This window comes from Haemaphysalis longicornis, unplaced genomic scaffold (genome assembly GCF_048455015.1).
Source record: "Haemaphysalis longicornis isolate Haplotype H1 unplaced genomic scaffold, Haemaphysalis longicornis Haplotype H1 scaffold_2, whole genome shotgun sequence".
Classification (NCBI taxonomy): Eukaryota; Metazoa; Arthropoda; class Arachnida; order Ixodida; family Ixodidae; genus Haemaphysalis; species Haemaphysalis longicornis.
The window spans coordinates 1,061,467-1,205,645 of record NW_027526295.1 but is presented as its reverse complement, the minus strand read 5'-3'; the positions used below and the strand labels follow the sequence as shown (position 1 = coordinate 1,205,645).

The 144,179-nt window shown below is 46.2% G+C and overlaps 1 non-coding gene and 1 pseudogene across 1 annotated transcript; both read left to right on the top strand.

Annotated features, from left to right (window-relative positions):
• Positions 1-36,478: 36,478 nt before the first annotated feature.
• On the top strand, positions 36,479-135,426 carry LOC144166936 (uncharacterized; annotated as a pseudogene).
• Trnar-ccu (transfer RNA arginine (anticodon CCU)) lies at positions 73,156-73,227 on the top strand. The gene has a single exon. It is a non-coding gene; the product is annotated as a tRNA-Arg (tRNA).
• Positions 135,427-144,179: the final 8,753 nt, after the last annotated feature.

The following is a 144,179-nucleotide window of genomic DNA, read 5'->3' as shown; positions in this document are numbered from 1 at the left end:
ACATTCTCCCGAACTGGTGACCGTCCGGCCACTCGCTGGACGGTTGCAACGTCACTGCAATGGCCGCGCTCTCCTCGGTTTCGGTTTCAAAATCGCCGATTTTTGCTGGCCGCTTGCGGCGTCCACGTGCGTGTTTCAGCTGTTGTATTTTGCATGTTGCTTTCTTTTTAAGCAGACTATACGGAAATAGGGTTTTCAAGAAGTCGAAATTTTGAGTGCAGTTGGCCTTTAAAGGGGTCGTGAAGAGATTTTCAAAAAAACTGTGTTGTGTGTGCGCTTATAACCGTGGAACCTTGATAAACAAACAAAGCATACCCGTTTCGTCGCCCGATATCGGCAATAGGTAAACAAATGCAGTTATGGTTTCACCGAGGCTTTCCTCCTCAACTCGTGAAGTGATGTTTCCGTAAGTCAGTAAGAAGCCAATCACAGTTCTCCCTCGTCTGCACAATATGTCGGCATAGAGCGGGCTTGCAAAGGGTCAGATAAAGCTACAACATCGGCGCCATGATGAAACTCGCCCTGCAACTGAACTGAACGTCTGATCTCTGATGCGCCTGATCAAGATTGTCGAACTTTCAGTCAACAACACCGGCGAGATGCGCAGGCAGAGGTAACCACGTTTAATCTATACTGGGCATTCGTAAACAGTTTATGCTGTTTCCACGAGTCTAAACTGTAGTTTTGCTAGCAGATGTTCTTGCACAAGTTTACCGACGTCTGTCTCACGTAGCCTGTAATGTGAGTTGCGCGAACGTGAAACTTCTGACCTGACGAGATACATGACCGAACGCTTACATGACCGAACGCTTAAAATGAGAGTTTATTACATAAACACGTTTATCGAAGGAACTTCGAGTAGTCGGAACTTAAAACCCACCCATTATTCACTCATCAAGCGCGAAAATAACTAGCGAGAAGCAGCGATACAGCGCCGAGTCGCCGAGTCCCAAAATCACGCAGTTTGACGATTGCTTTCCTGTTTCCTGCAATACAAAATGCTGTTAACACTGTTTTGTTGATTGTATACGCTCCGCTTTGGCTTACTGCAGAAGCGCTCAACATTAAGTTGGCGGTTAAAGCTCTGGGTAGATTAGAATTTATGAAAACACGACATACTTCTGGGTTACAAATGTGGAGAGGCTTTTATGCAGCAGTTTTTCGGCGCGCGCGCTTCACACGTCGATAGTGTAGTGGATAAAGTGTCCGACTAGGCTGGCCGTAACGTTGGGCTGGCCCGCAGGCCGCAAGTTCGAATCTCACACAAGGCACTTTTTTTGCTTGCTTGAGCGATCTTGGGCCATTTCATACAAAAAAAGATAAGATTCCGAAGAGAATTCGGGAAAAGAACGTGAAATTCAGCAGGGAAACTGGCTACAAACTGTACAAATACCCAGTAGGTCTGAGTTCTGCTGCAATGGTTGCCAGACAACTGAAGCGGTCACGACACCCCTCACGTGGATAGAAAACTGTTTTTTGGCAACGAATAAAGGATGCATTATTTCTAAAATATTGGGCTTGCAGCTTTGCAGAATATTATAAACAAAGAACATCGAACCGCGTTGAACTCTCGAATGTACTTGACGTGACGTCATTCTAGTTGCGCTGCCGACCGCCGGTGCACGCATGGTCGCTTGCGATGCGCCTCAAAACGTGAATTTCAACGGTGCCTCCTAAATTCCAGAAGCAATGAATTGTGAAAATATTTGGGATTTATGTTCTTAAAAGGTCGTTCAAGCAGACAAAATTAATCAAAGACAACTTCATTTTCTCTAAACGACCCCTTTAAGGCTTTTTTCTGCTGAGCCCGAGGACGCGGGTTCGTTTTCTCCTCGGCGGCGGTCACTTTTCTAGTGGAGGCGAAAAGCAAAAACGCCCATGTGTCGAGATTTCTACAGGCCTAAAATATCCCCAGGTGGTCAAAATAAATCCGGCACCCTCCACTACGACACGCCTCATCGCCCGTGGAGCGCCGGTGCGTTAAAACCAACAATGAATCGAAGTCAATACTTTTAAGTGTGCGCACCGTTTGACGTACGCAACGTCTCCCCTGGCTGTCGCTGGATTGCGCTATCGTCCATGCTGGCGTCTTTGCCGTTATATGCGAGGCCGCGAGCGGGAGTCGCATACAGGCTGTTGCTGTCACACCAACATTCAGGCGGCCTAAGCAGGACAACATGCTTTTCTTCAACAAAGTGTCAACACTGATCATTAGCCCAATGAACAAATATTTTGTTCAGTGGTCCATAGCAGCAAAGGGCGTGGTATTTGGGGAAAGCCCAACTGATTTGACCGAAACTGAGGAAACCGCTTGGTACAAGATAGCGTTGTATTCGGTTGGTTCTATCCCGCTATACGTCGCCGCTGCCTCGCTTGTTTCCGCTTTATCGTTGCGCAAACTGTGGCTACAGTAGCGCTGTTTCCGTCACGGAGCGGCTCTGAGGCAAATTGGAAACAGAGACGCCCTGTTTTATTAGCGTTTTCGGAGCAATTAGGGCGTCATTCGGCACCAAATGAATGATAAAATGACTATGGGAAGGTCAGCAATTGGCTCGAAATCACCTTGCTGGTTGCCTTCAGAGTAAATTTAAGCTTTCGGTCATTTTCTCGTAGACGTGGCCGTCCTTGTTTTATTAGCGTGTTCCGAGCAATTAGGGCGTCATTCGGCACCAAATGAATGACAAAATGACTATGGGAAGGTCAGCAATTGGCTCGAAATCACCTTGCTGGTTGCCTTCAGAGTCAATTTAAGCTTTCGGTCATTTTCTCGTAGACGTGGCCGTCGTTTTCTGCCGGTGAAGACCAGAGAGCCGCTCTTCCCACAGGTCGAGAAGGACATGAATCCTTTTTTCGCGGGTGCGTAAAGGGTCTCTGAATCTTTGCAAATTATTTGCGGCAGTCACCTCGGAATTACTTGAGTGCGAACACCACTAAAAGAACAGAATGGGGGAAACTAAACAGCTGGCAAGTAAAAAATGTTTTTTTTATCTGGTCGAACTTACTTAAGAGCTTCCGGTTCCGGAACAAAGCTGCTCAGCGCGTCAAATTGTCTCCTCAACATATCTTTTGCTTGCCCTCGACATGCGCATCAACATTGGGGTTATAGAGCGTATAATAACCGCGCCTCGAGTGGCAGCTGATGCGTAAGGGATAGGCAACGATTACTGACGTTTGTTAGCTTTATGCGCTCAATTTTTTCGCGCACTTCATTTTACGTGACGCCATTGCATCATCGCTGTGAATGATGCTGTACCGTTCGTGCTTCGATGGCCATCGAATGTCTCAACGGGGTTCGAGACTGGTCTATCGGCCAAATTGACAGCTGACTCAGCAGTCTTTCAGGTGCGCTGTGTGTACAGGGCTAATAGGCAGTTCACTCGATAGACAATGTGTTCAAAGGCCCTAGAAATGCCCGTGTAGCAGAGGTGTAATTCACTGTATTTATGGATAAATAAAAAATTTGAATTCGTCTCTATGAATTCAAGTCTAAATTCCAGGCTTTTCCAGATGGCAAAATGACACAAACACACTTCCAAAGTACCTACGGGATTAATACTTTTATCTTTTTTCTTCACTGGTATTATTTGCTTATGTTAATTTCCCAGACATTTGCAGTTATTTCCCATTCCAATATAGTTTTATTACATCTACACCAGACCCACCTAAAACACCGGGAACCCAAATAGCAAGGAGTGCGCAGAAGTAAGTCAGGTTTCATGTATTCACTGCATGCGCTCCTTTCGTTACAACTACCGGGCACCCAAATAGAGTGCGCAGAAGTAAGTAAGGTTTCATGTATTCACTGCATGCGCTCCTTTCGTTACAACTCTATGCGAAAAGATCCCCAGCTTTAGCTACTTGAAATAAAAATACGGTGAACTGTTAACTGCGTGGGAGTCTACCAGGAACGGCGCAGGTGCTGCCGACAAGTCGTTACCTAGCGTCAGGGTGCATTCACGTTTTGAGTACCAAGTAGAAAAACGTGCCCGTTTCTTTCCAGAACAGACACCTTTTTGCAAAGGGGTTTTACAAGCTTGCGATATCGGAGAAGTAAAGAAGGACATGTTTCTGGCCTTTGAAGCGAGATATCCGGGAACGGTGGGCCTCGTTACAAATTGGAACGACCAGGTATAAAGCTACTTACCCTCTTTTTTAAGAAGAGCAAAATTAGAAGTGGTAGGTTCTTTTGCTTGACATAAGTTCGATGCACGTTGAAAAAGTCTTCATTTAACACGCGAATTCTTGTAACGCAAGATTCTTGTAGTGCGACATGCGACATTGTAGTGCGACATGTAGTGCGACACGACATTCTTGTATGAACGGAGGAAGGTATCGCACGAGAAATATTCCTCGCAAGTGTTCGTGGCGAAAACGTAGACAAATTGAACAGGACGAAAAAAAATTGTTTACGATTCTTTTTAAGTTTTGTAAAGATAAGTGACCTCAAAGCTGCAAGGTAATTCTGCGCAACGACAAAGAAAATGTTTCCTCCGAACAATCTTTATACGTGACTTCTCATCTAACCTGCAGTGGAATCCTCAAAAGTTTCCCACGAAGACAGATTAGGCCATTTCTTTCATGACGATTTGATTAGCGGAGAGGCCTTCTTTTTGTGATATTTCAACATATTATCCTCATGCAGTATCTCCCAGCAGTTTTGCTGACAGAGACGAAAAGTTCATCGAAAAAAAAAAAGCTGAGCCTCAAGGACGGAAGGAAGGAGAATGAGCGCCACAACAAGTGCCCATCTTGTCGTTCCTTTTTCACCGTTACGTACGACGTGCGCGCTTTTCTTATAAATATGAACAGCAAGTAGCCCAACAACAAGCTATATTAAGATGCGATTACCTATTTAGGCTCTGGGAAATATACACCCGCGTATACTTTATTAGGGCGTGTGTTGAAGGGACGGACAACCGATTTTTCTCCCGTATATGTTCTCTAGCTCATATGAAAGCCAGCGTTTTATATAGCTCCGTAACCAAAAGCAATTTCTAAACAAATTGGCGGAAATAATTTTAATTTGGCAGCAAACGACCTTACATCGGAAGAGTGGCGGTTCGTAGTGTCGAAACTTGACACTACAATGGGTGTCTCTGTCACGTGACCTGCAAACCTAGCAGCTACTGTAACTGCTGAAACGTTTATTTACGTATTGAAAACCTTTTAACACAAGTATTTGTACAAGGTTAAATTGTGTATGTATTTTTAAACATTATTTTGAAAAAAGACACACCGCCCGCCGTCGCTGGGTTGCTCTCAATGTGGCTAACTGAGCCTCCATGCCCAAAATCAACGGCAGCGTTCAGTAAACAGACACAGTGAAGGAGCTTTGATCATTCTGCCAGAGTCAGGGGCGTTTTTTCTGCCAAAATATTTGATTTCAGTTTCCAAATACACCAACGGAAGCTAAAAAAAAAAAACGTCACGGTCGGGGAGAATTGAACTTCCCACCTCCACAACGTGAAGCCAGATTCTACCTATCGTCTATCCCAACACATGGCGCATTCGGGAAAAATACACCGTTGCATTAAAAAAACACACAAAGGAACAGGAAAGCTTGCGATTCAAACTTCTTTAGCTGGGGATAAGTTTTTATATATCGTTTTTTTATTTCGCATACAGACAAACCTATGTTGCCGAGCTAGTCTATGTCATGGTTGCCAGCCTTATTTTTGGAAGGGACACATGCGGTTGTAGATCTAAAAATTTCGATTTAAAAAGTTCTAGGGCGTTATCAGCAAAACCATTTCTCGTCAACGTGCTTTAAATGATGCCCTTTCATTTGGGATCGAGGATATATACTCGTCAAAAATCGGTTTTCTGTCCCTTTAAAACTTTCCAGGGGCGTTACTCCTTGCGTAGCCAAAAACGGAGCCATGCGTACAAAAAACAGGACAAGAAAATCAGTGCCCTTCGACTCTGAAGAACGCCGAGCAGTGAAGCTGTGGTGCCTAATGTCAGAGTCGTCTTAGCGACTTATTGTCACAAATTTTTTATTCAGGATAGTTGTGGTAAAACAAGAGTCGCAGCCGTTCTCTCTAATCATACTCCCACCGTAGATGGGGATGTACTGACAGAAGGGAGTAATTTTTTACTGTTTACAACTTCACTGCTAATTAAGTGTATCGCGTGATGCGATAAAGCAAGACGAAAGCCTCGGGTGGCTGGAGAACGAACAACTGCTTTTATTCGAGTGTGCTTATATACATGCCGGTGGCAAGGGTGACAGCCTGCGCGGAACACAGTCTGCGCATACCGAGTGCTCTGTTCAGATAACACTCGATACATCCCCCTCTGTTTGAAAGGAGACAACACGGAAATGGAAACTAACACAAGAAAATGCACTTTGCGTAGATTACGTGGCTGGTTCATCTGTACGACAGTCCCGTCGTTATTAACACAGGTTACACATCTGCTTCATGGCACTTGCACAAAGTTTCTGTTGTAAGTTAGATGGCGAGGGGGTCTACGTTGCCGTAGCGACCTCCTGAGAGCCGGAACAGGTGACGCACAGGTTGGAGCTCTGGAGACAGTAGGCACTGTGGCCCTTGGCCCTGGTGATGCTTGTGTTGAACCACCTTCGTCGTCGCATTCGACAAGCTCTGGAGGATCTCTATGAAAGGCTTCTTGAGTGGGTAAAATGTGTTGCCGGTTACGTCGCAGTAGCCTACCTCCCTCTGTGAAGACGTTGTAGGACCGGGGTTGAGCCAACGGCTCTATGACCTTTGCTTTTGTAGTCCATGTGCCGTTCTTCACTCGTACGACGTCTCCTTTGCTTAGAGGAGCCAGTGGGCGCCTGTTGGTCTCCATTTGGCGGTGCTTGAAGACCGGGGTTCCGGGCTTCCCTTGGATGCATGGCAACGTCGAGCGGAGGATCCGACCCTGGAGCAGCTCCGCAGGCGATTGGCCGTCGGCTTCCAGCGGTGCAGTCCTGTACGAAAGAAGCCGCAGCCAAACATCTTGTTTAGCTTCCATGCTTTTCTTTAAGATTCTCTTCACTATCTGTACCCCTTTTTCCGCAAGCCCGTTGGACTGCGGGTATCCTGGACTGGAGGTAACATGCCGGAACTCGTACGCTCGTGCAAATGCAGCAAATTCCTTGCTTGCAAATTGTGGGCCATTATCCGTACAGACCTCCATGGGGATACCATATCGGGCAAAGATAGCCCTGATTGATTCGATGACCGCTCTGGCCGACGTTTCTGTGAGCATATCTACTTCGGGGAAGTTTGAATAGGCATCGTAGGCACAGAGGTACGATTTTCCACCGTAGTGAAAGAGGTCTATACCAACCCTATACCAGGGTTGGTCTGGCACCGGACGCATCTGCAGTGGCTCTCGTGACTGGCAGTTCGCATACTTTTTGCAAATTGCGCAGGTCTGAACAAATTTGTCAATATCATAATTCATTCCGGACCAAAACACTGATCGCCGCGCTCTTAATTTGCTCTTATTCAAGCCAACGTGTCCTTGGTGGATCTTTTCCAAGATTTCTTTCCGCATGTTTGCTGGTATTATAATCCTGCAGCCTTTAAGAAGGACGCCTTTGACTTCAGATAGCTCGCCAGCAAATGACTTGAGCTGTCCTTCGATAGGCAGGCCCGCAACAATGCTGTTACGAACAGAGCTTAGATACGGGTCTTTGCTGGTTTCCGATACAAGCCGGTTCCACGTGACGTCACTGACAAGTGATGACACTAAACTTACAGCGTGCACGTCTGCGTCGTCACTCGTGATGTCATCCCCGTCGCCTTTGATTGAAGCCCGTGATAACATGTCGGCAAGCACCAGCTGCTTCCCTGGAACGAAGCACAAGTCGATGTCGTAACGCAATAACCGCAGGAAAAACCGCTGCAGCCTGGGCGGGATATCGCCTATTGCTTTTTTATAGATGGCAATCAAGGGGCGATGATCAGTTTCTACTATGACCTTGCGTCCGTATACAAAGTGGTCAAATCGTTCACAGCCGTACAGAATAGCCATTGTCTCTTTCTATTTGAGAATACCGCTGCGCAGTATCCGATAATACTTTCGATGCATATGCCACGGGTTTCCAATGCTTGCCATGACGTTGCAGAAGCGCGGCGCCCATTCCATTTTGTGACGCGTCGCAGGACACTTTAGTTTCTTTTTTGGGATCGAATATTGCTAGCAATGGCTGTTTGCTAAAAGTTTCGCACAGTTGTTTCCACTCGTACGCGTGGTTTTCTGACCATTCAAAAACCGCGTCGTGCTTGATCAAGCTTCTGAGCAGCGTTGTTTTCTCAGTGAGCGACGGCACGAACTTGGCAAAATAGTTTACAACACCCAGCATTCGTTGGACTGAGAGCTTATCGGCGGCTGGCGGCATTTATATCATACCCTTTATCAGGGAAGGGCTGGGCCTGATGCCTTGAGCACCGATAACGTCGCCCAGGAATTCGATCTGTTCGACGCCAATTGTGCACTTTGCTTGATTGAACGTCAAGCCCGCCCGTTTTGCCGCCTGTGGTGCAAGGCGCAGGCGCTCGTCATGCTCTCTCCTTGATGTACCCCAGATTAGTACGTCGTCAACATATACTTTTACACCAGGGACTGCTTCAAAAATTTCATTAAGTGTCTGCTGAAAGACCTCTGGCGCCGACGAGATGCCAAATGGCAACCTCAAAAACCGGTAACGTCCAAAAGGTGTTGAGAACGTACAAATCCTCGAGGTTTCTTCATCTAACGGGATTTGATGGAACCCAGAGTTCGCATCCAATCGTGTAAAGACTACGGCGCCTGCGAGTTCTGCTTCGATATCTTCACGTATAGGCATTTCGTAGTGTTCCCGCTTTAGATTTTCGTTAATCTTTCGGGGATCAATGCAAACCCGGAGCGTGCCGTCCTTCTTTCGTACAAGAACAAGTGGGCTCACCCAATCTGTAGGTTCCTTGACTTTGACGGCTATTCCGGCTCGCTTCATGCGCTGTAGTTCTTCCTTGAGTGGTTCCTGCACGGCCAGGGGCACCCGGCGAGTTGTTTGGACGACTGGTCTTGCTCCCTCGCGAAGCACCATCCGGTAGCGTCGCTGAACGCAGCCTGTTCCAGAAAACAAGTGTGGAAAGTCTTTAACCACTTTCTGGGAGCTATTTTCAGATACACTGCGAACTCGTCGGGAAAGAAGTCGTGCTTGTTCACATGCTTGCAGGCCAAGTATCGCTTGACGTCCGTTGCGCACAATGAAGAAGTCCATTATGGTTTTGCGACTGCAAATTTCCACTTCTGCCCTGATAACACCCAAGTGTTTAATCAGACCCCCACCGTACGAACGCAAGACCGCACTGCTCGGTTGCAATGGTGGCTTTGGGTGCATTTTTTTATAAGGTACGAAGGGCAGCAAGTTGGCTTCCGACCCCGTATCCACTTTGAGTTGCACTGACGCATTGTTCACGCGTGCTTCTACAGTCCAGTCGCGTCCACTGTTGATCTTGTTAACCGAAATCTCGAGGACGTCAAAGTCGTCTTCAGACTCTTCGAGTTCGTCGACACTAGCGCTCGCCCTACGGCAAACTGCAAAGTGGTTCTTTTTTTTGCACTTTCTGCATGCCTTTCCGAACGCAGGGCAATTACGCGGCTCGTGTGTTCGCCCGCATTTCCGACACTTGTAGTCTCTGCGCCATTCAGAACGTGCCACAGGGCTTTGTTTGCGCACCGGGTCAACCTGCTTTACGTCTTGGTACCAAGCTTCTTGGTGCGCTGCGGATATCTCGGCCGCCTTGCAAGTTTTCTCGGCGTTTTCCAAGGTAAGCTTGTTATCTGCTAGCAGCTTCTCTCTTAATTTAGCATCCCTAGTACCGAAGACAATTTGGTCTCGGACCGTTGAATCAGTCAATGCACCAAAGTTGCACGCTCGGGCTTGGGTCTTCAAATCCCTCAGGAAATGTTCGAAAGGCTCACCCGGCTCTTGGACCCTTTTCCGGAAGACGTACCGCTCGTAGACTTCATTTTGTTGGGCGTCGCAGTACTCCTCGAACTTCTTGACCACCGTAGCGTAGTCAAGATTGCTTTCGCCTTCCGCAAAGGTGAAGGTGTTGTAGACCTCGATGGCTTCTTCGCCTGCGATACTCAGAAGAAGGGCACCTTTCGCAGATTCCGGGCGAGGCTTCTGGTCGGTGGTTTCGGACGACGCCAGGAACAGGTTGAATTTCTGGATGAACAACTTCCAGTTCCTACTTATGTCCCCTGAAAAACGTAGCGGGTCCGGTGGCTTAAGAAATTCCATCGCTTTTCTTTTCCCGGCGCTCCGGAACGCACATCAAAATCGGTGACTCGCCACTCTGACACCATGTATCGCGTGATGCGATAAAGCAAGACGAAAGCCTCGGGTGGCTGGAGAACGAACAACTGCTTTTATTCGAGTGTGCTTATATACATGCCGGTGGCAAGGGTGACAGCCTGCGCGGAACACAGTCTGCGCATACCGAGTGCTCTGTTCAGATAACACTCGATACATTAAGTAGTCGTGAGAAGTAAATGAAAGCCGGCGCTTTGCTACAGTCGTCTTATCGGTAAATTGTCATAGAATATGTTTCGGGATAGTTTCGATCACACAAATTTTACAGCCGTTTTTTTTACTCGTACCGCTTTCGTGGATCACCGCACTGCCTTGTGGAACAGCCAACGTGGCAAAGCCAGCTAAGAAAAGCTTACACCTATCCCGTTAAAGTCGGTTGCACCGCTAAACACATATGTCTTGTTAGGAAGACATCTTTTCAGGGGTACTATAACCTGTCTCACTTGAAAATATGAGGGTCCTAAGGTCTTTCCAATGATTTTTTTTCTATACTGGGAATGTGATTTTGCTTGTCGGAGAAACCTGCGCCAGAGAGAGCGTGACACGATACCAGCAGAGTCTGTGTGCCGTCGGGGCCAGCCCTAGAACAGCTGTTAAAAATTTCTTCCACCTTGACAGACTTGTGTGAGAAGTGGGAATAATACATTTTTTCTCTGTTCAACAGTGCGCTTGACCAGTTCCCATATACTGGAGCACTGGAGTCCAATTTCCAGCTTATGTTGCGCAATCGTGTGCGTTATCTTAACATAACTACGACTTCTGACAATGCGTCCCGCGGCAGGGGAAGAGCATGCTGCCCTTCGTTTCTGCGAGGCGAAAAGTTGCAAAAAACTTGTCACCGACACCGCAGCTTTCAAAACCACTGAAACATGGTCTCAAGGTTGGGAGGCGGCGGCATGTCTTTGTCCCCTTCGTGGTAGCAGGCTGCGATAGTCCTTTTCTTCTTTGAACAACGAGTCTCTTTCCTGGTGCTAAACGTCTTGATTACCACGCCTTTTCCTCTCAGTATTGTTTGTGTATTTAGTCGCAGAGTGTTGTCAGCACGTGTCTTTGCGTGTTCCTCTGCAAATATCCGACTGTATGTGCTTAACCGGTGCAAGCCATGGTGTTTGTATCAAGGTCCGAAGAGCGCTGTGAGCGGGTCGTCCGTCACATAGTGAATAGGAACGACAGGGCCGGAATGCCGACGTTGCTACCAAACAACCCTCAGGCTGCCAATGGAGACTTCTGGGAAAGGAGAGGTGGCCGCTGAGACAGAGCAACCGAGAGAAAGGCATGGTTGACAGCTGCGTCGAAAGCGGCTTGACAATGGCATGCCAGGCACTCCGGGATGGCGGCCTTCTGAAGGCGGAGCTAGGAGTGCGCGACGGCACGAACAAAAGGTCCATGAGGCAGAGGAACGTGCTGCATCCTCATTCCCAAGTGTCTACCAATTGATCTTCCATGAATAGGTATTGCACGGAAGCAACAGCCGGTCCGAAAGAAAGAAAAGCGCTCTGTTCAGGAGCGCCGTTTAGTTTTTACGAGGTACACCATCGGAAACATCGAGGCCGTTTGATGTTACACAGGAGCTGCATTAGTAGAGGTTTCCACACATTTTTTTTATTCCCTCATATCAAAAAGTGGTACACCAAAGCCACTTCGTCCCGGTGACTTTGAAGGGCGACGCCTTGTGGGGACATGTTCGTTAGTTCGATTTTGTTTGTTCGTTTGTCTATTTTTTTTTTCGTTTGTATACGGCTGATTTCAAAGGAGTCCTCCGTGGAATATACGTTAACTCTACCGGCTCAGCATCTCACAGAAAACAAGAAAGATGTATTCATTTTGAATCGCATATTTTTTTCGCCTGGTAATGGGGAGGCGAAGAAGTGCGGAGACCCGGAGAAGGCATCGAAAATTCTGTGTGCGCGGAAAGTACAGATTCTCCACATAAACACGCCGTATTCCCATTGACCAGCACGAACGGGTACGTCTACTCTCCTAATTCCAAACCATGTACGAAGATTTTATGGCGTTGAGGAATGGCTGGTCGCAGGACGACTTTTAGGGCGAAGCCCTTTGTCGGCCGTCTCTGGGCTGATCCGCGTCGCTGTCGTAACCGAGTGAACGATGGCAAGACCGAATAGTGAAAGAAAGCAAAGCACGGGAGTGTCCCGAAATTGTGAAAGATGGGCAGTTTGCCGTGATGGCGCGAGCGCTCTCCTAAAGTGTGCGGTGGAGGAGGGGGGTGCCAGAGAAGAACGGGAAGGTTGCTCCAATGTTTCTCCAACAAAAACTCGCGATTGAACTATTCTGCCATATCTCTAACCAGCGTGTCGTGTAAAATCATGGGACACGTCATTTACAGCATATCATAAACTTTCTTGATTCAAACAGCGTTTATTTCATTCCGTGCAACACAGGTTCGCAGAGGTTTCTCCTGTGAAACTCAAGTGGCCATATTCGTCCATGTCATGCCTATACTGCAACTTACAAACCGATGTCATGTTTTTGGATTTTGCTAAAGCGTTCACCAAATGACCTTATACCCGGCTGTTACTTAAACTTTTATAGGTAAATATTTCCCCTAACATGCAATATTGAACAAAATATTTGCTCACAAACCCTACTCCGTTATTGTGAACAACCTGACCTCTAATTAACTTCCAATAACGTCAGGCGTCCCGCAGGGTTTAGAATTAGTGCCCTTATATTTCTTATATCCACCTGCGCCTGTTCGCTGATTACTGCGCTGTGTATACCACTGTCACTGATATTTCAAAACAGTCATCCCTTCAAACCAATTCCTTTAAACCAACCACACCATTCCTGCTCGCACTGCCTGCATGAATGCTGCGATCGGGGGGTCATGGAACTTAACCCCAATAAATGTAAACTCCTGCCTTTTCAGAGCCCCCGTATGCCGCGTGTCTATCCACCCACAGTTAATGTCATCCCTTTAAACAGTGTCCTATTTTACTAGTATTTGGGCATCACTATATGTGGCCATTTTTCATGGTGCCTACACGTCGTTACTAACATCATTTCACCTGCACATAAAACGCTCGGTTTCCTGAAACGCCATTCACGCCTCACCCCACAACATGCAATATGACAAGCACACAAACCCCTTGTTCCACCAAAACTAGGGTACGCATCGCCCATTTGGGACCCTTGACTATCTTATTTTGTACACCCCATCGAATCACTTCATTAACCGGCCCACTAGATTTATTCGCTGTTCATACTCTTACACTGATTGATGATTGATTGTAGGGTTTAACGCGCCGACGCAACGCAGGAGATCAGTCGTGCCGTACTGGAGGGCTCCGGATTAATTTTGACCAACTGGGAATCTTTAAAGTTCGCCGAAATCTCGAAGACACGGGCATTTTCGCTTTTCGCCTCCATCAGAAAAGAGGCCGCCGCGGCTGGGAATCGATCCCGCGACCTCGTGCTCAGCAACACAACGGCTTAGCCACTGAGCCACCGCGGCGGGTAATACTCTTTAAGTGTCTGCGTATCTGGTTTGAAAGCAGAACTGGTTTAACGAATTTTATTTATTTATTTATTTATTTATTTCATGCTACTCCTAAAGTTCCTCAATGGGGGGTACAGTCTGTGGGAGGGGGGTATAAACACACAGAAAATACGCATATGTTGACAGGAGTACTAAAAAAAGAAAAAGAAAAGCAAACAACGAAAAAGAAAACTTCGATACAACAGAACAACAAGAAAAAAAGAAAAGAAAGGAAACCATAGCAAAAGACACAAAAAGAAAACTTCGGTACAACAAAATATGCAGGAATGCAATGTTTTTGAGGAAAAACCATTTTAACAAATAGACGGATTGCGCTTGCGCAAGATGGCACTTACAGATAACTGGGAAATTACTCGTCTAGAAAACTAGTTAAATACAGAAAATTGGTGAAGTGCAGGCGAAGAGATGAGCGCGGATGCACAACAATACATTTCCAGGAACAACGCAACTGAACACATCATAATTGGGGAAATTTAGTTATGTCTATGTGGGTTGTTATACATAAGGGTCAATTGTTCCAGCAGTCAGTTATGGTGTGGGGCAGTAATGAGTGTACATACAAAGACGAGTGACATAGTGGGCGCTAAACTTTTTTGGTATGATCCCTGCGCGCCATACGCCGTCGTTTGGCCAGCCTTTCTTTGTTCCACAAAATTTTTCATAGTCCCTTGCATGCCCCACCTTGATTCCTGCAACCCGCATATCTGACCCCACGAGTAATTCGCTTCAAGTTGCTCGGCCTCGTACCTGGACCTCTACTTTTTATGCCTCGTTTTTCCCACGTGCGGGATCCAGAGACATCGCAAACATTAGGTGACCATCTTCCTTTCTAGAAAACATCAATCAGTTCTTCCTTTTTTTATTCCTTAGCTTCTACGTGCGTTACTTTTGCTTTTGTTACCCGCCCCTTATGTAATACCCCCTTGGGTGTCTTTAAGAAACTAAAATGACATTGAAAGATGAAAAGGCATTAGGCAATGCGCCAGAAAAAAGGTATTGAAATTACAAAAAGAACTACCGGAAGCTTATCGAAAGAACTTTATGCGTCTCGCATACATCTGTTGTTATTTATAATTGTCTTAGAATTATTTCTCACTTTCATTTCGTCGTTATCATATTTTCATTTTCATATATGTTATGGCCTATTGTTCCCTTGTTTGAATGCACCCGCAGTGTTGCTTTCCCTGGCGGTACACACCAAAGACTTCTTTAATGCGACAACGCGTTTATATCATTCTCTATCTATTAACCTACCTTAATAGAGATTCATAGGTTCTCAGCACGCAGCCATAAATTCTCTGGGGAAAGGCAGCGAGGACGAAGACATTCCTCGGGGCACTGGTTGCAGTGGAGGCGGAAGCCTGGAAAGACTTCGCAAACACCCCTTTTGTTCTGGTACTTGTTCTCTCGAGTAACTGCTGCATCGCATTTCCACCTCTTTCTTCCGTTTCCTTTGTCGTCTTTCTGCGCTAATTACTTCGAGAGCTCTTTTTACTACCTCATCATGTTTGTGTGTTTTCCCTCGCTCCCGATTACACGCCAATCTGCAAAGTAGGTATCTGTCAAGGAGAATGGAACAAAAACAGCCACAGCCACTTTTTTCCACCGCTTGCAACGTAGGCAAAAAGTGCGGTGGTAACTCAGCCACATCTTGCTCTTGAGATCAGGGCTCACATCCCACAGGCACCCAATTTGGTTTATTTTTTACTCTTTGCACCGGCGGCCTTTTTCTGTACCGGACAGCTGGAACACCAACAAAAATAGTGCTTATTCCTGGGTGGGGCTCTTAAAACCCGACTGCTTTCAACATTTCAACCGCTTTAAAAGCCGCGCAGAACGACGGTAATCGATATCTTTGGCACTGAAGAGTCAATCAATCAATGATTCAATCAATCAATCAATCAATCAATCAATCAATCAATCAATCAATCAATCAATCAATCAATCAATCAATCAATCAATCAATCAATCAATCAATCAATCAATCAATCAATCAATCAATCAATCAATCAATCAACCAATCAACCAACCAATCAATCAATCAATCAATCAATCAATTAGAGCACGAGCAGAGGTACGGTCGGCCACAAGAAATCTCTGCGTAGATAGCCATCAAAATGAAACATAACCACATAATAACACTATCGCGGTGATTTATTCCAAACAGTTACAGCCAGGTACGGCAGGTAGACGCCGACAATTTTCTCTGGTGCTTATAACTTGTGTGTCCTTGCTTTGTTACTTATTCGTTGTATTGCCACGCAGCCAAAGATGACGCAGTTGTCTTCAAGGAAAACAAGTTTATAACTTGTGCTCTCCTAACAAGTCAAAGAATACACAGGCGGCGAAGCAGCAGTCAACAAAGTGACGTGAGCAAGCCAGCTTCGGCGATTCGAATACCGCGGCGTCTGCTCTGCACGCTTTTATCTTTCGGCGCGAGTGTTTCTCGAACCGCCGATTTACATCGAGAACATTGTAGAACAAATAAGATTATTCTAGGCTGTTGACGCTAGTTGGACACCCTCTCCCTATCAAAAGAGGAAGAGATAACACGTGCGACATAGAAATAAATATAAGAGAGACCGACGCAACGTGGCGGTAAAAGCAAAACATGAATAAACAAACCTAATGCATGGTTCGCGGAATTATTTTCATACTTCGTTCACGGAGACCCTACGCCCTTTTTCATCTTTGCTTTCCGGTAATACTTCGCAGAATACTGCGGGTGGCTGTGCGGTATTCTTTCCTCTACGATTGCATATCGCTCAATTGTGTTCGGTACTATTTTCTGATCAATTTCTACTAAATTTTTGTATGTGTCCCTTTGTTTTGTGCAATGGAATGCATATTCCGTAAGTATATTTCTTACCTTTTCTGGCACCGCTGCTCTAAGTATGCCCCTGGATGCTCAGACCTCTCCCTCAGTCGATTTGCCGATTAGTCCCAACCTCCTCACCCCTTTTCTGAAAAACAGTAATCCGTTCATTCATCCAATCTGGCGAAGACATGAGGAAAAAAACGTTTATTGCTCCCAATGAGCGTGAAGAAAGGAGCGCGGGATGGTTGTCGGTCATCAATGGTGGGTGGCGTCCCTAGTCGAAGATGCCATGGCGAGCTGCAGCCCGAATGACCCTGGTCACGAGGCCACGCTGGTTTTCAGGACATCGCTACTCAGCAGGACCTCCCACTGCAGCTGTGTCGGTGTGATGAGTCTGATGACTTCAGGTAGTTCGGTGACGCCTTTACACTACCACACCATGTGGTACAGTGTGTTGGGCGTCCCAGAGCAGAAGTGGCAGTCGTAGCTGAAGAGCGTGGGGTCCATATTGGAGAGCTGTGTGGAATGCGGAAATAAATTTGGCTGCAGTCTCCGGCATTGTGTCAGAAAATTAGATTATTGATTGATTGTAGGGTGTAACGCGCCGACGCAACGCAGGCGATGAGGCTCACCGTAGTGGAGGGCTGCGCAATAATTTTGACCACCTGGGAATCATCTTTAGCGTGCGGCGAAATCTCGTAAACACGCGCGCTTTTTCATAGAAAACTAGAATAAAGGAAGACAGAAAACATACATACAGGAGTAGTGCAACATCCATAGCAGAAACCTTCTTCGGCAGTTGACTTTGACATAGCGACAATGATTGTTATAATCTAAACCACGCATCTCAATATGTATAACTGACTTAGATCTTCAGCTACACTTACATCGGCTAACTGATTTTCTTCGTTAATTAGTTATAGCACCGTAATTCTGGTTTGGTATAAGTACACGCAGCGGCCAGTCATGAAGCTCTCTTGCTTAAACATGACTAGGCACCCGTGAGTACGCCAAGAAAAAGACAAGGTTAAACTGAAACGGCGGGAGGTCCCTTACGCTTAGACGGCTATCTCCCACCCGGTTTCACAAAGAAAAACAGCGACGTTTAAATTACATATTACATATTCAGTGGCTACGCAGATATCGTCTCTGCTTGTTTAACTGCTGCGGCTGTGGTAAACAGGATAGCTCTTCTTTTTTCGCTCATTCAGAAAGCACAACTTCTGGGCAAAAAAAAGGCGATTCGCATGCCAGCCTGAGGTATCGACCGCTCTGTGTCCCAAGCGATGCTACTCATAGCGCAGCTGTTGCGGTTTCGACCTTTAATGCCGCGGCTACTCAATAGTCGCCTTTGTTGGTGGGGACTAAGAGCCCAGGCTGCCGTGTCGGGCACGGGGAAAGCTTGTACAAATGTAGGAGGGAAACCGGCGCAATCGTTGTGGTAGGCAGCAATGAATAATAGATAAAGCTGTTTTCTCACTACTTTGGCTGTGAACAAAGTACAACGAGCTGTGTCTGGAAAGGCAAAATTACGCCAAATCAAATATCGCCCAGGCAGTATGATGTTTTTGTAGGTCGTACAACGCTTTTATTAGCGATAAATAAACTGCTCGCGTATGCATCCTGGGCCGAACACACAAACACGTGCCCACGCCACGCGCACGTACTTGCAGACTGAGAAGAACTTCTTGCTGGGATAGTTGGTGAATGCTTGCCATGATTCGAAGCGCAAAAAAAAAAAACACGTCCGTGGGGCAAAACGTTGCTCAGAAAAGGGAAAGGAGAGGAAAAGGCCAAATTTATCTCTCTTACGCCGAAAACGGATGTCATGCCGAACATGCACAGAGTGTCGCTCAAAATTAAAAAGCCGCCGAAAGATACGGGATCACCCTTGCGTTCTGTGCCCCGTGTAAACATGCGCGCCTGTGCTCGCGTATACCGGGTGAATGCAGCAAGAAGGCATGTTGGAAAAAACACTCAAATCGCTACATCGGTTGTTCTTTTCTTATTGTAGGGTTTTAACGCGCCGACGCAGCGAAGGCGACGAGACACGCCGTAGTGGCTGGCTCTGGATTAATTTTTTTCCACCTAGGGATCTTTAATGTGCGCCGAAATCTCGTACACACGGGAGTTTTTGCTTTTCGCCGCCATCAGAAAAGCAGCCGCCGCGGCCGGGAATCGAACCCACGACCTCGTGCTCAGCAGCGCAACGCCTTAGCCACTGAGTCATCGCGGCGGGTGCTACGTCGATTGTGCTGTAGGTGTTGTGTACGAAATAGCGCCATTTTGCGGAAGGTTTTACGTCGGCAAAATGGGCCGCTGTGTCAACGAGAGAGCCAAGAAACATGAATTGTCGCTTGGACAAGTTAACGGAGCAAATTTGCCCACCAAATATTGTGCCTGCGGTTGTGAGCCACGGTTCTATGAGATGGAAATACTAAACAAAAGAAGAACGACGAAGCGAGGGAATTAGCCGAAGCGTATTATATCAGGAAAAGAGAGAGTGACTGCGTAAGTGGTACCTCGATTGCTTTGTACAGTAGCTAAATGAGCTTTCTGAGAACATGGTGAAAACATACCTATTGTTATCATGTATGCATGTGTTTGATCCTTCTTTCTCGCCGTCTCGTTTCCTAAAGAATATAAGCACATGCGTAGCCGAATATAGAAGTTCGAAGTTAGCGCCTGTCTCGTTTACTCTGTTTCTTCGTCCATGTTTTTTTGTTGCACTTCAAATCATGTGAACCACACATACAGACGCTGCTGGCGAAATACCAAACAGCCACCGACGCGCCGCTTGGAAGCTAATTTCCCTTCCCGTGTTCGTAGAAGACTCAGCTGTCTTGCTCAACTGTTTTATAGGAAGTGTGCCAGGCATAGAGTTTCTTTGTAATTACACTAGAGAAGAAACAGCGCGTGGGAATCCATGTCGGCGTGGAGGGGTTATGGCCTTATCGAAAGACCACAGCTGGCTTGGCATATCTACCGGATTCTTAAGCGTCTTCCTGGGTTTTTCTGTGGAGGTATGTTTCTACGAAGTAGCCGCTCGCCCGCAAGGACCGAAACTCGCTTCGCTTCGCGTGGGAACTCAAAATTCATGCTAACAGAGCTGCGCTTCATTATAAGCAAGTGGAAAGGCTAGTGATGGCGAGCGACCATAAGTATATATTTGCATACGTACAAGCCCGCAATGTAGACTCGTTAGTTCCTTGTGAGGAGAGTGCGCTTCCCGCTTCTTTTTTGCAGTGGGAGTACATATGTGAATAGCGCCCGGAAATCACGACTGAGCGGGTAATTTGCCGCTTCGAAAGTTGTAGCCGACGATGTGTTACGAAAGCATGAATGAAAACATTACGAAGGGGAAGGGCTCGTTTTCATAATTCCAGACATAAAACCTTTTTTCGGCATTTCAAACAATTTATTTTTTTAGTATTTCATGAGTTTCCCCTAAAATTTTACATTATTGTTAACTAACAACTCGGTCTGCCGACTACTAGCCAGTGGGCACGGCACAACTTCGCTGATTAAGACAACTAAACCATTCGTCCTGTTTTTGCAGGCTTTGAAGTGCAATGTACCAGCTGCTGTTCACGCTTCAAGTACGGGCCTTATCGGAAGCTACCACCGTGTTAACACGCTTCGACCTACGTGGGACTTGCCTATCTACGCTGGACTGGCGCATGCTTGCGGAACGCAGACAGTGGAAGCGTTGACAGCCCCCGGAGCGGACTACATAAAGCCAGTCTTCATCAGACCGTCTTGTGGGCACGCCACAACTTCGCTGATGAAGATAACTAAACCATTCGTCCTGTTTTTGCAGGTTAGTATATTTGGCAAATGTTGTAGAAGTGAAAATAGGTTCATTATTGTTGTGCCGTGCCCCAAAGTGCTTGCTACAAAGGCTCTGGAGTGTCTTTCGATGTTGTTACTGTTAGGCGGAGATGTTGAGCTAAATCCCGGTCGCGAGGAAATAGGAAAAAATGCTTAAAGAGCTCATGAAGGGGCAGAAGGCGATAGCTGAAGATATCCATAATATTAAAGAAAACCAGACTGTGTTTTCGAAGAAACTCGACGAAATCAACCAAAAAATTTCTCAAATAGAAACAGTCCTTACAATGAACTGAATTAATGTCTGAAGTGGGGCCAGTTGGTTCATTATGAACTGAAGCAAAACAGCGCGAAAAAACGAAGGACGAGGGAGAACACACACACGAGCGCTGACAACAACTGAGCATGTTTATTTCAAACGCAAATATATACGCTATACAAACAGAGATACAAAAAACAACCACAAGATATGCAAACACCGTAAGCATTTTTTCGCCGCGCCCGAACTAATCACACCACTCTGGGTACTGAAGCATTCCAAATCGCCGAGAGAGGGGATAAGTGCGTCAGCAAGCCATCGGTCACCTTAACTGCGAAAGAGATGCTGTATTTGAAAGGATGAAGCAGTACCCAGAGTGGTGTGATTAGTTCGGGCGCGGCGAAAAAATGCTTACGCTGTTTGCATATCTTGTGGTTGTTTTTTGTATCTCTGTTTGTATAGCGTATATATTTGCGTTTGCAATAAACATGCTCAGTTGTTGTCAGCGCTCGTGTGTGTGTTCTCCCTCGTCCTTCGTTTTTTCGCGCGGTTTTGCTTCAGTCCTTACAAATGTAGGAAAAAACACGGAAAAGATTGCTCTGTTGAATGAACAGCTAGCTAACATGGGATATGTTTTAGCTTCTCAAGAGTGTAAGTTGGTTGACTTTGAATATCGCAGCCAGCGAAATAATCTAATTGTATTTGGGATTCCTGAGCCACACATTGAAACCAATGACGCTTTAAGAGCGAAAGTTCTACAGGTATATTTGAAAAACATCTAGGTGTGACAGCTAAAACAATTTAGCGAATACACAGAATTGGGAACGAAGGTGAGGATAAGACGCGACCCGTAATTACCGTAAAAACCCGCGTATAATACGAGGTTTTTTTCCAAATTTTACTCTGTTAAATTTGTGCCTCGTATTATATGTGGATCCCAAAGTTTTCCCCCGAGAATTTGCACTTTCGGTTTCAGCGGAGGGAGCGCCATCTTGCTGTGGCGTTAGCTGGCTGCTGCTTCTCTCAGCCGGCGCCATTTTGATTGTTTTGACTACGCGAAGGATCTCGGCACGTTCACCGCAAGTCTATCAAGATGTCGGGTGCACTAAAACAGTATTCGGCTGCAATTAAAAGAAAAGTTATTTTATGTGCCGAGACCATCAGAAATTGCGCTGCAGGACGGCAGTTCGGCGTTACCGAAGGCAGCATTCGTGGGTGGAGGAAGCAACTGGTGCTTGACTGGATAAAGTTTGTGTGGTGTCGGCGGCCTGGAGCACTGTTGGGGATTCCCGTCAGTGCTCGTGTTGGACGCCTTTCGCTGCCACCTGGACGATTCCGTGAAGAAGTTGTTGCACGAACCCCGCACCGAACTCATTGTCATGCCAGGAGGAATGACATCCCAGCAGCTGCAACCGCTACACATTTGCATCAACAAGCCTCTCAAAGACTGCATCGGGTCCTGCTACCAAGAGTGGATGAGGACAGGATACCCGTAAGTGACAGCTACCGAATGGCTGACGCGGGTTTCTCCAGCGGTGCTTTGTGGCTGGATCGCGGATGCGTGGGCCAGCATTCCAGAGGAGCTCGTCAGTCGCTCTTTTAAGAAATGCGGCATCTCGAACGCCCTTGATAGCACTGAGGACCACTTTCTGTGGGAAGACATTTCCGACAAGGCGACTTCAGCAGACAGCGGCAGCGACCCTGACGATGACTAAACGGACGTCGGGAGACGGTGCCAGCGAAAACTGACAAAGACTGAACGGTAACTGCAGTGCAAATAAATGTTTTATGTGCTCTTTACCTCGCATTATATGCGGATGAAAACTTTTTTTCTGATTTTGATGTCCCCGAATTACACCTCGTATTATACGCGGGTTCGTATTATACGCGGGTTTTTACGGTATGCGATTTTGCGAATTCAGCGAAAAGGTTAACATATTTAAAAACTGCAGCAAGCTAAAGCGCAGTAATATTTCCATTGCAAATGACCTCTCACAATGTACTCTGCAAAAACAGCGAAAACTATCGGAAAGTACGAAGGCGAAAAGGGCAAACGGAATTAAAGTTTAGGTGGTGCATGATAGAATTACAGTGGAAAAAGACACGTTCGTTTGGAATGAAGCCAAGAATGGCAGAATTAAAATGAGGCAGGAAAGCCCCGAGGAAAACGATTCCGCTTGACGATGTGATAACGACGGGGGAGAGTTAATCTTGGTCAACATAAATGCGCGTAGCCTGGCAAACAAAACGGTTGAGCTCGAACACCTTCTTTTCAAATATAACCCACATATAGTTATTACCACGGAAACCTGGTGCGACAAGACATTCAGGACTGCGAAATCATACCCCCGCCCTATCGTATTACCCGAAAATACCGCGATACGCGAGGAGGGGGCGTTGCTATAATTTCTGAAGAAAAAATAGACCTTGTACCGATGCAAAATAGGCCCGATGGTGTTCAACAGTACTGTGTGGAGTACCCTGTGTCATTGGTGCTGTTTACAGGCCACCCAATGCTCCAGTGTCGTTCTTAAAATAAATCCAAGACTTCCTGTGTACTAGTGTATCCAGTAATACTCGTTAATTATAGCCGGCGATTTCAACTTGCCTGGTATAGAGTGGGATAAATTGTAAATCAGCTCTACTGACGTTAATAATAGTGAAATTTTGTTTGAAATAGCATGCACATGACTTTACATAGCGTGTTCGTAGTGCGACAAGGGTTGGTAATACATCATATTCAGTACTTTATCTCGTGTTTCTGGATGGTCGATTGTCTGAATTTGCCGTTGAAATTCATGATGGTCTTTGCTATCACAAACTTGTTTTGGTTTGCATAAAAAATGCGTTGTCAGCTAAGGTCGTTAAAAAAAAAACTTTTACCTACAGAAACTTCTCAGGGGCTGATGATGTGAGTATACTTGATTACTTAGAGATGTCATTATATTCATTCGATGGGGAGATTGACGTTGATGTGTTGTGAAGCCGCTTTAAAGAATTAGTTAATCATTGCTTAGAAAATTTTCGTCCTTTTTGAGTACAAACAGTTAGAAATCACAACCCTTAAATAAATCGTGAAATTATTCATTTAAAACGGGAAATAAGGCGCAAGAGAAAGAAAAAGGACAGGAATCAATTGGAAGCAAGGGATCTTTCACTTACTCTTGAGCATAAATTAAAACTAAAGAAAGAAAGATATTTTTCAGAAACACTTGCACAATTCATGAGCGACTCCCCTCAGCGCTTTTGGCATCACATTTCCCCATCACAGGAGAATGTCCAGTATGTTACCTTTAATGAACGCATCATCACTGATGGGAATGAATTAGCCGAAATTTTTAATGAATATTTTCACTCTGTCTTTGATCGTCTTGCGGAACCATCCGTGAGAACTGGGTCAGACCTTAACGGTTGTCTACAATCCAATATGTCGGGTGTTGTTCTGTCCGAGCAAGGAATATTGTCACTATTATTGGACATCGACACCAAAAAGTCTCCTGGACCGGATAGTATTCCAAATGAATTTTTAAAGCGTTATGCGGAATGGGTTTCTAAATAGTTTGTAATTATATTCGAAGCATCCCTAAAGCAACAGAAGTTACCTCCTGACTTGCTTATAGCTAGAATTGTACCGGTACACAAAAACGGCAATAGGTTCAATATCGAAAATTACAGGCCCATTTCAATTACTTGCACAAGTTATAAGATATTCGAACACCTCCTATCCAAAATAATATTTACTTACCTGGAAAACTCAAATAAAGTCTTTCCGAATCAGCATGGCTTTCGACGTAAATTATGAACTAAAACCCAGCTTGTTCAGACTATCCATGATTTTGCCAAGGTTTTAAATGAATCAGGCCAAGTGGATGCAGTATGCCTAGACTTATCTAAGGCTTTCGATCTTGTACCGCATGCTGAACTTCTAGCTAAACTTAACCTTTTGGAGTAAATAAAGAACTTATTCATTGGATTAAATCCTATCTTACGAGCACATCACAATATCTTGAGATAAAACGGGCGAAATCCGCAATTCTACAGGTAACGTCCGGGGTTCCCCAGGGGTCGGTCCTCGGTTCCGTTCTATTTCATTGTTACATTAATGATATTGCAGACGGCACTGACAGCTCACTCACGGTTGGCCTCTTCGCGGACGACTTTTTAGTTTATTTCAAAATATCAAGTCAGAAGGACCAGGTCACATTAAACACAGCGTTGGAAGGAATTCAAACTTGGTGCGCGAAATGGAAAATGACTATCAACCTCGATAAAACAGTTTTCGCAAGAATAACAAATAAAACTAAGAATACCCTTGTGTTTGATTATGAGCTGAATGGAAAACGATTAGAGCAAGTTATCCACTTCAAATATCTAGGAGTAACAATAGCCGAAGATTTAAATTGGAAGTTGCACATAAGTAAGGTATGCTCTTCCGCAGAAAGGAAGTTGTGGTTTTTAAGAAGGAAACTTAAACGAGCCTCCATTAAAGATAAGTTAACGGAGTATACACCCTTTGTATGGCCCGTTTTAGAGTGCGGTAGCATAGTATGGTACCCGTCACAAAAATACCAAGTTGATAATCCCGAAAGGATCCAAAGAAGAGCAGCAAGGTTTATTATTTCTGACTATAGATCTTCAGAGTGTGTTACCGAAATGTTGCACAAGCTCAAACTCCCTCCTCTTTCCCAGTGACGTAGAGAGGCACAACTAAAGTTTCTTTATCTAATTCTCCACAAGTACTTTAATTTTAGCTCAGAGCTGTACTTAAAGCCGCGGTCACCGCGAATAGTAAGAAGTAGTCATCAAGGTCAATTTATGCCGGTATTACACGTATAAATGCTGACAAATACTCTTTACTTCCTAAACAAGAGAAGAAAGGAACCTTTTGCCAGAAGAAATTTTAAATGCAGGAACGCTAAATCAATTAAAAAATCCGTGTTAAACCATTCTTCAATCGAAACTTAACAGTTTTAAAGTTCACCTTCCAGCACTCGCTTCCCCAGAACGGACGGAATTTCACTGCAATTTGCTCCTTAGTGTAAGCGGGAGCCTCGAGTTGTTTGAAAACCTGCGTGTGAATCTTGAAAATTAGGTAAGGTCTCTGCATACGGATACTGTAAATGTAGACATAAACGTGTGACTATCGATGAATACCTAGAAGTGTTTTCTGTTTTTATATAGCCTTGCACGTTGGCAGCACTGTCTCCGCGTAACGGCCGGGAATATACTTGACATTATTATGAGTGTTGTTGATCAGTGTTTCGGGCATGAAGAACTGTGTGTTTCGAAATGTCGATACGTGCTTTTTTTCTTCAATGTATGTGTTATCGAAGTGCCTGTTTTAGAAGTGTTACTTATTTTGTCAGCTGCATATCCCAGCGTTGTTTTTTTTCCACCCTGTATCGGCCGTCACGGGCTAACAGTATGAATAAATAAATGACTAAATAACGTTCTGGATGACTCTCTGTAACAAGAACGCGCTGTACTTCTTGTTTCTTTAGATTTGAAACAGCCTGTTTTGTGTTATAATTATGGAATCCCACAACATACTTCTTTTTGTTTTTGGCACCGCATTTGAACGAATGGCTGATAAAACGTTTTAATCCAAGCCGTTGATGATACTGCGGCGAGCGCACAGTATAATGGCGGCCCATGACGATACAGACGGCCTTCATGCGAGCCGCATAGACGCTAGCGCCAGATTCCTCTCCAGTGTATTTAAAAAGAAACTCTATGGTGTACGGTACAGTGAAGCTATGGTGCACTATATCTACCGCATTTAACTTGGTACAGTACACAGCTGTGGTACAGTATATCGTCATTTATAGTTTTACTGTGGAGCACCAGTACGCTGCCCTTCTATTGGTTCCAATTCGCGCTCTGAAGGTGGTTGGAAAACAAAGCTTTAAACGACACCCACAATAATTTCCCATGCGACGTCACTTCAATTTACACACGTGGCTCTACAAAGAGTCAAACCAGAGATTCTGCCAGCCGTTACCTGGAATTCGCAGGGGCGGCGTCCTGAACGCAGCAGCGCCGGCCACGGCCGAGCTAGAGCGGCGGATGCCGCCGCTGTAGTACGGCCGCACGTCGGCTCAAAGGAAACGGAGAGGAGCGTGTTTCGAAGGGTGAGACAGCGGAACCTAGCCATGCTGATGTGCTAGCTTGGGGCTACACCACCGTACTACACAAGCGCGGACACGGAAACAATTCGGCACGGGAGCGTATTGATTCCCATTTATACCGATTTAAACTAGTCATTTTAGTAAGTGTCAGAATTGAAAAAAGCTGAGGGAACTTTTATAATTGCTATTTATCACAACCAGGTGCTGTTTCGCCTTTGGTATTATCTCTTAAAACACAACCAAATCGGTATTCTACAATTTAGTAAACGGAGTCCCATTCGTAGCAAGCAGTGCACAAAAGGTAGCGTTTCTCTGGCGGCCAGATGTCTGTATGTGGTCCCTACATATTGTTTTCCCTCCCTGCAAACCAATACTTAACGTATGTTTGCCGTACGACCACTGAACTCCGCCGGGTCCGGGTTACCCAGGAGGTGCTGGCGAACATGGGAGTCGAGGGGGCCGATCACGTGCTGGTGGAACTGGTTTTCACCACGGGCCAGCGCAAGAGCAGCGTCTTTATACTTAATACGTACAGCAGCCCCCGGCAGGCTCACCGTTTTTCTAAACTTTTTCGACGTGCCGCCGATCTGGCAGGCCATCATTCCCCGCTCCTTGTCCTGGGCGACGTCAATGCCCCACACACAGCATGGGGCTACGGGCGGAACACAGCGAAGGGCACCCGCTTATGGGTTGATGCACAACAAGAGCGTCTTACGCTCTTGACCGATCCGATGCAACCCACAAGGCGGGGTACGAGTACCACACAGGCCACCACCCCCGACCTCACCTTTATTCGAAATCATCACCGTTCCGTTACTTGGATCAACACTAGGGTCAATCTGGGTAGTGATCACTACATCCTGAGCATTCACTTAGAGACGCCGCTATGCAGACGTCGTGCTGGCGTTACTCAGCAACTCGTTGACTGGCCGGAGTTCCGCAAGGCGCGACTGCGGGGCACCGAACTCGCTCAGCCCATAGAGAATATCTCGGAATGGGTGGCCCAGCTACGACAGGACGTTCAACACCACACCCGCACAATACCACAGGAAGCTCAGATCCAACAGGCGGACTCCCGTCTGCTACGGTTGTGGGAAGCCAAATCTAGCTTCCAGCGACGGTACCGTGCCCGACCGGGTAGCAGGGCGCTCCGCCGTAGAATTGTACACCTTCAATGCGAGATAGAGAAACACGCCGTTCACGTAACGGCACAGCAGTGGTACTCATTCTGCCAACATCTGGGAACTAATATGAGTGCCTCACGCACTTGGCGTATACTCCGTCATCTCATTGACGACACCAAGAGCAGAACATCCCAACGACAGGAGCTTCTCAAACTCCTGCACCAATATCCAGACGAGCCCCAGCAACTCGTTTCAGCGCTCCGATCCCGCTACAATACTCTAGCGCCCCCGTCGGTTGCACGCACATATCACGGCACAGCCAATCCGACGCTTGATGCACCGTACACAGAGTCTGACACCCGCAGAGCCATGGCCGAACTACGTACGCAATTGGCACCTGGATCCGACGGATCACCAATAATACGCTTCGGAACTTGGACGACGCCTCTGTCACGGCACTCACAGCCTACTTCAACAAATGCTGGACAGACGGGGTGGTCCCGGATGACTGGAAAAGTGCGATCACCGCATTCATCCCAAAACCAGGAAAGCCCCTGAAAATCGAGAACCTTCGTCCCATCTCGCTAACATCATGCTTAGGGAAGTTGTTCGAGCACATGGTTCTCCACCGTCTTACTGCATATGTGGAAACACACCAATTACTCCCCGAAACCATGCACGGCTTCCGCCAGGGACGCTCCACGCAGGACGTATTGATACAGCTACACCATGACATCATACTGGGCACCGGAACCTCGCCACGGGACACGCGGGCCGTCCTTAGTGTGACGAATGGCCACGAGAGTGATTGGCCATGCGAGTGAGCCAAGCAGAACGACAACGACGATGACAAAGAAGAGGAGCCGCGCGTAAGTGATCGCGGAAGCTGAAACGGCAACGGCTGGAAGCGAAGCGGCAGAACAGGGCGCAGTCCGTGGGAACTACCCCGTGAGACACCTGGGCCACCCTAGACGGGACCGCGCTACCCTCCGCCAAGGCTCGAGAGCTCGTCTGGGCGCCGTCATTGAGGTGCTGGTGCACCGACTGCTGACGCGTCATTCCAGCTGTTGGGCGCTGCCGTGCCTGCTGTTGGAGCGCCTAGAAACGCGTCGTGATCGACTGAGACCGAGCTGACTGGCCTATTAGGCATTGCTCTCGGACCTTGTGAACTCCGAGGTTACTTTGTGTATCTTTTAACTTTGGACTGTGTGTACGTGCGACCGAAACCCATCCTCTCTGTTACGTCCCGACCTCTACTATGCTCACGTCCTGTGCTTGTCCTCCGTCCTCTTAAATATAGTCTTCGACGTGTTAAACAGTGTTCGTCTACTGCCTGCCTGCGTGGTCCTTGGCCCATTCATAACAAAAGTGGCGAGCCTGCCATTCATAACACTTAGTTTGGATCTCAAGAGTGCCTTTGATAATGTAGCCCATGACGCCATCCTAAGCGGCCTCACGGACATGAACGTCGGCCCAAGAGCCTACAACTACGTACACGATTTTCTATCTCACCGTACGGCACGCCTTGCAATCGGGAACCTCAAAACCGATTCCATCCTGTTGGGCGATGTGGGGACTCCCGAAGGATCAGTGCTCTCGCCCTTCCTATTTAACGTGGCGATGCGGGATCTCCCGCCAGCCCTAGCCCAGATACCTAATCTCCGAACCAGCTTATACGCGGACGATGTTACTTTATGGATAGCCGGGGGCCGAGACGGCGACATCCAGGACGCCCTTCAAGCCGGCATCCGGACAGTAGAATGCTGCGCCAACAGCAAGGGGCTACAGTGCTCTCCACAAAAATCTGAATTGTTAGTTATCTACCCAGGCCGTCACACCCCTCCACCCCACCAGAGCATTCAGTTATACTCCAGCAGGGGAACGCCCATACCTCAGGTTCCCGTTATTCGGATACTGGGGATGCACATTCAAGCAAATGGTCTCAACTCAGAAACCATCCGCCGCCTCGATGTTCATGCCACCCAGGTCGGGCGCATGCTCACTCGGGTACCTAATCGGCGGCAGGAAATTTCCGAACACACTCTTTTTCGCCTCGTGCAAGCCTTCAGACTCTCCAAGATAGCTTATGCCACCCCCTATCTCCTGCTGACTCGACTTGAAACAGAAAAGCTCAATATAATTCTACGCCGTACCTACAAACAGGTGCTAGGAATTCCCGGAACGGCCCCTACCCACCGCCTTCTGGAGCTTGGCATCCATAATACAGCTGATGAGCTCATCGAGGCTCAGCGCACTTCTCACATGCACCGCCTCGCACTCACGCGTACGGGCAGAAAAATCCTACAACGGCTAGGCCGCACGGTCCCATTTGAACACCCTTCTGCGCAACCCGTGCCTGCCTTTTTACAAGCGGTGATAGAAGCGCCCCTCTTCCCAAGAACATGCAAGCGGGCTCGCAGGACGGTCGGCGCCGGGCACGAACGAGGTACCTCACCCGCATCCTCAAGACCCATTCACATGTGTGGTATACGGACGCCTCCCCATATAAAGGACGCCCCGCCCTTTGCGCTGCCACATCTAACTTTCCCAATAACCAGGAAGTCGCATGCACCTTGCCCCATGGCGACATCACAGACGCAGAAGAGGCAGCCATCGCCCTTGCGATTGTACAAATCGCTCGCAGTGCCTCTCCTGGAATCATCGTAACGGACTCTCAGACCGCCCTGCGAAACATTACGAACGGCAAGTGCAGTCCCCCAGCTGCTCGCATACTACGCACTATCCCCGAGACCCCGCACTTACCTCCCATACGTCTCCTTTGGACCCCCGCCCACTCGGGCCTGGAGGGGAATGAGGTGGCTCATGAGCTGGCCTGCGAGCTCACCAACCAGGTGTCAGATCATCCGGCCACTACTCTGCTTTCAGCACCCCTCCTTAGCTTTCAAGATGTCCTAGCTTACTACAAGAACGCTAGACGCATTTACCCACACCCGCACGCCTCACTCACTCGATACGAAGCGACCACACTACGTCCAATCCACACGAACACCCTTCCTTCCACAGCACTGTACAGCAGAATACACCCTAGCTTATACAGCCCGTTCTGTCCATCCTGCGGAGTCTGGGCCAACATGCAACACATGTTATGGCAGTGCCCCACTATGCAGACCGACAATTTTATTCACAACGAATCAGACTGGGAGGCCGCGCTGCTCAGCCCTAATAAGGACATCCAGAAGGCGCTTGTGGCTCTAGCGATCCGTGCAGGACCTCCAGTGCTTCAGCGATATCCACCACAGCAACCACCTCCATGAACGGCCCGGCCACAGGGGGCCACCGTCGGGTCCAAGCTGGGCTCAACCGCTGACCCTCTGAACACTATCGGGCCACTAAATAAAGTTTTCTCTCTCTCTCTCTGGCGAACATGTTAATCAAGCCTTGAGAAGGCAGCCCGCAATGGACGCGAAGCTGGCCAAAGCAGGCCCCAAACAGCCGTCGATAAAGCAGAAGACAAAGCCTTCCCGCCGAAGCGCCCGCCGGTGTGAGCAGCGCGCGGGAAACGCTGGGTAACCATTCACCGCGCACTGTGCTCTGTAAGTGAAATCCGCCCTCGCCGTCCCCAGCCGCGGTGGGAGTTTCTTGTCGCGCACACCACGGAGAAACAGTTCGCTGGTAGAGGTAAAAAGCTTTTTTCTTTAAAACACACGTTAGGACTCGTGTGCGAATTTAAAATCGGTCTCCAGATTAAGAGCACAGTGTATTGCCAAGTTGCAATCCCGAGACGAGGCCAGTGGTGGAATGGCAGATAACTTACGGTGGGCCGCGTGGCAGGTGGACGCGATGGCTACTGAGTAGAGCAAGTGCACACTGAGCTCTGACTGTGGAGACGCTGTTGAACTGTCGCCAGTCGGCATGACTACGTAGTCCGCATCAACAGAAAAAGAAGTAAAATTGAACACAGCGACGCAACATGATGTAATGCTCAGTACAGATATGTTTGATGACTATCGCTACGCAAAGGACTTCAATGCATGTCAGCAAACCAAAAGGCCCGAGGGTATTTTTTTAGAAGTAAATGCAAAATTACATATGAGTTACTGTCTCACAGGTTAATGAAGTACCAAGTATTTCCTGGAAGCGACTGCATAGTCTTCAGCATATAAAAGTAACGGAAACAGTCTGAACATTTGAACGGAAATTATCCGCAACTGGATATTACCTAGGAAATTTTTAAAGAACGTTAATAATGCAACGAATTGGGCAGTTGAAACTAATAGTATAGCATAAATTTCTTGCACCTTGTGGTTAGTACATTATGAGGGGAAGCGGCGAATTGTGCGACGTTTGAAATAAAAGTTACTAAATATCCACTTAATTAGCGTGCATTTCGGCGCACCTGTTTCTGCCAAAACGGACGATCTGGCGAGTGGAGAGTTGGTACATCTTAGAAAAATAAACCGAAAAAACAACAGCGCACAAGAAATACGAACAGGCGCAGCGCTGTGTCTGCCGGTTATGTTGAATATGGTGTTATCGAATTTCGAAAGCTTTTATTAGTTCTAGATATGGTACGCACTTCCATTAATGCGGACAGCTTGTTTGTGAGAAATTTCAAGTGAAAGAGGAATTACTAAACGCCAATAATAAAGGCAAAATCCTACGCAAATGGTATGCTGCCATACCCCGAAACGTTGCGGCTTTGGGCAGTCCAAATACCTAAATATAAACGAGGAAGCTCAAGCAACACCAGCATAACACAACGTAATAATGTAGAAAGTATACACACACACTAAGAAAGTTGCAGAAACCCTTTAGGTTTACGTAGTGATATTCAAAATGCGATTGGGTTGCTTTAACTTCGAGGCAGCGTTTTAAAACCGAGTGAGTTTATGATTTAAAAGCACCTATATTTAGCGAAGGGGACACGAAGACTAGCCTCAAGAATTTTGAATGACCGCGGCACAGGAATGTTATGGCTGCAAGGTGTCGCTCAGTGTGAGCGAAACGCGAAAGCGTCCGTCTTTCAAAGTGCTTGCCCTTTAGAGTCATAGCAGGACTGAACTCATACGGTTTTTGCAAATGGAAAGAGAGATAAAGATAGAGGGAAAACATAAATATTAAGATATAGCGGGCTTTGGGAAAAAGACATTTAGCCAATAGTGCGGATCCAAAGGTCGAACCCAAAGTCCAGGGCACCAAATGCAGCAGCTCCTTCCTTTATCCTCTCAATCAGCTCACGCTTGTGTTCAGGTGATTAGCTGGTCAGCCCTGCCTCCCCCGTCTAGACAGAAGCGGAATATGTAATCTTTTAATGTTCTCCCTTAATTCATTCATTCAGCTTTATTCACTTTTGTGTTACATAGTTTTTGTCTCTGGTCTGCCTAAGCACCGAATGCTTGTTGTCTTTCCAGGCAGTTGTTGTGAACGTAAACAAAAGAGAATAAGTACACTCTCCAATTTGAACATGACAAATACTTCTTGCTCTAAAAACACATAGCAGAATTATGCACTGCCACACAATATAAACAAAAAAACGTACTTGTGGACAGCTCAAACGTATACCATTCTTCACCCATATGAGTTACCTGAGACACAATATTCGCGAATTTTCTTAATCGTTTTCCTCCATGATTTTATGCTATACAAATTGTTTCGGAGAGCATTAAAAAATTCTGGCACGTTATGTTTCGGCATTTTTTCCCGTAGTTTGTGAAAAGTCGCGGCTTCACGAACCTCTCTGTTTTTCTTAGCGTTTTACTTTTCCTAACAGGAACTTTGAACTGGTTGCAGAAGTTCTATCGGGTTAGTACCTCGTACCGAAAAAGTTGGCGCGCCTGAAGTATATTTAAGTTAGAATGCTTGTCCTCTATTTTTCCATCTTGAAACTTTGTTCCAGAGGCAATACTATTTGCTATTCTGTTAATTGCTCGGTTTATACATTGTTGTTTATGATCTAAACAGGAACCATACCGGGTAATTGCTTAATTTAAAATCCCTTCCGCCAGTGATATATATATGGTTTCTCTTAGTTTCAATGGGGCCTTCCCTCACAAGTTGTGAATCATAGCTGCTACACCCCTTAATATCTTGCATACAAACAACACATGTTTGTTCCACGTAAAGTGTTGGTTAAAGAAAAGGCCTAAATATTTTACTTCGGGTTCTAATGCCAGGGGCCTACATTTAGAAGAGCTGCACTGTGACGTATGCAAATATATAGGCATATCCAGACAAACAACTTTATGTAGGTTCCGGAAGCATACAAATTTTGTTTTCTGAAGATTTACAAAAATTGAATTTTGTTTGAACCAATCCACGACTTTGTGAATGTCATTTTGAAAAAGTGATTGTTCCGCAAGAGGAGTCGGTGATTTTCAGTGCAAGAGCGGTGTCATCTGCATACTGGAACACGTTCGACTTCAGTGGGAGTAAGCTAAGATCGGTAACGTATATATGGAAAAGTATGGGCCAAAGCGTGCTGCCCTGAGGCACTCCACATTTTATTTCTTTAAGTCCGCTGTATTCCCCATGGAGTTTTACGCATTGAAACAGTTGTGAGAAATAACTCGTAAAGAACTTAAGAAATTGCCCACGAAACAACAAAGAGCTAAGTTTTTGTAACATCAATTTATCGTTTACTGTATCGAATGCTTTCGATAGGTCCAAAAATAACACTGAAACGGCTTCGTTATTTTTGTATACAGGCGTTAACAAGGTCTGAAAATTCTTCTAAAAGTAAAATACTGTTTCTGTTTTAAGTGAAATAAAACTGTTCAGCGTTATTTAAGTTTGATTTTTCGCAAAAGGATTGCATTACAGGCGCTATATGCTTCACTACATAAGAAAAACACTGATAATATTGCAATTGGTCTGTAGTTACCGAGCTCGCCTTTGTTAGCGTGTTTTTAAATCGGTCTCACAATGGAAACTTTCATTTCTTTGGGTATGTTTCCCGTTTCAAATATTTCATTAAGAATCTTTAAAAGCCCGTGTTTTATTCTGGTGTAGTGACACAACAAGTCTCTTAGTCTAATGTTGTCTAATACAGGCGGTTTAAATGGTTTTATTCCGATGATGATGCTCCAAAGCTCTGCTTCGGTAATCACCGGCAGATAAGCTGTGTTAGCGCACGCGCGTAGTGGCTTGTACTCTTCCGTGCGCGTTCCATCTTCGCCCCCCTTTTTCATCAATGCCTCAGCGGCTTATATAAACGTGTCGTTAAATTTATTGCACAACTCACTCTTGTTTTCTTTCGAAAAGTTCTTCCTGATTGTGTCCTCTACGCTCGCTTGTTTAATTATTCCCATTAATTCGTTTGCTATAGTCCACGTTTTCTTACTGTTATGTTTATGTTGGGAATATTAGGACAAGTGATATTTGGTTTTAGCGCGGCGTATTTTGGCTTTTACCAAATTCCGCAAAGACCGAAACTCTTGCCTCTTTAGCGTATCCTGCGGTTCTTTCCGACATCTTTGCCATGCTTTATCTTTCAAATAACAAAGTTCCATTATTTCAGTTGTGATCCATCGGTTGTTCAATTGCCTTCGTTTTAAGTTTACACACTTACTGGAACGCTCATAGATGTCACGAAAAATTTCAGTTACCTTAATGTAGAAGCTTACGTGATCCAGAGACAGCAAAGTGTTCCAGTTAGTCTAACTTATGTAGGCACCAATTTTCTTATCGTCTAAACATTTTTCATTGTTAAATGCTCAACATTTTCATTCGCTGCCTTAGAATAGATCGCTAATGCTATTAGTAATGGTCAGCCAGCGTTAGCCTAATCACTCCAGACTGATATCTTTGCACCGTTCTACGTGCTAAAATGTGGTCTATGCATGATCTGGTGATTTGGTCCCTTAAGTTTATTTTCTTTTGTAGTCACCGATGACCACTGAGAGCCGAAATTCCGATAATAAATTGAGGTAGTGTATTACTGCAATTTTTTATTCTTGCATAACATCAATGTTAATGTCTCCTATTATGGTAAGGTTCTTTTCATTGATCTGACGGTTTAGCATTTGTTTCATTTCATCTATAAACAAAACACTCATGTTAGGCGGCCTGTAAATTGCGTATATCGTGTACGACACGTTTCTCTTACTGATCTAAATCAGCAATGCCTCTGCAAATTCAAAGTTAAGCTCAGTGGAACCTAACAGCCAGTTTTTCTTTACGAATACTAAGAATGGGCACGGCGGCACCGCAAGGATGCAGAACGCTAATCCGTTCCTGTACAGATCGGCACTTTCCTGCTGCTGATACCGGCGGGACGTGAAGGAGCGGGCTACTCGACGACAGCGTGGACAGCAAATCCAGACCACGATAAAGCCCGCCACGTGCCAAATGCTCCGGTTGGTCTGGATGGTCGGCCCTACAAGTTGGATCCCCTCGGTCCTGCGGTGTACTGCGCCGACGCAGCCTTCAGCGCCCCCGCGGTACCCCACTCAACATCGACAGCTTCAGACATAAATACGGCTCCCGAAACCACGGCGATCAATGGGCACGGCGGCACCGCAAGGATGCAGAACGCTAATCCGTTCCTGTATATTCTACAGATCGGCACTTTCCTGCTGCTGATACCGGCGGGACGTGAAGGAGCGGGCAACTCGACGACAGCGTGGACAGCAAATCCAGACCACGATAAAGCCCGCCACGTGCCAAATGCTCTGGTTGGTCTGGATGGTCGGCCCTACAAGCTGGATCCCCTCGGTCCTGCGGTGTACTGCGGCGACGCAGCCTTCAGCGCCCCCGCTGTACCCCACTCAACATCGACAGCTTCGGACATAAATACGGCTCCCGAAACCACGGCGATGAATGGGCACGGCGGCACCGCAAGGATGCAGAACGCTAATCCGTTCCTGTATAATCTACAGGTGAGAAAACGCTACGGCGAATGCACTAGGTCTGACTACCCCTGCTTGATTGTGCTGCCGTGCCCACGGTCGCTTTGTGAACCACTGTGTAACTTGGCGTTGTATTTGAAGGAACTGTTGTTGCTGGGAGGTGATATCGAGAGCAAACCCCGGTCCCGACTTAGCTCAAATTTCTCTACAACTGACGCAAATTGCTACCGACCTTAAAGAAATCAAAGAAGAACGACTAACGGCTATCGAGGCAAAACTAGAAGGTAGTGTCTATTATCCCGGCAACCGGGAGAATTGCCGTCAGAAATTTCTCACGGCAGCCGCCTCTCATTGACTAAGCACGCTATACGCGGAGATTTTACGGGATACATATTCCCTAAAATGCCACGCTCGCAGCTGTCCCTGTAGCGCTGTGGTATCCTACTTGGTTTTAAACAAGAAGGCTTAGGTTCGAGTCCCCCCTTTCATTGTTTTTTTTTAGCTTTCAGAATGTTTCGGTCATCGTAATTTTCTCAATACTTCTTTACCTTGGTTTTTAATATATCAAGAGATCGACGCACAGGACTTGTACAATGGGTTGAATTACGTTTAATATAGGTTGTGTTCTGTGTCGTTGGGCTGGGTTAGATTAGGTTTGTTGCAGTTGGTCTGGATTTGGGTAGGTTATGACGCGTTCGGTTAGGTCACGCTAGGTTCGGTGAGGTTGGGTTATGTTGTTACGTCACGTTGGGACGTAATATAATTCAGCAAGTTTTAGGCCAGCCAGCTTTTATGGAAACCGCCGTGAGAATTTCCCGGAGGTAATTCTCACGGCAGCCGTGAGATTAGACGCAGCCAAACTAGAAAGCTTGGCTGCCATGGATAAAAAAATAATGGATTGTACCACTGAAGTTTCCGCCTTACAAAAAACCGTGTCAGACTTAGAACTGAAGCTGGATGACTTAGAAAACCGGTCGCGAAGATCAAATTTGATTCTGTATGGCATTCCTGAAGATGAGCAAGAAAATGAGGAATCTTTAGAACAAGTAATAAATGACAATATTGCTAAAACTATTCTAGAAATTGAACCCGTTTCAATCGAAAGGATACACCGACTCGGAAAACCTAACCCGAATAAAACCAGGCCGATAATCCTCAAACTTCTTGATGATCGCGACAAAACAAAGATTTTCAAAAACTGCAACAAACTAAAGGGTTCTGAAATATCAATTAGCGAAGACTTTTCGCAGCGCGTACGCCTTATCAGACAAAAACTGTGGGACTCGGCCAAACCAAACAAGGAATCCGGACAGAAGGTGCACCTAGTTTATGACAAAATAAGTATAGATCGTACTCTTTACCGCTGGGACGATTCCATAAACGATAAAGTTTTAGTAAACCAGACATCAAATTCCTCACACGATAAAAAAAAACCATCAAAGCGCCGGACCGGCGACACGTGCTCGCAATCGCCAGAAATAAGATTTATAAATGTGAATTGTCGAAGCGTTGTGAATAAATTAGAATCTCTTGAATGCCTACTCCTCGACATCGAGCCTGACTTCGCTGCAAAGACAGAAACTTGGTTAAATAATGACATTGTAGATAGTGAACTAACACCCCCAAACTACAACATAATACGAAAGGACAGACCGACACGAGGCGGTGGTGTAGCCTTACTGATAAAACGTGGAATACCGTTCACGGCTCTGCCAGATGTCGAGGGTGTTGAAGCAGTATTTTCGAAGCTAATATTTGGCCCTCATACCATAATTGTAGGATGCTGCTATCACAGTCCTAGCTCTGGCGAAGATACCCTGCAATCCCTTTACAACTATATTGAACGAAATATACAGAACACGAGATTCATTTTGCTGGGTGATTTTAACCTTCCCGATATCGACTGGCAGTCTATGAATTTCCATTCCGCATGCTCAGAGGTTATCATCGACACAATGCTGCGCTTTAATCTTCACCAAGTTATAGATCAACCGACACGTGTTCAGGGACCAACTTCAAATATTCTTGATCTTATATTCGTAAGTAACCACTTCCCAACCGATAAAACTAAAGTAGAAATAATGGATGGCATATCAGATCACAAGCTTGCATTGTGCACTGTACCCTTCCAAGAAAAAAAGGAACCGTCAAACGTGAAAACTACATACCCAGATTTTAATTCTGCTGACGATACCAGCATAGTTAACCACCTAATTCTCAAGTTTTCTCCCTTCGAAGTGCTGTCAAACGATAGTTCCACGACCATCGAAATATTATGGCATGAATTAAAAACAATTATTCATGAGTGCATTATTGATTATGTACCTACTCGAGTAAAAAAATTAAGAAACACAACCCGTGGATTACGCGCGAGGCAATCCACGGAAAACGCAAAGTAAAGCGAACAAGAAAGAGACTTAAGCAGAAACCAGGAGCAGTAAATGAACTTAACTCTGCACTGAAGGATTTAAAAAGGAAAGTAAAATCAGCTAAGAACAATTATTTTAATAAAACAGTACCTAACTTTCTAAAAAGTTCCCCTAGCAAATTTTGGAACTACCTCAAACCAGCAAAAAATAATAGGATCAACACACCCCTGGAAGAAGACAACCCGATCAATGCCAACACTCTGAACAGCTACTTTCAATCGGTATTCACTGTAGATGACGGAAACATTCCGGCCATCGACACTAGCGTGAAAGCTACCCTAGAATCTATCATCGTAACTGAGACGGGAGTGCTTAACTTATTGCTAAACTTGGACACGAATAAAGGAGCAGGCCCCGATAACATTCCCAACATTTTTCTTGTCAGATATGCGGAATTACTGGCTAAGTATCTATGCCTCATATATAACAAATCACTGTTAACGTGTTCGCTACCCGAGGATTGGAAAAAGGCAAAAGTAATTCCTGTGCATAAGGGAGGGCGCAAAAATGATATTGCTAGTTTTAGACCAATCTCTTTAACTTGTACAATTTGTAAAATCCTGGAGCATATCATCCTTAAACACATAACCGTTTACCTATAAGAACGGCGTATATTATCTCCCTATCAGCATGGCTTTCGTCGAGGTCTATCAGCCATAACTCAATTACTATAATTAACACATGAGGTAGCCTATAATATTGACAATCAAAAGCAAACAGACCTGATTTTCTTAGATTTTGCGAAAGCCTTTGATAAAGTATCACACAAGAAACTACTAAAAAAACTCGAAGTAGCACTAGGAAATTAAACCGTTATTAAATGGATCGATAATTATTTGACTAACCGTTCTCAATACGTGGAATTTAACAAAAAGACTTCAGATGTTACCCCCGTCACATCTGGAGTCCCGCAAGGCTGCGTCCTGGCTCCCGTTTTGTTTCTTCTTTATATTAATGATCTGCCTACGAACCTTAATGTGAAAGTCAAACTGTTTGCAGACGATTGCGTACTGTATCGTGAAATAAACTCCCCCGACGACCACGCAGCTTTAAATACAGCTTTAAAAGACGTTTCCCGCTGGTGTCGTAAATGGCAAATGTCCCTGAATATAAACAAGTGTACCATTTTGTCGGTAAGCCGAAAAAAAACAAGATCAAATTTCTATTACACTATTGACAACATTCCCATAGCTAGAGTAAATCAGCATAAATATCTTGGAGTAATTATAACTGCAGAACTAAGATGGGATTCTCACATAAATTATGTAACTTCAGCTGCCTTGCGGCGCTTGTTCACACTTAAATATCGGCTCCACCAGGCGCCGCCTCTGAAGCACCTGGCATACACTTCGCTTGTACGATCATTACTAGAATATGGTAATATCATTTGGTCACCGTTCACTAAACAACAAATAACTAAACTCGAAGGAATACAAAGAAAAGCAGCTAGGTTCATATACAATCGGTACAGACTTGCAGATTCACCAACCGAACTACTAAAAAATGCTGGTTTACTTACCATAAGGAATCGAACGCGATTGGCACGTGCAAAATTTATGCATCAGCTGATTCACGGTCATTTCAACATTGATTTATCTGCCTACATCACGTTTGATCAAAGTAGAACGACACGCCTAAAACATTCAATGAGACTAAACGAATATTCATTTAACACAAATTGCTTTAAGTACTCTTTTTTTCCGTTAGCAATTACTGAATGGAATCAACTAGATCCGAATATCTCGAGCAGTACCCAGTTAGATAAATTTTTAACACTGGTTGAAAACGAACTTACCAAAATGCAAGGGGAAACAGTTAGGTGATATTCGTTTTGTGTATTTGTGTGTATATTTTACCCCGCTGATTAGGTACTCTTAAGTTACGCTTAAGATGAAATACCCTTCAGTATTGTACGTTGCACTTAAAAAATTATTCCTGAGCTCCAATACTCTGTTTTCAGATGATGTTTTTTATGTACTTATATTACACTTCTCTTACTGAATTCTTTACCCATGCTGTACATTTGCTTATCATTGTTTGCGTTACATTTATCAATAGTTCATACAATTTTCCAGTATGTGAATTTGCTTTGTACTTGCACATTATTAGTAACCCACATGTGTGAATCCTGTTCCGATTTTGTTTTGTTAAACCGATTCTGTTACTAGATTTCAATTGTTAATGTTTGTGTCTTATTGTACACCTACTCTGTAACTTTATGTCTCAAGCCCTTCCTGCGAAAATCCCTCATGGGATTGGCAGTATGTTTAAATAAATAAAAATAAATAAAATTTCTCCACTTTTTTGATTTTCTCGACACAGTGCCGCTCTAGAATACCCGTTAAGTGACAAAGAAAACTGTCGTTGCGTATCAATGTTCACTTCATTTAAAACAAGTACATCGACAGCAATCTTTCTTTCATTCAGATGCGCGCATAACTGATCCCAGTTTTTAGTAATACTTCGGATAATAATGTGCAAAATGGTGACGTCTAGTTGAAGGGAGTCCTCAACCATTACTGATTGGAGACAGTCCTTCCATTCGCAAAATGAATCAAAAGAGGTAATTAAACAAGTTTTGCAGGATTGTTTTCAGTGTTGATTCTGATTCCAGTCGCTCCCTCAATTTCCCGAGCGAAAATTTTGCCGTTGCTCATCCACACGAACTTGCATTTTTTTGCTTGCCAACTTGACGGCATTGCCAGAACAGCTGTTTTTGCGCTGTTGTCAAGTTTTCTTTTATGGAGATTTTTTGTTCCTGATGGCCGAACAATGATAGCTATAATCTTATCTTGCTTCACATTGAGCCTGTGTATCGCTTCGACAGTTTGCTTTTCGCGTGGTTTGCTTTTCCCGTGCCTTTATTTAAAGCTTACGGCTAAGATCTACAAGAACCTGGTGTAAATCCTTTTCTGGCAGCTGGGCTACACCACGTATCTCAACGTTCTTTCGCCTAGAATAGTGCTCAACATTGTTGACGGTAGCCTATAGCTGCGTTATTTCCGCGTCTTTTCCCACAAGCTTCCTGGAAAGTTCGGCTGACTCCTTGTTTAAACAGTCAATTTGCTTTTCATGCTCGGCGTTCTTCACCAGACGTTCGTCATACTTAGAGGCTAAGAGTTCCATTGACTTTTCAATAGCCTCCGTAGTTATACATTGCCTATCGACTTTCTTTTCCAAACATTCTACTTTACTTAAAGCTGTTGCTATCATCTTGCTCATTTCAGATATCTGCTTACTCAAGTCACAAACACCGCTGTCTTAGCTTGCTTAGCGTTCTCTTCATCGGTTCCTTCGGATTCAAATGAGGCCTCTAACTCTCCATTTGTACATCCTTCGCATTTCCAACCACGAACAGCGGTTGAAGCCATGGTTTTTAGCCTCTTTTTGGTAACACCTGAACATTTTCCAGCATAAAACCACTTCTTGCACAACGTACAAACAAGATGCTGCGCATCATTTTCGAAACCTTTGGAACATGACAAACACTTTTCCGACAACATATTTAACAGCAAAACAGTGCAGTCCAGTGGATCATAGAATCGGGGCTATAAAATTATCACAGACTTTCCTTACCTGGAAACAAAAAAAGAACAGTTACAGCTCCGTTCGGTGCTCCACCTGACTGCGAAAGTGGCGATTCCTTGAGTTGCTTTTGTAGCTTCCCGGCCAAGACGTCACACCGCCTCGTGCACTAACGCTGCTGCTATCTTTCGTTTCTGCAGGCCGGTGTTCATGCTGTACAGACCGTTGCTTGACACCTACTTTGAACCCGGTTCGAAGGCAGGGATGGACGATCAGCAGGAAAATAGGCAGCAAGGTGATGACGGTAGGCCAGCCGGACGGCAGGCTAGAAACAAAAAAGAAGAGTCTCAGCTCCATTCGGTGCTCCACGAACTTTGACATTTTGCACATAATGGATCAAGGAACACCACTTTTTCACCACATTACGCGCAACAAATTCCGTAAAGCTGCGCCTAACTTCGCACAAAACACTCACAATGTTGTTCACAACATTGTGAAAGCTAGATTAATTCGGTTGGCAGCCTGAATAAACTGGTTGGCACTTGGAATAAATTCGCTGGCATCTGGATTAAATTATATGGCGTTTGCATTAAATTAGATTGCATTTGTATTAAAAATTGGCTGGCGCCTGGAATAAATTGTATGGCAATTGGAATAAATTGAGCGAAAAAACCTGTAGCCTTTGGTAACTCACTCAGTTCCATCCCAGGCACGAAAGGCAATTTTGACCGAAAAAACACAAGAAATAGTAAAAAACACACATTTCACGCTACAATGACGTAATAAGTGCCAGGAATGACGTAATGACAATAAAATTATAGCGATACCTAGACAACCACAAGAACAAGACAAGCAAACGGGATCAGCGCTTCTCCCGTCGTCTTACTCTTGTCGTTGTCTTTGTCACGCTGTAATTTTATCGCCATTTTTCACCAGCTCGCCCTACAACGTGCTTAACAGGAGTGACGTAATATGGGCCAGCCTAAAAGCATAGTTATCAGATGTTAACCGTACGATAGCATTCATGTGATGCGATAAACAGGAGTAGAGGTCCCGCTTGGCGGTGGCTTGGGGTGACAGCCGCCAATCGCACGAAGACTTTGTCGGTGGCTGGGGAGTCGCCACTGCTTAACGTGTTATCCTTCATATCTCGCTCGAATGTGTGCAATTTGCGATAAAAATTGACAAAATTGATACTTCTGTTATTGGAATGAAGCAGTACTTTTAGTGAACTTTGTGTTTTGTCTTCATGGCGCTTTTAAGGGGGACTCATTTCTTAACGTTTCTATGGGACTTACTGCTTCGTGCCCACGTGCCCCAATACGGAAAGGTTTACAAATACAGTATATCCCGTTTATAATGAACACATCAAGAGACAGAAATCACTTGGTCATATCCGTTTTTTGCTAAATGAGAACATAAAATATGTGTACAAATTGATTTGATTGATTGTAGGGTTTAACGCGCCAACGCAACGCAGGCGATGAGGCGCGCCGTAGTGGAGGGCTACGGATCAATTTTGACCACCTGGGAATCTTTAACGTACGCCGAAATCTCGCACACAAAGGCGTTTTTGCTTCTCGCCTCCATCAGAAAAGTGGCCGCCACGGCCGGGAATCGAACCCGCGAACTTGTGCTCAGCCGAGCAACGCCTTAGCCACTGATGTGTACAAATTGTAACTGGAAACTAAGATTTGTCCTTTATACCCGGGATTTCTTTACAACTAGGTTCGCTATAAGGGAAATATACTGTAAATACAAATGTTCACAACGGCGTCTCTTGCTTAATTTTTAAATGTGTGACTTATCTAATGAAATAATCTGACAATAGTCTCACTTCCTATACCGCTCGCCCCATCTAGGGAAAACTAAATAAACCGACATGTGTTTCTTGTCTATCTTTAGTTTCATAAAAGAAGGGATATCTTTCTAAAAGAGGCCAACTACGCCATGAGGAGCATTTCTGTGGATCTGTAAACCTTTTCGTCTTGGTGCACGATGCGGTTTAATCCCGTGGGTCACGAATTAGTAAGTCCCATAGACATGCGAGCGTCCCCCTTAAACGGCATTGAACAACCGCCCAGTATCGCTACGTGAGCAGACACGAAGGCCGCATGATCTGGATCGTAACACCGAAAAATATTGATGGGTGGCCGCTATAGTCTTACAGTAATACTTAGTGGTATGATTTATCCCTCTTCCAAATGACTCTAAACTTTTGGCAAAGCGCTGCACTACCCTCCCTCCTGCAGAGTCTAAGGACGTGGGTTGCATTCCCGGCCACGGCGCCGCTTTTGCTGATGGAGGCGAAAAGCGAAAACGCCCGTGTGTTCCAGATTTCGGCGCACGTTAAATATCCCAAAGTGGTCAAAATTAACCCGGAGCTGCCTGCTAGGGCGCGCCTAGTACGAGCCCCCTGCAGTACGAGCCCCCTGTTAATCAGTCAAGCAAACACCACCCCTGGTTCGCTCCGCCTCTCGTAGACTAGTGCGAGCCCCCTTCTCCCGAGTGGCTGATCCCGCGTTGACACGAACGACCGCGGCAACGATGATACGTTTTGTGCATTGAAATCCACGTGAAAGCCTGGAACCGTGCACTGTCAAATCTATCTCATAGCGCCTGTACGTAGAATCAGTAAGAAAATACATCCCCAATCTACTATTCTGCCCATGCACAGAAAACAAAGATATTTCTCACCGTTAACAATCGCGCCGCCACCGTTATCACTCCGCCCCGGTGTTATTTATATATAACTACGGTGTTGATTTATTTAGCTGCTGCTGTGACGAAATAACACCGTCGTTTTAACACCCGACATTGCGTTATTAACGATGTATGCGATATTTCGCGGTCAGGAGCGTTGCCGCTGTCACAAAATGACACCGTCGTTCTAACACACGGCATTGCGTTCTTAACGATGTATTGGGAAGTTCACGGTCAAGGGCGCGATTTCTCTGGTCATGGCAAAGACCTTCACCGCGACGTAGCCACAGTTGATCATTTGCGCATATCGATTGTAAACCACAAATTAACAGTACACACTCTGTCGACTGCATGAATGTTTAAATATTTTCGCTGTGCGACGTCACGTCAAGCATGAATCAGAACTACTTTTAGGCATATCTTTACGCCATTCGCTGTTTAATTCTGTGTTTGCCTGATTCTGCCAATAAAAAGCTTCGCTGTCAGCATTAAACCTTAATAAAGTTTATTAAGTTTTTTTTATACCTTTGCGAATTTCAGACCAGTATAGCGATTGATTAATTTATTCAGCATTGTTTTTCAGCCGCAAGAGTTGCTGAGAATCCGTAGGAACATTATTTTAAAATGCTAACGTACAGGCGCTCCGGTGAGAGAATTTAGGATGCTGTAGACTCCACCGTTCCGGTGATGGCGCAACTCCAACTTCACAATGCCTTTGTATACATGATGCACAAACTCAGCACCTTAGAACAGTTGGCACCACATAGCGAAGCACGGCAAAATCAATTACCTCTCAAGGGCACAAGGGCATGTATCTATACCTCACGTTAATTAAGAGAGCCCTCGGGAAACCTTCTGGGTGGTCAAAAGTATCTCACACTGACACTACTCCACCGCGTGTGATCGCACAGCCTGAGGGCAATAAATCAAACGTATATAATGCTCTGGGATTTTTCTGAAATTCTGCCGGCCGACAGCGTTACAAAAACTCGCGCAGGAGGCGTCATGCCAACTCTTACTTGTTTTTTTTGTGTCATAATTGGAAAATAGACACGACGGAATGTTTTGGACACGCACATTGGCGGGCGTCACATTGTTCCGAATTATTCGTGACGGCTACTAAGGATTTCCTAAAGTTGTGTCTCTTGCCTTATGCGAGACACCGCGGTGCTCAGGCAGCCTGTTCTCACCCTCTTTTAAACAGGGCACCGATGTAAACTTCGTCATACATCTTCCACGTAGCTTCAGTAGGAAAAACGGCTTCATTTTTTAACGTGTCAAAACCCGACCCTAGCGCGTTCCCTCGCGGTCGGCTTCGCCGCATTGCTTGCTCCTCGCGTGAACTTGCTTGACGAGACGTCGGCTTGTGAGACCTGCCTCCTTGCCGAAGGAGCGTCTTGTGGCCGGCGAAATCTCACGGGACGCAAGCTGCTGAGGTTGGAAATAAAGAAGCGAAGCGACTAGACGCGCCTCGCGACCTCTTTCCTTTGAGGATCTGGCACGGAGAATGCGACAATGCCTGCCATCGGCATCTAAGCGAGGCAAACGCGAGCGCGGTTAGGCGCCCGGGTTATGACTTGTCGCGGTGAGTCGAACCTCTCGTTGCCCTCAAATTGCCCGGGTGAGGAACCAGATCCTTGCCGTCAACCAGAGCGCCCGAGTGCTCTTTGTGTGTTCATTATTCAGTAAAAAATGTCAATAAGCGAAATTACTTGTCGCTTGCTTTGTTCAGCCGAGTTACGGCCCGCCGCGGCTGGCGCGGTGCAGCGCGCAGTCGCGGGGTGGGAGATAGCTTGCTAGCTGGGAGAAACGTGAAGACAAAAGCTGATTAGGACCTCTCGCCACCGCCTTTGGTATTGCCTGCGATGTAGTTACCGTATTATACCACTCTGAACACACAAGCGAGGAATGCTATGCGCCTGAGATGCCACAATTATTTCTTCACCTGGTCACCTAAAGGCTCGGCTGTGCTCGTACTTGGCTTTGCCGTGTGCTCTCACTGTACAATATTCGTAAGTGGAAGCCGCACTCGTGCATGGGTTGCCGCTTGCGGTAGTTTTGGGGACGATTTTGGTCGGTTGTAGCCGTGTAACACCGCCATTGACGTTGCCGCTGCTGTTCATTATGCCGATCTTAAGGGACGCGTTTACTAATGCCAAGCTTTCTATGCCTCATTGATGGCATTCGGGGTCGTGCCAAAACGCACTGCAGGAAAGCCTACTTTACACAATGAGTTTCACAAAATGATGCATACGATAAGCGAAGGCACAAGAAGCGCCTCAAGAAAAAAACGCTTCGCAAAGTCGGAATCGAGCCTGGGCCCTTCGTGTTATGAGGCCGACGTCTATCCGATCGCACCATTCCCACACGGTCACGGCAGATTGGATATAAGGCAAAGCTTTCTTGGGCTCACTGATGGCGTCCGGTCCCCAAAGCTCTGTGAACTCCTACAACCTCAGCGACAGCGGACAAATTCCCCTCGAGAAAGCTGGGCATTTCAACCATCATTGTCGTTAGACGAAGGGGCGTTTGAATTTTTGTGGGTACGTCGTTTTACAATATGCATGCCGTATACGTTTTTCTGCCCTTTCAGATCCAGTCAATTCCAACAAATGCTGTATGGCATAATCCAAGATCAATGCAAAGGCAGTGCGTCAGCTTCATTTAGGGAGACACTGTTAAAAAAGCCATGGTTACTAAATACACATTTGGTTGATTAGAACGACTGTTTTATCCCGATAACAATGATACCAGTTTTGTCGCAAACTTGGAACAAACAATGGCGATATTAAAGAAAACAACTGAAGCAGTGGAGACTGCCTAGTCACTTTACAACAACTTTTACATGACGTGAAAGACGTTTACTTGTGCCAATGGTGACCACCGAACTAACCCATCGCTAAGAAACATGAACAGATGATCGTAATGTGGCATCTTGTTCCGTTTTATCGCGTCACTTTAATGCTAACGTGCTGTACGGGAATTTATATATTTAGTGCCTGCCTGTATGACGACATTCCTTTTCATAGTAAAAGGGATAGCTGGCGCTCTTTCGTAACTTCTATCAATTAATACACAGATGCAGGCAAAGTATGGAACAGAATTAAAAAGTTTAATGCACGGAAAACACACACCCTAGCTTTGGTCAACAGTATACAGGTGACACCCTAGACGCCCAGGCAAACACACTTGCGAAATATGTTTCATATGTATCGAGTTGTGCTCATTACACGAATGCTTTCTTAAGACACAAAACATCTTTGGAGAAAAAAACTGATTCGTGATAACAAAAGATCTGACGAAGGACACAACACCGAATTTTCCATAACATAGCTTTTGGTCGCCTTGGGAACATCTAAGGCTTCAGCGCCTGGGGCGGATAGCATATCATACACAATAATTCAGAATCTGCGCCCAGAAACTCTCCAAACACTCTTGCACTTATTTAAAAAATATGGGCGGCGGGATACTTTCCAAACACTTGGAGAGAAGCAGTTGTAGTTGCCGTAATAAAGGGACCCAGAAAAGCTTTGTGAAGGTGGCAATCAAATGCATTCAGGTGGTAGAACACATAACGGGGGATTTTTGAGCCAAGTGTGAGCCCCATACGTTGTACGGATAATTTGTAAACAATTTTTGAAGATCGCCTTTCTGAGCCGATGAGCGTGAAGGCCGCAGCGAGCCGACCGCGGCTGACGCAACGGCGAGGCGTCCCCCTGATTCGGCCGATCGTGGGCCGCCGACAACGTCACTGCCATTGGCTTCCGGCTGCTCTTCCTCCTTCCTTCGCGATCCTGAGGCAAAGGCGGGTCCGCAGCGATTGACGCGTGCCTAGGCGCAGGAATGTAGGTAGCGGAGAACGGAACTCGAGCGTTGCGATGTCACATGGCTATTCCCAGTGTTTCCAGCTGCTTTGAAAGAAGCAGAGAGGGAGGAGGAATCGCTCGGCAAGGGGGGAGATGTGCACTAAATTGCTTCTAGCGCAGCTAATACTGAATGTAGAGCAATAATTCCAACGAATTGCATCGCTATATTGGTACTACGCGACAATACAGGCCTTTTGTAATTTTTACAAAAGGCTTTTCTGGGTCCCTTTAAACCAGGGGAAAGATGCCTCACTACCTGCCAGTTACCGACCAGTAGCTCTGAAAAGTTTCCTAGGAAAGGTTCTTGAAAAAATGGTAAATAAGAGGCCAATGCATATCCTTGAATATAACGGCATCCTGGACGCAGCTGTAGGACTGTCCAGGATGCCATTATATTTAAGGAAATGCATTAGCCTTTTATTTACCATTTTTTCAAAAACCTTTCCTAGGCAACTTGTCAGAGCTATTGGTCGGTAACTGGCAGGTAGTGAGGCATCTTTCCCCTGGTTTAATACGGCAACTACAACTGCTTCTCTCTGGTTTCCGAGCAGGTGGAAGCACAACTGGCCAGCTAGTTGCCTTTGAGTCATATGTCAAAGATGCTTGTATCCACAAACAGCACTGTCTTTCTGTTTTCTTTGACTTAGAAAGAGCATACGACACAACTTGGCGTCACGGCATACTGCTTGATCTCAAGGCATTCTGTGTCTCTGGACATATGCTAAACACTATTCGAGGATATATTTCGGAGGGAACATTTAGGGTAAGACTAGGGACAGTGGTATCAAGAACATACATACAAGAAAATGGTGTTCCCCAGGGTGGAGTATTAAGCTGTACTCTGTTTGTAATTAAAATGAATTCACTTGGCAAGTCGTTTCCACCCTCAATCTCTTACTCAATATATGTTGACGACGTTCAGATTAGCTTTATATCATGTAATCAGTCCATATGTGAAAGGCAGATATAGTTAGGCGTGAAAAGGCTTGCAAAATGGACGGAAGAAAATGGTTTTCAATTGAATCCTCACAACAGTACACGTGTTTCATTCACAAGACAGCGTGGAATTTGTCCAGAACCCGATGTCACACTGAACGGAGAACGGATTTCTGTCAAGAAAGAACATAAGTTTTTAGGTGTTGTACTTGACGGGAAACTATCGTGCGTACAGCACTTAAGAAACTCGAAAAAAAACGCCTAAACACCTTTAACATTTTAAAAGTGTTGTCACATCAGTCTTATGGTGCTGATAAAGACTGCCTTCTACGTCTCTTTGTGAGTTTAGTTAGGTCACGTATAGACTATGGAAGCGTAACATACGGGTCCGCGTCTAAAACTGCCTTAAAAATGTTAGACCCAGTACTACATTTGGGCCTTCGCCTTGCCTCTGCAGCCTTCAGGACAAGTCCAATCCAGAGTCTTTATGTAGAATGCGACCACTGGTGCCTAGAGCACCAGCGTGCTTATACAGCACTCCTCTATGCTATTAGGACAATGTCTATGACGAATCGCCCATGCAATTCTATTGTGAATGACATCTCATCCGCCCATTTTTATTTAGCGCGCCCGTCGATCCCTGCCCCTGTAGCCTTGCGTGTTAAAGGCCTTGCAGAGGAGATAGGGGTGTCTTTAGATGACGGCATAAAAACCTGTATCGCCGATATAGTCCCACCTTGGGACATGTCAACTATTCATTGTGACACATCCTTTAAACAAATTGACAAGCGTCGTGCACCCCGCGAATTGATTTCACAGCATTTTTTAAGTTTACAACACAGATATCCATACGCCTCTTTTTACACAGATGCTTGCAAGTCTTCTGCTGTGTCCTGTGCTGCACATGGCCCGGACGTTGCCAGCACAAGGACATTGAACAGAAATTGAAGTATCTTTACAGCAGAAGCCTATGGTACTCAAATCACAGTGGAACACAATACACAAAACAAAATAGATGAATAAGTCATCTACACAGACTCCTTAAGTGTAGTTACAACATTGGATTCCTTTAAACCCACAAAAAACGTTATTCTAAACCGCCTTTTTAAAGCTGTTATAACTGCCCATAAGTCAAAGCTAAATATACTTGTTTGCTGAATCCCTGAACACATGGGTATTCTGGGCAATCAAACTGCTGACCAGAACGCCACTTTGGCGGCCCTCCGTAGTGGTGTTGACGTAGCGTAGGTCCCTCACCTCGATCTGAAACCAGTAATCCGAAGGGGAATCCGTAAATGGTGGAAGCACACGTGGGACACACACATAGGCAACAAGCGCCACTCAATAAAACCAAACCTAGGAAGACACACAACAGAAAAACAAAACTGATTTATTGAAGTATCCATTTGCCGACTGCGAATAGGCCACACTTACGCTACACACGCATATCTTTTGAATGGCACACTCCTACCTGTTTGTAACAAGTGTGGGGAACGGCTAACCGTCCTCCACGTGTTAATTGAGTGCACATTGTGCAATGAAGCCAGAAGACGGCATTTTCCTAAAAGATATGCCTACAACATTCCGCTACATCCTTCACTGTTTTTAGGAAATGAACCTATGTTCACAAACAGAAGCCTTTTAGGTTATCTTGCAGACATCAAGTTTTTAAAACTCATCTAGTACAGTGCGTGACCTCAGAGCCTACGAGCAGTGAGTGAGGTCCTGATGCTTCCTTTATTCGCACGGGAGGCCCACTCTCGTCACATGCTTTTTGGCTCGAGGTAAACTCACGTCCCACCCATAATCCCTTTAAGCCACCGTTATGAACATCTTCATGTTTTAGTGGACGGGCCCTCTACACCCATGTATAGAGTATTTTAAGATATATAATACTTATTTCATACATATTTTAACCACAAACATGACTGTTGAAAAACAATGTAAGACAGTTTTGGCGCTCTTTGGTCTTAGAAACACTTGCGCCAATAAATCACAAACATACATACATTCCTTCCCATAGCCCATCACTGTAGAGCGCGAGATTTGAAAGTGTTTCAATATTTCTTGCGTCTCGTTTTGGTTTGAAAGGTGTATCGTGGCTGAAATAGGACTGAGTGAGGCACTGAGATCAATTTCTTTAAATTAAACGCAGTTGTATTTTGTCTTCATGGCCTCTTCAAAGGCACCAGTGGGCAGGGCGTTGCATTTCTGTTTGGCGATCACTCCGCCATCGACAAGTTATGCTGGGGGTGACGGTTGCGGCGTTAGCCCTCAAAGCGTAACCTTGTTTGCGCCTAAAGTCAGGCCGGCGCATTTACTCGCCCCCCCCCCCCTTCCCCTACCGCCCTTGGCCCACTTCTATCGGTTGTGTCCTTGGCACCTTGGTTCATTCGAAAGATTGCCTCGTTAGAATCATACCGAGCCCACTTTTAACGTAAAAAATTCGCTCAAATAAGCTACACAAATAGGAAAAACGGGAATAACCATGTGACCCACTAGCTTATTTCCCGCAACAGAACCTATGTTGTCATATGTGACCGCTCTGCTACTGAGGCTGACAAAAACAAAAGCAAATTAGCAGGGCTTATAGGCTTGAAAAACGACCTATTTGCGCTTACATTTAGGACACAATCTTTGTATAGCAGTAACATTGGTGGTGCAAACAGTGGAAGTTACGAAAGTACACGTAAACATAGAAGTGCCTCGGCGTACCGCTGTTTGGTACTGCGCGCACTATAGTCTTTTAGCTGTGCAGCACAGCGGCGCTGTGGGGTTGTCTCAGACGACACTGGCCTATTGGCGTAAGCGATATATTTGTCGAGGGAACACCATGTTTCATGAAAGAATTATTTTCTACCTTAACAAAAACAAGCCAGATACAAATGCGCTCAAACGGTAAACAAGGCCCCCCAATACACATGACATCATAGGAGACGTCACAAAAACACGTTTTGCGGAGGGATCAAAATTTTAGCTTTCATTGAATAATTTGTCAGTGAATAAAGCATCACTTGCTTCCGGACAAGCGCTAGGGGCACCACAAATCACTTAATCTTTCGAATAAAACAAACTTGTATTTTGTATGCATGGCCCCTTTAACAACCGGTCGTTCTTCATCTCATTTCTCAGAAATCCATGGAGGTAGGACCGAACTCGTCTCGCATGCAATACGTGAGTTGGAATAGCACTGAATGTATTTGTATATAGCACCATCAGGTACTGCTTAACAAAGTACGCCCGCTTACACTTTCCCAGTCAGCTATGAACAAGTCTTGCTAAGCAGAACGGCGCCTTTAAGAGAAACGCGTAAAAATATACACTTTAATTCAATAAATTGGATGGATCTATACAGCTACACTTGCCATCCACCGCGACCCCCTCCCCTCTGCCACAGTGGAGTGGCTCTCTAATTTTTTTTCTTTCCAGCACACAAATTGCAACAAAAGAAAACGGAGAAAAGTTTTCGATGACGGAGGATGAACGTTCCTTAGCACATAGCCGAGACTGTTTACATTATTTCGAAGCGTAATACTCCCCGAAACTTTAAACAGAAGCGCTCCTCCGAAGAGGGCTTAGAACACTGATTGGAAGATCCTCTGAGCCGAGATAAGCATATTCATGGTCGGCAAAGTAGCCCCACCTGCACTTAATCTTCTCTGCTGCCAGGCTGAGACATCTAAACGCGAAGAAAAAAATCAGCTCGACTTTACTCGGGGCATCCCCATTCCAATCATTATCGATCACCTGGGGGCATATTGCCATGAGGTAAGCCTGTGTTCTGAAAGCTGAACGGCGTCTATATGGTGTCCGAAAAAAAATCAAATTTTTGTTCAGTAATCCTTCAGGCTAACCTACAGTAAATATAAGTTACTTATTGAACGCTGAAATGTTAAAAAAAGAAAGTGCGATCGTTCAGCTTCTGCAGTTGCAATGTGGACGTGAACTTTTGGCGTCAGATTGGCAGCCTTGAAGTGAGCTCGTGTTTAAGGTGGCGGCGATATTACTGGATATTGGCGTTAAGAAACCGGACAGCGTAAGACGTTTTATATTTCTTTTCAAAATGAAATGATGATAAATGATTGGTGTTTTAGCGACGTGTCCTGTTGAATCCACGCCTGCCTTACCATGTACTGACAGTGCTAAATGGACTATGAAGGCTTGCGCGAATATTTACATGTCCTAGGTTAACGCCTGCCCGCGAAAACGCTACTCAGAAGTTGATTCAGCCTGTGAGCCCCCCAAAATCAATTAGTACCGCGGAGGAGGAATGAATCAGTGTTGGGAAAGCGCGCTTAGCACGTCCTAATAGACTGATCTCCAGATTAACGCGATCGGATGTACGCTATACACCGCCCTCTAGGATCCCAGCATGCAGGTACTGCGGCGACCATGCAACTCTTTACCACATGAGACGGAAGGTCAGAATAACCCGGCATCGACCCTATCTGTAACCCATGCGGTAGCAGTGGGAGAATGATATTACCAGCTGTTGCCCCAACAGTCCGCCATGGCTGATCGAATAGGTGATGACGGCTTCTTGCTCCAGTGGCGCCCGGCGCTGAGGGCTCCACCAAAACACTTTTCTCGTTTAAGAAAAGTTGTACTCTATAACTCACTCCTCCTCAAATCACCCTAGCAGAACTACAGACTGTTCGAAGTGCTGTTTTCACACGTTCTCTGTAGTTGCTTTTCTTGGAAAGGCTTCTATAAAATCGTCCGGACCTGTGTTTACTCGCACGCCATTGCTGTGCATTGATAGTTAGAGATTAATGCCAGGACGATATCGAACAGCAGTTTTGTATGACTGCCGGCAGCATCGTTTCTCACTGTTAGATGTCTCTCATACGGTAGCAGAAGGAACAGTTATCATCTGGTTTAAATGGCGGAAGAAAATATCGCACACATTTAGAGCATAGTGTTCGCCACGACAAATGGCGAACTGTATAGAAGTGTTTCCGTTTCGTAGAGCTTCCAAGCGTTTGAAGTACACCCTAGCTCCATCTAAGGGTACTGTCACTGTTTCTAAGGGTCCTGCAGTCTCAGCCGAGTTTGTTTGCTCGTCAACTCAGACGAGAAAATAAACCCATCGACTACACAGACCACCAGTGACGAGGGGGTGGCCGTCTGATGTGTGGCTTGGACGGCGAAGATAAAACAGAGCATAGAATCTGGAAGAAACAATACAGATTTATATTTCGAAACACCGCGTATGGTACAATTCTACAAGCTTGTGCGAGAGGTAACTCAAAATATTACAAATACGAGCGAGGCGCCGTGCAGAAAGTGCATACAGGAGAGTTGCAAAGCGGATACTGCAACGAACAAAAGTTAACTAAAAGAAAGTTAAATGAAACAGAAGGAATTCATCCGTATAGAAGACACGAAAGTCCTACGATACTCATCGACTGGGCCGAGGATGCACCGCGGTCCAGGAGGCGAATAGGCTACGTTCGAAGGGTTGCTCTGGTGTGTGCCAGGCCCGGGAGCATATTAGAGTCGTCACCGAAAAGGGACGCCAGTGACGATGTACGTACGGAGAGAAACCGCTATTCCGTGAGTACAGAGAGTTAATTGGCTATAGTGGAATAAAATAAAAGCCAAACCCGTCGAAGGAGACTGCTTCGTCTCGGCTGGGAGGCCCGGTTCTAGCCGCCCTAACAGGGAAGAGGAAAACCACCAAACAAAACGTCGCCGCATCCTGACTGTGTGTCTTGCTCCTTTCTGCTTTCTCGAGTCGTCCGTCGCTCAACACTGTAAAAGTTACTGGCCCTCCGTGAAAGAGGTCTAATTTCCCGGTCTAATTTAGTTATTTACTTTCCCGACGAACCGGAACTTCGTCATTCATGACCGCGAGGCATAATTGTTTTTCACAGCCCGTGTGAACGAAACATCAGATAATGTTCTAAAGCCTCCCAGAGAATAGAAAAGAAGCACGGCATACATCTAACCGCTGTACAACAATAATAATGCTCTCTAGAATAGTATGAGGATGTGTACGAGTAAGTTTGGGAGAGGGAGCAGAAACAAATTTGCACCTAAGCAAATAAAACCCGCCGTATAGATCCTTTGTTCTGCAGAGTGTTACGCTTAAAAAAGACTTAGCGCAAGTTGGGATTGGTTGGGCTAGGTCCCAGTAGAACTTATAAAAAAATCTTTGTCAGCCACATAGCGTGGCAAAATCTGTGCCTTCACAGCTAACAGAGTTCTCTAGCGAAACTTGGGGACTAAACTGGCGGGTTAGCAGTCATAAACCGAGCCAGTGCCTGAACTGCGAGCCCGAACGAATAGGCTCTTTCAAAGTTACGGGCGACACGTGCTTGGGCACGCCGTGACCGGATAACGCGGTACTTAACGACGCCATTCGGGTAGGGCCAGTGACAGAGCTTTGTGCGTTCATAGTTTCGGGAGGCTAAGAAAACAAAACCGAACTACTGCGCTGCGGCACAGTATAACGAGTCTCTGTGGATTGCGCTCATCTAGTGGCAAGATTGGCACCACGAGTTGTGAGTGTGGACATAAGAGTGATCCCTAGTTTGCATTGGCCCTGATATTCATCTTGTATTTGTGTGTGACAGCACGCACTAACCTTGTTTCACACTATGGTAAAACATTTTAGAAAACGACCACGCTTATGAACAATAGCTGTTGCTCCTAGTACAATGAGCGCGGTACGCGCAAGTAGCTTGTAAGCACTGCAGAGCTAAGTGCGCCATTTCCGTGTCGTGTCGCAACCAAAGCTGGTTCACGTGGGCAGCTTCTTTTATCCGACTCCGGGATGTTCAGAGACTCACGTGGTAGTTCCTCTTTGCTAGACAAATTCTCGGGTGATGTGCTCACCTGGGGATTTGTTATTTGCCACTGGCAACGAAGAAGGCGGATCGCTTCGTCTCAACAGGGCTATCTCGGAAAAGCAAGTACAGCATAATTATGTCCCCCGTCTTCGTTGAGGTGCTGTAGAAAGGTTTTACATCCCCGCACCCCTCAAAACGTTTCCCCAAAGCCCTCCGACCGACCCCATGGAACTGCTGCGGACCCCGGCACACAGCGGCATAGATGCTAACGAGGCAGCGAACGCACATGCTCGAACTCTTACTTCCCGGGCCGCTGTTTCTCGTACACCTACGGGCATCCCGAAGACGACACCTCCAAGCCTCACCTCACTTTCAGGGAAATAACCGTTCATTACCGACTCCTCTGCCGAACTCTCCCACCCCCACACCCACACACCGAAGCTTCCCCCAGGTGGCGGATACAACAAGCACACAGGTTTTCTTATCTTACTGAACTAGTACAGTACGTACGCATACACATCAATTCCATGCACCCCACTGCCCCGAGGGCGGTCAGCTCAATGCTCTATATCACTCTCTTTGCGAATGTCCTCCTGGCCCAATCTCCCCCCTCCTCATTTTATCGCACTGGGAGCAGGCCCTGGACAGCCCTGAGGAGTCCAGCCCCAGTGCTGGTCACATTTCGAGCTAGAGAGGTCGCGGCGGACCTCTGGTTCTCCGTATCCGCCCCACGCAATTCGGTTTTCTAAAGTTTCGTTTTCTCTCCTCCTTAGCTATTTTTTTTATTTGAATATGTATATGCACTTAATTAATTATTTTTATATATTTATTCTGCAATAAAGTTTTTGTTATGTTATTTATGTATGTATGTATTTATTTATTTTATTTTAATTTTTTGTTTATTTATTTATTTGTTTGTTTATTTATGGGATATTTCGTTATTACCTGGGCAGGGGGTACAAAAGAAAAGAGAACATAATCGCAAGGCACAGGGATGGAAACCATCTCTCGTATTGTCAAAAAGTAAGAATAAAATATCTGCGGCATGCTTCCAATATCTTACACACCTGTAACATACTGCCCGTTCACATCACATGTCTTGAGGTGGCGTAAATTTTTCCCTGGAGATTAGGGTTTTTACTCGTGATGGACTGTGAAAATCAAAGTTGGGCGGGAAATTATTTTGGCAACGTGTGTAGGTGATAGACCCGAAAATCGATATTTGATATATGGGGTGCATGCTTAACTCTTCTTTGTTGTCGCCCTTACTTCAATTGAGGTGTAAACTGTTGCAAAAAAAATTCATCGCACATTTTTTACGAGGGCAGCACGAAAATAAATTTTGGGCATTTAAAAGTGCACACTTTAGGGATTTTTTTGCAAACGATCTCTCCTTCTCGCTCCAAAGTAGCGCTGAAATTCCTTTTATAACGAATATATTTTTCGGACCAAATATTGGAGCCATTTACATAGTAATTTCAAGATAATGAAAACCACCATTCATCAGGCGGTCACCGCACGTCGAAAAGTGCCCGGCGATTTTAAAAATAATTACGCAACCTTAAGAACATTTAACAACAAAACGTAACGTATGAAACGAAAAGTTGTCAGATTAAACCATGTATGCCCTAAAAATTGAGGCAGTAAATTTTTTATTTGGCGTCCCAATCATTCGTATATTTGCCGTTGAAGCGTGCGCCTAACAAGGCATGTTTTTATTGCGCCATTCTGCAACATGGAATAGGAAACACGAAGAGACTGTGTACAGAAAAGTTGATATGAATAATAGAAAAGAATTTCAGAACAGAAAACGGCATGATAGGGGTGCTTCATGCACAACAGAGAACCTTTGAGGCCAGTTCCAGTGAGAAAATCCGGTAGTTTCTTGTATAGAGGGCTATGCATCCACCGGTATATACAGTGAGTGCAGCCAGGGCGACGTCTGGAGGCCCCCGTGTGTTGGGCTAGCGCTGGTTGAAGCACTCGAAACGTTCCGAGGAAGTGTTCTTATCCCGCCTCTAGAAACGGGACAGGTCAGTGGGGGCATGTCGTGGAGGAGACTGTATGACTAGAATTCCACGTCGGTCGGTCCGCAGGAAGCATTGTCGAGCACTAAAACATGCCTTGCCGGAGGAGAAATGGTATTTTTCAGTAGACAAATTTAACACCGCATCAACGGGTCTCTTGCAGGCGAAGCACGTCAGGTGGCGTAGAAGGAAGACAGTTACCTTTTTCCCAGTTTTGAATCACTCAGTCTCTAGATATAAGCACAAAACAATTCAATGACCTGGTTTATTTTTTCAACCAATGCAGCACTCCATCTGAATTATAAGAACAATAAAGGGGCATAGAAATATGTCTCTTGGGGGAACAATTGAACAAAATAGGGAAAGGCAAAGATGGTACTTTGGCTAATTATTTCCTAGAGTGCGATGCGTCAAGCCTCTGTACGATGCGTTTACCATGATGATTCTAGACACTCATCAGGGCACATGAATTATTGTTGAGGCTGCGGAAATGCAGCGGGTTAATGAATGCGTACGACGGCTCAATCTTTGACCTCTAAGGTGCTGGCATTCTTGGGTGGACGTTCTTGACCCATGCCTGTAGGATGGGGTGGACGGTTGTCTGCGCACTGGCGAGATGTACTTCTATGACCATGTGAGCGCTTTTTAATTTTTATTTATATGTGCGTTTGTTGTCATCAAAATTCAAATGTAAGTAGGGCCGGTCTTTGTCTTCTACGTTCTTCGTCTTCTTTGCTCCGCTTACCGGCGTTCTAAATGGAGTACCGACTAGCTCGTAACTATACTTTGTCAACGTACACTGTCTCGACAACCTCAATTTCAACCCGATATATTACAGTTTCTTCCTTTAAGTGACAATTTATGTGCGAAATGAGTTCCCTGCTACCTCAAATAGCCACCAGGAATGTTTAGAAGAGCGCCGCGTAATCATATAAGAACGAACTTGATGATTAGGGTGCTTTACGAACTAAACGCCGACTTGAAATAAGACCCTCGTATGAGAATTCAAACGTTACTCTAATAGGCACCCGGAAATCCTCCGGCGGCGGCTCTATCTAGGTGACATGCGCGCCGCCAACGGCGGCGGCGCCAAACATGCAGGCGCTCCGTGCGGGGCTGCGGCCGTGTTAGTATTGCTTTCCGTGAAGCGGGAATACGTGGCTTGAGTGTTTTTAAAGGCGATAGACGCTAGATTTTCGCGAGGACATCTTTCTGCTACGTTTGCAGCAAACGTTACACTTGCATTTTCCATTATAGCCCACCACCATACAGTGAAAATTTTGCGGGCCGCCGTGTCGCGAGGCTTGCATTGCGGGTTCAAGTACGCCATAAATACAGTAGAAGGAACGCCGCTTGTTCGAAAACAATCATGTTTACGGGATCCGGGAAGTGTACGAGTCTGAAGTCCCCAAAACATAACTTCTTCTTAAGCGCCAAAAACTACAGGGACATAGAATGAGACAGGGACACGCGCTATCCCTGTCCCTGTCGTGTCCCTGTCTCATTCTATGTCCCTGTAGTTTTTGGCGCTTAAGAAGTAGTTATGGAAAACCAACTAGCCCGAATGCAAGCCCTTCTCCCCGAAACATGTCTTTCCCATCAGAGCAAACGCGTGTACGACATTGGTCTGAAATGAAGTAACCAAAACAACGTGGCCCAGCAGCTGTTAGCTCGTGAGTTTCCAGCTTGCAGTTCAAAGCTCGAGAAAAACATTATTCCTGTATTGCTGGCGTTAAAAGTTTATTAATACTTCATGTGCTTTTCTTTCGTTTCGTCGTGTGCCTGAGCTACCTTTACACCGGAATTCAACTCGCAGCTGGCGATAAGGGCCCAGAAAATTGAACTTCACGCAAGGTCACTTGTTGATACGGCAGCGTGAGTCGATACAGCACAGCAAGCGCTTTGCCGCAGCTGCGTTTTATTGGAATGGCTTTTACAAGATGACTGGAGTACAGACTTGAGCCCCGACTGGGCTGCCAGGTGAAGAATCCTCCGAACTGAAACATTTAAACAATGAGGAATGACGACAAAGTGGAATAATGTCATACCACAAACGTGGCTAAAAACAAAATACACCGCGGATAGACATTTTTCTTCATTTCTTGATCGTCGCACATGTTTTCGTCATCTTTCATAAGTGTCACGCGTTATTCACTAATAATGCAGTTCTTCTAAATCAGCATGAATGAACAGCGAAGTGGTCCAGGAATAAGAAACGCCAGCGACAGCGTGGGGCCCTGTCCATATCTCGACTGCAGACGCCAACCGTACACAATGTAGAAACAGAGGATCGCTCCCGACGAACACGCACATTTGCTAAGCACGTCACGAGTGGTTGGGTCATTCTTCTCGAATACATATACAAGCCACAAATATGAGCACAAGGAGTAAAAAAGAAGGGTAAAGTACGACATTTCTCAATTAGATTAGCAGGTGTTCAACTACAAACCACCAGACGTTAAACAAGCCGTAAGCTACGACGTCGAGGCGACCACCGTGTATCAAATGCAGACTAAAGCTTTCCTAGTGGCTTTCATAACGTGTCGCGATTTACCGAACTAACAGAGTTCACTTACTTCACTCGGAGCACGGCGACAATCCACTTCTGTCTTCACGTTTTCCCCGACGGCTGCGACGGAAAGCTGCAAAAAGCTTCGAACCTGGCACGCTCTCCGGACTGTGGTACTTGAGGCAACAGTATCAGTGCCGAGTTTTTTCTTGGCGACTTGGAGTAGCCGCATGATTGCGATGACGCCATCGAACAGTAAGGGGCAGAAACATCACCCCTAAATAAAACACCCGAATCAAACTCCCAAATAGTCCACGCTCACGCAGCAGCAGCGAAAGCGGGCATGCGCGAGCGAACAACGCCTTCAGGCTTATAAATTCAGCCGCCAGAGGGGGCGACCTGCTGCTCAAACTGCATCGCAGGGTGCCTATATTGTTCTACACAGTGTACACTGCAGTTTTTCGGACTTCATAGCGGTTACCGACCAACGACATAAATGATTATGTAGTTAAACGCTCTATTGAATAAATGTGAACATTTCTGTAACATCTCTTTTCCACTCAGTAAGGAAAATGAAAGTTTTATATACGCAGAAAAGTCTTTCCCGAGAAATCGGTAACTCGCTGGTCTGCCTGATTCGGATGAGGAAAAGACTTTCATTAAACAGCACTATTCTGGTGTCAGGGGCACCGACCCGGTAACCGGAGTCCTCAGTCAAGGGCCCTTGGGGTCTTCCCGCCGTCCTCACCAACGTGTAAGCATGGGGGTGCGGGGGCTGCACAGCAACTCCATCCACTGCTCAAGCAGATATTGAGGCTTGCTGAAGCTTCTTTCCGGTCTGTCTGAACACGGAGCTGCTTTTCCGCCTTTTATGGTGCTTATTGTCAGAGTTCGTTGTCTAAGTGAGTAAATGTTACCTACTCCCGAATGTTTTCGGCAATGAAGAATATGCTAGGTGCGGGGTACACCTTTTAATACTGTTATTTAGACTTATTTGGATTAAACTTCGAGCATTTGTAATGACGGTTGGGTATTTAACTTTTGAGGAGCAATTGTGTTTATTGCAGATCACAGTATTCCATACTTCTTCCTCGGGTAAGCGCGGAAATAAAAGGCTTTGATATGCGTTGAACTATGTCGCGTTTTTATAACAGTGAGCAGAGTTAGAAAGGCATTCTGAAGAAATCTGTCCGTATGTGAAACTTCGGCAGCGTGCGGTAGGGTAACCAGCCGAGGGAATGGATTAATAATTTTGAACATGTATATATTCAGGTGAAGACCCCCTTGGTACTGCCGTGGTTTTCCCCGAAACTCCCTCTTCAACCAAAGCTCTAGCTTAGATTCAAATTAGCGCAAGAAAAGCAAGCATAGCCAGAACATGGCCGCGTATATGCTGACTTCGCTGCCAATGTTGCCGAAAGACGATAGTCTTCGGCCGTCCTCGCCGCGTAAATACCTCTGTTCTCTTTCCCCCTCACCTCTGCTCTCGCTCCTCCCACTGTAACAGGGTGGGGGATTGCTCGAGTCAATTGAATTATGCCGCATTCCACTGCTTGAGCGCCATCTACTGGAACATTGCGTTAGTGTTGGACTTAGGATACCGCCACCGGTCCAAGGCAGCCCGCCATTTTCTTGTTTTTGGGGTGGTTTCCCTGAAATATTCCTGACACCTGTATTCAGATTTACAAGTTTGGAAGAGTTTCGCTGATACAAACTTCTCGTTCACGAATTTCTTTATATTTTGGGCGGGCGCCTTATTCGAGGACAGAAAGATGGGCCAGCGCCGTATAGACATTAAGAAAGACAAACATTCCGGGTTTAAGTAGCCCAAGGAAGCTATCGCCTTTATTGAAAGTGGTAAAGGCAGGGTCCAGCCAAAGGAAGTTGAGAAGACGTTTGAACGCTTATATATGAAGTGAGGCGGGACTGCGTCTCTGCTCCTAACGCTTGCGTTTCGGCATCGGGCTCAACGCACGGATAGAAAAAAATCAGTTCGGGACCGTAGTGGCAGTCACGTGGCTGGAAAGTTCTGGGCAGATAAACAGCAGGGATTAAGACAGCAAAAGCTCCGGCTTTGAAGCCTTGGAAGGCCAATCAGACGCCCTAAATATGATTTCGGGTAAACAGTGTGCACCTTGTTCCTGCTTACAGACACACAAGAAAACCAGTAACACTGACGAGACGATCATTAGGCTCCCGTCTAACCGGAGCATCAAGGATGTGCGGTGTAATAAGCCTTCCTAAAAGGATTTGAAGGCACATCTAGCAAATGCTTCCTTTCCGGAAGAGGCATAGGTTGCCATGACAATGTCTCGGACGGAGACATTGGTGTTAACGACTCTGCAGCACCGGCAGCCGCCACAAATAAAGAGCACTGCGGTAAACATTCCGATTCTCCATGTGGCGGTGGTGAAATCGCCGTCCCGCCAGTGGTTGTTCCCCTTTAATCAGCCATTCTGCTTGCTGGCGCAATTCGTACAGTAAGACGATCAAATTAAAGCGGATATACAGACAAAACACGGTGCATCCGAAAAACAGTCGGTCGAAGTAATTGGTGCCACAAGACAAAGAAAAGAAAGCGAAGAAAGGGACGCAATGCGCTGCAGCAGTAAATAAATGGTTGATCAGTATCGCTAGACTTCTGCATTCAAAGCACGTACGAATACTTAAGAGCCGCGTGGAAGTTTACTAAGTGGTATTTTATACACCTTTCAAACTTGCACCACAGCAAATAAATAAATAAGACGGTGCCTGATTCGGTGCATATTGTCATTGGTAGGAGAACAAGATAGCTGGGTGGCCTATTTCCGGAGAAGAAGAAGCACACCCAGCTGTGAGGGCTCTCTCTTGGCCGACATCGTGTCCATAGTGTCCGAAATGTAATTTTTTCCCAAGTGCAATTTGTTCGAACATCGCTTTATTGTATTTCTGTTAAGCAATTTGAAGTTATTTCAGTATACCCCGTTGAGCGAGAAACTGAGTTTTGCGTTCCCTTCGGCATCAAAACTTCTCTCGCGCTCTCTACTAACCGCTATTTTTTATCCAATGATCCTGCTTCTTCTGTGATTTATACTGATTCATCTCAAAATGACGAGAAAGCTGGAATTGTTTTTTTGTACAACCTTTAGACTGAAGGTATTCGCTACTAATCCAGGACTACGCACGACGTTTTATGGCAGAAGTTTTAGCAATAGCTCTCGCTCTACGTAAAGTGCCGCAGCGTGTATCAGAAATCATCATATTATCCCGTTCGATGTCGCTTTTATGGACCTTAACTTTCTCTTCCGACTCTTCATTCTACCGCAAATTATTGTTTTTTGTCCCAATGCACGTTAAGGAGGTACGTTTGGCTTGGATCCCTGGCCATGTGGACATCCGGGGCAACGAGCCAGTGGACCATTTAGCTAACCCCGCAGTCACAGCTCGCTTTCAATTCAGCATACCTAATCTGGCTCGGTTTACATCTTCAAGATTAAGACGATATTGGAACTTTGACGCTACTCTCTTAGGGTGCGTTCCAATTTACCGTTTAGACAGCTTCATTGCCGTCTTCGCGGACAGTACGCCATGTTACGTCCCGTTCCAATTCGAACGAAGCAGTCAACGAAGACTGCTTCAAGGGGACAGCATCGAAGTCAGCAACGATGCAGGCTACCTTCCTGTCTAAACTAATAAGTGACGCCAGCGCCACCTTTTTGCGTATTAATGTTAAAACAAAAGCACTTGTTCCTTTATTTAAATATTTAGTATAAGTTACTAGTAATGAAGATGATTTTTTATTTTTTTAATTACGTAACATTTGTAATAACAACGGTAATAATAATTACGAAACCTGCGGCTTGCGCACCTCAACGTGTCTGCTATGACGCTGTCGTCTGCGCTGGTGTAGCGCTTGCGACCGCGGCGCCGTTCCAATTTTATTCCTTTAGACGTCTAGCTAGACTGCTTCGTAGGCTGTCTACGAAGCTGTCCGCGAATTGGAACGCAGCATCAGATACACACCTATTGTTTGCGGAATATTAACATTTATAGTCCGGGTGGAATGTTCATTCTTGTGGTTCTTGGCAATGCGAAGTAACCTTCACCGAGCTGGGCTGCAGGATTCCAAGGCTAAATTTCTATCGGTTCAGAACAGGGCTGTCACCTACGGAACTATGTGTGCGGTGGCAGGTCGCTGAAGCAATGGAACATTTTTTCTCGCTTGTCGCCGCTTCTCGCAGCTGAACTACATATATATATATATATATATATATATATATATATATATATATATATATATATATATATATATATATATATATATATATATATATATATACATATCAAGGTTGCAGTCGTCATTGCTAGTGCTATTCGGCTTTTTTCGAAATATATAATAGGGCCGAATGACGTGTGCTTGTCACGTTTCTTTGATTCATTGATAAATAAGCGAAAATATAAGTCGAGAAAAAATCCGCCGTTTCGGATTTTTTCTCGACTTATATTTTCGCTTATTTATCAATGAATCAAAGAAACGTGACAAGCACACGTCATTCGGCCCTATTATATATTTCGAAAAAAGCCGAATAGCACTGGCAATGACGACTGCAACCTTGATATGTATCTTTACCGAGTCCCTCGTCCCGTATCTCTCTGTTCTGCTACATATATATATATATATATATATATATATATATATATATATATATATATATATATATATTAAATATATATGTATACATATATATATATATATATACATATATATGTATACATATATCTATATATTAACATTAATCAATGTAAATGCTCGCAGTCTCATCAACAAAGTTGACCAACTCGAAGCGGTCCTCCTGGCACATGCGCCTGATATCGTTAGCATCACAGAAACGTGGCTGCATTCCGGTATATCTGATCATGAGGTTGTGCCCCCAGGATACGCGATAGTGCGTAAAGACAGGGAATCACGTGGTGGGGGCGTTGCGCTGCTTTTTAAGGAAGGAATTCATTTTTCTACCATGCCCGACGTAAAAGATACTGAGGCGCTGTGGTGCGACGTGTATCTTCATGATAGGATCGCTAAAGTGGGCGTATTTTACAGGCCTCCGAATGCTCAAAGTGTGCATGTTGAGTCATTGTTTGATTACATGCAATCGCATGTGCACGGGGGCTCGATTGTACTGGCCGGTGATTTCAACCTTCCTGAGATTGACTGGTGTTCCATTGCCCCTGAAACAAAAGCTCAAAGCATCCTGCTGGACATCATGCTTGGTTTTAATCTTGAGCAGCTTGTCTCTATCCCTACTCGTGTACAGGGAACGTCATCTTCAATCTTAGACCTTGTCTTTGTTAGTAACAGTCTTTCTTTAAATGAGTCGCGAGTAGATATTCTTGAAGGATTATCTGACCACAAAATGGTCTTGTGCACATTGCCATTCACTAGTCCACCCACATCCCGTGGTCAATCAAAGCAAATACCCGCCTTTAACAAAGCCAACGATGCTGCTATAATGACGTACCTTGCACACGAGTACTCTGAATTCCATGATTTTTGTAGTGATGATTGTTCTAGCATTGAAGCAGTTTGGTTGAAATTCAAGTTTCATGTCATGCACTGTATGCGTAATTTTGTCCCAACTATGTCCAAAACAATTCAAAAACGCAATCCGTGGATTACGCGTGAAATAATTCAAACCAAGCGTAAAATCAAGAGGTTACGAAAAACTAACAAGCAAAGGAATGTTTCAGGCTATCGTTCTCAACTTAATTCCCTTACTAGATCACTTAAGGAACAAGTGCGTAACGCTAAAAAGAAGTATTGTGGCTCTACATTGCATGAGTTCATCAAGGAAGCGCCCCATAAATTCTGGCAGTATATGAAAAAAAAGCAGACTAACCCAGTTTCACCAGATGGTTTAGATCAGGCTAGAGCCGAAGATTTCAATGTCTATTTTCGGTCGGTTTACACAACTGACAATGGTTTTGCGAAAATTAATCCTTCCCTTTACAATCAGGACATCCGATTGATAGACACGCCTACCTTATCGGAGGCTGGTATCCTTTCGCTTCTTTTAGGTATCAATGAAAAGAAAAGTAGCGGTCCAGACCTGATTCCCAACGGTTTTTTGAAACGGTACGCTGAACCAGTCAGCAAATATCTTTATCTCATATATTCCAAATCTTTGAAAGATTGCTGTCTTCCTGCAGATTGGAAAATTGCTAAAATTACTCCCGTACCCAAATCAGGTAACGCTGCGTCTCCTTCTAATTACCGGCCAATTTCTATCACCTGTACTTGCAGCAAAATTCTCGAAACATATCGTATTGAAATTTTTAATAGGTTTTATTGAGTCGAACAATATTCTGCACAAAAATCAGCATGGCTTTAGATGAGGACTGTCTACAGTTACACAACTTGTCGAAACACTGCATGACCTGGCCCTCGGCATAAATGAGCGCATTCAAACCGATGTCATTATCCTAGTTTTTCGAAGGCATTCGACCGTGTCTCGCATACTAAACTACTCCTTAAACTTAAATACATGTTAGGTGATGGCCCGATTTACCAATGGATTAAGAATTACTTAACTGACCGCCTCCAATTCGTGCAGTACGGCTGTCACTCTTCCGACCTTGCTCCAGTGCTCTCCGGCGTTCCCCAGGGATCCGTATTAGCTCCAGTTCTGTTCCTAATCTTCATAAATGGCATACGTAACTATGCTGACGTAAAAATTAGGCTTTTTGCAGATGATTGCATTCTCTATAATAAAGTACAAAACCGTGATGACCAGGTGAAATTAAATAATGCCTTAAATAAAATAGCTCAATGGTGCGCAGATTGGCAAATGACAATCAACGTAGACAAAACCGTATTCATGTGCGTTACAAATAAAGCGTCTAAACTAGATTTTCCATACCATTTTAACAATGTGCCACTTCGAAGTGTCACCCAATATAAATACTTGGGACATATAATATCTTCTGACCTCAGCTGGTCAGAGCACGTGCGTAAAGTGTCAAATCAAGCAATGAACAAACTATTCTTCATTAAACGGGCCTTTTCCTATTCTACACATGAAACGAAGCTTCTCGCATACGTCTCTTTTGTCCGCCCAGTTTTAGAATACGCGAATATTGTGTGGTTCCCGCACACTGCGAACAATATCGCAATATTGGAAAGGGTACAGCGCAAAGCCGTCCGCTTTATCTTCAATAGATACGGACGCACTGACTCCCCTACCGCTCTGCTACAGCGTGCTGGTCTAGCTACCCTCGAAAGTCGCGCAAAGCTTTTTCGGCTCAAATTTTTATATCAACTTTTGCACAGATCGTTGCGCATAAACCCTGACCATTACTTGACATTTCGTGATACTAGACCGACTAGAAGAAGGCATGCTTGGGAGCTTGTTGAATATGCATTTATTAATAATACTTTTCGCTATTCTTTCTTCCCGCGTGCAATTCGTGAATGGAATGCACTGGACGCAGTCGTAACACAGCAACCAACACTAGTAAAATATATGGAACTAATTGAACATGCTGTATTAGCCTAGAATAAGATATGATTTCCAGTAATTAAATTCTTTTTGCCATGCAATCCTGCCAGTTCCGTTTGTACCTGGAAAGCATTTGCCTAGACTTTTTTTTTCTTTTTTTTTCTGTGTTTTGAGTCCAACTTGATGCTTTGTACACCGTGTGTGTGTTTTCTTATCTTGAGATCTCCTGATGGTTGACGTACATTGGCGTCCTTTTATGTATTATGTAAGAATTTACTAATGCTATGCTTCTATTGTTTACATTATGTGCTCTCTTTGTGTAATTTTTTTTTATATAGATATTTATAGGACGTTGATGAGCGATGACATGTTGCCCACCCCTGTAATACTCCCCTTGGGGGAGTGACAGTATTCTGTAAATAAAATAAAATAAAATAAATAAATATATATGTATACATATATATATATATAGTAAGGAAATGAGGGGCTCGTTGAGGAAGTGAAGGAGAACACAGTCGCCCAGATAGCCGAATTGGTAAGGCATTCGACATGTAATCGAAAGGCGTGGGTTTGGTCCCCACTCTGGGTGCGTGTTTTTCTTTCTTTCTTTCTTCTGTATAATTAAAAAAATGTTTACCTAATTAACTGTAGTGAAAAAGAAAAAGAGCCTAACCACACCCCTATGCCTCCTTTGGCGTTGTAGACTGCTGACCTATCTTTCCATATATATATATATATATATATATATATATATATATATATATAGTATAAGTAAAGAGTCGGATACACAGCAAGAACAATAACAAACAATGTTTACTTACGTAGCGGCAATGGGACTTGCCTTCATCAGAGTAAAGTTACATGATTCATGTAACTTTACTCCATAATCATGTAACTTTACTCTGATGAAGGCAAGTCCCATTGCCGCTACGTAAGTAAACATTGTTTGTTATTGTTCTTGCTGTGTATCCGACTCTTTACTTATACTATTTCTGCGCGCTTTGTGAGTTTATCTTTCTCTAGATTTATATATATATATATATATATATATACAGAAAGAAATGCCGGCAGTCTACAACGCCAAAGAAGGCATAGGGGAGTGGTTAGACTTTTTTTTTTACCGTTATTGACGTTACATTATTATTTATTAATTACGTGAGAAAGAAAGAAAGAAAAACACGCGCCCAGAGTGGGGACCGAACCCACGCCTTTCGATTAGATCTCGAATGCCTTACCAATTCGGCTATCTGGGCGACTGTGTTCTGCTTCACTTTCTGGGGTATTTATATTTACTACAACTGTATCTGACGCTTCAGGGTGGTAGCCAGCGCCACTCAGACTACACGGGGAGAAGGGGACCTTCTTTTTCAACCCGGGGCGTGACGCGAACGTCTACAGCCTGTCATGAGCGGTTAACTGGCGGGAAACCCTCTTATGCTACCTTGGCATCAAGGCTGCCAGAACCGAGGCCATCGCTAAGCTTTCGCACGATAATAGGGTTTGGAAATGAGGGGCTCGTTAGGAAATACAGAAAGAAATGCCGGCAGTCTACAACGCCAAAGAAGGCATAGGGGAGTGGTTAGACTTTTTTTTTTTACCGTTATTGACGTTACATTATTATTTATTAATTACGTGAGAAAGAAAGAAAGAAAAACACGCACCCAGAGTGGGGACCGAACCCACGCCTTTCGATTAGATCTCGAATGCCTTACCAATTCGGCTATCTGGGCGACTGTGTTCTGCTTCACTTTCTGGGGTATTTATATTTACTACAACTGTATCTGACGCTTCAGGGTGGTAGCCAGCGCCACTCAGACAACACGGGGAGAAGGGGACCTTCTTTTTCAACCCGGGGCGTGACGCGAACGTCTACAGCCTGTCATGAGCGGTTAACTGGCGGGAAACCCTCTTATGCTACCTTGGCATCAAGGCTGCCAGAACCGAGGCCCTCGCTAAGCTTTCGCACGATAATAGGGTTTGGAAATGAGGGGCTCGTTAGGAAATACAGAAAGAAATGCCGGCAGTCTACAACGCCAAAGAAGGCATAGGGGAGTGGTTAGACTTTTTTTTTTTACCGTTATTGACGTTACATTATTATTTATTAATTACGTGAGAAAGAAAGAAAGAAAAACACGCGCCCAGAGTGGGGACCGAACCCACGCCTTTCGATTAGATCTCGAATGCCTTACCAATTCGGCTATCTGGGCGACTGTGTTCTGCTTCACTTTCAGGGGTATTTATATTTACTACAACTGTATCTGACGCTTCAGGGTGGTAGCCAGCGCCACTCAGACTACACGGGGAGAAGGGGACCTTCTTTTTCAACCCGGGGCGTGACGCGAACGTCTACAGCCTGTCATGAGCGGTTAACTGGCGGGAAACCCTCTTATGCTACCTTGGCATCAAGGCTGCCAGAACCGAGGCCCTCGCTAAGCTTTCGCACGATAATAGGGTTTGGAAATGAGGGGCTCGTTAGGAAATACAGAAAGAAATGCCGGCAGTCTACAACGCCAAAGAAGGCATAGGGGAGTGGTTAGACTTTTTTTTTTACCGTTATTGACGTTACATTATTATTTATTAATTACGTGAGAAAGAAAGAAAGAAAAACACGCGCCCAGAGTGGGGACCGAACCCACGCCTTTCGATTAGATCTCGAATGCCTTACCAATTCGGCTATCTGGGCGACTGTGTTCTGCTTCACTTTCTGGGGTATTTATATTTACTAAAACTGTATCTGACGCTTCAGGGTGGTAGCCAGCGCCACTCAGACTACACGGGGAGAAGGGGACCTTCTTTTTCAACCCGGGGCGTGACGCGAACGTCTACAGCCTGTCATGAGCGGTTAACTGGCGGGAAACCCTCTTATGCTACCTTGGCATCAAGGCTGCCAGAACCGAGGCCCTCGCTAAGCTTTCGCACGATAATAGGGTTTGGAAATGAGGGGCTCGTTAGGAAATACAGAAAGAAATGCCGGCAGTCTACAACGCCAAAGAAGGCATAGGGGAGTGGTTAGACTTTTTTTTTACCGTTATTGACGTTACATTATTATTTATTAATTACGTGAGAAAGAAAGAAAGAAAAACACGCGCCCAGAGTGGGGACCGAACCCACGCCTTTCGATTAGATCTCGAATGCCTTACCAATTCGGCTATCTGGGCGACTGTGTTCTGCTTCACTTTCTGGGGTATTTATATTTACTACAACTGTATCTGACGCTTCAGGGTGGTAGCCAGCGCCACTCAGACTACACGGGGAGAAGGGGACCTTCTTTTTCAACCCGGGGCGTGACGCGAACGTCTACAGCCTGTCATGAGCGGTTAACTGGCGGGAAACCCTCTTATGCTACCTTGGCATCAAGGCTGCCAGAACCGAGGCCCTCGCTAAGCTTTCGCACGATAATAGGGTTTGGAAATGAGGGGCTCGTTAGGAAATACAGAAAGAAATGCCGGCAGTCTACAACGCCAAAGAAGGCATAGGGGAGTGGTTAGACTTTTTTTTTTTACCGTTATTGACGTTACATTATCATTTATTAATTACGCTGGCTACCACCCTGAAGCGTCAGATACAGTTGTAGTAAATATAAATACCCCAGAAAGTGAAGCAGAACACAGTCGCCCAGATAGCCGAATTGGTAAGGCATTCGAGATCTAATCGAAAGGCGTGGGTTCGGTCCCCACTCTGGGCGCGTGTTTTTCTTTCTTTCTTTCTCACGTAATTAATAAATAATAATGTAACGTCAATAACGGTAAAAAAAAAAGTCTAACCACTCCCCTATGCCTTCTTTGGCGTTGTAGACTGCCGGCATTTCTTTCTGTATTTCCTAACGAGCCCCTCATTTCCAAACCCTATTATCGTGCGAAAGCTTAGCGAGGGCCTCGGTTCTGGCAGCCTTGATGCCAAGGTAGCATAAGAGGGTTTCCCGCCAGTTAACCGCTCATGACAGGCTGTAGACGTTCGCGTCACGCCCCGGGTTGAAAAAGAAGGTCCCCTTCTCCCCGTGTAGTCTGAGTGGCGCTGGCTACCACCCTGAAGCGTCAGATACAGTTGTAGTAAATATAAATACCCCAGAAAGTGAAGCAGAACACAGTCGCCCAGATAGCCGAATTGGTAAGGCATTCGAGACCTAATCGAAAGGCGTGGGTTCGGTCCCCACTCTGGGCGCGTGTTTTTCTTTCTTTCTTTCTCACGTAATTAATAAATAATAATGTAACATCAATAACGGTAAAAAACAAAGTCTAACCACTCCTCTATGCCTTCTTTGGCATTGTAGACTGCCGGCATTTCTTTCTGTATTTCCTAACGAGCCCCTCATTTCCAAACCCTATTATCGTGCGAAAGCTTAGCGAGGGCCTCGGTTCTGGCAGCCTTGATGCCAAGGTAGCATAAGAGGGTTTCCCGCCAGTTAACCGCTCATGACATGCTGTAGACGTTCGCGTCACGCCCCGGGTTGAAAAAGAAGGTCCCCTTCTCCCCGTGTAGTCTGAGTGGCGCTGGCTACCACCCTGAAGCGTCAGATACAGTTGTAGTAAATATAAATACCCTAGAAAGTGAAGCAGAACACAGTCGCCCAGATAGCCGAATTGGTAAGGCATTCGAGATCTAATCGAAAGGCGTGGGTTCGGTCCCCACTCTGGGCGCGTGTTTTTCTTTCTTTCTTTCTCACGTAATTAATAAATAATAATGTAACGTCAATAACGGTAAAAAAAAAAGTCTAACCACTCCCCTATGCCTTCTTTGGCGTTGTAGACTGCCGGCATTTCTTTCTGTATTTCCTAACGAGCCCCTCATTTCCAAACCCTATTATCGTGCGAAAGCTTAGCGAGGGCCTCGGTTCTGGCAGCCTTGATGCCAAGGTAGCATAAGAGGGTTTCCCGCCAGTTAACCGCTCATGACAGGCTGTAGACGTTCGCGTCACGCCCCGGGTTGAAAAAGAAGGTCCCCTTCTCCCCGTGTAGTCTGAGTGGCGCTGGCTACCACCCTGAAGCGTCAGATACAGTTGTAGTAAATATAAATACCCCAGAAAGTGAAGCAGAACACAGTCGCCCAGATAGCCGAATTGGTAAGGCATTCGAGATCTAATCGAAAGGCGTGGGTTCGGTTCCCACTCTGGGCGCGTGTTTTTCTTTCTTTCTTTCTCACGTAATTAATAAATAATAATGTAACGTCAATAACGGTAAAAAAAAAGTCTAACCACTCCCCTATGCCTTCTTTGGCGTTGTAGACTGCCAGCATTTCTTTCTGTATTTCCTAACGAGCCCCTCATTTCCAAACCCTATTATCGTGCGAAAGCTTAGCGATGGCCTCGGTTCTGGCAGCCTTGATGCCAAGGTAGCATAAGAGGGTTTCCCGCCAGTTAACCGCTCATGACAGGCTGTAGACGTTCGCGTCACGCCCCGGGTTGAAAAAGAAGGTCCCCTTCTCCCCGTGTAGTCTGAGTGGCGCTGGCTACCACCCTGAAGCGTCAGATACAGTTGTAGTAAATATAAATACCCCAGAAAGTGAAGCAGAACACAGTCGCCCAGATAGCCGAATTGGTAAGGCATTCGAGATCTAATCGAAAGGCGTGGGTTCGGTCCCCACTCTGGGCGCGTGTTTTTCTTTCTTTCTTTCTCACGTAATTAATAAATAATAATGTAACGTCAATAACGGTAAAAAAAAAAGTCTAACCACTCCCCTATGCCTTCTTTGGCGTTGTAGACTGCCGGCATTTCTTTCTGTATTTCCTAACGAGCCCCTCATTTCCAAACCCAATTATCGTGCGAAAGCTTAGCGAGGGCCTCGGTTCTGGCAGCCTTGATGCCAAGGTAGCATAAGAGGGTTTCCCGCCAGTTAACCGCTCATGACAGGCTGTAGACGTTCGCGTCACGCCCCGGGTTGAAAAAGAAGGTCCCCTTCTCCCCGTGTAGTCTGAGTGGCGCTGGCTACCACCCTGAAGCGTCAGATACAGTTGTAGTAAATATAAATACCCCTGAAAGTGAAGCAGAACACAGTCGCCCAGATAGCCGAATTGGTAAGGCATTCGAGATCTAATCGAAAGGCGTGGGTTCGGTCCCCACTCTGGGCGCGTGTTTTTCTTTCTTTCTTTCTCACGTAATTAATAAATAATAATGTAACGTCAATAACGGTAAAAAAAAAGTCTAACCACTCCCCTATGCCTTCTTTGGCGTTGTAGACTGCCGGCATTTCTTTCTGTATTTCCTAACGAGCCCCTCATTTCCAAACCCTATTATCGTGCGAAAGCTTAGCGAGGGCCTCGGTTCTGGCAGCCTTGATGCCAAGGTAGCATAAGAGGGTTTCCCGCCAGTTAACCGCTCATGACAGGCTGTAGACGTTCGCGTCACGCCCCGGGTTGAAAAAGAAGGTCCCCTTCTCGCCGTGTAGTCTGAGTGGCGCTGGCTACCACCCTGAAGCGTCAGATACAGTTGTAGTAAATATAAATACCCCAGAAAGTGAAGCAGAACACAGTCGCCCAGATAGCCGAATTGGTAAGGCATTCGAGATCTAATCGAAAGGCGTGGGTTCGGTCCCCACTCTGGGCGCGTGTTTTTCTTTCTTTCTTTCTCACGTAATTAATAAATAATAATGTAACGTCAATAACGGTAAAAAAAAAAAGTCTAACCACTCCCCTATACCTTCTTTGGCGTTGTAGACTTCCGGCATTTCTTTCTGTATTTCCTAACGAGCCCCTCATTTCCAAACCCTATATATATATATATATATATATATATATATATATATATATATTGTAACGAAGAGTATGAGCGGACCCCTCAGAGCAAGTAGAACTAACGCAGCGCTATCCGCCTATGCGGGTATGCGGTGCATCGGTGTAAGAAGACGAAGAAGCAGAAGAACGCTCGGCGTCTGGTCTCGCAGAACCCTGCTCTCGGCTCTTGCGTGTGCACGCCTCGACCGTGAATAAACCCCTCTCTAAGCGACTACCCAGGCGTCGGCTATCTCCTTTACAAGTGGTGGAGGTGCTGGGTATCGATCCAGTCCTGGAACTCCGGAGCCGCAAACTCCCCGCAGCCATGAACACCGGAGGCAGTCAGAGCGCTACGCCCTCGCCGCCGACTGTGATGTGCTCCGGTGGCATACGTGAGCGAGATCCACCGGGCTTCAACGGCGCCGATGAAAATGACGCGGAAGATTGGCTGGCATTATTCGAGCGAGTGAGCACGCATAATCAATGGAACGAAGCTATGAAACTAAGCAAAGTGAGCTTCTCTCTGCACGCCGTCGCTGAACTTTGGTACGGGAACAACGCGCATCGCTTCAAGACATGGGCTGATTTCAAGGCTGATTTTTTGTTTACTTTTGGCCGCCCAGCAGTCAGAAAGCTTCACGCAGAACAGCGCTTGCGCGAACGTGCACAGCGCGCGGGTGAAACTTTCACAAGTTATATTGAAGATGTTGTCGACCTCTGCAAACGGATAAACAGCAATATGACTGAACACGACAAAGTCAAGCGCATTCTGAAAGGCATTGACGACGACGCTTTTCAGATGTTGCTGGCTAAAAACCCGCAAACGGTTAGCGACATCATCAGTAATTGCCTGTCTCACGAGGAGCTGCGCAAAGAGCGGTCACTCACGAGGCGCAAAGTCATGCATGAGCCCTTGGCAAGCCTAGCCACTGATGCCCATGAGAATCCCGCCATGCTCCAGCACATCCAGCAATTGGTGCGAGAAGAGGTCGCTCGCCAGCTGTCTCTGCTGCCGTACACGGAACCGCCGCGTTCCCCACTTGCCGCTACTGTTCGTCACGTCATCCAAGAGCAGGTTGCCGAAGGACTCCCTTGTGTACGCCCGCATCCTCCTGTGGCCGCTCCTTTGACCTACGCCGATAACACCGCTAGACCATTTGCCGACGTCGCTGCGCCCAGGATTTTCCACGACGCCACGCCTACACCATATGCTGAGGTCGCAGCGAGGCCCAGGGTCAGCTTTCCCATGGCCGCCCCTCCCATCACCACTGTGAGGCCATCGCCGCGTTCAGGATATCAAGCTGGCAATCCCTGGCGCACGGCCGACAACCGTCCCATCTGTTTATCGTGTTGTATTCCGGGACACGTGGCCCGGTACTGCCGTCGCAACATGATACCCCCGCGAGGAATTCCCCCGAATAGTTACCGTTCGTCGCCGCCTTTCAATGTGCCGCCCACTCGTCCTCTCCTCGAGTCTGACCCGTCTGACCACCGCGACTTCAACAATCGTCGTTCCATGTACCCACGGCGACGCTTTCTGTCTCCTATGCGCCGCCGTCCTGCCTCCAGCGACGCGAAAAACTAGATGCCGCAGTTCCGGAGGCAAGAACTGCGTCGTCATCAAACAGCCGAAGACCTAACTTTTCCCCATCTAATGTAATTGATGTCGCTGTCGAATTTGTCGCTACGGTCGCACTCATCGACACTGGAGCCGCCGTTTCGGTTATAGACGCAAAATTATGCCGCCATTTAAAGAAGGTGACGACGCCACATTCGGGACTATCATTACACACCGCTACCGCAGAACACATTTATCCCTTGGGCGCATGCACCGCACGGGTCGTCATTCAGGACACTCTGTACGTACGTCATCGAGTTCATCGTTCTCTCATCGTGCTGACATCAAGTCATCTTGAGCTGGGATTTCCTGTCACGGAACAGATCTGTTATCAATTGCGGCCGTACTGAAGTTGAATTCTCTCCCTTCCTGGACCTTCCTGCTACCAGTTCCCCTTTTCAAAAACTTGTCGTTGCCGAGGATACCACCATTCCACCATCTGCTGCCGTCCTCGTGAGTTTATCCTGCAGCGCTGTCTCTGAGGGAAACGTTCTCTTTACGCCGTCCTCCCTGTTCGTTTATCGCCGGTCTATTCCGTTGCCCTTCGCCATGTTGACTGTTATGGACGGCCGCACCAGAATCGTTGTCGCTAATCCCGACTCCTGCCGCCGTTCCCTGCTGCGCGGTGAATGTCTCGGCACCATTGAGCCGACAGGATCTGCCGTCCTCGTAGATGTGTCCGACGATTTGCCGCATGTTGAGATCGACGCGCTCTCTTCTCCATGTCCAACGTCGCCGCCTCCCTCGGAAGTTTTCTGTCATGCTATCGACGCAAATCTCACTCCACAAGAACGAGACCAACTTCTGCAGTTACTACATCGATTTCAGTCGTCCTTCGATTCTGCAACGACATCCCTCGGCCGAACGTCAACTGTAACACACCACATCGACACCGGATCCCACGCACCTGTACGGCAGCGACCCTACCGCGTGTCCACCACTGAACGCCACATTATTGACGATTAGGTAGACTACATGCTGCAGCGCGGTGTTATCCGCCCATCAAACAGTCCATGGGCCTCCCCTGTTGTCCTTGTGAAGAAGAAAGATGGCTCCATCCGCTTTTGTGTTGACTACCGACGTCTAAACAAGATTACTCGCAAGGATGTCTACCCTCTGCCACGAATAGATGATGCCCTCGACTGCTTGCAGGGAGCTGAATTTTTCTCCTCCCTCGACTTACGCTCAGGTTATTGGCAAGTCCCCATGGCGGACGCAGATCGACCTAAAACGGCGTTCGTTACTCCCGACGGCTTGTACGAATTTAACGTCATGCCGTTCGGTCTATGTAACGCCCCCGCGACATTCGAAAGAATGATGGACAACATTCTTCGTGGCCTGAAGTGGAAGACTTGTTTGTGCTACCTTGACGACGTCGTGGTATTTTCTCGGGATTTCTCGACGCATCTCGTTCGCCTAGACCAAATACTGACGTGCATGTCGGCAGCAGGACTCCAACTGAATTTAAAAAAATGTCACTTTGGTGCTCGGCAGCTGATGATCCTCGGCCACATCGTTAGCAAGGATGGAATCCTTCCCGATCCAGCTAAGCTCCGTGCGGTGGCGGAATTCGCGAAACCTACCACGCAGAAGGCTCTTCGCAGCTTCCTCGGCCTGTGCTCTTATTTCCGCCGCTTCATACGCAACTTTGCATCCATCAGCGCTCCGCTAACTCAGCTCCTCGGTGGCGACAATGGCCTCTCAGCGTGGTCACCGGCTTGCGACGACGCGTTTGCCACACTACGCCGTCTGTTGACATCTCCGCCCATCTCGAGGCATTTCGACCCCACGGCCCCGACGGAAATCCACACTGACGCCAGCGGCATCGGGTTGGGAGCAGTCCTAGCCCAGAGGAAGCGCGGATTTGATGAATGCCTAGTCGCCTACGCCAGTCGCACCCTCACAAAAGCAGAGACAAACTATTCAGTCACTGAGAAAGAATGTCTAGCCATCGTTTTGGGTCCTTTCAAAGTTCAGACCCTACCTATATGGCCGCCCCTTCGACGTTGTAACCGATCACCACGCGCTTTGCTGGTTGTCCTCGCTAAAAGATCCAGCAGGTCGTCTTACGCGGTGGGCTCTCCGTCTGCAGGACTACAATATTCGTGTTGTATATCGCTCAGGACGCAAGCACAACGACGCTGATGCCCTTTCGCGTTCTCCTTTGACATCTGATGCTGACAGCGTTTCCAGCGCAAGCTGCTATGTAGCTCCCCTTGACGCTGACTCCATGCCAACCGAGCAACGCAAAGACCCGTGGATCGCTGCCCTTTACGACCATCTGTCCAGTGCCACCCCAACTGCAGCGTCTCGGGCACTTAGGCGCCAAGCATCTCACTTTGCCATTCATAACAACGTGTTGTATCGACGCAACTATCACTCCGACGGGCGCAAGTGGCTTCTCGTCATCCCCCGCCACTTGCGCTCAGAAATATGTGGTTCCTTTCACAGTGAGCCTCATCGTACCCACGCCAGTGTCCTGAAGACCTACCGACGTCTTCGGCTCCGCTACTACTGGCGGGGCATGTACAGCTTTGTGCACCAGTACGTTCGCTCTTGCACACACTGTCAGCGCCGTAAATCCCCGCCTCACCGTTCGTCCGGCCCCATGCAACCGTTACCTTGTCCAATGAGACCATTCGACCGCATCGGAATTGATCTGTATGGCCCTCTCCCTTGCACCGTGGCTGGCAACCGCTGGGTCATCGTAGCTGTTGACCATCTTACCCGGTACGCCAAGACTGGTGGAGCGTGCGGGTTCGTCATCCCCATCCTGGTCCCAGCATCGCATCGTATTGGTATGGACGTTGCCGCCAGGGATATCGAAGCCGCGCCGGGCAGCCCCAGCCCAGCAGAGACCACCACACGACGATGTCCCCCGCCTCGTGTCCCCAGCCCGAAAGACCCAAGTGACGACAAGCCGAGATGAGCCGTGCCCATACAAGCCGAAGATGGATTCCCCCACCCTTCCGTCCGACGTGGCCTTAGGACCTTTGGCGCTTCGTCGCGGCTGAAGCCATTGCCGTTGCTGGGCCAGGCATCAATCAACACCATCATCGTCATTTGTGGCGGCAAGCCATTCGTCTGCACTTCTCATCGCACACTCATCCGCATTCATTCGCCAACGGGGGTCGGCGTCGACCGGGACGGTCGTCTTCGACCGGCGGGGTGATGTCACGGGACGTGGCGGACAATACCCGTGGAGCCATGGCCCACCACCAAGAATGATGACGAAGAGCTGTGAGCGCCGCGCTGCCGTTTTGGCATTATGTAAATACATCGCTTCATCGCTACATGGTCCGTGTCACCTGCCGCCACGTAACATTATATATATATATATATATGTAGATATGTATATATATATATATGTAGATATGTATATATATATATATATTGTAGTGCGAAAGACGAGCAAGTGGCGCGCAGCCACCATGCGAGCACTAACGAACAACTGATTTGCTACGCGGCCACAACAGTCAGCATTGTCCTTGTGATTGGCGTATGCCCGCTCAAGGGGATTGACCACCTGGTTTGTACAGACGACGACGAGGCAACAAGGTCTGCCACCACAGCGGCATCGTCATCGGCATGAAGCTCGTGAAGTGCTCGAGACATTCTGCCGGCTGGGCCACCGATCCGTTTGCCACTTCTGAGTGCCCCTCCTTCCTTCCGCTGTCAAAGCAATAAACCCGCCTTACATTTTGGTGGAGTGTGCGGATTCCGTCCTCGTCCTGCTCCTCAGCTTCACCCTGCAAGTGGCGCACAAGCCTGGAGCTGCGGAGTCGCACCCTGCCCTCTACCGCTGAGTCAGCCATGACTACTAACGCCCGAAACACGACGTCGCCTTCGCAGTCGGCTGTCATCTGCTCCGGGGTGATCCGTGAGCGTGAGCCGGCGATGTTCACTGGCGCAGACGACCAGGACGTCGAAGAATGGCTCTCGTCTTATGAGAGGGTAAGCGCGCACAATAAGTGGGACAATGTCATGAAGCTGAATAACGTCAGTTTCTCCTTGAGGGGACTTGCCGAAAAATGGTTTCTCAACCACCCATCTGATCGCGAAACCTGGGACGCATTCAAAACGAACTTTTCGGCGGTATTTGACCGGCCAGCGGTTCGCAAGCTCCGCGCGGAGCAGCTTTTGAGAGAGCGAGCTCAAGGGGCCGGCGAGAACTTTACCAGCTATATCGAGGATGTGGTCGACCTTTGCAGGCGCGTGGACCCTTCCATGCCTGAGCAAGACACCATCAAGCATATACTCAAGGGAATAGATGAGGACGCGTTCCAGATGCTGCTGGCGAAAAACCCTCAGAGCGTCCGAGACGTCATCAGCTTGTTGCAAAGTTATGACGAGTTGCGCAGGCAGCGTCGCCTCACTCGTCGCCGCCCTTTGGAGCGTGAGGAGCCGCTCTGTGAGCTGGAAGTTGGTGGAAATCCGTCGCTACTGAACCGCATCAAGGAGCTTGTTCGTGAAGAAGTGGCGCGGCAGATCTCTCTCCTGCCTTGTACATCCCTGCCATCGTCTCCGGTACCAGATCCTTGCTTGTCGTCGCCCCTTCGTCGAATTATTAGGGAAGAAGTCGCTGAAGCTCTACCGACCACGCCAGCTGCTCCGCAACCGTTGCCTGTAGCGGCGCCGCTATACGCTGAAGTTGCGACACGGCAAGGTCCGCCTACCGCTTACGTGCCTTTACGCCGCCCGCAGCCACCGCCTTACCTTCCTCCGGCTTTGTCGACACCTCCGGCTCCGCTCCACAGCAACCCATGGCGCACGCCCGATAACCGGCCGATATGCTATTTCTGTGGGGTTCCTGGTCACGTAGCGCGTTATTGCCGACGTCGAGTTACGCCGCCCGGAGACGCTTACCGGAGACCAGTTTTTGCTGCTGACGTGTACACTTCGCCGCGTTCGTCCAACAATGCCCCTGCCGAGCCGCCCTATCGCTTGCCCCCTCGCGAAGCTCCCGATGCCCGTCGGTCGTTCTCCCCACGTCGTCGTTCCATTTCGCCGCTGCGCCGTCGTCCGAATGCCCAGGAGGAAAACTAATCGCCGCAGTTCCGGAGGCAAGAACTGCGGCGCCGTCGAAATACCGAAGCCCTGGCCTGTCTGTTACGAATGCGATTGAAGTCGTTATTGATGGAATCACTACATACGCCCTTGTGGACACGGGAGCAGCCATCTCCGTTATAGCCGCCAAACTTTGCCGCAAATTACGAAAAGTGACGACCCCAATATCCGGTTTCCGTCTCCGCACAGCTACGGCGCATAACGTCGAGCCTTCAGCCGTTTGCACAAGCCGTGTCTTTGTACAAAACGCGATGTATGTAGTCGAGTTCGTCGTTCTTTCCTCATGTTCCCATGACATCATCCTGGGGTGGGACTTCCTGTCGCGTCACCACGCTGTTATTGACTGTGCCCGCGCCGAGGTCGCCTTATTTCCGATGTGTGGTACTGAAATTAACAAGGTAACCACTACTTTTAAGCTGTGCGCCGCCGAAGACTCCACAATCCCTCCAGCCTCTGCCGTTATCTTACCAGTAATCTGTGGTATGGTGCCTGCCGCAACTGTTGTGTTTACCCCCTCTAATCTGTTCATGCGCCGACAGGGCGCCCCTCTCCCCTACGCCATTCTTGAAATCGAAAATGGCGCTAGCATGATCTCCATCTGCAATACCTCCTCTTCACCCTTAACCGTGCATCGTGGCGAGTCCCTTGGACACGTCGAAGCTATTGACACTCGCCTCATAAACGACTTCCCGGATGCGTCGCACGTTCTGTCGCTCAGCTCGCTAAGCCCGCCTCTTCCCCGTGCATCTGATTCGGCCGCTTTCGTTCCCTCCGTAGACGGCAACCTCGACCCTGTCCAGCGCAACCAGCTGCTCACTCTTCTTCACCGTTTCCGATCCACCTTCGACTGCCAGCGCACTTCCCTGGGCCGCACGCAGACAGTCACACATCGCATCGACACTGGCTCTCATCCACCTTTGAGGCAGCGACCATACCGCGTATCAGCCAAAGAACGTTCCGTGATCGAAACGCACGTTGATGAAATGCTTCAGCGTGGTGTCATTAGGCCGTCTAACAGCCCGTGGGCTTCACCGGTCGTTCTTGTGGGCAAGAAAGATGGGTCTGTTCGTTTTTGTGTCGATTATCGACGACTGAACAAGATCACCCGGAAAGATGTTTACCCGTTGCCACGCATCGACGACGCATTAGATTATCTGCAAGGCGCCGAGTTCTTCTCTTCCTTAGACCTCCGCTCGGGTTACTGGCAGGTGCCGATGGCAGAGGAAGACCGGCCTAAGACCACGTTCGTTACTCCCGACGGGTTATACGAATTCAACGTGATGCCGTTCGGGTTATGTAATGCGCCTGCCACTTTTGAGCGCATGATGGACGACATTCTGCGTGGCCTCAAGTGGAAAACCTGTTTATGCTACTTAGAGGACATCGTTGTATTTGCGCCTGATTTTGACACCCATCTCAGTCGCCTGGAACAAGTCCTGCAGTGCCTTACCGACGCTGGGCTGCAGCTGAATGTTAAAAAGTGTCATTTTGCTGCCCGCAAACTGACAATTTTGGGCCATGTTGTTTCAAAGGACGGCGTTCTTCCCGACCCTGCTAAACTCCAAGCTGTTGCCGACTTCCCGAAACCGACTACCGTGAAGGCCCTGCGCAGTTTCGTCGGACTCTGTTCCTACTTCCGACGCTTCGTGCCCAACTTTGCGTCCGTCGTTGCGCCTCTGACGAAGTTGCTCAGCGGAAGTCACGACTTGTTGACCTGGTCCCCTGCTTGCGATGAAGCCTTTGTAACCCTACGCCGCTTACTTACGTCACCTCCCATTTTGCGTCATTTTGACCCTTCCGCGCCCACCGAGCTGCATACCAACGCAAGCGGTTTAGGTCTGGGAGCAGTGCTTGCCCAAAGGAAGGCGGGATTCGACGAGTACGTCGTCGCATACGCGAGCCGCACTCTCACAAAGGCGGAATCTAATTACTCTGTCACAGAGAAAGAGTGTTTGGCCATCGTGTGGGCTATTTCAAAGTTCAGACCTTACCTCTACGGTCGAACTTTTGATGTGGTCACAGACCACCATGCCCTTTGTTGGCTATCGTCGCTGAAGGATCCCTCCGGTCGCCTGGCACGCTGGTCTCTTTGCCTTCAGGAGTATGACATCAGAGTGATATATCGGTCTGGACGCAAGCACAGCGACGCAGATGCTTTATCTCGTTCACCTTTATCCATTACTGCGCCCGAGATTACAGCCATTGATTGCACACAGGCATCTGAACCACTTGAGGACATGGCAGGGCAGCAACGCAAGGACCCTTGGGTATCTTCCATTTTTGACATGATTTCGAACCCTACGGAACGTAGTGCCTCGCGGGCACTGCGACGTCAGGCCGTGCATTTTTCCATTCGTGACGGGCTTCTGTATCGCAGGAATTACCTTCCCGAAGGCCGCAAGTGGTTGTTGGTGATCCCTCGTCACCTGCGCTCTACAATATGTGCTAATTTTCACACGAATGCGCAATTCGCCCACGCAGGAGTCTTTAAGACGTACCAGCGGTTGCGGCTGCGCTACTTTTGGCGAGGAATGTATTCCTTTGTAACAAAGTTCATCAAATCATGCCGAGAATGCCAACGTCGCAAGTCTCCGCCGCAGTCACCAACCGCACCGTTACAGCCTTTGCCCTGCCCCGCGCGCCCTTTCGACCGGGTAGGGATAGACTTATACGGCCCTCTACCCCTGACTGCTGCCGGCAACCGTTGGGTTATTGTCGCCGTCGATTACCTTACGCGATACGCTGAGACTGCCGCGCTACCGGCTGCCACAGCGCGCGAAGTTGCAACCTTCATTTTGCACCATTTCATCCTGCGTCATGGCGCACCACGGGAACTTCTCAGTGACCGGGGCCGTGTCTTTTTGTCAGAAGTGGTCGAGGCTCTTCTCAAAGAATGCAACGTCACCCACCGCAGCACTACAGCCTACCATCCCCAGACTAATGGGTTGACGGAGAGATTTAACCGCACCCTTGGTGATATGCTCGCCAAGTGTGTGTCTGCTGACCACTCCGATTGGGATGCGATTCTCCCCTTCGTGACTTACGCGTATAACACCGCGACGCAGACTACTACAGGGTTCTCGCCCTACTTCCTCCTCTATGGCCGTGAAGCATCCTGCCCTCTCGACACGATTCTACCCTACCGACCCGGCGCTTCCGAATACACGCCTGTTTCTCAACTCTGCAGCCACGCTGAGGAGTGTCGTCAGCTTGCTCGCAGTTTTACCTCCGAAGACCAATTCCACCAAAAACATCGGCGTGACGGTGACAACCCACAAGTGACTTTCTCTCCCGGCTCTCTCGTATGGCTTTGGGTACCCTCCACTACACCTGGACTTTCTAGCAAGCTCCTTTCCAAGTTCCATGGACCGTACCGCGTACTCGAACGAACCTCCTCCGTTAATTACGTTGTGGAGCCGCTCACCCCGTCGCCTGACCTGCGCTGCCGCGGACGCGAAACGGTACACGTGCATCGCCTCAAGCCGTACTACGACCCTTCCGTCGTGACGTGCCCTTAGGTCGCCAGGGTGGCTCCCTTCGTCGTGGGGGTAATTGTAGTGCGAAAGACGAGCAAGTGGCGCGCAGCCACCATGCGAGCACTAACGAACAACTGATTTCCTACGCGGCCACAACAGTCAGCATTGTCCTTGTGATTGGCGTATGCCCGCTCAAGGGGATTGACCACCTGGTTTGTACAGACGACGACGAGGCAACAAGGTCTGCCACCACAGCGGCATCGTCATCGGCATGAAGCTCGTGAAGTGCTCGAGACATTCTGCCGGCTGGGCCACCGATCCGTTTGCCACTTCTGAGTGCCCCTCCTTCCTTCCGCTGTCAAGGCAATAAACCCGCCTTACAATATATATATATATATATATATATATAAGGTTAGTTGATACAGAGACAAACGAGAAAGACGCAGAAAATAGAAATAAGTTTACTGACGTTTCAGGGAGAGGACTCCCTTTCTTCAGAGTCGGAAGAAAGGGAGTCCTCATTGAAAATAACACAGAAACAAGAGTTGGCAGTCAAGAAAACCTCGGAAAGCAAAGGGGAGGGTGCCGTAGGTCATTGAAACAGATAAAGCATTTGGAAAGAAAGAAAGAAAGTGGAGAAAAAATTCCCAGAAAAGATTCCCACCAGATGGGATCCGAACCCACCAAGTGGAGGGGAATATCTCTCCGCCGGTAGCGTAGTGCTTATCGCACCATACCGGTATTCTGGAGGTCGTCGGTTCGGATCCCAGCCGGCGGACATTTTTTCACCACCCTATTTCTGACTCAAAAAAAATTTCATCTGTTTCTATGACCTACCGCATTCCCCCCTTTGCTTTATTCATTATTCTGTTTTAATTCGTCGAGCCCCTCATTTCTCATTTCTAATTCGCAACATGCATAGGGAGGGACTTTGTTCTCGCAGTCTTGGTGCACATGGTAGTTTAAGAGGGTTCAACGCTGGTTAACCACTCAAGAGATGTCGTAGATACTCGAGTCACGGCGCGGGGGTTAAAAAGAAGGTACCCTCCACCACGAGTGGTCCGAGTGGCGCTGGCCAAGTGCAGGAAACAAAAAAATACCTTAACATAAATACCCGAGACAGTGGTGGGGAAACAGCCCGGCCAGTAGCGTAGTGGTCATCGCAGCAGACCGGTGTTCTGGAGGTTGTGGGTTCGGATTTCCCCTCGCGGGCATTGTTTCACCACTTTCTGACTCAAAAAATACATCTGTTTCTATGAGTTACCGCATTCCACTCTTTTCTTTCCGAGGTTTTCTTGACTGCCAACCCTTATTCTGTCTTAATTCACCGAGCCCCTCATTTCCAATTAGCCAAATAGCACTGGCAATGACGACTGCAAACTTGATATGTGTCCTTACCGAGTCCCTCGTCCCGTATCTTTCTGTTCGGCTGTATATATAGACAGAAAAAAGGTTGGTAGTGAAGAAAACCTTGGAAAGTAAAGGGGGGAATTATTTATTTATTTGTAGATATCGCGATCTCATAAAGAGACCTTAACAGAATGGGTTACGTCTTTGTAACGAGTACATAACCTGACACAGCATTATGCAGAAACATAGTCGATGGCAGGTAATAGCAAAAAAGACAACAACAACAATTAAAGCAAGTGCGACTCGAGTAAGGATAATGAACTTAGTGAAACATCATTCGCAGGTCATTCCAAAATACAATGGTATGTGTGAAAAAAGATTGTAAAACAGTTATTTCGCAGAACAAGTAGTGTAATCATGAGGGAGTGCCGTTTTGTGGTAGCATAACCTGAAGAATGGGATAAAATGTGCGACGTATTTACACGGTAGTGTCCTTTGACTAACTGAAAAAGAAATGTTAAGCGACAGATGCGATTTCTCTCAGAAACTGATCGGAAACTTCTGTTTAGGAGTTCAGTAATACAGGAGCGACCATATGAGTTTATTATAAATCGAAGTGCTTTCTTTTGTATTCTTTGTCACATTTTTTCTATATTATTCCTAACGAAAGGGTTCCAAATGACGACTGCGTACTCCATTATCGGGCGAATTATTGAATTTTAGGCAAGAAGGCGTAGATCGGGTGTGGCGGACTTTACGAACGGTTTAAGAAAAAGCGTTTTCCAAGATATTTTGCGGTTACAACATCAATATGCTTCGTCCAAGAGAGCTCATTTGAAATCCAAACACCGAGATATTTGTACTCCTGTACTTCTGAAAGTAAAACGTTATTTCCTGTGTAACAAAACCAAACCAGTCGCTTTTTATGCGTTATTCTCATCAATGCCGTTTTTCAACGTTTATTGACATTTGCCACTTATCGCACCAAGAAATTACTGTCGCAAAGTTTTCGTTTCGCCTGGTCTGATCTTCAACGGGACTAATTTTCTCATATAATACGCAATCATCAACGTATAGCTTTACCGGAACTGCCAGGTCTATGACAATGTCATTTATACAGAGCTAAAATAAGAGCGGACCTAGGACCGATCCCTGTGGGACACCGGAATAATCTGTTACTTTGCCTGAGCCGACTTCATTCAGAACAACAAATTGGTTACGGTTCGACAAGTGGGCTTTGTTCCATGTTAGTATTTTTTTATTTCTGAATATACAGCCTAATTTGTGCAGTAATTTAGTATGCGAGACTTTGTCAAATGCTTTACGGAAATCCATAAATATAACATCGGTTTGTTTACCTTCCTTTATTGCCTGTTAAAAATCATGAACATGTTCAACTAATTGTGTCGTAGTATATACCCGCGGCGAAAACTATGTTGTGCATTCGTCAAGACATTATGTTCGTCGAGAAATTTAATCAGGTGTTTATGAATATACGTGCCAGTAATTTGCACGTTGTTGATGTCAGGGAAATAGGGCGGCAGTTAGAAATGCATGCTTTGTCACCGTTTTTATGCACGGGTTTAATTTTAGCGGTTTTCCAGTCTTCCGGTAGAACGCCTTCATTCAGAGATCTCGTATACAGGATGCATAAATATTTTGCGCACCACTCAGCCTATTGCTTAAAGAAGGCATAGGAAATACCATCAGGCCCCGTGGATTCTGTAACATCAAGTTGCAGTAACAATTTAAACACACCATGCTAAGAAATGAAATATCAGGGAAAGGGGGAGATCCAGACTAAAATGCGGGAGTCGGGCATTGTCCTTCGTAAACACTGCTTGGAAATGACTGTTAAAAGCAAAGCAAGCTATGGTTTGTCATTCACAAGCTTTCCATCGATTAAAAAGGAACCAGAAAAGTTGCTGCGGGGCTAATAGCTCTGCAGAACTTTTCTGGGGAGGATTTAATAAAAGATGGAAGCTGAGTGCTAAAGTACTTTTCTTTGTCTTGCGTAACTTGCTGTTATATTTTAGAGGTATTTGTTCAATAGTTGATATTAATTCATTACCGCCTTTCTTACTCGACTTTTTCTTCGGTGTCTTCAAATTTCGTTTTAGGTCCAATGCATCCCGAGTAACCCGGGGGTAGTGTTTCCTGGTTTTTTTTCCTATCATAGGCACAAATCGCTGAATACGCTCACGAACAATGCCTTTAAAGATATGCCATAATGCGTCGACACTGCAAGTGTTATCTTTAAAATTGTCGTAGTGTAAATCCAACATATCAATGATGCATTCGTGATCGACACGGGAAAAATTGGGAAAATAATAAATCTCATTCTCCCCAGTTATCGTGACGGCAGGTAAAGTTAGGGCAACTGCTTTATGATCAGAGATACCTGGCACCACTTCACATAAAACCGGCTATTTTATATTGCCGCTCACAAAAAACAGGTCAAGAACAGACTGTGAATCATTTTGTATTCTAGTAGGGTCGCTCACAATCTGCAATAGATCAAAGCTAAACGCAATTTCAAGGATTGCATTTTCCACAACATTGTCTGGGCGGAATGACAGCGCGGCCCAATTTATGTTTGGCAAGTTGAAATCCCCTGTGAGAATACGTTTATCGTCCTGTTTTACGTTGCAACTTAGGTAATCTTTTAAATATTGTTACGTGGCGGCAGGACACAGGAAATGAACAATGGAAGATGCGAGTGATGTATTTACACTATTTACACGATGTCAGCCATGAGGGAGCCCGCCCAGCTCGGTCTTCTTCTTCTTCAGAGGTTGGGCCGTTAGCTCTCGTGGTCTTCTTCCCGTGACACATCCCCGTCGTCGAAAGCGACCGTCCCGGTCGAGGCCTTAGTAAATGTACAGATGCGGTGACGATGCGCTATGAGAGGAAAAAGGGAGCCCTCGCCGCCACGGATGAGGTTGATTCGTCGTGGTGAGCACTGGCCCCAAAAGAGCAATGTCCGCCGACGCAGTAGACCGACGTCCAAAGGCCCCGGAAGCGCGCCGGAGTTCAGGGCGGGGGAACGGTGTCGTCTTCTGTTCAGGTCGCGGCTGGTCACGTCGTTTGGTCTCGGCAAGTCACAGGCTGGGGACACGGGGCTAGGGAATGGTGCGTCCGCGGCTCACCGGGGCTGGGGCGGGCCGACGCGATCCAAGAGCCTTCGAGCGATGTTCAGCAGCAGAGGCGAAGTGGAGCTGGGACCAGGATGGGGATGACATCCGCAACCTCCGAATGATTCCAAGGATCGTTGCTGTACCTCTGGTGACATCGCAAAAATGATAGCGTCGGACCTTCCTTCGTCGCAAGCTCGCGAGTTACATCGCCTGCTTTCATCGTACAGAGACATTTTTGATTTGGACGATCGCCCTTTGGGACAGACATCGACGATAACCCACCGCATCAACACCGCGGATGCGACCCCCATTCATCGGCGACCATATCGGGTCTCTCACGGCGAACGCAAAATCATTCAAGATGAAGTCGATAAGATGTTGAAAAAGAATGTAATTGAGCCATCTTCCAGTCCATGGGCGTCACCAGTCGTCTTGGTGAAAAAGAAGGATGGGTCCTGGCGCTCCTGCATTGATTACCGGCACTTGAACAAAGTCACCAAAAAGGACGTTTATCCGCTTCCTCGGATTGATGACGCCCTTGATTGCCTCCATGGTGCATCGTACTTTTCTTCAATTGACCTTCGGTCTGGGTATTGGCAAATTGCTGTTGATGCCCAGGACCGCGAAAAGACCGCCTTTGTGACGCCCGACGGGTTGTACCAATTCAAGGTAATGCCCTTTGGTCTGTGCAACGCGCCGGCTACCTTCGAAAGAATGATCGACTTCCTCTTACGTGGCTTCAAGTGGTTGACCTGCATCTGCTACTTGGACGACGTCATCGTTTTTTCCCCAACATTTGAAACTCATCTCCATCGTCTTTCAGACATCCTAGAGGTTTTCCGTCGCGCCGGTCTCCAGCTCAATTCATCAAAATGCCGTTTCGGTGGCCGGCAACTCAAGATCCTCGGCCACGTAGTCGATGCTGCTGGTGTCCGACCTGATCCCGATAAGGTACGCGCCGTCCAAGAATTTCCCATCCCGCGTTCGGCAAAGGATGTTCGCAGCTTTGTAGGACTATGCTCCTACTTTCGTCGCTTTATCGAGAATTTTGCTGAGATCGCCCGGCCATTGACGGATCTCCTTAAGGCCGATACCTCATTCTCCTGGGGCACCGCGCAAAGCGCAGCGTTTGCCACTCTCGTTGACCGCCTGACTCGTTGCCCAGTTCTAGCCCATTTCGATCCGTTGGCTCCCACAGAAGTACGCACGGACGCGAGTGGCCACGGGATAGGGGCAGTATTGGTTCAGAAACAGACTCGTCACGACCGGGTGATAGCCTACGCCAGCCGACTTCTGTCCCCCGCTGAACGTAACTATTCCATTACGGAACGTGAATGCCTCGCACTCGTCTGGGCAGTCAGCAAGTTTCGCCCATATTTGTACGGCAAATCTTTCGCGGTCATTACCGACCATCATGCCCTATGTTGGCTTTCTTCGCTCAAAGATCCATCCGGACGACTCGGCCGCTGGGCGTTAAAACTCTAGGAGTATGACTATTCGGTGGTCTACAGGTCTGGTCGCATGCACCAGGACGCCGACTGCTTGTCTCGTTATCCTGTTGATCCGCCTGATCAAACGTGGAACGATGATGACCCCTGCGTATTTGCCCTCTCCGACTTGCACGACATAGCCGCCCACCAACGACGCGACTCATCGCTTCGGCAGGTTATAGACCGTCTTAGCTCAGAGCCGTCCGACCCATCTCTGCACGCCTTTACACTGCGTAATGGCGTCCTGTTTCGCCGCAACTTCCGGGCGGATGGCCCTGACGCCCTTCTCGCAGTACCTCAGCATCTCCGTCCCGACATACTCCGCCAGCTTCACGACGTGCCGACTGCTGGCCATCTGGGCGTCACTCGGACGTACGACCGGGTGCGGCGACGCTTTTACTGGCCCGGCCTTTACCGGTCCGTGCGAAGGTACGTCACGGCTTGTGATGTTTGCCAACGCCGCAAGACGCCTCGGTCACTTCCAGCAGGCACTCTTCAACCAATTGATGTTCCTCCTGAACCATTTTGCCGGGTTGGATTGGACCTTCTCGGTCCTTTCCCCTTACCCCGCACCTCCACCAAAACATGTTACGTGGCGGCAGGACACAGGAAATGAACAATGGAAGATGCGAGTGATGTATTTACACTATTTACACGATGTCAGCCATGAGGGAGCCCGCCCAGCTCGGTCTTCTTCTTCTTCAGAGGTTGGGCCGTTAGCTCTCGTGGTCTTCTTCCCGTGACAATATTTTAAAATACCAATTGTAGAATTGGGAGGCCTATAAATCACCCCAAGAAGATATGCAACATTATTAATAAACACTTTGCAAAACACACTTTCCATCTCTTCCACATCAGGTATTCTCATGACCTTCATGTTGGACACTATTGAGATCTTCATCTCCCCTCCCTCCGCTTCCCCATGCGGCCTTGAGCCATCCCTTTCAATAAATGTTCATGTGTTTGTTTGTTTGACCTTTACGGATTTTTTGAAAAGAACGGTGACCCCTCCTCCTCGGCTCCAATGATCTTTACGAAAAGCATTGTAATTCTCTGACACAAATTCACTATCGTATATACCCTCGTGTAACCATATTTCTGTGAGCACTGCTATGTCAGGACCGTGGGAAAGTAGCACTTTCTAGCTGGGCTGTTGTATTAGCTACACTTCAGCAATTGATATTTAAAAAGGGAAGGGCTTCTTTGGTTCGTCTGTTTTGTTTTAAAGGTCATTTAACAGTCTTGGAGAATTTGCACCGCGTGTTCTTTTTATCATTCCAAGTGAACGCTTAATTTGTCAAAGACTAGCTTGATCCACGACTAGGGGGTCGGGGGTCAGATCCTACCCGGCGGGCATTTTTTCACCACTTTCTTTCTGACTCAAAAAATTCTTCATCTGTCTCTATGACCTACCGCATTCCCCCCTTTGCTTTTCGGGGTTTTCTTGACTGCCAACCCTTATTCTGTGTTAATTCACCAAGCCCCTCATTTGCCATTTCTGATTCGCTATATATCCAGGTGATCAAAGTTAAGTCGACAGGTTTTTTTTTAAAAATAGGCGCTTAGATTTACGCGAAGACCACCTGTACAGTGAGGTTATGTGCCCTGGGGGGCGTATAATAAGGAGGTAATTATTGATGTAGGTGGCTTAATTATTTAAAATTGTTTAATTAACTTTTTACTGGCTGCAGTAACTAGGCATGTTTGTATTGGAAAGTTAGGTGCAATCGCGTTTCTTCGCAGTTTCAAATGACAGAATTCTTCTAGCGCAGCCGTAGTCCGAGATATAAAATGGCGAAGTTTATTACAGTAACAGTAACATGACTATTACAGTAACATGTTCACACCAGCGCTTGGAAATACGGCAACAATTTGGAAAAACTTCAATTCTCTAATAAAACGGAATATTCCCCAAGACACTACTCACACCATTAAGCAATACGGCATCGAACTTTCACCAAAGCCGCTTGCCGATGCCTTCAACCGTTATTTTATTGACGTTGTACGAAGTAGAAATGTACAAAACGACCTTGAAAACTTTCGGTACATAGATAACTCCATATTTCTTGATCCTGTAAGATACCGTGAAGTGATGCAGTGTTAGGGCTCAACAATAGCAGCGCGCTTGATATCGATGACATACAAGTAAAACCATTAAAATACGTTATCTCTGTTTTGCCACCATATATTGCTCACATATTTAATTTGTCTATTAGCCAAGGTGTTTTTCCTTCAAAAATGCAGACCGCTCGGGTGACAGTGCTTCACAAAAAGGGAGACAAAAATGATATGGGAAATTACCGACCAGTTTCTATACTTCGAGTACTCTCAAAATCACTTTAAAAACTTTTTCTAAAACGCTTGACTAGATTCGACCAAAAACATACCATAATGGTCGATTGTCAATATGGCTTTCGTCAGGGCCTTGGAACAAAGCCTGCGCTTATAGATCAAAAGAATATATCTTGTCTCAATTAGACCAAGGAAACATTGTACCCGGTCTATTTATTGATTTAACAAAAGCATTCGACCATATCGACCACAACTTGCTAGTGCGGAAGCTAGGGCGCAACGGTATACGTGGTGTGGCAGCCTCCTTCATTAAATCCTACCTTAAAGATCGTAATCAAATCATAGCCTTGGATGGCTTTCCGTCATAACCTTGTCGAGTAAAAAGTGGGGTGCCGCAGGGCAGCATTCTGGGACCCTTTCTTTTAAATATCTACGTAAACGATATTATTGGCGTATCATCATGCGCTAAGTTTATCATCTATGCCGATGACACGAGTATATTCTTCCATGGTAAATCGGCGCACGAATTAATTGTAAATGCAAACTCAGCTTTGCGGAAACTAGAATCATGGACAGAGCACAATAGTTTAAAGATTTGCGGTCCAAAGACGAAAGCAATATTGTTCCGCGCCAGAAATAAGCCGGTAATAATTGACAATGTTATTTCTCTAAACTCTGTCAAAGTGGAGATAGTAGCGTCAGTAAAAACAGTCGGATTCATATTTCATGAAAATTTATCCTGGGGTGAGCACGTAACATTACTCGCAAAAAACTTGTCTCAAATAGTTAGCCTTCTATACCGCCATAAACATATTCTACCGCCTGAAGTTATATTGCTTACATATAACACATTGTTTTCTTCAAGATTAAACTATTGCCATTTGTTCTGGGGAACAACTAGTCAGGAAAACTTGCAAAAAATTCACTGGCTACAGAAAAAGGCAATTAGAATGCTCGAAAATATTCCTCTCCATCGCCACACACAACCTTCATTCGAAAAATGCAATGTATTGCCGGTAACCACAATATTCGACTACCGTCTGTGTAGGGTTCACAAACAAGAAGCAAAAATGGGCAGATCTTTCCTTAAACACCTGGCAAAACTTAAACCAAACGATATTGTGTACAACACGCGACACACAGAACATTGGAGCGTTTTGACATACAGGACATCTTACGGACAACAAATGCTCGAAAACCGACTACCAAGAATGATCAACACATTTCTTTCTAGAAACATAGCATTAGAAGGTATCACCTTGAGGAATCTGCGCAATTTCTTCCTCTCCTACTGAGAATGTTGTTTGGTGGTGTATTTTGATGTGTGCTTGATTGTTTTTTTTCTCCGTGTAGAGGTTCCTTGCATTTTATGTTCTTACGTTGCGACTGACGAAAGCGGCAAATATATGTCTTTCCGTTGTGTTTAATGGTCTTTTTATTACAATCGTCGAGCCCACACTTTCTGTGGTTGTTTTCCCCGTGTCATTGTATTTTAGTGCTTTTTTACTGCATTTTAATGACATTAATGCTGTATTTTAATGGTGTTCCTGTGTCAGTATATTTTAATGATTTCCTACAAACCCCATTGCTGTAACGAACAGTATTGTTTGATTTTCGGACAACGTTTCCAAATGCTGTTCCAGCGGCCAGTGGGGGAAAGATGGGGGAGGTCTGCGGCTCCGTCAAACTGACATCTAGTCGGCTTTTTCTGCGGCCCTCCAGCATCATGTATTTACTTGATGCGAATAAAGATCAACCGAATTGCCGTCCGCATGATTACGCATGCTAGAAGTCAAGACCGGCGCATAGCCCCTCCCTTTCGTTCTGTGTTTCCATAGCGGTTACGAGTACTGCAGATTGCGATAACGCCACCCAAGAATGAATGGGTGCCGGTTATCACTCTTTCCTGTGCCTCCACCCCTTTGTCGAACTAAACACCGTACACAGCAGACACGTCACAGAAGGGAGGAGCTTTGCGCCGATGCAGGCTGTCTTGCATGCGTAATCATGCAAACGGCAACTAAACTTCGCCGTTTGATATCTCGGACTACAGATAGGCTAGAAGAATACTGCCAATTGAAACTGCGTAGAAACAAGATTGCGTCTAACTTTCAAATACAAACATACCTGGTTACTGTAGCCACTAGAAATGTAATTAAAAAATTAGTTAATTAGCCTCCGAAATCAATAATTACCTCCTATTTATGTGTCCCCCTTTGCCCATAACCTCACTGTGGAGGCCGTCTTCGCGCAAATCTAAGTGCCAATTAAAAAAAAAACCTGTTGACTAAACTGTGATCACCCTGTGTATATATATATATATATATATATATATAGACTGAAAAGATAAAAACTCACACAGAGCGCGAAAAAAAATAAGGTTAGTAGAGACAGTGACAAACGAGAAAGACTTAGAAAATAAAAATAAGTTTACTGACGTTTCAGGGAGAGGACTCCCTTTCTTCAGAGAGGGAGTCCTCTCCCTGAAACGTCAGTAAACTTATTTTTATTTTCTAAGTCTTTCTCGTTTGTCACTGTCTCTACTAACCTTATATATATATATATATATATATATATATATATATATATATATATATATATATATATATATATATATATATATATATATATATGTATATATATCTGTGTGTGTGTGCGTGCGTGCGTGTGTGCGTGTGCGTGTGCGTGTGTGTGTGCGTGTCCATACGCTCACATGCTTTCATGAATGCCAATTTCAAATAGAAACAGTTGCGTGTTAACACCCGTCCGTCTGTTCACCGCCGTTGTCACCGCCAAACCTTGATTTCGTAATGATGCGATTGATTAATTGATTGTGGGCTTTCACACTCCGAGCCTACACCTTGGCTATTAGGAGCGCCGTAGTGGAGGGTGCCGGATCAGTTTTCAACACTTGAGGATCTTTAACTTGCCTCGAAATCTCGACTCACGGGCGTTTTCGCGCTTCTGCTCCACGTGAGGAGCAGTCAATACCGCCCTAATGGAAGCGACGCCCTGGGGCGTGGAAGCAAAACGCGTTAGCCACTCAGACACGGCGGTGATTTCAATAATCATCTGACATACGTTACTGAATAAAAGTCCTGTTAATAAAATTTACCATTCAAATATAGCAAAAGAATTTGATGCTCAGTTTGTGCAAGGAAACCTTGTATTGAATGATCGTAACAGGCGTTATGTTAGCAAGGCAGCGACATTGTTTTGATTGGCTTCGTTCTTTGTTAAAAATTGGCGAGTGTCTTTCAAGGTAAACTTAGTTGCAGGAGTGTTCCGTACAGCTAACCCGCTATGAAGCTCTTTCCCCACAAGCGTTGTTATTATTTCCGGCCTCAACCTCAACAATCGTTCCAGTAATCAGGTCTCATTCTTTTCCGCCCGTGACCTTTCCCTTTTATTTCAGAAGGCATGAACGTGGTAGCATTTTGGGACATTAGCGCTAAATTTCGCATCCGTTCAGTTAGAGTTCTTTCGTCGTCCATGAATCCTAACTACACTGCCCATCACCATTCTCTTATGAGTTTTGGTACGAGGTAGTTAGGGCAAGTCGGCAACGGCAATCACGAAACTAGATGAGAAATGTCTGTCTTGGATAAAACTAGCGCGAACTCAAATACGAAGGAATTGCAACACAAGGACAGCCGCTGGTCTAGCAACTAGATTTTATTATCAGGAAGGGTGAATATAAATTCTCAACATAAACAATAATGTAATAAAAAGACAGTGCGCATGGTCAAAACAAGTTTACAAACGTGACGATGATACCGCAACTAGATATACACGTTACAATCAAGGCACAAGATGGAGACACACGCTTGTTTGGCTTACACACTTATCACCTCGTTCTGCTATGTGGAATGCCTCCATGATTTCGCGGGTTCTTTGATCACGGTTCCTGAATAAAATGTTAAAGGCAGAAAAGTTAGGTTTGCATTGGCTGCACTTATCACAATGCGAAGAAAGATGGGATGATAGAGGACCTTTCAATGACATATAATGTTCTCTCAAACGCACGTTGATACAGCGGCCAGTTTGTCCAACATAAGTTCGCCCACAGGGTAAAGGAATTCTGTACACAACTCCTGTTGCGCAGGCGTCTACAAGTTCTTGTGGTTGACACCACAACCAACCCTTTTCTTGTCACTTCCCCGCTCTATCTTACTGTTCGGAAACATTTTCCTCGAGGAGCGGCGGATGGTGCATCAAGAATAGGTAATTTTTTAGGGTGAAATCGCTTAAAGAAACGATGTTGTCTCTGCAATTGATGATTTTTTTTTCAAGCTGCTGAGGAGGGCTACACAAATTTATTTGTGGGAATTCACACAAGCCCAGCGCCTTCAGCGGAAACCGAAATAACGAAGAAGCTAAAGCAGCATATTGAACTATCTCTCACAGGCTGCGTAAAGTTATGCTTCACTTCAAATAAAGAAATAAAGCAATAAGAAATACGCTTTTATTATGCCGTACTACCTATCGCAGAGCCGGCGCAGGAAACGTATACATCAGGCTTATTCAACAAATGAGACCCCCGACTCTGCAGCAAGGAGAAAGAAACATCTGACAACATATATCTTGTGAAATCCGGATTACGAACTTCGCCTAATGTGGGCCTAGAAAACGCCGTATGTAGTTGCACTGCATCATCAACACACAAATGGCTAAAACACGTTGTGGGATATCAAAGCGGTTGTGACTATACAGAAGTCGAAAGTAGGTTGAAACAGCCCATTACGAAAAGGTCATGCTTTATAGCTTCCATTTAGTGCCTCCGCGCAAGTGTGCCGGTTCCACTCGCCAAATACCGTCGGCTTACCGCCCCTACGGTGGGGAACGCAAGTACAGGGCAACTAATGGTGCAATAATGCTTGCATGCTGCGATCCGCCCAGCGAGTTTGCGAAATCTCTGAGCTCTACGCGGCGCATTCGGCATTACGGGGTATTATGGCTGGAGGTCTTCCATGAGTGCACAAAAATTGGGTTCTCCCTTGTAATGTCCTTTGTTTCAACACAAAAGAAGGTCTCCCAATAATGAACAATGGCTTTAAAAATTGTCTTTCGGGAAAACTTCAGAGAAGCATTTTGCTAAAAGGGTCTTAATTAAATCAGGAAGTGCACTTTAAACTTCCTCATACACCAGACGCTTAAGAGATGGAAAGTTTGGATAACTCATGTATGCGTTGTTATTTAATTATCCTTATGTACGCGGAACGTTTTTGTGTAGAACTTTGGTTAGACGTGGTTTCCTCAAACTTCTTAATTTTGGATATTCGAACGAGTGATAAAATGGATAAACGGCGTAGTATGCGGCAAAATGTTATAAGTAAGAAAGTTTTATAGGCGCCATAGGCAGGCCTGTCAGGAAGATCGGAAGTTTAGTTTTTTTTTGTGCTTTCTCAGTAATAGTCACACAGTCTGCTAAATTCTGCTGTTTATTTTATATGATTCAATGTTTTTTTTCTGCCTATCATAAAAGTGAAAAAAATGTTCCGCAAGATTGTTTAGTCTCTGCAGGTTTTTGTGAATTGGCCATGTGGTCTCAGCTAACCGATCCCTGACATATGCTGTTCGGGTAGTGATGAATTGCCGCGCTATTCGGCGTTATGCGGGGCCAAACTTAGGTGATTCTACGTGATGTTGAACACAAAGTGTATGCAGCACTGTTGCTACGGATTTTATAAAGAACGTCGGAGCACAAAAAACGTTTAACTCCATTATTGCACCTAATATTGCTATAAATACAACGGGTCTACTCAGCACCCTTGGCCAAATTGCGAGCGATTTTTGAACTAAGAAACATCACGGTGTGTTTTTTTTTGTGTCTAGGGTGTTATTGTGTGACTTTGAATAAAAGAATTAAAGCCGTTCCATTCAATTTGAAAGCTGTCGGAAGTGCAGAGCAGTTATTCGTCCGTAGCGTCATTATCCACTCACTGCTGCCACCCCTTGAAATTCAAACTTCCCGCCTTCGCAGTGCTCGCGCGCCTCTGCCTGAAACGGCGCCTGCGTGAGTTCTGTTCTCTTTGTGCTTGTTTTAATTGTGGTATGCTGTTCTGCGTCATTCTGAACACGCCATTTTTTTCTTGCGTGGCTGGAGCCTTTATCCGGCATTTCTAACGCCCCACTTTCTTCTTGCGCGTGTAGCCTTTCAGCGTCATTTAGAACGCAGAGTCTTCGTGCGGGGCTGCTTTTTCGCTTACTATCGTAAAAACCAATCTTACGAGCATTCCTAACTAAATGAACCTGGGGCTGCCACTTGACGACGTATATTTTCCCTCGAATATACCTATAGTTCTTTTGCCGCCAAACAACGGGGAGATTAGGACAAAAGCCAGCGGTTTACGAGTTTTGAACGCTTATGACTATATAAACCGCCTTGATTTCAAAGCCTCTGCGGTACGCCACGAACGGCAGCATTACTACGGGACACCCTGTTGCTCTACGTGGGTCCAGCGAGCGAGCTGCGATGACAAGGCGAGAGCCTAAAGTGCTCTGCACTTAACAATTACAGCAAAAGTCAGTTTAACCAACATCGCGCCGATGTTGGGAGAGACAACAAAAATTCCGCGAGAAATGCTTGATGGGCGTCGGGACCCCGGGTTGGATGGTTGGCTTTCTTTTTCATGAGGCAAGATCACTTTGCAAGGCAGGCAAGGTGAACAGGCAAGGCATCAGAGATAAAAATTGCGCCCACCTCCCCGCGAGGGGAACCCTCTGTAGATGCGACGCATCGTGGGGTTCACTTGGTGTTTCCGTTGGATTGATTCTGAAATCGCGTGAAACGTGTCGGGAACGCGTATGATTATTATGTTTTATGATTATTATTATGTTTTATTGGCCAATCTTGGTCAATCTCTCTAAGTGGTATGCTTTGGGCTTCGCTGTCGCAACGACCTTTAGGCCATCATTGTTGCTGTAAGTGGGAGCTTCTTTTCTTTTATTGCAAGTGTTAATCATTGCCCCATCATGCGTTGTATCAGTAGCATCTTGACGTAGTTTGAATGAGTCAAGGATATAAGGTGCGTTCGTAGCAGTTGATTCTGTCTCGATTTTGTAGCGCAGTGGGAAGAGCACCATGTACCTCGCGGCGTTCCGCCCACAGGATCGTGGGATCCAAACCGGGCGCCGCTAACTAATATTTTTTTATAGGGTAGGGGAAGGGGTGTGGACGGACAACGCCGTATGGAGGGACAAGGCGAGTGAATGAGATGTTGTCGCATCTAAAAGGCAGAAGAATAGTAAACCCGACATTATTACGCGGAAGATCAATAGCGAAAGGTAATTTGCAGCTCAAAAAAGACAAAATACAATTACAGGGATCATTCTAGAGAAGCGTTATTTAGACATTCGGGCAAAGTATATAAAACATCATTGAATGCGAGATTTAAGGTGTCTGAGCTGCACCTGTACTACGAGGTGCGCCGGAATGGAGGGCTTCGGATTAATTTTGGCCACCTTTATAGGCACTGAAATGTTAACTAACGTGCGCCTTCGTTTTTCGCGTCTATCAAAAAAAAATCTGCAGAAATTCAGGGAAACATATACTAATGCGTGGCATTCTTATGGCGCTTGTCATGAGTGTGAATCTTTCCAGCCATTTTTTTTATTTTTTCTAAATCCTGTCCGACCATTTATATCCATTTATGCTACTGTAACGATTAGAAGGCGAGCTTTCGCGAAATCTTCATTATTATGGAAATTCAGGGGGTTGCACGGTTTGTAATTCCCTTAATAATTTTATATTTTCTTCATTTTTTAGTTTTTCAAAATTTCTTTCGATCAATAATCTCCATTGACGCTATTATAACGATTACAGGTGAAGCTTTCTGAAACTCTGCATTATTGTGGAAATGCCATGCGTTACACGCTTTGCAATTTTCCGTAATTTTTATATTTTTCTTATTTTTTAGTTTATCAGGATTTGGTCAGAACGATTATCTCAATTTACATCATTATAACGGTTACAGTTGTGACTTTCCCGATATCTGTATTGTTTTGGAAACGCAGGGAGCTACACGTATCGCCATTTTTCGTATTTCTTTATATAGTTCTTATTTCTTAGTTTTTCGAAATTTTCTGAAACCGGTGATTTCCAATTACTCCATTTTCGCGATTACAAAATGAACTTCGATAGGTGCATATTTGTGGAAATGCAAAGCGTTACACGTTTACGGCTGCGGGAGTACTCGGCAAGGGGGGAGAGAGAAACACGTTGCATTCCTGACCAGGCTTAGTACGGACCGTTGAGCCGCGGAAGCGCAGCTCTGTAGGCAAAGAATGCTGCGCATCAAAAGCCCGCGCCGTTAGCCCACCAGCGCAAAGGCTTAGCTAGCTCGCCTCCGCGGTACGTCGTATAACATTTGATGACCATTATTTGGTCGTGATCGGAATAAATTAAGTGGAACCTGAACATGCACTGCGAATACGTTTTCTTAATTGTAAAGCAAAGCTTTGCGACTTTCGTCCAACGGTTGCGCCGCGGATGCGCAAGTTCACTTTTTGAACAGAGACACTACCCCGGCGACACACAGCTCGAAACGCATCGCGTGATTCGCTGGGCCCGCTTTCGGGGCGGCGAACATGTTCGTTTTCAGTCGTTCTGATCAACTGATCAACTGATCGGCGCGTGGTTGCGGGCGCTCAGCTGATCGGCAGCCGAGCAAGACCGCCGCAAAGGACCCAGATTTTTTAATGATACTGGTATGAAGGGTGACTCTGAAATACTCAAAGCTGCTTTGAGAACAACTGTTTAATGTAAAAGTGAACACTTCAGTTGTGCATCTTCCCCTCTGGCTTGCCAACTATTCGGTTTCCACCTGATGCTATGGGAATGCAGCAATGACGAGTGAGGCCACTCGACCCTCACGTCAAAGCGAAGAAGTCGGCAAAAACCATAGCAACAGGTCAGAATAGATTGAACACGGCAGTGCTTTGTAAAATAGCGCGTCTTGATGAATGTCACGAACTGGAACGAAACCAGTCGCCTTAATCGTTGCCTCAAAGCGCACTCAAACTTCTGTTTTCTCTGTCAATGAACCCGCACTTGAACTTTATTTTTAGATCGAAGAACCGAAGAAGAACTGAAACCAAAAAAAGAAAAACGATTATTGGTAATGCAAGTCATTTATCCGCACACTCGCCTGTACTCGCCGATGCGGCGGAGAGCGCGTAGGAGAGATTGTGCTGAAAGGTAAAGAGATTTTTTCCCAGTCACCATAAACGCGAATGGGCATGGTACCATGAAGCAGACAACTGTGTGTCACTCAGCGCCGCTCACACTGTCAGCTCCAGCCATAACGTTGGCCGGCAAGGTAAAGTGCTCAATCCAATATACTTACACAACGGGTGTGTTGATTGTTGCTCCTAAATAATTCACAGCCGACACGTCGGTAGCCAAGCGGCAATGAGGAGGCTGCCGTCTTGGAATCGCCTGATGAGAAGTGTTGACGTGCATTCTTAATAACTAAGTTAGCGACGCCTGTTATAAGCGAGACTTGACAACTCTCTGGAATTTGCGGTATTTTATTCATTTGTTGCATTTGCAGAATACGTTTTTATTATTTCGAGCGTTTGCCAGCCTCTAAAGGCGTTCTCCATCTTCATTTTTACAGAAAAACAGTCCCGCTTATACCATCAGATATTGACGCTTCGGGAAGGTATGCTGCATTTTTTACTGTTTTTGAATCTACACTGCACTATCCAGGTCTTCGATATTGCATGAAATATTCAGTGGCCAGAAGCGGCGTTACAGTATGTGGCATCTCCACGAGCGGAAAATGTATACGTTTTTTGCTTCATTAAGGGTATAAAACACGCAGGTGGTTGGAAATAAACGCAAATAACTGGCTGCCGTGCGTGTCTGCCGTGCTACTTATAAAATATTTTGTAATTTTGTTTGAGCTTTTTTTGTTTGTTGCATGCCTAGCGAATGCACAGCAGTGGTTGTAGCGCAAAAAGTAGCTGTGTTTCCCAGACCATGGTGGTGTTTGTCTGAATTTATTTTCGAGGTTTCGTTCTCGTAGCGATGCGAGATACCATGAAGTTCGAAACATTTACATTTCTTTCGCAGCATTCTGAAATTTTGATCATTGTTATTTTGCTGTGATCTTAACGCGGATACCTTACGGACATGGTGTTATACAGTGGACCGTTTTTAAAAAACCAAGCTACCCCAGTTATAAAGGTTTACCTTATTTTACATCAGCCAATATAACCATTCATAAAGCGAGCGCTCTCATCCCACATGGTCAACCCAATACATAGTTATACGCTTAGCATTCTACGAGCGGCTTTCATGTGACTTTATTTTGTTGCCTATTTGGTTTGTGTCGGTCAGGGGTATTGATATACACAGGCGTAAGAATCCATATATGAAGACTTCTTCAGTTTTGTCCCCAGAAAAATTTCAGCCAATAGTTCCAATGAAAATTTCTGCCTGCACCATGATATCCCACGCGTGTACTTCTCTGAACAAAGAATCAAAGAAGTACATGAAAATGGCATAACAGACGGACGGACAGACGGACGGACGGACGGACGGACGGACGGACGGACGGACGGACGGACGGACGGACGGGCGGGCGGGCGGACAGACAGACAGACTAAAATATTCGCGCTGAGGTAGCCTTAGGAAGACCATTGTCCTTTAATGTTAAGTGTAGCAATGCCACAATTTATTTCTTCCATGCTTTCTTGTTTTCGACGGCACTCGAATGCCCCACCTTCTGCACGCGATGTACAGTGTTCAATAACAGGCATGGCCACAAAGGACGTACATTTCTATCGGTGTATTCAAGACGTTAATTTTGTTGATGAACTGTGCTTTACAAATTAATACAGCTGTATGGTATACCACACAGAGACCAGATGAAGAAATTATTTTGTGACAAGTGAAACATAATCTCCTCACATTAAAACCACATCTTATGGGCGGCAAGCAATGACTAACTGAATAAAAAACGCCGAGTTTGAGCTTCAGACGTTCTATTTGAGACACGTTGGCGACTGATATTTTCCGTTTGCTTGCGTTGGAAATACATATTTATGTGGAGCAGTCACTCTGTTCGCAAATGTGGTGTATTTACAAGAGTGTAAATGCTTGTGACGCGATCTTACTGTGGTACATTCGGTCTGCATAAGCGCCAGGTGTTTGTCACAAGCCGGCGTCACGAAACCGGGATATATGTATGGAGCTGATGTTAATTCCACTCCCCTGAAGTTTACCAACAGTAACTCCGTAAGCAGCGTTCGTTCAGATGCTCACAGTGATTTCATTCTGTTTCGTGTGCTTTCATAATCTTGCGGTGCACTCATTCCTGATAGCCCGCCAGTTACGCTTCATATCTCCAATATAGATCACTACCCTGAGCAAGCCAATGTTGCATAAATTTCACGGTCATTCTACGCAATACGTACGATGGAGAATTCGAAATTCGATGGAGAATTCGAATCGGTTACATGTACCCTCCGCTTGTATACACGGCCGTAACTAAACGCTTCTTCAAACATCATCTGGCACAGAAAGACCAGAATTTAACACAAAAGGTAAATCAGAGGGCCATATCAGACACCACACTCCTCCAACGGCACCTTTTATGACAGGAGAAATTCCTTGATGTATACTTAAAAAAATGTGTCCGCCGAGTGATCAGCTGCTCGTTAATGTCAAAAACAAAATAAAGGTCAACATGCAGCTTGCGTGTGATTACTAAAACGGTCATTCTTTGATTTAGCTCCGCATTTTTATGCACAACGATAGTTAAGTGCCCCCCTCCTCGCTCTCCTTGTTATGGAAAATAACAGTGCGTTTCGCATCTACTTGGTCTAGTGAGTTCAACCTTGGTTAAGGTAAGACGAACGTCTCTAGCATTTCCGAAGCTGCTCTGGGTTTTTTCAGCTATTACGTTGCTCCCGGACTTGACAGACCATTTATTTTTCCGTAGTTTCATTACGTCTCCTTGGTCCATGCTATTAGGCGTTAGTGGGCACATATTTAACGACCCACAGACTTGGGATATACTTAACATGTTCGCGTGGCCTCTATTTCTATAAAAGGCACAAGTTATTGTCAGGTATTAAGTAATCAACTCTCCGGCTGATATTTTTCCACAACGTACACATTCAAAACAAGGCCGAATTCGTTGTTCGCGCTGCTAAACAAAACCAACCTCTACTGTTCCAATATCAGGTTTAAACTAGGCGTCAATAGAATTCACTTGCGCCTGAGATACTCGGAGGTGACAGTGGTGATATCCCGCTGCCGTCGCCGACGCCCGTAAGAGCGGTCGAAGAAGCGCGCAGTACCGCGTCCCCCGTTAGCTCTTGTTGGCGTTCGATCACTCTAATCAGGACGCAGATGTTTCTTGAAGTACTCTAAACGTAATATTTGTTTACATACATCACCATAACATGACGTTTAGGGCGCGGAAACGCAAAAAGAAGCGAAAGAGAACCAAAACACTCCATTAGCCGCTATCAGATGCGCAGCGGGCATCCCGTGGGCGCCGCAGAGAAGTGGTGGCAGGCGGCGCAGCGATCGCGAAGCTCGAGGCGTATACCACGAGGGTGAGAGCGGTTTGACCGTAGGGTTACTGCTTCCGGTTGCCAATGGGAGGGAGTGTGGTTCCCCGCAGCGACAGCGGGGCGCTGTAAGCCTGGAACGCTGGAGCGCGTTTGTGCGCCGACGGTAGTCGTCCGGCGGTGCGCGTAGCATATTTCGCGACATCGTCTGCTCGCGCCTCTTGTTACGCGTGCCCTTCGGATGCGGCAAAGAGAATGCGCATGTAAGGAACGGTCAGGCTCATCTGAATAAGACGAACGTCTGCGTGAAGGAGCAGCAGACCTTATTCCAGGATGTAAACTAAAAAGAACGAAAGCCGCATTTGCAGGGACGCTCGCGTGTAGACCGGGCTTTACTACTTCGTCGGCTCTCCTCTCGCGGCCATGACGGCAGCCATTCTGCGTGGCAGACTGTCGTGCAGGCTGGTTGGAGAGATAGAGCAAGCCGCCACCCTCTGCCGTTCCGCGTGCACCGCCGCCCACAGGTCGTCCGCGGAACACTGTTGCGGTGGACGGCGAGAAAGGGCTTTCGTTATTTCCCCCCAGCCATTTTCAATGATGTTCATGTCCGCACCTTGTGGAGGCCAGTGAAGCACCATCACACAACTCACCTCGAGGAGGTTAGTGACGCATGCTGCAGGGTGGATGGGGCTGCGGTCGTGTTGGTAAAAATAAAAGAAGCCGTCGCGAAACCGGGCGTCCAGGCGTGTGAGTGGACCTAAGCAGTCTTTGGACATGACCCCCCACAAGTTCACTCCACACGAGCCGCTGCTGGCAATACGCTGGATAACGGAGGCATGGAACCTAGGTAAAGAAGGCAGAGCAGAAAACAATATAAATGTAGATTACAGCGACTCCTGAAGGCATTACGGTGCCGGTGTAATGGTTGGCTGCGGGGCCTGCGTGCTGCTCAGGGGGTAGCGCGCACCGGTTCTTTATTCTATGCAAACTGCCTGCATGATGCGCAGCTCACAAAAACTTTAAAGGGTGGCAGGTTGGCTGAGTGTGCAAAATCGTTATGGGACTCCGCCGCGAATTGCGGAAGAGTGCGAACCGTCCGGAAAGGGGGCAGTTGCCGCAAAGTGTGAGAGGCTCTGTGGGACCATTTTAATTGCGTTCTACTATTAAAGGTGAAGGTGATGTATCTGGATTGTTTTTTCGTTTCGCTCAATCTCAGTTGCATTTTTTTCAAGACGACGACAAATGGCAATGGTGAACTTGTTATCGGGAAGGCTCCGTTTCCTCGTACAGCATGCGCTGGCGCAGCTCGACATCTCTGTAGCAAATCGTGTTTCCGCTGACGGAACAGAGGTGCAAACAAACAATTTTTCTTACGAAAACGAAGAACCATGCAGCGCATTCGGTTGCCCGTCAATCATATACAACGTGAATATGCCAAAACCCAACAGTGGACGACTTACCTCGTGTTCGTCGTTCTCCAGGCGCTCTGCTGTGGGCAAATCGCGTTGTGAACATCGACTGGTTCGTAAAAATGACGCTGCACAACTCTCTCGCCGTCCAAGTCTGATGCTTACGGGCAAACAGCAGCCTTCTGATTCTGTTCTGGGCAGAGGTACTCGATAGACTTGTCGTACTTCGATAGACGCTCCTCTCCGTTTTTAGAGGAGAAGCATTGTTTGCTCGGGGATGCGTCCCTCCCTCCCTCTTTGTTATTGCCCGCCATCCGCACTCTACTGCGCGTGCGCGTCTCTTCAGCCCCGTCAGCGTTTCGGCTGACGTCAGCGGAGTCCACGATAAAAAGAGATAGGCGGCGCCCGGTGTGGATCCCACGACTCTCTGGCCGCAACGGGAGGTACGTGGTGCTCTTCCCTCTGCGCTACAGACCGACAGGAGCATGTGCTACGAACGCACCTTATGTCCTTCACTCATTCAAACTTCTTCAAGAAGCTACTGATACAACGAATGCACGCGAAACTGAACGTCAACGGAAACGACGAACTGGAAACTAATGGCAACTTCAGTCGACCCCATGGCAGTTTCGCATACTACTTCGTGTTCCCCTACGGAAAGATAGTGTAATTTTCTTTCTTTCGTCGGTGCTGCCATTAGCTCACTCGGTTACGCGGCCATAAACAGACGCCGCTCCCGCAAAGCCCGGGTAACGGCTGCCAAACGGCTGCCCCCTAAAACGACCAAAACCAGCCGTCGTCGTTTTCGCTCAAATTCACTTCGCCAAGTAGCTGCGAATCCCTCCCTGTAGAAAGGAAACTTCCCCATCTGGAACTCCGGCTTTAGCCCATATTTCCTTTTTACCTTGTAAGCCCTTTAGAGCGACATTTTCACCGCTGTCTTTCACTCTTAAGCATGCGCCATCACCGGTTGCCGGTTTATGCGTGCACGGTTTGCGGGTAGAAATTGAGGGGCGTGCACGCACACCTAGGCTTTACGCCGCCACCGATGAAATGCCGGTTGTACTGGTATTTAGATGTCGAAATTACATGGCTCAATTCGGTTAGTCACACAGAAAACAAGCGCTATTTAAAAACACAGGACGAGCCGTGGACGCGACAAGCGCTTGTCCCGTCCACGCCTCGTCGTGTGTTTTTAAATAGCGCTTGTTTTCTGCGTGATAATGAACCGACACGCCCAAACCTTTTCCCATCGGTTAGTCAGCTATTCTCCTCAATCGAGTGGTTGGGATGTGGGTTGATGTGTAACACAGACATCCTACACACACAGTAAGATGCATGCGAGGGGCAAGGAAGACGGACAGCCACATGTTTGTACGCCAGAATGGAGATCAAGGGCTTCCAGGTTTTAAATCGTTATGGGACGGATGCCTGCGTTTCGTTTGGAGGAAGAAGAACAAGAATCGAAGCGTTGGCACGAGGACAAGCGCGAATGGGTGCAAGAACAACGTAAAGCTGCTGGCACCGCCGTTACCGCGTCAAATTCAGCTTGTGGAGTAGCGGCGAGTCCCTCCGAGAAGAACTGCAAATTGCCCTCTTGGAGCGCCCGCGTGAGCCAAAATCACTTCTTCAGAGGGCTTTCATGGGCGTTTTCAACGGCGTCTGTCACTTCTAAGCACGCCCACAGGGGAGACGTGCACGCTGAGCTATAGGTTTCATGTCCGTACTGATGGATGGCATGTCCATTGTTCTGGTGCGAGATTGAAACGCGGATGTTAAACGGCCCAATGGGACCTGTGGGGAGTCTTGAGTGGTAGAGTGGATTGGGTTTGTGTGTTGGGCTATGTTTAGATTACTGACACAAAACCCGTATCGTGATCTGTGGACGTAAAACATGCCATGTCACGCAGTTCGGTTGGCTGAGACGTGAAATGGCGTTATTCTTTATTAAAGTCATTACGACAGTTGCGGCAACAACCTGCACCCGCCCTCACACGAACAGTAAGATGCTTACGACGCGGGAGGGACACAAGCAGTTCCATGTTCATATGCAATAATAAAGCTTTGAATCGTCAGATGTTCATTCATCTAACTGGCCAGGAAAAATGCTCCATCGCTCATTACGATAAACGTGTTTTGTTTCGTGACTCCATGGACTGCGTCCAGCTTTGCAGGTCATCCTTCTTCAGAAAGTGGATGGGAAGGAATTTTTTTAGTTTACATCCTGGAATAAAGTTTGCTGCTCCTTCGTGCAGGCGTTCCTTTTTTTTATTCCGATGAGCGTGACCGTGGCTTACATCTACATTATCTGTTCCGCATGGGAAGGACACGCGTAACAAGAGCGCGTGAGAAGACGATGTCGCGAAATTGGCTGCGCGCACCGCCGGGCGACTACCATCGGCACACAAACGCGCTCCAGCGCTCCAGGCTTACAGCGCCCCGCTGTCGTTGCGGGGAACCACAGATCCGATAGTTGGCAACCGGACACAGCAAGCCTACGGTCAAAGCCATGTCACCCTCGCGGTACACCACAATGCAACACCTCGCTTACACGGGCATCCACGGGCGGCTCTGCCTGTGCCAGCGGCCACGCGCTCGCAGTGTCGCGTTTCAATCCATGAGCACTGTACATGAGTAAAAGGTAAGTAATAAGCAAACTGCAATCGTTCCTAAATAATAAATAGGCAACAAAGTGCGAGAAAAAACGCGTTTCTGTGGCTGCCGTAGGTATTTTACCTTACAAATGCTCCAATGGGTGCGTATGTTTGTGATTACTCTAAATGCATCCGCAAAAATACGCGTTTTCAATGTACCTAAATTGTAAAGTCCACAAACCAGTTTTTTTTTGTTTTTTTATTTACTGTGTTCAAGGCCATCACAAAAATTGCTGTGGTGGCATGACCAATTACCACACTTCACTGGTCCATGCAAAAATACGGCAGCAGTGGTGGAAGCCCATTTTTGGCATTTTTTACAAATCGCAAAAATGCGGTGCCTTTTTTTTTGCGAGAGTTTGCCTTACGGCATAATAGTTAAATATACAACATCACATTTGTGTCACGCAGAAACGTAAGCCTTTTGATTTTGTCCATCTGTTTTAGCGGCAAAGTCCGCGGAGTGCAGTCCAAAAGTGTGCAAAACCAGACAGGTTTGTTGGTATTTTGCAATTGGGCATCTAGCTGATCAGACGAATACAACTTGAAAGGGCTAGAGCATCATTCTATCGCACAAGCGCACAGCTGTACTCCCTCTCATATCCCCACCACCCTCTGAGTAGCAGGCATCTTACTGTGTGTGTAGCACACCAACCCAACCCTGCCGATTACGGACCATGACAGTCAGGTAGCTTCGAGACGTGAGACGACCACGTTTAAACCTCCCCCCTGCAAAATGGTCATGTCATTGCTGAGCGCGTTAAGCGTGTATTCGCGCGCGTGCCTGTCCTCCACTCCTTCTCCCCAAGACGTGCACGCATAAAACGGGAACTGGTGATGTCAGCGTGCGTAGACATGAAAGACGCCTGCCAAGGTGACGCTCTGGAAGCCCTTTGATCTGGATCATAAAAACAACGGCTAAATTTTACCCCACGAGAACTTCAAAAACACAAGAAACACAAAACAGATAGAGAAACAAAGAAACACAAAACAGCGACTCTTAGGCGCGAAATAGTTGCGTTCTACGCCAATTTATCAAGGCACGCGACACGTAGAAACCAATGTATATGCAGCCTCGCTGAAATGCAAATAATTACGGAAAAAATATGCAACCATTGCATACCAGTCGCATGGATGTAAAATTGTCCCATCTATGCCTGGAATGTATATTTTGAGGTTTTAATTTAAAAAGTAGTGAGCATACCCTTAATCACAAGAGACTGCTTAAAAAAGAAAGACGAAAACATCCCCCTCGCGAGGGGCACGATCAAATGCAGAGCATTTCCGCGGGGGGTGCCCCTGCAAGTCGTATGGATTACGTATTGGTTGTTGTTGTTGTAATTGTTGTCTTCCAGCGTAGACATTGTCGATGAAGTCGATGGTGAAACGTGAAACGTGCCGTGAACCCCCTGCCGCGGCTATGACGCAACGTTGAGCGGCTATGACGCAACGTGGCGCGGCTATGACGCAACACAATCCACTTTAATCCAATCCAATCCAAATCCAAATCCAAACCAATCCAAGCCAAGCCAAGCCAAGCCAAGCCAAGCCAAGCCAATGCAATCCAATCGAATCCAATCCAATGCTCCTCGCGAGAGAGTGTTATAGCGCCGAAATCGCGACACCACACGAACGCGTTATGTTGACTTCATGATCACGCCACAGATGTTAACGACCGGAGCGCGCGCGAACGACATATGTGGTTTAAGCGCGAACCAACCGCGGCGAGAGAGCGCGATGCGAGCGCCTCCACTTGTTCTTGCACGCGAACCGACTGTTGCTCAGCGCGAACCCAACGCGGCGAGAGAGGGTGTTGCGCACGTCCCCACCTGTTGTGCGCCCGAACCGAACGCGGCGAGAGAGGGTGTTGCGAGCGGACAGAAGGCGAGGAGGACGCGGGGGAGAGGCCCATTAACGTGCTTAACAACTGAGGCCCATTAACGTACGCTTATGGTCGACACACAGGCGTTTTCGCTTTTCGCCTTCATCGCAAAAGCATCCACCGAGGCCGGGAGTGAACCGCGGCCTTTGGACTCAGCACCACAACGTCTTCTGACAAAATGAGGGCTGTTGAATCTCCCGTGTGGGGTTTGGTCTGTCAACATCCCAATCATCATCATCATCGTGTACATAATCGTCCAATTAAAGCAGAAAGACCCGTTCCGGTCAGCCATGCCACCGAACCCTGCTGCCTGTCTTCTGCTGCCCTAACATTTGGTGCGGACAAACCTGTGAAGATGAGGGACCGACGGGCAGAGCAGCAGGGATGCCAATGACTTCGGCAAGTCAGACCCGGAACCGTTCACCGCTGACTCACCCTGAGCCACCTGGAACCATGGGTGATAGTGTCCCCATACGGACAAGCGACTCGAAGGCACCGACGCCAACACTGGCGTTCCTACCGACGGCCTCGAGGGACGGGCGACTAAGCAAAGACCACAGACAACGGGCGCGGCCATTCCCGGTGCACCTTCGAAAACGACCGCAACTCTCCAACCGACGCAGACACGCCACGTCCCGTCCAGTCCACCAGGCTTGGCACAAACAGTACCGCTGCCGAAGAGCAAACTGATGAGCTGGACGCTCTCCGTTCGTTGCGGGAGCATATCCGTGCGAATTTTAAAAGAATTCTTACTCATGCCGACCGAATGTTCTCTTCACCAAATCACCACGTACTGAAACTGAAAGCTAACTTAGAGTACCTCCAACAAACCAGAAGCGATCTAATCGAATTGGATTCCAATACTTTCCACCTGATTGAAGATCATTTTGAGCAGGAGTTTGCCGAGGCGTATCGATACATGCTCTGATTTTTCAGAGCGAACGCCTACCTCACCCATTGGATATGGTGTCTCAAAAACAAGCAGTCTACATCACACCTATATCATTTTCCGAAATGGAAGTTTTTCTCGAAACGCCTAGAGACTTCTTATATTCGTTCACAGAAAGCCTACCCAAAGTTGTGAAGTACCGTCAACAATGAAGGGTCTTGAAACTGAAACGATTCCTGTCGAACTGGACGTAGAGCAAGCATCTGAGGAAACATGCATTGAGCCGTTACCAGGTCATTTTGAGTACATGTTTGTCCCAGACTTGATGTGCAGTGAAGGGTTCCCTGAACTTGAAATCCTACTGACAAGTGCGTGCAACTACCCGCCAGCACCTCAAGCGTTCCACGGAAGTTGGCTTGGTAGCGTATGACCACAAACGCGGCGTGCATGAATCCTGCCCATGATGACATTGCTACTTGCGGGCATGGCTCGTCTCCGAGAAAACGTCGCCACCCCGGAAGCTCCCGGCGGTTGAACTTTGTCAACACCGTTTCCGCATAGAAAACATCTCCCAAGAGCAAACTACTGACGCAGAACTTGGGAAATCACCGTTACAGTCACCGCCTACTCATGAAGACCAGCTGCCTCACAAGAAGGTTCAAGATTGAGAGCAAATTTTGAAAGTCCGTATTTCCGTCTCCTGGAGACGTCCAGCATCGTAGTCGCATGTTTGAAAGCTTGCAGTACCGACACATGAATATTAGTACAGATTATCTGCCCTTCGACACCATTACGACGCTCGGCGCTTCTCAAGCTGCGACGAAGGTTGGGGCACCGATGGAAGAGGAAAGGTAGGAGGCCAACGAATATCACGTGACCGGTAACGACTTCGACAAGTACCACAAAATGCTATTACTGCGGATTTATTGCCCTTCGAATCGTTATCTCGCGGGCGGGAGTAAAAGAACTGAGAAGCCTTTCGAGCCGACAAGATTCAGCTACCTTCAGGGAAGGCGAGTCTTCATCGGAACCAGCCGTGCCTAAGCGCCCCAGAAGTATTTGCTGCTTAACTACCGAGCCACTATGCTCACGAACATTTTACTACTATGCGAACCTTCCGGGCGGTCTGTGAAGCGGGCTGCGGAGGCTGGGAGTCAACCAGCGAAAATGTCGCAAAACTCTACTTCTGCACCGCAAACTGGGAGTTGTAGAAGCCAGAGCTTTCGTTCAAGTCTTCGGGCAAGCTGTGGGATTCACTGGGCTGGCATTGTTCCGTCAAGGACTTCGTATATAGAGTATGGACACGCACAACCGCCGTCAACGCTACAGGATTACCGAGACGCAGTGCCAGAAGAAAAGTTCTGGACTGCCTGCAAGATTGCCCTCACTGCTCGATTTGCCATAACCGTTTGCGGCACGCGCACATTGCCGCGGCGGGAGTGTGTTGAATACCCCTTGCGGGGTGTGTGCTGTCAACATCCCAGTTATCATCATCATCGTCTACATAATCGTGTCATTAAAGCAGAGAGACCCGTTCCGGTCGACCATGCCACCGAACCCTGCTGCCTGTCTCTCCTCCCTAACAAGGGCTACCGAAACACCAGTTCACCTCAAGAACTTCCGAATATTTTCTTGATAAAGTATTTTTCAAATGCCGCATTCATTTGTGTGTTTCTTTTGCCTGTCTGGCACATAAGAGTAAACTGAAAATAGCGAATGTGACAAACCTCAGGATGGCATTTAATTTTCTTATTGAGAGAAAAACCAGCGGTTGGGCAAGTGGCACAACAGTTGCAACAGTTGCAGTTGAGCGCCCCGCTGGCTGCGGCGCTCCATGACGCTTCAAGGACGCTGCGCGTGTCGAAATTTCCAGGCGATACAAAGGAAACGAGAACTCGCAGCGGCGTTGTTGCGGCAGCCAAGCAGAGAGAGGACTCGCGGACATGCCTTTCGCTGCGCGCGCGTTTTGGTGATGAGAGGACGCTTGATGGGTTAGCGTGCGCAGCTTCGAGTTTTGCTCACGGGCTTCCGCCGCTCCACTACGGTCACTTAATGAAGAGGAGTGGCTCCTCGCTTCGTGGACATCCACTTGTTCCACGTCTGCGGCTTCGCGTACCTCGGCTGTGGTGGCGGTGGATCCTGCAACCGAATGTTTGTTGTCGCGTATAAGCAAATATGAGGCAAGCGCACATCATATATCGCATTCTCAGACTCGGCGGCCTACCCCTCTTTAAAACGAAGCTTTCTTCGCATCTTTGATGGCAACAGTTTGCGAAAACGCTATCCAAGAAAAACAGTTTTACAGAATGGTAGGGTGGTGGTGGGTTTCCAGGAAAGCACATCAACCGCCTCAAAAGAAAAAAGTACTTCCCATAGTGGGAATCGAACCTGGGTTCCTGGTGTTATCAAACAGACTTCCGTGCGATTGTGCCATTCTGTTTTTTTCATTGCCGTTAGTTGATTGCCTGCATTTGATAATGTAAAAGACATTACAATTCAGCAGCGTAAAATTGCAAACATGCCAAAGGTGACGCTGCCAGCCGACAAGGGACTGACGCTGCTGATTAAACTTCCCTCATTCCGGCCGGCCGCTCTGTTTATGGCAGCCAATGAGGCAATACCTCCAGCGATGTAATAACTTCAACGAATTATGCACTGGTCTCTTTTCATTACTGTTATTCACAACGCGCATCAGTGTCACTGTACAGCCTTGCAGTGCGCGAGCGCTTTATACTGTGGAGGTCCATGTGCCGTGACTAAGTAGTAAGGGTCGCTGTCCTCATTGTCGACTGCAAGGAATTGTGCGGCGTAATGGTCTAATGGAAAGTCATTCTCAAGTCTCCTCTGTAGCACGTCCTGAAAAATACGCCCCCTTCCAACAATCGAGAAAGACGTATTACAGCGTTTCTTCGAAGTTATGGCTGAAGCTGTGTGTCCCCAATTGTACAAGCAGCCCTCGTTGCTACGTATATTTTCGCACTAATAATGTTCAAGCGTAAAATTGAAAGACAAAAACTTGACAAGAGGCTAAATCAGCGTTCTTCTAACCCTTTTAAACATATTATTACCGGGCCCTCCACAGTACATAGCAGTGTTTATGGGCACAAATAACGTATGAAAAATATCACGACGCAGCTGTCTCTGCCTAACCTCATTTAAATACCCTTTCAATGACCTTGGGGTCAAAAGCATTACACTATCAACTACTCCCTTGAAAAAAAAACGAATATACTCCGCGCCGTACAGTCGCTCCTAACAATACAATCACGGTGAATCGTCCCCGGCCTTAGTTGGCACAGTGTCCGAAGAAAAGGGTGCCATCTCCAGACGTCGGCGAACTCACTGATGAGTCCACTCACTCAGACTCATTTGGACTCAAACTCACGCGTGAGTTTGAGTTTGAGTGAGCGGAAGGCTAGTGTGGCATGGTGAGTTTGAGCTTGAGTGAGTTTGAGCCGAGTGAGCCCGACTGAGTTTGAGTCCGATTGAGTTTGAGTACGCCTGAGACCTAGTGAATTCTGAGTCCATTTTGAGTTCTGAGTACATTTTGAGTTTGAGTCCATATTGAGTTCTGAGTCCATTTTGAGTTTGAGTCCATTTTGAGTTCTGAGTACATATGGAGTTTGAGTCCATTTTGAATTTGAGTCCATTTTGAGTTCTGAGTACCTTTTGAGCTTGAGTCCATTTTGAGTTCTGATTACATTTTGAGTTGGAGTCCATTTTGAGTTCTGAGTACATTTTGAGTTTGAGTCCATTTTGTGTTCTGAGTACATTTTGAGTTCAGAGTGCATATGAGTTTTGAGTCCATTTTGAGTTTGAGTACATATGAGTAGCCTAGCAGACAGCTATGGTTGGCTGTTAAGTTTCACGCGTCGCTGTGGGCCCGGAATTCAGGTTACCTGCGGTTACGGCACCATTCGCGATCCGCGTGATCGGTTGGGAGGTGTCTGACTGGTCTGACACACACACAGTTTGACTGGTGTGTGATTTTCTTTACTTGCTTGTTGAATTTCCATGACCCTAAGCACTTGCTGTATACCAAGTTTTCGCGGCTGGCGCGTGAGTGATAATTCACTGGTGAGGTCATAAAAAAGGGTTGTCTTAACTTCTCCTCCTGATGGATCCACTAAGAGGGTGGGAAAGGGTGGTGGGAAAGCCCACTGCGGCTCTTGCTTGCTTGTTGTTCGCCTGCTACTGTTAACGGCTTGATATATTAGGGGTCACAAAGGAAGAGGTGAGAGCCGGGGGGAAAGGGGGCCGGGGCTGTCCCTTCTGCTGTTTCAAATGAATTCGCTGAATTGACTGGGCAATGCCCCTTTATACAGAGTAATGACCGCATTTGATTGGGTAAAATGTCAAACTGATCACGCTAAGGCGTGTACGGTATCAAATGAAAGGTCCCGATTAACGGAATCACGCGGGGTAAATAAAAAAATGCTTCCTGATTGTAGTCATCAGGCAGTCATAATGAGTGATAGATTGAGTTAAAATTCAAAATGACGCTGCGAGGGCATCTTGGGAATCAAATTCAAGGTCTCGATGTGGAGAATCATTCGGGACAAAATGAGTTATGGTTATATAATGACGTAGTCATGGTTAGTCATAGATTCGGTTAAAATTGAAGTTCATTGCGCTAGGGCGTGTGGCGTATCGAATTAAAGGTCTCGATGAGGGTAATCACGTGCTTCCTGATTATTATCATGACATACTCAAGGTGGGCCATAAATTAGGTTAAAATTCACAATGACACCACTGGGTGTGCGAGGAATCGAATTGAAGGTTCCGATGAGGAAAATCACGTGGGACAAAAATGCGGTATGGCTATATCATGAGTTAGTCATGTTTAGTCTTTGGTTGGTTTAACATTCACATTGATTCCGCTAGGATGTGATGCGTATTAAATTAATGGTCTTGATGAGCGGAATCACGTGGGAGAAATACAAAAATGCTTCCTGGTTATAACCATGAGATAGTCATGGCGAGTCTTATATTGGGTTAAAACTTGAAGTGACCCCTAGGGCGTGTAGGGTATCAAATTTACGGTCTTGACGGAATCACGTGGTACAAATAAAAAGGCTTCGTGGTTCTAATCATGAGTTCTCCATTATGAGTCATAGATTGGGTTAAATTCAAGGTGAGGCTGCTAAAGCATGTGGGGTGTCGAATTGAAGGTTTTAGTTAGGGGAATCACGTCGGACATTTAAATAATGAGTCCTGGTTACACTCATGAGAGTCATGGTTAGTTTGACTGGTATGAATTCCATATGATCCTGCTAGGGTGTGTGGGGTATCAAATTAAAAGTCTCGTCGAGGGGACAAATTAAAGGTCTCGTCGAGGGGACACACACGTGGGACAAATATAAAAATGCTTTCTGATTATAGTTATGAGCATATAGCAAATGGTATCTTTCTTTAATTGCTGGTTAGGGTTTAACCGAAATCCCCTGCCAACCCGTAAGACAGTTGTGCTATATACATGCGAGGGCTTGTCCAGAGATGTCCATCAATGCGGTATATAGTAATAGGAATATTGGCGTTTAAATGCTGAATCATCGAGGCAGGATGGCATGGGGTAAAAACAAAAGCCATGCCAAGCTCTCGAACTTAAATCACCAGACTCAAAATCTATCTGCTAATAACTGCCAATCAAATGTACCTTCCTCCAATTCTCCGTGTCCCAACAAACAAGCAAATCCTTCGACACATATCGTGTAGTGGAAATTGTGGACGACCATAGGTAACAGGGGGCATCAGAGCTCATCATAAAGGCGAATTTCACACATTTTTTTATGAATAAGCCTTGCGGCCGCGTTTCGCGTCCGTAATTTCCTTCCCGCAGTGTACCAACGTGCTCTCGAATCTAGAATTGGCCAATGACATGTGACACATTAACACCTTGCTAGAGTGTAGGAGATAGAGACACAACAGAGCAACCAAGACATAAACAGACATTGCGACAGAAGTAAAACGCTGCAGAAAAATAAGCAAGCGCAGTTTGTGTGTGCGTTCGAACTGATTTTATTACAATGAGAAATCAGCGCAAGATATCAAAACTAGCACATGATGGCAATGTAAAGGAAAAACTCGGGCTCTGCAGTTCTCCAACGACCACATCTCAAACATAATGAAAGAACAGATGTCACCCACACACACACACACACACACAAACACACACACACACGCACGCACGCACGCACGCACGCACGCACTCACGCACGCACGCACGCACGCACGCACGCACGCACACACACACACACACACACACACACACACACACGTGCGCGCGCATGCGCAAACGCACACGCACACACAAAAGCACACGCACACACGCAAACGCAAACGCAAACGCAAACGCACGCGCACGCGCACTCACACTTGCACTCGCACTCGCACACGCACACGCGTGAATGCTGGAAATTAGCAGCTGGGTACGGTGGCGGTAATTGCTTACAACGATAGCGTGGAGCTGAGCCGAGCTACGAGAGCTCATCCCACCGAGCAAATGCTAATAAAGACTAATACAAGTGCCTCAGCAAACAACGAGGCACTTTCTGTTTGTCCCACGTGATTTCCCTCCTCGAGAGTCTCAATTTGATACCCCACATTCTTTAGCGCCACATATCTCTGAATTTTAACCCAATCTGAGACTATCCATGACTCCCGTGTTACACGGTTCACCATTTTCGATATTTTTTCTTCTTAATATTTTTTTTTAATTTTTTAACATTTATTTTGATCAATTGTCTACATTTACGCTTTCATAATTATTACAGGTTCAACTTCCGTGGTATCTGCATTTTTTTGTAAATGCAGGACGTTACACGATCCTGGGAGCGGGGAAGGGGGGGTAGGGAGAGGGGGTACTCGGCAAAGAATGCTGCGAATTAAAAAAAGCTAAGGCATATCCATGAACGCCTCACGCTTCAGAGATTCGCGGGGACAGTTCGCTTTGACGCAAGGCGTTTTTTTTTCAGGATGCAGAGCAAGAATGCACGGAACCGTAACCCTAAACAGCTTCGACATAAATGAACGGAGCAGTGAGCGCAAATCCCCTCACCCAATCTTGATTGTTCGGACCGAGGGACCCAGCACACCATTCAGACTTGACCGCCTCTGTCATAAACACGAACACGGAGCCTACATCAAGAGTTTAGTATCCAATATATACGTACAATTGCTTGCAACCAGCGCTAGTCATCATGGGCAGCAGGTATAGCTGTATTAAATCTGCAACGAAAATTGTTTCCGACCTCACAGGAGCTACGGTGTCATGTCGGGCCGAATGCAAGAGTTTGAGCTCACGAATTTTCACCCGTAATATTTTTACCACGCGTGAATTTGACAACACTGAATGCTATTGAAATCAGAGTACATCTGAGCCACAGTAAATTCCTAGCACAAGAGAGTTGTGAGGCCATTTGAGTTCTGAATTCATTTTGAGTTCTCAGCCCATTTCGAGTTCTGAGTTCATTTTGAGTTTTGAGTACATTTTGAGTTTTGAGTCCATTTTGAGTTTGAGTACATTTTGAGTTTGAGTACATTTTGAGTTCTGAGTACATTTTGAGTTTGAGTACATATTGAGTTATGAGTACATTTTGAGTTCTGAGTACATATGAGTTTTGAGTCCAATTTGAGTTTGAGTACATTTTGAGTTCTGAGTACATTTTGAGTTTTGAGTACGAGTGAGGTCTGAGTTTTTCGCTCAATGTGAGTTTGAGTTTGAGTGAGCGCAGATGTGCTGCTCAGCATTGAGTTTGAGCTTGAGTGAGTGGTGATTCGAAAAAAAAATTTGTGAGTTTGGTTGAGTAAGCAAAATAAAAAACACCCCGCGGTGCTATCAATTCAAGATTTTTATCTAACCAGTCCGGCATTACATTATTGACTGTAGATTTGATACCGTGAGTTTGCTCAAGGGCCTAAACAATCAAAGACACTCAAGCATTCCAAATAATGTAGTGATTGCGAAATGATTAGTGGGCGAACGTGTCTTCTAGTAATTATGCTGATTCATTACTTTGCTTTCCTTTTCGTCTGACTGCTGCTTCTGCATTTGCCCTACTCAAATTGCCTTCGGGTGCCTTAGCGCGTCTACAACACGCATGCCTATGTCAGGAGCAAGAACGCATTCAATAAGTAAATCTTCACAGATTTTATCGCGGCATTTTCTTCCCTCTTCTGCTCTGACTGTGCACGTGGCCGCGTTGTAAGGGCGGGCATTTCACGGAACCCACTCCGCTACTCGCTCAGGTGCTAGTTACAGGATTATGATGCTCAAATTACTCCTTCAAGGGTAACTAGATGACTATAACACACGGTTCTATGTTGTAGGCACTAGGTGTACCTTTAGCCAGCTGTATTTGCCAAGCTGTGGTAATTGTGCCACGAGTGCCAGTTTCGAAATGCAGGAGTGCAGAAGTGGCACAATGCAGAAGTTGCACAAAACATTTACGGCTGTTCTTTGAAACCTTGTCTTTTAATCTTAGAGTGGTAAGCCATCTTTCATGGTATCCGTCAGGATTTTGTGTCCCCCGTGCGTACCCAGGGCATCGAGTTTTAGTCGCAATGAGCTAACTAAAATTTTGGATAAAACCACACAATCCAGCTGGATGGCATCAAAAGCACGATCCTACACATTAGTATTAATTTCTCCATTGTCCACTGCCTGAGTCACAGTCGCATTTGCGACCAATAATTCTATCGTGGTCTCACTCTCACCATCGCTGTGTACATTCATTTTTAATGTTAAAAAGTGGCGCCCAAGAAAGCACTATGAAAGCGACTTGCAAGTGCACATAAATATCTGTAGATTTATGCTTCCGGAGACCCCTGTCCTTCAAGGAATGTTGACTCTGCGTATAACTCCTGCACATTTGGGTATTTCTATAGTTGTTACTGAAGTATACTTTCTGACTAACAACGCTGCAATTATAAACAAACCATTGATCTTAAAAGAAGCTGGCAGTAGTTCGCGATATCGGGGCTTTCTCAATGGAGAAGCTGCTGAGCCGCTTGTCGCATAGCGCACGCCACTTATTGATCCACGAAGGTTGCAATAATTGAATTACCTCGCTAAGTTTTCCGGAAAATTAAAAGAAGGATCAAATGTGAGGCGGAAGCATTTTTACCGGAACGACGGTGGCGGAAATACCTTTGGACTGTTTGCCCAAAAGATTAGAAAGTTTTCGGAAGAGCTGGTTTTTAATAAAATGCACACAGTACAGGGCAAGTGGTCGCAAGAACAAGCTGACGTAAGCACTTGGCGCTATTTTTACACTGTTCCCAAAGGGCCACACAGGCTAGTTTTGGGACTACGGTAGCTGTAAATACCACATTTTTCACCCCAAGCGAGGGCGTGACAAACGCCTTGTTTAATTTTATTGGCTTTTTCGTACAAATTGCCTAACCTGAAAGTACCGTCGGCCGTAGGTTTTCGCCCCAACTCATGTAGTTACCTGTACTGAAAAACGACAGCTGGCTAGTGAATAACGTCGCAGTTTCAAATGCGAGGTCACGGAACTATCGCAGGCGAGGGATTTCGATTTTTGGTCTTCTGATTTTGTAGCCCTACCTTTGGTCTTCCCGCAATGTTTATTCGCAGTTGTCAGACACTGATACTGTTGTATATTTTTCAGGGGTTTAGGGTGTGGAAATTTTTCTGCGAAGCTTACGCATAATCTTCTTGTGTGCGCCCAGCGTTCGCATGGCCCAAACCGCTGCTTTGGCAGTGCTAGTCCCCGCCCGCTACGGCCTGTCGTAAACCAGCTGCAGTTTACGCCTGCCTAAAAAACAACGGGCATTTGTAAACGAAGCTCATATGGCTGGTGTTCCGCGTATTTTTCGTGTACCTAAATAAAAAGATTCCGAGGCTCTACTTGTCTTTCAAACACGAAGCATTAAAAAACGAACAGAGCGGTCTATGCGCTAATAGCACGTAGTTGCCAGGTAAGTCGCACGCCGTTGAAAACATGATTTGGATGACAAAATGATACTTGCACCACATGGATGTCCAGTCCAAATGAATTAGTTAATATTAGGCACCGGCGTTAAATCGATGCATGACTTGGACCGAACGTTTACCCTCCTCATCACTCGGATTTGCATTTTGAGTTGATTATGTTATCAATAGCCACCATTTTTATCATCATCATACCCAGGCTCACTGCTGGACGAAGGACTCTCCCATTGACCTCGAACCGCTACTCTCCTGCTCGGCTCGAGTCGACAGCTTACCGCCGAAGTTCCATTTTTCATCCCTCCATATTGCCATTGGACTTCCCCTTCTTCTATACGCATGTCTTGGTATCCACCCTGCTAACTTAATTGTGTACCTCTTGTCGGTTCGTCATACCACATGGCCTGCCGAAGTCCCTTTATTTTTCTTCGTTCGAATGATGACATCGTCAGCTGTTAGCGTGCAAACGTCATCGGAAAATCTGAGGTTACTGAGGTATTCTCATTAACCGTTACTACTACCTGTTTCAAACTCAATGTTCTGAATACTTCTTGTAAACAACTGTGAATAACACTGGAGAGATTGTGTCTCCTTCTCTGCCGCCTTTTCTTCTAAGTATTTTACTGCTCTCCTGATGAAGGACGATGGTAGCTGTGGACCCATTGTAAATATCCTCTAGTATTCTTACGTAATGCTCGTCTACACCCGATTCTGCAATGTCTTCATCATTGCTGAGGTTTCGACCGAGTCAAATGCTTCCTCATAATCTATATAGGGGCAGAGTACACTGCGTGCATTTCGCTATCACCTGATTGATAGTGCGAATATGGTCTATTGTTGAAGAGACTTTACGAAACCCTCCTAGTGCATTAAATTGACTGAAATATAAGGTTGCAGAACTTCGCTTAGCGATTACAGTGGTAAGTACCTTGTAGACGACTGACAGTACGCTGTTCGACCTGTAATCTTTCAAATCCTTCATGTCACCTCTCTTATGGATTAGGGTGATGTTCACGTTCTTCCAAGATTCCGGTACATTCACCGTCATTAGGGATTGCCTATACAGCTTTGCTTGTTTTTCTATTACAATTTGCCCACCATCCTGCAAGAGGTCTGCTGTTATATGATCCTCACCAAATGCTTTGACCCCTTGCATTTCTGTCAAAACCTTCTTTACTTCTTCCGGCGTTACTCCTGAGATGTCTACCTCCTCTGAGCTACTTCCTCATTCGGAATTATCCTGGATGTCGCGGCTACTGCATAGATCTCTAAAGAAATCCTTGGCTACTGTAACTATTTTATTCCTTTTTGTGATGACACTGCCTTGCTAGTGTTTAGGTGCATACATCTGATTTTTCTCCATGCCTAGACGCCCCTTCACTGCTTTCATGCTACCTCCGGTCTTTACAGCATGCTCAATCTTCTCCATATTATACTTCCGTATGTCAGCTCTCTTACGCTTATTAGATTCGAAAGCTCCGCTAGTTTTATTCTGTCAGCTGGGGTGGAGACTGCCTTGCTTTGCCGTTTCATAAATAAATCTTTCGTCTCCTGGGAAAGTCAACCTGTATTTTGTCTAGCGATCGTACCTCCGACTTCTACTGCACACTCCGTGATAATGCGTGTAAGATTGTCGCTCGCTTCCTCGGTAAGAGCTGAATATCGGTTCTGCAGCGCGATCCTGAATTCTTCAACTTTCCGTCTTAGTGTTAGCTAATTGATCGGTTTCTTTGGTATTAGCTTATTACGTTCCCTCCACAAATATAGTTTTTTTCCTGATCGAGGTAGCTCATTTCCTGTCAGTGAGTGTTATTCGTAACATTATTTTTTCCATGACCCGTCGAAGCCAACCGAAATTTGGTTTTAGTTGTTTAGTTAGGCGCCAAGTTTCAGTTCCATATGCCATCACCGGAATTGTACACTGGTTACAGATTTTTGTTTTGAGTGACAGAGGTAGAGTAGTTTTCATTGTCTTGAAAAGCTTACGGTCTGTTCCCCAACCGATACCTAGCGTGCGTCGGATTTCTCTCTCGTGGTTTGGGTGAGCACTAACCATCTGTCCCAGGTAGTTATATTCTTTTACTTCTAGCGTTTTGTTTCTAGAGTTGAAGTGGACGTTTTTGGCATGCTTATTTCATATTAATTTCGATTTATTCATATTTATTTTTAGAACCACGGCGGTGCTTTCTAATTGCATTGCTGGCATGTGTTGCATTTGCCTCATGGGTCGCATTTGTCGCATTTGCCTTATCACTGCCGCGAGTGTGGCAGTGGATGCCTTCCGTGACTGACCGAAACAATCATTATAGGAAAGAGCCGTGACACGGTGGCGCGAGAACTGCGCGAAGCGTATTTTATCCAGAAAAACAGCGCAGACAGTATCAGTGAAGCATCGCTATCACTGTTTTCGAATGAGTACCGTACCCTAGACAACACGCGATAGAAAAATGGGATTGTTGTCTTCAGCAGTGGTTATTTTGTTTTTATTGTATCTTTATAGATCTCTAATTTTTTGGTGTATGTTCATGTGTTTGTCGACATGCTACTTATACCCCTGCCTTTCCTTGCAATTAATCAGTTGTTAGTAGCGCATCTGTCTCGTCATTCTTCGTTTTTTCTGTCCTAGTTTTTAGCGCTCGTTTTCCTTAAGCAATGCAACAACTAGCCGAACGACATATTTCACTACAGTGAACATTACAACACTACCGGATTCCCACCTGAAACCACACATCCGGCAACAACTTCGCAAAAAAAAATGCGCCAAGCAAGCTGAATTAACATGTTAAACTATCTGAATAGCAACGAGATAACGCAAGTGTCAGGGGTCACCCTGTCACGGAAATTAGGTGGGTTTGTTTCTGTTGCGGGTGGCTCCACGCGCGCGTCCATTCCTGCGCCCCCCCCCCCCCCCCCCCGAAAAAAAAGAAAACTTTTATAACTATAAAACTATTGGTGTTAGGAGGTTCAAATACGGTAGAAAGGGGCTCTAGAACTGTATGGAAGAGTAGTGCGGAAGGAGTACGACTTACACAGCAGATTTCCAGACGCAAATGTAACAGTTCGCGCAGCTCCGTTAAACGCATGCGTAGTTATGGCAAGGTTATCGAAGCTACCTTTTCAACAAGGTCAGAACAGTCAAGGTCTACAAGGTCAGTAGAGTCAAAATAAAGGTACGCGCGGGTATGTATGTTCGTTCCTCAGGGGTAACCACCGTCACAGCTCAATAGAAATGAAATGTGCTCATGTGCTCATGCCTTTCGCCTAAATTTTTGTCGCCCGTGTGTCGTGTGCTAAAAAGCTTCGCTCCTCATCCATCTTCTCATAGTTGAATGGCGCATGATTTTGCTTTCGCTGTTAGAACAATGTGTTTCTGCGCTAATCTTCGAAAGAAACAATATAAAATAGGCTTGTATATTTTAACCTGCGTATGATAATCATGCATCACTGTATGATAATAATCACGAATATGAAGATAGGGATAGGGCTCGTCTTTCCTGACATTTTTTCTATTTTACAGCTTAAAGGGGCGGCCATGAAGACAAAATAGAAGTTTTCGAAAGATTTTTGTTTTTATCAAGTTACCTTACGGGGATAGAGCAGTAATTTTTGGCTGATGTGCTGCGCGGCCATCTAATTTAAGTAGTGGATGTGTTAGTTGATTAGGAGCTGCAAGAATTTCAGACAGCGAAAAAGTTGACAAAAGGGTTGCAGGGTCTCTCTGAATCGCCAAAATGAGAAAATTGGCACAAAGAAACCTAGAATATGAATTTGTTTTCATACCAACGTTAGAAGGAAACAAAAATTCAGCACTAAAAAAACAAAAAAAAATGATCTGATTTTTTTTCTTTTTCGAGCCGGTTCGAACCGGTTCGAACCGGCTCGAACCGAGATTGATTGGTGCTTCGGAAGAGAATCCGGAACTGAACTCGAAAGGCTGGAACCCTAACTCGAACCGAACACGAAAACAGTCCGGTTCGACGCCCTAGTTGCAAATAAACAATGAGATGAGCACAAGCAGGGGGCCATAGCAGGTGAAGAGGAAGGCGTTGCTGCGCACGCTGGTTCGCTCTTAGAGAGGGTTTCATTGCTTCCACGAGACCTGCACTTCTGGGTCCGGATTTTTCTCCCTTCACTAGCCTTAATAAATGTGGGGGCTACTTGATAATTTTTCTATATTTCCAGTACACGGCACTAGAATTTGTCTCCGGGCGTAAAGTATGTAACTATTGCAGTAGTGTTGTGAGATGGGAGAGTTTTAAGGACATTATAGATTTCAAATATTATCATACAATTTAGCTGAGGAAAGATAACTACAAGTGCGGCTTACTACAAAATCTGATTGCTTTTTGTGGCGAGCATGTCGCTACAGGTATAAAAAGAACTGAGAAAGTGTCGTGAGAACTGAGAAATAAATACACTTATGAAGACAATGCCTTCACTGATCTACCTCAACATTAAAAGTTTCTTAGGACTGTGCGTCATCGCTAAAGGTGTATTACCTTTGAGCAACGAATTTATTTTCGGGGGCTAATCAAGGCAAGATAAAGCGCCCTTTCATGCCCACCGCAGGACACCGCTCCGAGCAGGGTCAATATTATGCATCACCGCCTAACGAAAACGTGCCATGCTGTGGATTATGTGCAGTGGCTTCTGAAGGTCAATTAGGCACCATAGGGGCACGAGGTATTGCCCATAAAAATATTGTTATGCTGTTGGTGTCGCACCCTGAGTGGTGCATAGTCGCAGGAAGCACCACTTACGGCGCCAATTTCTGCGCGTGGACAAAACATACTGTTACGGGGAAGTAGGCTCAAATGCTGCCTTATTTGCGGAAACCACAGAAGCCTCTGCAGAATGAAGACACGCGTCAGTCGCTTATGCTCGGTTTCTCGTCTTCCTCTTGTTTTCCTTATGCAGTGCCGTACACAATTGTCATTCTCTTCGTCTTGACTCGCTGCTGCAAGATTGTTTAGACGTCGTTTCGTCGCGCGTGCACCTTAAAAGTCCGTTCCAACGTTATCGAACCTAACGTATATATATATATATATATATATATATATATCGAAAGGCGTGGGTTCGGTCCCCACTCTGGGCGCGTGTTTTTCTTTCTTTCTTTCTACATAGATTAATAAAAAATATATAATTTCACTAATGGTCAAAAAAATATTCTAACCATTCCCCTATGCCTCCTTTGGCGTTGTAGACTGCCGGCATTTCTTTCTGTATTTCCTAACGAGCCCCTCATTTCCAAATCATATTATCCTGCGAAAGCTAAGCGAGGGCCTCGGTTCTGGCAGCCTTGATGCCAAGGTAGCGTAAGAGGTTTTCCCGCCAGTTACCCGCTCATGACAGGCTGTAGACGTTCGAGTCACGCCCCGGGGTTCGAGAAGAAGGTCCCCTTCTCCCCGTATAGTCTGAGTGGCGCTTGCTACCACCCTCAAGCGTCAGATATAGTTGTAGTAAATATAAATACCCCAGAAAGTGAAGGAGAACTCAGTCGCCCATATAGCCGAATTGGTAAGGCATTCGAGATCTTATCGAAAGGCGTGGGTTCGGTCCCCACTCTGGGCGCGTGTTTTTCTTTCTTTCTTTCTACATAGATTAATAAAAAAATATATAATTTCACTGTTGGTCAAAAAAATATTCTAACCATTCCCCTATGCCTCCTTTGGCGTTGTAGACTGCCGGCATTTCTTTCTGTATATATATATATATATATATATATATATATATATATATTTATACCGAATAAGGGTTGGCAGTCAAGAAAACCTCGCAAAGCAAAGGGGGGAATGCGGTAGGTCATAGAAACAGATCACGAATTTTTTGAGTCAGAAAGAAAGTGGTGAAAAAATTCTCGCCCAGTGGGATCCGAACCCATGACCTCAAGAATACCGGTCTGGTTGGATGACCACTCCGCTCCCGGCGGGGCTGTTTCCCCGCCACTTTCTCGGTTATTTATGTTAAGATATTTTTTATTTCCTGCACTTGGGGGCGGTAGCTAGCGCTACTCGGACTACTCGGGGTGAAGGGTACCTTCTTTTTAACCCCCTTGCCGTGACTCGAGTGTCTACGACATGTCGAGGGTGGTCGAGCAGCGTTGAATCCCCTTAAGCTACCTTTGGCACCAAGAGTGCCGGAACAGAGGTCCTCGCTATGCATGTAGCGAATCAGGAATGGGAAATGAGGAGCTCGGTGAATTAAGTCAGAATAAGAGTTGCAGTCAAAAAACCTCGGAAAGCAAAGGGGGGAATGCGGTAGGTCATAGAAACAGATGAAGAATTTCTTGAGTGAGACAGAATGTGGTGAAAAAATGCCCGCTGGGTTGAATCCGAACCGACGACCTCCAGAATACCGGTCTGGTGCGATAACCACTACGCTACCTGCGGGGCTCAACTTAAGCGTTCAACTTAAATTGAGAAGGACAAAGCGGGCAATGGAGCGGAAGATGATAGGCGTAACATTAATGGACAAGAACAGTGTGGAATGGTCAGGAAACACGAGGGAATAAATGCGCATTAAGGACATATTAGTAGAAATTAAGAAGAAATGGACATTGGCAGCGCATGTAATGCGAAAGTAAGATAACCGGTGATCATTAAGGGTAACAGAGTAGATCCCTAGAGAAGGCAAGCGCTGCAGGGGGCGGCAGAAAGTTATATGGACAGATGAGATGAAGTTTGCGGTGATACATTGGTCGCAGTTAGCACAGGACCGGGGTAATTGGAGATTAATGGGGGAGGCCTTTGCGCTGCAGTGGGCGTAGATAGGCTGGTGAGGATGATAATAATGATGGTGATGATGACGATTATGAAATTAGAAAATCACTTAGTTGTTTAAAATGACAGTCACATCAAATCACAAACGAAAATTCAAAATGCTGCTGTTCCCTAATTGCAGTGGCGCAATTGCAAAGCAAACTTTAAACAATTACGAAATATTAGAAAAACAGATGAAGTGGCGATGATTTACCACCGACTTTCTCGCCCTAACTTTATGTTGCCCTAGCGACTATTCATAAAGCCACCGCCAAGAGATATGACGGTGGGATATATTTTCTGCCCTTTCCTTTTTTGTTGAAATCCCAATCATCGCTATGGAATCGCACATCACGCTAACCTTGAATCCTTATATTTAGGCCTGCGTACTGGCGCGTTGAAATAGCAGCGCTTAATACTAATGGCGCACATTTTTTTAATATTTGCAACAAACCCGAAAAATCGTACAACAGGCACATAAATACTACCAATATATTATATTATGTGGCCACCCTGAATAGTTTGTTAGCTCTCACCTTATAGAGTGTGTTAGCCACACTTTGGTTAAAAGTAAGCTTTAGTTAACACTCAGTCACTGCGTTACTGCTGTGACCACTGCAGTTCCTTTTGCGGTAGCTATACCCGATGTGTGCATTACAATCGGTTTGGCATCGTAACGCCTGGCCTCCGGCCATTGTTACCTGTGCTACATTGTGAAATCTTATAACAGATTATGCTGTTACCAAAATGAAAGGAAACTTTGACGCGCATAGCTTGTGATGGGCCTTTTTTGGGTAGACGCTGGTTAATTTGTCCGCAGAGTACTTCCCTCCGGAGCTAGTAGCAGTAGAAGTAATTTAGCGAGTTGGGCAGTCAGTACAGGTGCACCTTCAAAGAAAACAATATCTGAAAGAGACAAAACTGCAGAACAAGCAGAAAAGATGATCGCTGGGCGAATGGGACAGTGTGAGGAACCGGCTTTCCTGTCTGCACGTGTCATGTGCTTTAATACTGTTCCTGGTTCCAAGACAAGGTCGAAGGCTGCAGTTTCCAGCCAAGGGAGTATGTGCGCACCTTAACGGTTTTCCCTGACATATCTGTTGTTATTTGTATCAGAAAAAACTGAACTTGTCCACTGTGCTTGCACTACACTCGCGGTTCCAGCAGCAACGGACCATTGACACATTGGTGCTCATTCATTTCCCCTGTTGTTGCATAAAGCGTGATAGTGTTTAGTTGTCGGGAGGGGAAAGTGCGCGAGCGGATACGAAGTTGATGGTACGTAAAAAAAAGGCCTGAATTGCATTGACTGTGCAGTATAAACAACGGAGAGTAGTACCGTTTCGGTATGAACCGGTAACTGTTATTTCTTTTTTCATTTCAGTTCACGTTTGCGGTTCGGTTCTGTTTTGACACCCTCATATATTTATATATATATATATATATATATATATATATATATATATATATATATATATATATATATATATATATATATATATATATTTATATATATATTGCCGCGAACTATGCATCTGGTTTGTTTATTTGTGTTTTGCTTTTACCGCCTGGCGGCGCCGGTCTATGTTATTTCTGTGCCGAGGAAAGCGCGTGTTCCATTCTTTCTTTCTGTGCCGCATGTGTTATCTGTTCTGATAGGGAGAGCATTCCGATCTAACGTGAACAGCCCGGAATAATCTTCTTGGATCTACAATGTTCTCGATGCGAATCGACGGTTCGAGAACCACGCGCGCCGAAAGATAAAAAGCCGGCAGAGCAGACGCCGGGGCATTCGATTCTGCGACGCTCGCCGACGCAAGTCACTTTGTTGACCACCGCTTCGCCGCCTCTGTATTCTTTTGAGTTGTTAGGGGAGCACAAGTTCGCTCCAATAAACTTGTTTCTCCTTCAAGACAACTGCGTCGTCCTTGGCTTCGTGACAATATATATATATATATATATATATATATATATATATATATATATATATATATATATATATATATATATATATATATCAAGGTTGCAGTCGTCATTGCCAGTGCTATTCGGCTTTTTTCGAAATATATAATACGGCCGAATGACGTGTGCTTGTCACGTTTCTTTGATTCATTGATAAATAAGCGAAAATATAAGTCGAGAAAAAATCCGCCGTTTTCCGGGAGCGGGACTCGAACCCACATCTCCGCATAACCGGTGCGGTGCGTTAACCAATTACGCTATCCCCACAGCGGCTTCTCTCTCGACTTTAAAGCGGGGGTTTATATTTACAAGAGCTCTGAGGCCGGTCAACTAGCGCCGCCCCTCGACTACCGCGGGAGACGTAGAACGTCTTCTTTCCCAGCGGCCGCCACGTAGAACGTGGTCGGAGGTCGGGGTTAGCAATTGGCATATCCGAACTGCTGGAGCCAGTGCCTCGTAATGCATGTAGCAGAACAGAGAGATACGGGACGAGGGACTCGGTAAAGATACATATCAAGGTTGCAGTCGTCATTGCCAGTGCTATTCGGCTTTTTTCGAAATATATAATAGGGCCGAATGACGTGTGCTTGTCACGTTTCTTTGATTCATTGATAAATAAGCGAAAATATAAGTCGAGAAAAAATCCGCCGTTTTCCGGGAGCGGGACTCGAACCCACATCTCCGCATAACCGGTGCGGTGCGTATATATATATATATATATATATATATATATATATATATATGCATACATATATGTATATATAAACTTACACAGAGCGCGAAAAAATAAGGTTAGTAGAGACAGAGACACACGATAAAGACATAGAAAATAAAAACAAGTTTACTGACGTTTCAGCAAGACGACTTCCTTTCTTCCTTTCTTCCTTCCCTTGCTGAAGAAAGGAAGTCCTCTTCCTGAAACTTCAGTAAACTTGTTTCTATTTTCTACGTCGTTATCCTGTGTCTCTGTCTCTGAAAGTTGTCTTCGCTGCGTGAATGTTATGTTAACAAGGGGTTAACGTGCAGCACAAGACGAGGGGCAGAGTCAACACCACCTAGATCAGTTCAGGCCTCTTCACTCCGGCGCGCCTTGGTGTCACATCATTCCACCTTTTCCGAACCTCTCACGCCGTACAAGCAACGTTTCGGCGTGTCCGGGCACGTTGACAGGAAAGGCGGAGTGCGAGCTCTCGAGAGAGAGCGAGCACCATGGTAGGCCGTAGCTGTGCTGCAGCGCCGTAAGTTATCCGAGTCCCCGACAGGTGGCGGTAGCCGTGACAATTATTTCAACCTCTGTAGTTGAACAAGACCGTGCCGTGCGCGTTGATCGCAGTGGCAGTAACCACTTCTGCCAAATTTATTTCGTTCAGAAATGTAACCTGAGGCAGGGCCACTGTTGTGTACCCAACTCTCAAGGCAACTGTGACAATGGTCCGAAAGTGCACTTGTTTTCTTTTCCGAAAGACGCTATGCGAAGAGCAGGTGGCAAGGGGTTGTGCGACGGAGCGACGTCGACGTGAGGCTGTTGAAAGACCCCAAGGTAAGCTGCGTCAAGCGTACCCCTTCAGAATGAACGAAATTTCTCGTTTTTATTCCAGGAGATGCTAATTGGTTGTTTTTTGTTCCGGTCACGCGTCGGTTTGGAAGCGTCACTTCAAGGCGGAACACCTGTGTACAACGTCAATGTATACGTACCTGGATGGACGAACCATTGAAGCTCCTATGAAGTTGGCACGGCTAACTCCGCACGCCTTACCAGCCTTTTTTACAGACTGCCCTTCGTATATCTCTGATTCGTGCACGTCGCGAGAAGAGCCTGAAGTGAAAAGAGAGCGGACTGAAAATGAGCTACTCCAGAAAGCCATACACTAGTCCCAAACAGTGTTTGAAAAAGAAGAAGAGCAGAACAAGGTTGGTAATCTGGGTTAACTGATTTCTCGGGTTAACGAGCGTCCAAATAAGACGTTTTGGTGTACAACAGCATTCGAGACGTGCGTCATCGTCGCCCACATCGAACCGACGTTGCAAGGCACGGTGATGCTTGTATCTGTGGTGGTGACAGAGGATCTGTCCGTTTCCGTGTATTTTAAGTGCGCTCCTTTGGTGTCGGATGATGTGTGCATTCCTGACAAATCCGTGGTGTCCGCGCGCTGGACAACCTTCTAGACAGCGTGGAGCGCTATTGTGAAAAGAAGGCCCATCACAGGAGGACAAGGTGGGAGGAGTGCTTAGGCTGGATTTATCCTTACTGGATGACATTTGTGATGATGAGCTGCATGATGAAGAGAGGGCTGACGCACTAATCTTCCTGAAGGAACACTGCAAGCTGCTGACAAAGAAGGGCAATGGTGTGCAGTATTCTGCAGAGGTTTTAGTTTTTAGCAGCATATTGCACACAATTTCTCCACAGATATACAAGTTTTTTTGCCACAGCAACAAGTTTGTCTTGCCGCATGACACTATCATCAAGCGAGTTTGTGCTGCACATGACGTGAGCCCATAGAAAGAACAGTGCGAATGTTTACTGAGGTACATTAGGCGAAGAGCAACCATTCTGAATACTCATAAAAAATGTGACAATAATGCTTGATGAAATACAGCTCCAGCAGTTTTTTTTATTATAAAGGTAGCTGCCTGACAGGTTTTGCTGGGCATTGCGCGGAACCAGCAAAAACAGCGCATGTGTTCATGGTAAAGCCTTTGCTTTCGTCTTACAAAGATGTTGTTGATATCCTTCCGGTAACTCGTATCACAGCAATGGAGCTGCATGATGTTCTAAAGAAACTAATCATGAGGCTTGAAAGTGCTGGTCTGCATGTTGTTGGGGTCATAACAGAAACAATGCCATAAACAGGAAAATGATGTGTCTATTTAGCGAGCAAAATGAGCCAGGGATTGTTTTTCTTCATCCTGCGAAGCCGCAGCTGCCATTGTTGTGAACTGTTCACATGCTCAAGTGTATACGCAACAATTGACTCAATCAGAAGGTTGATAACAGGTCCTTTTTGTACCCTCTATCTGAAAGCTGTGGGAGGTTTGAGGACCAAAAAGCTTCGTTTACTTTTTTGAGGAAGCTGTACCACGGTGAACAAAGCAAGCTTGCAAAGGGTGCCTATATTCAGACCTATAAATTACTTTATTCAGGCCACCTAGAGCGTCAAATAGTGAAATTGGTTTTGAAAGCTTTTAACAGCTTTGTGTCATCAGCTTGGTAACTTGAAGCCCAGAAATTGCATTTGGCTGCACTGGAGCAAACCGCCACTTTTATTTATTTGATTGTGAGGTGGTGGAGCATTGTGAATGTTAAGACTCCAGAAAAGGGGCACAGACTACGTGATGTTTGGCAGCAGCCCGTGGAGGATATGTATTGTTTGCAGGTTCAGTATCTTGATCAGTTCATAACGTGGCTTCACAGGTGGAGCCGGAGGGGAACCACGGCTGGTGGTTTCACAAAGGAGACCTACTTTCCTCTCCGGCTATGCATGTATTGCTTGATTGAGCTGTCATAGTATTGCGTTGATGAGCTTGGCTTTAGGTACGTCCTTTTGGGGCAGTTTCAAACAGATTGCCTTGAGGCCAGGTTCAGGAAGTACCGCCAAATGAGTGGATCTCGCTACAATGTGTCAATCACAGAGGTATTGGAAGCGGAGACAAATATTCGTTTGCAGAACACTTTGATGCTGAAAGACATGCGTTAGTCATTGGAATAAAAAAACAGGAGCTTGATGCTGATATGCTAATAGCAAAGTATGCCATCAAACTCACCCAAAGTGACCTGAATGCATCACAAGCTGACGTGCCTGCATTGGCATACATTGGCGGCTATTGTGCGCATGCTGCAATTAAACTTCAGCCATGTGAAGATTGTCAGTCACAGCTCATGACCAATGACCGAGAACTGGAGCAAAGTCAGCACGTACTCATTGACAGCATGAACAGAGGAGGCTTGAAGTTTCAGCAGCCTTTCGCTGTTAATGTTGTTCTTTGAACGAAGACAGCATTAGAGCACCTTGTAAGTAAGAAACTGGAGCAGCGGTTTCATGCAGAAGTCAATCAAAGGATCGTTGAGCATCATGCGGTTTCTACTAAGCGACGGCGAGGAGTTAGACATGTGTGCAAGCGGACACCATCCAGATACCGCACTCAAGAACATTCTAAAAACGGCTGTCAACGCGCTTCTAAGAAACTATGTTTCTTGCAGGAATGACACTGTCATGAAAGAAAAATCCTTAACAAAGCACAGAAAGCTGCTAACGCTACAGTAAAATTTGCTAGTGGCCACTTCGCTAAAATATAGACCAAGCTTTACTAATGGCTAGTTTTTTTTAAGCTGCCCGGTTCGGAGTTTCTTTTTGTCCAACAATGTGATCATGGTCTTTAATATGACTGTACCAAATGCTAAATGTGTGTTGCTTGGGATACTCTTTATACATTGTAATAAATACTCCAGTACCTAGTTTGTTTCGTTCTTTAAGCTGACCAGTTCGGTTTTTCTCTTTGTCCCACAATGTTATTATGGCTGTGAATATGACTGTACCAGATGCTAATTGTTTTTCGCTGTGATACATTTTGATACATTGTAATGAATATAGTAGTGACTTGTTTTTGTTTGTTTTTTGCTTATTCTTGTCAGTTTCGGTTTTTATGTCGGAGAATGTGGTCATAGGTGTCAATATGACTATACTAAAAGCTGGAAGTTCGGTGTTCCTTGTGATACATGGTACCCACATTGCAATAAACATTCTGCGAGGTGCCCGGGACTTGTGTACGTTTCTTTTAAGTGTTATCTAAAGCAGTCGCGTCCGCCAAGATGGATCGCAAAAGCAGTATTTCATTTTCATGTGAAATACTTTTGTTCACAAATTTTATATTCTATGCCTTTATCGCGGCAATTCAGAAATTAATGTTTTACTCAACTGCAGCAGGCACCATGCGGGAAGCGTCCGCGTCACAGCGGCTCCCGCGCGCGCGTGGACGGACCAGGTGCGTGACGTCACGGTGGCAGTGAAGAGGCCTGAACTGATCTAGGCGGTGTTGGCATAGTGCGGTTTGCGTTATTCGTCCCGCGTATTGTGCTGCACTTTAACACATCGCTATGTAACAACCCTCCTAAGCCATTACTCTGCTGAATTCTACGTTGAATGTAGCACAAGTTTTAAGGTTGTATCCTTGCACGACAATTGAGCGATGCCAAAACGCCAACTTGGCTTGTGTATCTTACTTTTTTTTCATTGCTTAAGTGTTGCGCAATACGCCAGACACACAAATGGCTGCCTGTAGGGTTGGCGACATCTAGTTGCAAATTGCTCGAAAAAGGGACACGAATCATAATAAGATTTAGGTACAGAAGGTGAATACGCTGTAAAGAACGGAGGCAGCCTGAAAGCAGTGAAGAGGCGTCTAGGTGTGGGGAGAAATCATATGTATGCACTAAAGGACAAGCAAGGGTCTGTCATCAGGAATAGGGATAAAATAGTCAAAGTAGCCGAGGAGTTCTAAAGAGATATCTACAGTAGCCAGGAAATTTAGGATAATGCCGAAAGAGAAATTAGTTCAGATCAAATAGACATCCCACCAGTAACGACCGAAGAAGTAAGGAAGGCTTTGAAAGAAATGAAAGGGGGCAAAGCACCTGGTGAAGATCAGATAACAGCAGACCTCTTGAAGGATGGCCGGCCAATTGTACTACTAAAACTGGCAAACCTGTACAAAGTAATTCCTAATAACCGCGAGTGTACCTGAATCTTGGAAGAATGCGAACATCATACTAATCCATAAGAAAGGTGACAGGAAGGACTTGAAAAATTACAGGCCGATCAGCTGACTGTCAGTCGTCTACAAGGTACTTACCAAGGTAATCGCTAACGGCATTTCTGCCAATTCAGATTCAGTCAACCAAAAGAGCAAGCAGGGATTCGCAAAGGCTATACAACAATGGACCATTATCACACGATCAATCAGGCGATAGCGAAGTGCGCTGAGTGTAATGAACCCCTATGTATAACCTTCATAGAATATGAGAGAGCATGTGACTCGGTCGACACCTCAGCAGTAATCAGGCCTTGTGGAACCAGGGTGTAGGCGAGAATTATGTAAGAATACTAGTGGATATTTACAGTGGGTTCACAGCTACCATCATCCTCCATAAAGAGAGCAGTAAAATAGCTATAAGGAAGGCGTCAGGCAAGGCGTCTGATGTTATTCACAGCATGTTGTGGTCTCTACCTCACAATATGCACCACCCTAGAATTGCACAAGGCATGCACTCATGCACATTGCGAGGAACCACCGCGGGTTCGAGCTATTTGAGAACGCTCACGGAACTCAGACGCCGTCGCGCCAGCTCAACACCGCCTCTGTTGGGCAGGTGGAGTTTGGGGCGACAAAGGAATATGCCCAGTGTAGTACATCAGAAGAAGGCGTTTATTTGTCCCAAACCCCTTCATTTGCATTTCCACGTCCCCGTGGGTGAAAAGGGACGGTGGGCGACCTGGCGCCACGCGCAGTGTGCGCGTCATCGGCGCTCTGAACCGGTGGGCTCGGCAATAAGGGCAAAATCTGGGGTGCTGGCCGATGGGCTCGCAACATAAAGGCACTGTCCTTCCGTTCCCAGGCGCGTACCGCACGGCGTGATCGTCTTGTGTCAGGTACGGCTAATATGTGAGCGAACGGACTCAAGATCAACCGAAGGCACGGGCCGGCAGCCGGAAGGACTTGCGGGCTTAGAGCCGGCGCAAAAGATCTGCGACCTGGCGGTGAGGAAAATAGTTAGGCGCCTTCGGCTGTGCTCCTGAGCGTCTCCCCGAACGGACCCCGGCGCAGGGCGCACGTTCGCGTCCCGGCAAGGGTGGGGTTCGGGAATCGTTCAAACGGGCCAATGAGGTGAGGTTAGCTCCAACACCAGGGCAGAACCTCCGCTGCGTGACAGTGTTTTATCGCCGCATCGGTCGCTGCAGCCTTCACCTCAGGCAGGAATTTGAGAAGACGGCTCGGCTCTACACAGTGGCGCTGAGACGAGCCGGCATTTCGAGGAGAGAGGGGGAAAAGCGCCGCGCAATGGCACAAACCTAGCGATCGCGCAAGGGCTCGGGCGCCAGGATCCCCACAATGTTTACAAGAAGTGTTGAGTACATTGGATTGGGAACAGGTGGGAGTAAGCGTTAACGGCAATTACCTCACTAACCTCAGGTTGGCTTACCAAGGTAATCGCTAACAGCATTTCTGCCACTTTAGATTTCAGTCAACCTAAAGAGCAAGCAGAGATTCGCAAAGGCCGTTCAACAATGGACCATATTCACACGATCAATCGGGCGATAGAGAAGTGCGCTGAGTGTAAGGAACCACTATTATGAGAAAGCCATAGATTATGAGAAAGCATTTGATTTGGTCGACACCTCAGCAATCATTCAGGCATTATGAAACCAGGGTGTAGACGAGCATTATGTAAGAACACTAGTGGCTATTTACAGTCGGTCCACAGCTACCATTATCCTCCATAAGGAGAGCAGTAAAATAGCTATAAGAAAGGGCGTCAGGCAAGGAGACACGATCTCTCCGATCTTATTCACAGCGTGTGTAGAAGAAGTGTTCAGAACATTGGATTGAGAAGATGTGGGAATAAGGGTTAATGGCGAATACCTCTATAACCTCAGATTTGCTGATGACGTTGCTTTGTTAAGTAACTCGGGGAGGAACTGCAAAGCATGCTTACCGCACTGGACAGAGTAGAACCGTGGGCCTGAAAATTAATATGCAGAAAACTACAGTAATCATCAATAACCTAGGGACAGCACAGAGGTTTGAAGTAGGTGGTGTGGCAGTGGAAGTGGTAAGCCAATGAATCGACGTAAGCCTAGTTGTGACCCCGGATCCCAACAATGCGGCAGAGATAATTCGAAGGATAAGAATGGGGTGGAGTGCATTCGCAAGGCGTTCTAAGATAATGAATGGCAGCGTATTATTCTACCTGAAGAAGAAAGTGTATGACTGCTGCATCTTACCGGTACTTACCTACGGGGCGGAAACTTGGAGGCTCACTAATGGGGTAGAACGTAAATTGAGGAAACCTCAGCGCGCAAGGGAACTTCTCGAAAGCAACTTCTGGTGGTCGTTCTGGAGGCTTGCCCTTTTCCCGGGCGAGCTGCGTCTTTTTTTTTTCCGGCCCTCCTCCAACCCCCATCCAGCACGGCTGTTTCTCTTTCCTTTCTCACCGTCCGTGGCTCACGATTCCTCGTTCGCCCAACATCAACTTTTTCGGACGACGGATTTTCTCAACCTGCTTTGACAAACAAATTTTAAGAAAAATTATTAAAAATGCAATGCAAAATGCAAAAAAAACATGAAAATGGAGACTTCTAAAAATGATTTCGGAATATTTCAAACACTCATGAAAAATACCCGTCAAGCATTTTAACCAAATTTATTCCGCCCTATAAAAACACATGAAAGTCAGACGGACCCTTATTTGAAGCATTGTTGTATGTGGCGGAAGTGTGACACATAGACACATGGATATATAGATTTAAGCCCTGAATTTGCATCACAAAAAAACATTCAGATAGAAATAAGACACCACCCAGCACTCTCTGAAGCAGAACAACATTAGCGCACTTCCTCGCCCTACCGTTGAAAACTGATTTTGCTTCATGGCACTCACGAATACGAACTGCGTCTATTTTTCGATTCTCTCGGAAGCGAGAAAGTGATGACACAAGCTGTTGTCAACAACGAGTGCAATTATATTCTCTTTAGAGCACCCGTCACAGTTTTTGTTAAAAATATTCCCTGCCGCTGCACATCACATCAAAAGACGTCACTCATTGAACGCCTATATCCCGGCTGATGTGTCCAACATTACGACGGGCTGGCCAGAGTAATGCAGAAACCGACCACCGTTTTCTACCCCATTTTGCTTACGGTTATGACGCTGTAATCACTGCACTCTCTTTGACGAGCTTTTTGCTCATATAGACCCCGAGATCTTATCTGTCCGGCATACTAGTCATTTACGAGGAGTTTCACGTATCAGTAATCCAGAGTGCGGTGAAATGCCTCGGTGTCCCTTGGGAGGAACACAGCTCCTAATGCATCCGCCATTCCCGTGATTTCCAGCTACACCGTAACGCAACAACGACGGCATTTGAAGTCCCTAGTAGGATCGATACGAGCTCTGGCATCGCCGCGTAGGTTGGGGTCGTCACGGGATTGGTCGAGGCATACGGCCGTAGAAGGCTATTCGCGCAGCGATGTTGCAGTTTTGTGCTCCCGCTAATTCACTATACGCGTCGAGCGAAGAATGAGCGGCAGGCTTAGTGCCGCTATTCCCGGATACGACTGAGCAGAAGGCAGCCAGCGTTCTTTGGGTATTTGGTTATGCAGACCTCCGGTAATTTCTTACGCGTTTATAACTGGGCGAAAATTAGGTACGTTACAGCTTCCGAAAAACGGGACATTCAAAACACTAAATATGGCTTGAAGGGCTTCGCGCCGTGTTCAAAGAACCAAGAAAATCACGAAAAGGTTTGCACAGAGTGACCGCGAGAAACAATCTCTCGTTACGCCAACCCCATAAGCCTACAGCGGGGAAGTTGCAAGATTGTCTGAGTAAAATGGGTGTAAAAAGTGCTTTTGGTCGTCAGAGTCACAATGAGTCGCATGTAGTGGATATTACAAGAATGCTCTATAAGGTGACGTCACCAACAGTCGCTGAATTTTTTTTTCGTATGTCACGGAGAAACAAGAAAGAATGAACTCCGTGTAGTTTTAATGCGCTACTGGAAGGGAAAAAAGCGTCTTGAGAGAAATTTGGAATCCTATCAACAAAGGCTCTAATGTTCCAAAGAAGAGCGACTGAACATATACTATTGCTTTATAGTATAAGGCGAATGGGCCAGACTGAAGAAGGGCTGTGTTGAAACAGAACAAACAAAAAAACTGAGAACGCGACGCCGTGGCTGTCACCTCGAAAAGTATTATGAGCGTGGTATGAAATTAAATTATTTAAAGGTGGAGACAAAGGCAAAGGTTTGCCAATTAACGGTAATTTCTAATCACTATTTTATACCCTAGCGCTGCACTCTTGTTATGAGGAGCGCACTGGTTTAATGCCCCGGCCTAAGCGTGGTCATCAGTATTTTTGTAAAGTGCGGCAAGACGTAGCAAAGACAAGTAATCCTACATTTAAACTCCATCAATAATACCGATCGGTCGCAGATTCGATAATGATCAGTTATTGCTAAGTTGTGAAAGAACGAAAGTCCACAAAGAAGTGTTTGCATATAGAAAATAACGCGATAGGTTTATAGAGATACTGCGCAACAACGTGTGTACGCTTGGTGCCAACTTGGCTATCCAAAAAAGACCTTGATTTACGGAGGGAGAACAGGTTATTATGGTACGCCGTTGGGAGTAGGAGGAACGAGGTCACGGGCGGCCACATTAGCGTCAAATGTTTTTGTTACGTTTTTGTGACAGTCCATTCGCTACTCGTAATAGCGTGGCCATTACAACTGCAGCAAACGCCCGATGTTTGTTGAAAGATAGAACTAGAATAATTATATAGTTCCGCTATTGTCATATTTAGTTATCTATGTAAACTTAACCCATAGTAAACCAAACACAAGTTAACCTCAATTTACAGCCCTGCGTTATTCAAATGCGTACTTTTTAGCTGACGTAGATCCAATCCGTACTGCACTGACAGCTGATATTGTAAAACCTCCATCAGCGGCCACTTGCAATCTTCCAACATACACTGCGTTGTTGTAGCAATGAAGAAAAAAACATTCAAAATTTAATCATCCCCCTGTATAACGACAGCGATAGGAAAGCGAGAAGCTTTAGTTGTTGAGTTTGTCGTTTGATTGGCTGGTTCGGTTCGGTCGTTTCAGCTGGTTCGATGGTTTCAGCGCGCGTAGATGCACTAAGGCTTCGCGTTTTCCCGTGGTTGTCGTTGGACAGCGGGGTAGTTGATATGTTTGAAGTAAGGTGCGATAATGAGGACACGTTCATCATGTCTGGCAGTCGGGACTTTAGTTGTATCCCTTAGAAACGAGCGACGTTACGTTTCCACAGTATTGCCTTATGATCGCTGTGGTACATACTCATCCTGACTCGACAGAGTGTATTTGAAAACGTTGGATTTATGCAGCAATGGTCGCCTTTAGACGACCATTTAAACGAAATTTAGATGAAACGAGTATTGGTCTAGCATGAAGCTCTCGATCCATTTACCCGATTTCTTGGTCACGTCCATGTTGAAGTCTCCAGGAGTGTTGCAAGCTGGGCTAGTTGGCGCTGTTCCATGGCGGATAACAGCGCAAACTGGACGAAAACACGAAAAGGGAGAGACACAAACAGCCCTTGTTTGTGTCTTCGTCCAGTTTGCGCTGATATCCGCCATTGAAGTCTCCGCAGAGCAGGATCGGCGTCTCTTCTATTGGTACCTGTGCGGTCTGCATTACCTCGACCAGGAATCTCTGAAAGTCACTCTGGGGCATGTTCGGTCTTTCGTATACGGTCACGATCACGAGGCTGCTGGGTGCGACGACCGCACCCGCATTGCCCTTGACGTTGGGTGCTTCGTAGACGTACGTGCTCACCGACTCATCGGCCGTGTCGCCCTTAGCGTAGACGGCCACTCCGCCAATGCAGCAATGCAGGTAGGACGACATGGTTATCGATCGCTACCCGTTGAGTTTGACTGTGTCGTCTGATTATGTTTCCGAGCAGCAGCGACCGCCGGCGGGGCGAGCACGGGCGCGCCGATGTGTCTGCGAGCGCTGACGTTGCTCAAAGGCAGCCTGCTCCCACTCTGAGCGAACCATACGCCGTCTACCCATTACGAGCACGCATCATGCATCGGGCATCACTTTGGATGGGATCGGTAAAACGAGGAATCCATCCAGAGAACGCTTTGTGTTTAACCATCGTTGGAATTAAACT